Genomic DNA, 107,420 nt, shown 5'->3' on the forward strand with positions numbered 1-107,420 from the left:
GTAACTGTGGTGATTTCTTAAAATTAGCCAATAGTGAAGTTTGCCCCATTTTACTTGAACACTTAAAAAATCCTTGTAAGGTTATTAATTGGCCTAATCTGAATATTATTGTGTAATAATAATTTAATAATAAATTAAAAGAATAGGAAGAACCAAAGAAGGGAGAGAGAAAGGGAAATGGTCTGTTGGTAGAGCAATCATAATACACACAACATTTAAGTTCACTGTATCATATGGGCACAATTCACGGCATCTCAAAACAATTACAATAGTAACATCAAAGATCACTGATCACAGATCAACCATAACATATATACTAATATTGAGGAAGTTTGAAATATTGGGAGAATTACCAAAATGTGACATAGAAACATGATATGAGCACATGCTCTTGGAAAAATGGTGGCCAAAGACTTCCTTGATGCAGAGTTGCCACAAACTTTCAATTTATATTAAAAAAAATTATTATAAAAACTTGGAAGTAGCGGAAAATATCTAACCCTCTATTAGATAATTATTTGCATTATCTGTAAAATGAAGCATAATAAAATGAGCTCTGCCTATATCTTAACTCTTCCTCTCAGGCAAGTTAGGCTATTTTTTCCTACAAAGTATTGAGATATTTTTTGATGCTTGATTGGTTCAAAGGACTAAAAGTTCAGACTTTTGAAGTCATTTCCTCATTGCTTGAATACAAAGCAGCTACAAAGACCATAAGGGGCATTCTGATGCTTGGTTGATATTTCATAATGGGTGATTCAGGTGTATTGTGCCTCCACTATCCTCTATCCTTTATAACTTAAGTTAGGTCCACATGGAATTCTCCTTTCTCCAGCAGCATGGATTAATTTTTTACAAAGCTGTATTAGAGACAATTAATAAATGCTTATTGATTGATTGATCATAAAAATGTGCAAGTTTAAAGAAAAGACTTAGGGAGTCCTTTCAAGTCAAAGTCTGGAAGACCACTTGTCAGGTGTATTATAGAAAGGAAGAAATTTTTGATCAAATATGAATTTGAACTAGCTGGCCACTGCTGTTCCTTCTTTGGAGACAAAATCTATTGTTCACGAGCTTTCACTGAGCTTAGGTTAAATGACACGAGCAACTCTCTTGTATTAGATGTTCAAAGGAATGTAAATCATATTTTAAGAGAAAAAATTTCCCAACAATGAGAAATTCTTAATAGGAAAAGAAAGTCCCATACGTTAAAATCTTCACAATAACATTATTTGAGATAATAATGCACTACTGCTATGTGCACAGTATCCAGCATATAACAAGGTGCTTAACAAATATCATTGACTAAAAAGCTGGAAAGAAATTATGTGGTCAATATCATCGTTATCATCAGTAGACATTGATTAAGCACCTACTATATGTCAGGCAGTGTGCTAAGTGTTGGGAATAAAAAGAAAGGCAAAAATAGAGAAATAGGGAAATAAATTGTGCCAAATTAAATGCAAGGAGAGGTTTTTCCACTAGTATGGAAGCTATAGGGCTTTGTTTCTTACTGTTATGCATAATAAAAACAGATTTTGCCTGAGTGGGGGAGGAATAGTGAGCTTGCCTCCCTAGTTTACCTCTTCTCCAGCCTCAGATTTATTAGCAGTTAAACCAGAGGGAGTAGCTGAAAGTATCTAGCCCTCGATTAGATAATTATCTGTAACAGAAGGCTTTGATCTCCATGGAGACACAGGGATAAAAAAGGAAAGAATTTATTTTAGCTTGGGTGCACTCTGCCTGTTTTTTGTTAGCTGGCAGAGGTCACAGTCACAGTCAACAAGCATTTATTAAGCACCTACACTTTGTCTGGCACAGTGCAAAGAGCTGGGGAAATAAAAGAGGGAGTGGGAGGGGGATGGGAAGGAAACACTTTTCAAACAAGGTATATACAGGATAAATTGGTGATAGTAGCTAACATTTATATAGCACTTTAAGATTTATAGAGCAGCTAGGTGGCCCATGGAGCTTGGAGTCAGGAAGGTCTGAGTTCACACTCAATCTCAGACACTTACCAGATGTGTGACTTCACAAGTCACTCAAACCTGTCTGCCTCAGTTTTCTCACATGTAAAATGAGCTGGAGAAGGAAATGGCAAACTGCTTCTTTGCCAAAAAAACCCCAAATGGGGTCACGAAGTCTGACAGGGCTGAAATCAACAACAATTAAGATTTACAAAGTTTTTTACAATATAGTCTCCATTTATACTCACAACACCGCCTATTCTTTATTATATATTATACACTATACAGCTGAAGAAACTGAGCTGGACAGAGGTTAAGTGCTTTGTTCATGTCTGAGGATACAACTGAAACTGCATCTTCCTGAATTCTGAATTCCAAGGCACAGGGCCCCCTAATCAATGAGCTACCCAACTGCAGATTTCTTCAGAAAGCATTTTTACAGCAAATGTATGCTATGATCACCAGACCTGGTTACTCTGAAGATTTTAAAATCTTATTTAAAATTATTTAAAATATTATTTTAGCCCCACAAACACTGTAGGAGGAAAGTGCTTTATTATCCTCAGTTTATAGATGAAGAAATTGAGCTGGACAGAAGTAAGTGCCGTGCCCACAGTCATATCTTAATCTAGTGCTAAAATTAAGGAGGAACGAGAAAGAATTCTTGCAGAAGGTAGGATATAGTCCTCATATCCCAGAACTCTTTTCTATTATACTACACAGGTTAAACTACAAGATTTAATATATACCAAGTTCTGAAACTCTCCAGAAAGCTTGCTGATATTGCAAATTTATAATTCTACCTTTGGCATCCTGAGTAGGCTTTCTCGGTTAATTTTTAGAAACCCCATCTTTTGCTGCTTTATCCAAAAACACAATGTAAGTACAGACCCCTAGAGGGCTTTGGACCTTTCCCTAGAAAGTACATTTATCCTGACCACCACTAAACATGTGCAAGGGAGACCAAAAGGAATTCTATCCTTGACTAAAATGCTGTAGCCTCTATTTGGTTGAAAATATCAATAAACTATTGTAACCAATCCCAGTGATTCTGAATGGCATTTACTAGAATGCCATCATGAAACTAGAGAAGTAGGAGGTGGAGATAAGGATATGACTAAAAAGTTATAAGCCCGTTCTTATCTGCGAAAGACTCTAACTAGTAGAAGATTGAAACTAAGATATAATTTGGATGGCCCTGTAGAGCTAAGTCTAGAATAGCTACACTCAAATTATTTTATCTCGAGACTCATTTCAACCCTTAAAAATTATTGAGAACCCAAAAGAGCTTTTGTTTATGAGTCATATCTATTAACATTTATTATTAGAAATTAAAATTGATAAAATTTAAATGTTTATTAATTGATTTAAAATAATAAACCATTATATATAACATAAATAACATTTTGAAAATTGATGGAAAATGCAAAGGAAGGTAACCTAGTTATACTAGACTTAAAACTATATTATAAAGTGACTCATCAAAATCATTTGGTACTAGCTAAGAAACAGAGTAGTGGAATAGTGGAATAGATTAAGTTCACAAGACACACAATGACTATAATAATCTAATAAACTCAAAGACTCCAGTTTATGAAATAAGAACTCACTATTTGACAAAAATTGCTGGAAAAGTTGGAAAATAGTGTGGCAGAAACTAGGCATTGATCAACATCTAACACACTATACCAAGATAGGTTGAAATGGATTCATGATTTATTCATAAAGGGTGATACTATAAGAAAATTAGAGAACAAGGGATAGTCTACTTCTCAGATCTCTGGAGAAGGGAGGAATTTATGGCTAAAGAAGAACCAAGAACATTATGAAATGCAAAATAGATCATTTTGATTACATTAAATTTAAAAAGTTTTGTACAAATAAAAGCCAGTGCATCCAAGATTAAAAGGAAAACAGAAAGCTGGGGGGAAAATTTACATCCAGTGTTTCTGATAAAGCCCTCATTTCTAAAAAAAATACAGAATTGACTCAAATGTATAAGAATACAAGCCATTTCTCAATTGATAAATGGTTAAAGGATATGAACAGACCATTTTCAGAAGAAATTAAAGCCATTTCTAGTCATATGAAAAAAATGCTCTAAATCACTATTGATTAGAAAAATTAGAAAAATAGATTAGACAACTCTAAGCTATTATTTCACATCTCTCAGATTGGCTAAGATGACAGAAAGAGATAATAATAAATGTTGGAGGGGATGTAGGAAAACTGGCATACTAATGCATTGTTGGTGGAGTTGTGAAATGAGCCAACCATTCTGGAGAGCAATTTTGAACTCTGCCCAAAGGGCATATAACCTTTGATCCAGCAGTGTCTCTACTGAATCCATGTCCCAAAAAGATCATCAAAGAGGGAAAAGAATCCACACATGCAAAAATGTTTGCAGCATCCATTTTTGAAGTGGTAAGAAACTAGAAAGTGAATGTCTATCAGTTGGAGAATGGCTGAATAAATTATGGTATATGAATGTAATGGAATATTATTTTTTAAGAAATGATGAGAGCACCAGCCCTGAAGTCAAGAGGAACTTAATTCAAATATTATCTCATATTTCACCCTGGGCTGTGTGATCCAGGACAAGTTACTTAACCCCAATTGTGAAAGAAAAGAAAAGAAAAAAAAAGAAAAGAAAGAAGGAAGGAAGGAAGGAAGGGAGAGGGAGAGAGAAAGAGAGAAAGAGAGAGAGAGAGAGACAGAGAGAGAGAGAGAGAGAGAGAGAGAGAGAGAGAGAAAGAGAGAGAGAGAGAGAGAAAGAGAGAGAAAGAAAGACATGATGAGCAGGTTGATTTCAGAAAAGCCTGGGAAGACTTATATGAACTAAGGCTAAATGAAATGAGTAGAACTAAGAAAACATTGTACACAGTAACAAGACCACATGATGATCAACTGTAATAGACTTAATTCTTTTCAACAAGGAGGGATTCAAGTTAATACCAATAAATTTGTGAGCCATCTACATTCAGAGAGAGAATTCAACTGAATATGAATTAAAGTATAGTATTTCCACCTTTGTTGTTGTTGTTTGTTTTTCTTTCTCATTTTTTCTCTTTTGACCTAATTTATCTTGCATGGCATAACAAATATGGAAATATGTTTTCAAAAATTGTATATGTTTAACCTATATCAGATTGCTTGCCATCCTGAAGATAGGGAATGAGGGAAAGAGGGAGAAAAATTTGGAACTATTAGACTATTTTCCTATAAAACAGTAGCAAGAGGCAGGACCCAACAGGATCAAAGACCAGTGCTCAAAAGAGATGTAGGGGAGTCATGTGGCAAGAAAAACACCAGATTTAGCAATTATGTGCCACCTACAGAGAGCAAAGTATGATAGGAAATGGGTGGATATATCAGTAGGTAAAACACAGAGTCTGAAAGACCTGAGTTCAAATTTTGCTTCAAATCATGCATACATGATTAACTGTATGACCTTGAGCATGTCACTTGACTTATTTCCTTCAGTTTTCTCATTTCTAAAATGGGGATAATAGCTCTTCTCTCCATGGTTCTCATTACTTTACTTTGCAGAGCTCATATAAGCCTTCCAAGATTTTTCTGATGCCATTACTTTGTAAAATAAGAATATTTGTAACTTGCTTTGCAAATATCAAAGCATTCTATGAATGTGGTTATTTTTATTATTGTTCTTGCTGTGACAACCAGAAAACATCAGAAATCTTTTAATCTCAGGGGTACAAGCTTCACCTCTAGTATTCCAGAGATCAAATCTCTGGGACTAAAACTTGTGCTCTAGGACTCCATTCTCCTAATCAGTGGCTCCATTTCTTGGATCACTATTTTAGGAAAATCCAGACATGCTTCCCTTCCCTTCTTCCTCTCTATCTCCAAAACAATCTCACTTGTGGACATATAATGGTGTACCTTTTCCTCTATCCCTTCCTCTGCAGTTCTGGAACTGTAAATCAGGATTAAATCAATTCTCACAGTATTCTTGGATAAAATATGTCACTCAACTCCCCTATGATCCAACTCACTGTCCCTTTATGTTTTGGGACTTAATTGTCCCAACAGAATGTAAATCCCTTGACGACTATTTTTGCTTTTGTTATTGGTATTTCCAGGAATTAGAGCAGTGCTTGGCACATAGTATTTAACAAATTCCTGTTCATTCAATTTTGTGATATGAGATATTCACAAAATACCTCATATACCATCTTGTTGGATACACAGGAGCTATTGGAATACATGGGAGCCCCCTGACAGTGGCTGCTGGAGATCCAACCTAGAACAGGTCTCCTCTTGTGAGAAGATGATACAAGGAGACTGAGAGGCAGTTGCTATTCTCTGACCTTTCTGACTGAGAGGCTGTTACATTATTTAACCTCTCTCCTCTTTCCTCTGCCTCCAATTTATCTCATTCCCAGTCCACAATACCTGTGTCAGCAAAGGCTGCCCTGAAACTTCTTCAGATGTTATGATCCACAGCTGTGGAGGCTCTTGGAGAATTGACCTGTCCTTTAACATCATCTCTATGCATGCACACTTTCCACTGATGGTTTGTGGATAGAAATGTTTTATGTTTATGGAAAGAATGTTGTAAAATGTCTCACTATGCTATGTCATTAAATCCCTTTGCTTTGAACTAACTGTATTCTTTGACTGACTAGAGGAAAAGGAAAATGCCCAGGTCACACGACAAGCAAGATTAGACAATTTTTACAGTATTCGGGAACTCTCAAAATTCTTCAAAATAAGAATTATTCACAGGAAGTACACTAATTACAGCATTCTCTGCAGAACAAGACACCAAGAACACTAATAACATAATCATCAGATAAATCAACAAAGAGAAGGACCCCAACCTCTAGTAGGGCAACAGAACCAATCTAAGGCCTTGTATTCCAAGAGCCACTTTACAATTTCCTTGCTGCCAAATGAACAGAGGTAGAGAAGATTAGAAGTATCCTCTACTTGGGGCAGAACTTAACCAGAGAAATAAATTCAAAGAGAACAGGGGCAAGGTGCAGTTTGGGGAGAGGGGAAAAGGAAGAATGCACAAACCTCAAGGAAAAGAGACTGCCCAATATAGGAGGAGACTGAGACAAATTTGAGTTTCAATCTGTGCAGGATCTCCCATCAAAGGGAAAGGACTTAGAAAATCCAGATATCTCAGGAAGAAAATTTCATTAACATTCTTGAGCATAGGCAGACAAATTAACAGGCAAGATAACAAAATAGAAGGGAAAGCTTCCAGCAAGATTTCTGAACAAGTTTAAACATTTAATTTAAACATTTAAGCCTGATAAACTAGAGGATCCTATAGGTTTCTCCCCTCAAATTTATACATGTTCCCAAATGATTTAAGAGAGAAATGAGGATTGTTAAAGCAAATATATGACTTACACAGCAAAATAAATAAACAACCAAGCAATCAAGAAGAAAAAAATTGGCAGAATTAAAAAAAAACTTGAATCCACAATAAAAAAAAATCTTACCAAGGTGGGGAGAGTCAAGATGGAGTAAAGGCAATAACCCTTCTGAGTGCTTCCAAACCTCCTCCAAACAACTTTAAAATAATGCCTTAATATGAATTATGGAGTATCAGAACCAACAAAAGGATAGGGTGAAACAATTTTCCAGCCCAAGATAACTTTAAAAGTCATCAGGAATGATCGGTCTCACTGGGATGAGAATGGAGTACACCCTGGCAAACCAGCAGCAGGTCTTGGGGGTGATTGAATCAGTAGCAGCAGCTTCTGGAATTCTCAGCCTACAGATGATAAAGAAGTAATACAACTGACCAGAAGGAGATTTCAGGGCACCCTTTGTTGACATTGGCTGCAGGACTCTTCTTCCATTGCCCATAAATGTTTCTAGGTTGCAATCCCAGGATGAGAAGAAACATTAGCACACCGGAACTTGTGACTCAGGAAAATGGGGACCCTAGTTACAGTATCAGGGTGGAGAAGAGTGCATGTGGTCACTCACAGACTAAAGCACAGGCTAGGAGAGTAGTGACTGCACCTTTCCTTAGATCATGCTATCTTGGAGGAACTAAACTTGTAGATTCTCCAATACTAACTCTGAAAACATTAATACAAAAAAAACCAGAAGCTTGGGACAGTGCTCCTTTCACCCTAGGAGAAGAGTCCATCTTTAACATAAAGCTAAAAGTCAAGAAATAGCCTGGAAAAATAAGCAAACAACAAAAAAGATCCTGATCCCTGAAAGTTACTAACAGAAAAGATCAAAACACAAACTCAGAAGTCAAAACAGCTACACATAAAGCCTCAAGGAAAGATGTGAATTGGTCTCAGGATAATAAATATATAGATAGATAAACAGATAATTAGATAAATAACTGAAAGAAAATTCTAGAAGGGCTCAAAAAGGATTTTAAAAATAAAATAAGAAAATCACAACTGTGAAAAATAGTTTTTTCTATTATAGATCTCATTTCTCAAATATATACAAAACTAAGTCAAATTTGTAAGAATAGGGCAGCTAGGTGGTGCAGTGGATAGTGCGCCAGCCCTGAAGTCAGGAGGACTTGAGTTCAAATTTGATCTCAGATACTTAACACTTCCTAATTGTGTGACCCTGGGCAAGTCATTTAACCCCAATTGCCTCAGGAAAAAAATTGTAAGAATACAAGTCATTTCCCAAGTTGACAAATGGTCAAAGTATATGAACAGACAGTTTTCAGTGAAGAAATTAAAGTTATCTATGGTCATATGACATAAATATTCTAAATCACTATTGATTAGATAAATGCAAATGAAAACAACTCTGAAATACCACCTCACTGCTATCAGATTGGTTAATATAACAGAAAAGGAAATGACAAAAGTTGGAAGGGATGTGGGAAAATTGGTATACTAAAACAGTTTGTGGAGTTATGAAATGACCCAAATATTCTGGAAAACAATTTGGAACTATGCACAAAGGGTTATAAAATTGTAGATAGCCTTTGATCCAACAATACCACTACCAGGTCTGCATTCCAAAAAGATCAAAAAAGAAGGAAAAGGATGCACACACACAAAAATATTCACAGCAGATCTTTTCTGTGGTAGCAGAGAATTGGAGACTAACAGGATGCCCACCAATTTTGGAATGACAACATACACTGTTATATGATTGTGATGGAATACTATTGTGTTATAAAAAATGATAAACAGGATGCTTTCAGAAAAACCTGAGAAGATTAAGAACTAATACAAAGTGAAGTGAACAGAATCAGGAGAACATTGTAACATTAGGTGTTATGTTGTTGTCCTTCATTCTTGAAGAAGACTAAAATGATAGTACTATGTAGAGTCAATTTATAATGTGTTCATCTGTGACTGATTAGGCCACATGCTTGGAACTTGGAATGCTATACCCCAGGTCAGACACAAATAATTCATGTGAACATTTGGTATGGATTCTCTAAATTTGCCAATCTCTAATTTCTTTTGAGCTACTTCAATTCTGCTTTGCTCCTAGAGTACAATACTTTCTTTGATGAGGGTATGCCATGCTAGATGGTCCTGAGTGTTTCTTATGTCACACAATCAATTCCAAAATTTTTTCTAAATATAATAGTATTGTATTTTTCTCTAATACATTACAAGAAAAATTTTAGCATTCATTTTCACTATTTTGAATTCCAAATTTTCTTCCTCTCTCACTTCCCTTCCCCCTTCTATAAGAAGGTAAGCAGTTTGATCTAGTTTATACATATGTTATAATGTAAAACATATTTCCATATTAGTTACCCTGTTGTGAAAGAAGAAATGGATCAAAAAGAACAAAAATCATGAAAAAGACTAAACTAAGTGAAAAAATATTCTTTGATTTACATTCAGAGTTTATCAATTCTTTTTCTGAGTATAGATAGCATTTTTCATTATAAATCCTTCAGAGTTGTCTTGGATTGTTGTATTGGTGAGAATAGTTATGTCATTCACAGCTAAGCATCCAATAATATTGCTGTTACTCTGTCCAAAGTACATGTCACTTTGTATCAGCTGATGGAAGTGTTTCCAAGTTTTTCTAAGAGCATACTGCTCATTCATTATAGCAGGCTAATATTCCATCATAATTACATAACACAATTTATTCACACATTCCCCAGTTGATGGGCATCCCCTCAACTTCTAATTCTTTGGCCCCAGAAAAGAACTGTTATAATTATTTTTGTATATATACATATATATATATAATATTTTGCATATATAGGTCCTCTTCCTTTTTGTTTTTATCTCTTTTGAGATATATATCTAATAATTGTATTGCTAGGTCAAACGGTAAGCATGGTTCTATACCTTTGCAAATTGTTCTCCAGGATGTTAGATAACTCCACAACTCCAGCAATAGTGCATTAATATTTCATTAGTTCACCTCCAACATTTGTCATTTTCTGTGTCCTTTTTTGTCCTATTAGCCAATCTAGTAGGTATGTGGTCGTATTTCATAATTGTTTTAATTTGCATTTCTCAAATCAATAGTGAGTTAGAGCATTTTTCCCCCCATGGCTGAAGATAGTTATGATTACTACTATCTGAAAACTGTTCTTATCTTTTGATCATTTATCAACTGGGGAATGGCTCTTATTTTTATAAATATGACTCAGTTTGAGAAATGAAGCCTTTATCAAAGAAATTTTCTACAAAATTTTTTTCAACAATTATTCTTGCTAACTATATTTCATTCATTTATTCTTTTCTCTCTTTTTTCTCTTGATCCTCCTCAAAAGTTTTTGCTTTTCCTAATTGGCCTTCCATTCTATCATTCCCTTATGCCCGTACCCTCCTACTAACCTATAGCGTAATGTGGATTTCTATATCTAATTAAGAGTGTATGTTATTCTCTCTTCAAGCCAATTCTGATGAGAGTAAAGTTCACTCACTCTTCTTCCTCTTACCTCCTTCCTCTTTTCCTCTACTGTAAAAACTTTTTCTTGCCTTTTTTACAATGTGATAATTTACTCCATTTTATCTCTCCCCTTAGTTTCCTTCCAGTATATTCCTCTCTCATCCCTAATTTTTTTTAGGATAATCCTTTCACATTCAACTAATACCTGTGTCCTCTGTCTCTATATACTCCTAACTGTACTAATAATGAGAAAGTTCTCATGAGTTACAAGTATCATTTTCTCATGTATGAATTTAATCATTTAATTTTATTGAGTTCCTTTTGATTTCCTTTTCCTGTTCTCCTTTTTATGTTTCTGTAGAGTCTTGAATTTTAAAGTCAAATTTTCTATTCAGCTCTGGTCATCAAGATTTTTTTTAATTTCAGAGTAATACTATAAGTAAATTAGAAAAACAAAGGATAGTCTACCTTTCAGATTTATGGAGAAGGAAGAAATTTTTCATTATGGAATGCAAAATGGATAATTTTGAGTATATTAAGTTTAAAAGGTTTTGAAAAAACAAAAAAATACAGACAAGATTAGAAGGGAAGCATTAAATTGGGAAAAAATTTACATCCAAGGCTTCTGATAAAAGTTTCATTTCTAAAATATGTAGAGAATTGACTCAAATTTATAAGAAATTCAATCCATTCTCCAATTCATAAATGAGCAAAAGATATGAACATACAATTTTCAGATGAAGAAATCAAAACCATTTTAGTCATATGAAAAAAATGCTCTAAATGACTATTGATCAGAGAAATTGAAATTAAGACAACTTTGAGGTACCATTCCAGGAAACTTCCATTTGAATTGTCTTAGAAAGATTTTGAAGATTGCCTGGCAGGATAAGATACCAGATACTGAAGTCTTTTCTCAAATTAAACTATCAAGCATTCAAACTACTGCAGAGAGTAGAATCCTGTTGAACTGGCCATATTGTTCAAATGTTAACCATATGCTGCTTCCCTCCCCCCAAAAGAAATAGTAACAGTAATAGTGTAAGGATGAGCAACTATGAATAGCTTAACTATTCTCAGCAATACAATGATCTAAGACAATTCCAGAAGATTTAGGATTTATGATGAAAAATGTTATCCATCTTCAGAAAAAAGAACTAATGGAGTCTGCATATAGATGACAAAATTTCTTCTTATTTAAATTTTTTTTTCTTTGTTTTTCTTAGTTTACTTTTTTTTTGGGGGGGGAGGCTGTGTTTTGTTTTACAACCTAATAGGAAATGTTTTCATGACTGAACATGTATAACTTATATGATCAAATTGCTTGTTTCTCAAGGAGAGGAGAGGAAAAGGAGGGGGAGAGAGAGACTTTTGAACTGAAAATTTAAAAAAATAATATTTAAAATTGTTTTGATATTTAATTTTTAAAATTTTTAAGAGGAAATTTCACAAAAGAAAAGATACACAGAAGTGAATGACATTCTAGAAGAAAAGAAGTAAAAAGCAATATTATTACCAAAAAAAAAACATGATATCCATACCAGTTAAAACATAATGATCTCAAAGACGGAACAAGCAGAGACAACTTAAGGAATATAGATCTTCCTGAAGAATACCAAAAACCCCCTGATAACTATAATTCATGAATTAATAAAAGAAAAATTACTCAGGATTTTGAATACAAAAAACAAAGTACTCATTAAAGACTCCATTGGTTGCCTTTGGAAAGAAATCTTATGCTGCAAACTCTAGGCCACACAGTAGTTAAGTTGAATATTTTCAATAACAAACAACAAATTCTACTAATGACCAGGAGAATGACCATCAAATAAAAAGAAAAGGAAAATTGAACTTGATACAGTTAGTTTGGAGCTACCAAAAAATCATAAAATAGAATGTAATAATGTGTTCCAAAGAACAAAGCATAATGGATATATAACACTGGTAGTAGAGTTAGGAAGACCTGTGTTCAAAAGTTCCTTTTGATACTTACTAGTTTTGTGACTCTGGGCAATCCACTTAACTTCTGTCTGACTCAGTTTTCTTAACTGTAAAATGGGGTGAATAATAGCACTTCTCAAGATTGTTGTGATGATAAGATTGGATAATATTTGTAAAGTACTTTGTAAATACTTAAACATTATACAAATATTAGATATTATTAGCAAAGGAGTTCAAAATGAAACCCAAAATAATATATCCTGCATATGTAAGACTTCTAATCAATGAAAAAAAAAAGAAATTCAGTTTTTAAAAGGTATTTAACTTATTTTTACCAAAAAAAAACAGTTAGATGTGAATAGATATTACTTTCTTGGCAAATACCCCTGACAAGAGAAACATAAGAAAGGTAAATAAATACAGCTACAGAGGAAAGCACAAATAATGAATGAGTCCAACTCCAGAGAGGAAAAAAAAAACTAGAAAGAGCAAGGCCTATGAGGATAAACATCATCAAATAAGAGCATAGGAACCATTGAAATATTTCTTTATGAAAGCACACAAGGAAATAAAGATGAAAATGGAACTTAAAATAGAAATAATGGTAGAGAAATGGTTCTGAAACACCATGGATTAAACCACACAACCTGTGCAATATAGGTAAAACAGTGCTCTCAAAGAGACTAAGTGGGAGAGATCAAAGGCACAAAAGAAGTGGGAGAAGAGGAAAAAGATATCGAGGAATATGCAATGTACTCTAAATCAAGTCAAGAGAATGAAGGGAAAATAACTCCTGTAGTATTTTAGGAAAAAGATGAGATATGAATAAATGGGTAGAATGGCAAAGGGAGGAATTACATATGAAAAAAGAAAATGGGAAATCTCAACTCAGTGATACTACTAAAGAGTATTCTTTGGGAGAAGGAAAAATATATTCTGTAATGAGATATAGATGAGCTTAATATGGTTATAGTCTAAAAGGATTTGATACTCATAGAGAGGATTACCTTGAAGAGAGAATTTTCCTCTTCTTTCTTAGGAGAAAGGGAATCAGAGATCCTGGGAACAACTGGAACCCAAAAAGATGGGAAGACATGGACCCAGAAAGAAGATGTCATAGCAATCAATAAAGAAAATGATCATGGTGATTGTAGGGGGTAAAAATGGATTACATTTTTAGGGACACAGGAAAATTTTTATCATGGGGTAATATCTCTATTCTCTCAGTCTCTTATAGGAGTTGATACTTCTAAAAATGAGGTATAACAGAAAAAGTGGAGGTTGACATGGAAATTGGGAAAGGGAACTCAAAATAGGTATTTTAGATACTTTAATTCCAAGAGGAACATACACACTAATGGAAGAATAAGTACAATGACCATTAATCAAAGAACAAGTTTATAATAAAAAGGGAAAAGAATTAATGAATAGAAGATAAAAAAATACTTTTTAGAAAAAGGTGAAGAAAACAACAAACAAAATAAATTTAAAGGAAGGATAAGAATGGGAATTTTAATTAGCTACCAAATGAAAAGAAAAGTGAAGGAAACAATTAGATAAATGGAAGAAAAAAAGATGAATTTAAAAGTTGAGTAAAATACCCAAAACTAGGGAAAGAGGTAAAAAGCAGGGGAGGATGAAAGTAAAGGAAAAAGAGCCTGTAGAAATAGAGTTGGATTTGAGTAGAGTAAGTAATAATAACTGGAGATAAAGTAATTATCTTTAAAATAAAAAAAATAATTAATAAATGTAATATTAAAGATAAAAATAAAAACAGACCTAATTTATAACTCTAAATATGAATGGATTAAATAAAACAAGAAAGTGAGAGATAAGAATATAAAATCCCACTGTTTTTACTATAGAATAAAAAAAAAATGAGGGGCTGAAAAAAGCAGAAGTTAACAATCATGCTATCGGACAAAACAAAACAAAACAAAAACCCTTTGCTATATAAACTAGGAAACTACATTATACTTAAATGGAATATAAACAACAAATCAATCTCAATATTAAACATATGCTCTGAATGTCTTAATATCTAAATTCATAAGGAAAAATTACCTGAATCATAGTGATACAGGCTTTAAAACAATAATAGGAGAAGACTTTCATGGTCCTCTCTCAATTTTAAACAAATCTAAAAGAAATATAAACAAAAGGGAAAATATAGAATTGAACAAATTACTGGAGAAATTGGAGTTAAAAGTAAAAAAAAATCTTTCAAAAAGAACTGCCAAAGAATATATACATATATATATATATATATTATATGCATATACCATGTTTCCCCAATAAGACCTATCCCGAAAATAAGCCCTCCCCTTACTGTGCAAGATTCCTCGAAAATAAGCCCTTCCCCGAAAATAAGCCCTATTGAGATTGCTACTGTAGTGAAGTGATTCCCTGCACTACACGCTACATTACGATACCCTCTGTATGCACCGTTCCCTCCCCCTCTCCCCCCCCTCCCCCCCGCCCTGGTGAAACACTCGCCGCGCTCCGAGCTGCATCCAATCAGAGCTGCAGCAGTGAGCGCATCATCCTGTTCTTCCCCAGTGATTTGCTTGCTGGCGCCATTGAGAGCAGTGCCACGGAGGAGAGCTGAGGCAGGACAACATAAAAACCCGGTATGTAAGCGGGAGTGAGGGGGCATGATGGAGGATAAAAGGGGCATGATGGAGGATAAAAGAACTCAGGGGGCATGATGGAGGATAAAAGAAGAACTCAGCCAGCACTCACCACGCTAAAGAAATGAAGAACTTCCTTGCAGAGAGAAGAATAGATCAAGTAGTGATTCCTGCAGGAATGACTGCCTATCTCCACACCCTTGATATTGCAATAAACAAGCCATTTAAGGACCATTTGCGCATGGAAGTCAATGACTACATTGAAAATAGAATGGAAAGAAATCAGCGTGGAAACTTTGTGAAGCCCTGTCTGCAAGAAGTCGTGACTCGGGTGAAGAAGTCATGGGATAAAATTACTGACAGCTGTGTCGCCAAGGCACTACGAGCAGGTTACCTGGACAAGACATGTTCATTTAAAGAGAGCTATATTGCTGGACATGACAGATTGGGTCCACTTCCTCTGAAGGAAATAGAGGCACAAGACATCCAGGATGGAATTTAGGGTATGGACACTTATGACGATGTTGTTGAAGAAGATGACATGATCATTATTGAATAAAGGTACTTTTTTTTGTTCACATTTACCTGTTTATTAAAATTGCTGTCAATGTTCATTAAAATAAGCCCTCCCCTGAAAATAAGCCCTCTGGTGTTTTTCTGTCCAAAAAAATAATAAGACGGTGTCTTATTATTGGGGAAACACTGTATATAATATATGTACAGAACTTTTACAAAAATTGACCCCTTATTAGTGCACAGAGATATTACAAATAAGCTTCATAAAAAGAATTTTACTAAGATGAAGTGTATATTATAATGGAGAGGAAGATGTTAAAAGGGCTCACTCATTCAGAATCCTAAAATTAGAAGAGGTTATAGAAGTAATCACTTGAGGCAGAAGATCCACAAATAGTTTTGTTATATCTTTAAGAAAAAAGAACAGGGAGGGGGAAGTAGAAAAGCAATATTGGGAGAATGTAGGAGGAAAAATAAAAAATTTATTAATATGCATAATCTGATTGTACAAAAGTAAAACTATACGGAAACTGTGAGGGAACTGGTATAATTTGCACTTACTTTCATCTAAACTGGTCAAAAGAAGGCACAATGCGCACATATAGATGCACATACGAAGTGGAGGACATTCAATTCAATAGGGTTTCAAATAGGAACAAGAAGAGAGTAGATTCAGAGTGGGATGAGTCACAAACTAAACAAACCTTAAATATAAAAAAGGGGATCATGAAGAAAAGGTTAAAAGAAAAACGAAAAGGTAACAGAAACAAATGGGGAGTGAGGACCATATAGAAAAAAAAAGCATAAGAGAATAGAATAAAAGGAAGTAATTATTATAAGTGTCAATTTGATTGGAATGAACTTACCCATAAAATAGAATGTTAGCAGAATGAACTGAAAAGCAAAATCTAATAATATATTGTTTATAAGTAACAGACTTGAAACATAAAGGCTCATACAGAGTTAAAGAGTCAGAGCAAAAGCTATTATGTCTCAACCAAAAACAAAAAAGCAGAGGTAGTAATTATGTTTTTAGACAAGGCAATAGCAAAAATAGACTAAATTATAATAAAGAGGAAAACTAAATTTTGCTGAAATGAAATATAGACAATGAATTAATTCCAACATCTAACATATTTGCACCAAACAGTATAGTTTTTAAAAACTTAAAGGAAAAAAACTACTTGACTTAAAAAGGAGAAATAATACAATAAAACTATAATAGTGGAGGGGCCTCAATTTATCTCTATGATCTGATCAAAAAGTAAATAAGAAAGAAATTAACAATCAAACAATTTTTTAAAATTAGATATGACAGACCTCTGGTATTTACTGAAGAGAGAGAGAAATATACATATTTCTAAGTGATGCATTGTACCTTTACAAAAATTGGCTTAGAACATAAATACCTCGAGGCAGCTAGGTATTGCAGTGGATACAACACCAGTTTTTAAGTCAGGAGGACCTGAATTCAAATCTGATCTCAGACACTTAACACGCTAGCAAATCACTTAACCCTAATTGCCTCAGCAAAAACAAACAAACAAACAAACAAAAAACATAAATACCTCATAAAGGCAGAAAACAAAAATAATACACATATTCCTTCCTTCCTGATCACAATACAGTAAAAGTGATACTTTTTTTTCATTGAAAAAAAGTATTAAAAACCAACTGAAAACTAAATAATTTAATCCTAGGAGATTGATAGGCCAAAGAACAAACCACCAAAATGATAGATAATTTCACTTTTTTTACATTTGCTTTTTATTTGAATGAGAGTAGTTTCTGATATATTCAGGAGAACAATAAATAGTCCTGTTTCCATAATAAGTATCATCTAAGATGATGAGTTAAACATACCTCAAAGCAACATTTCAGAGAAACATGAGAAACAATGTTTTTGGTCAAAGAAATCCAGGCATTGAATGTTCCTGAAAAATACAAGATCTGAAGTTATATTCCTAGAAAAATCATAGATTCAACTTAGCACTAGAAAAACAGTAAATTATGGAGAGTTCACTCATATGATTACAAGACAATAACAAAACCTGTGACAGAAATTAGTTCAAATGGTTCTCTCAAGGATTTAAACTGTTGATACCAAAAAAAAAAAACAAAAAACAAAAAACCAACAACAACAACAACAACAACAAAAAAAAAACCCTGAGAAAATGGTTCGTTCTTTGTTTACAAAATATTTAAAGATTAACCTAAAGAAAGATACTGACCTATTCCCATGCCTCATGCCTCATTCTCACAGAACTTAATTATCAATGAGTTTTGAAGGACTTTGTCTTAGAGGTAGAAGTGAAATTTTAGTAAATCGCTTATGAAAAAAAATTGTCTAGTTGGCACTTTCTCTTACCTTTGGGGTTTCCATGCTCTACCTTCAAAACCATGGGGTGAAAGTTTCATTAGGACTAATTCTCCTGCATATCAACAAGAATGCAGGATCCTTTGTGAAGAGGGACTTCACATGACATCTTTTCAGAGACAGAAAAATTGGCAAAATCTACATTGACTATTTACTTTTTTTTGTAGTTTTTTATTGACAAAACATATGCATGGGTAATTTTTCATCATTGACCCTTGCAAAAACTTCTGTTCCAACTTTTCCCCTCCTTCCCTCCACCTCCTCCCCAGATAGCAGATAGTCCCATACATGTTAAAGTACATGTTAAATACAATATGTGTATACATATTGATACAATTATCTTGCTGCACAAGAAAAATTGGATTTAGAAAGAAGGTAATCTGGGAAGAAAAACAAAATGCAAGCAAACAATAATAGAAAAAGTGGAAATGCTATGTTGTGGTCTACACTCATTTCCCAGTGTTCTTTCGCTGGTTGTAGCTGGTTCTGTTCATTACTGCTCTATTGGAATTGATTGGGTTCATCTCATTGCTGGAGATGGCCATGTCCATCAAAATTGATCATCATACAGTATCGTTGTTGAAGTATATAATGATCTCCTGGTCCTGCTCATTTCATTCAGCATCAGTTCATGTAAGTCTCTCCAGGCCTTTGTGAAATCATCCTGCAGGTCATTTCTTATAGAACAATAATATTCCAAAACATTCATATACCACAATTTACTCAGCCATTCTCCAATTGATGGGCATCCATTCAATTGACAGTTTCTAGCTTCTATAGAGGGCTACCACAAACATTTTTGCACATACAGGTCCCCTTCCCTCCTTTAAGATCTCTTTGGGGTATAAAGCCCAGTAGTAACACTGCTGGATCAAAGAGTATGCACAGTTTGATAATCTTTTGAACATAGTTGCACATTGCTCTCCAAAATGGTTGGATCTGTTCACAACTCCACCAACAATGCATCAGTGTCCCAGTTTCCCCACATCCCCTCCAACATTCGTCATTATCTTTTCCTGTCATCTTAGATGATCTGAGAGGTGTGTAGTGGTACCTCAGAGTTGTCTTAATTTGCATTTTTCTGATCAATAATGATTTAGAATACCTTTTCACATGAGTAGAAATAGTTTCAATTTCTTCATTTGAAAATTGTCTATTCATATCCTTTGACCATTTATCAGTTGGAGAATGGCTTGATTTCTTATAAATTTGAGTCAATTCTCTATATATTTTGGAAATGAGCCCTTTTAAATAATTTCATTTTAAAAGTAATATCAGCAACGAGACAACAATGAGATACTGAATTTTTTGAGATGCAGCCGAAGCAGGTCTTATAGGGAAACTTATATCTCCAAACACCTTTATTAATCAAAACATAGAGGAAAAGGGAGGAAGAGAGGGAAAAAAGAAGGAAGAGACAGACACACACAAACACACACACACACACACACACAGATAAATCAATGAATTTGGAATGCAACTAAAGTTCTAGAAAACCAACAAAATAAAAAAAAAACACTCAAAACACCAAAATAGAAATCATAAAAAACAAATGAGATTAACAAAATTGAAAATAAAAATTAAATTAATAAATAAAAGTAGGCGCTAAATAAAAATAGATAAATCTTCTGCTAATTTGATTGAAAAGAAGAGGAAAAACAAACTGCCAATACCAAAAATGAAAAAAGCAATATTTCTCACAAATAAGGAAAAAATAAAATAAAACAAAAAGAAAAAGAAAGAACATTATTAAAAACCATTTTGCTTAATTTTATGTCAATAAAATAAGCAATTTAAATGAAATAAATGAAGATTTACAAAAATAAAAAATACACAAATTGACAAAGTAAGAAGTAGAAATTTTATTTTATTTTATTTTATTTATTTATTTATTTATTATAACTTTTTATTGACAGAGCCCATGTCTGGGCAATTTTTTTTTTTTTTACAACATTATCCCTTGCACTCACTTCTGTTCTGACTTTTCCCCTCCCTCCCTTCACCGTCTCCCCCAGATGGCAAGCAGTCCTATACAAGTTAAATATGTCACAGTGTATTCTAGATACAATATATGTGTATAGAACTGAACAGTTCTCTTGTTGCACAGGAAGAATTGAGTTCAGAAGGTAAAAATAACCTGGGAAGAAAAACAAAAATGCAAGCAGTTTATATTCATTTCTCAGTGTTCTTTCTTTGGGTGTGGCTGCTTCTGTCCATCCTTGATCAATTGAAACTGAGTTAGATCTCTTTGTCCAAGAAATCCACTTCCATTAGAATACATCCTCATACAGTATCATTGTTGAGGTATATAATGATCTCCTGGTTCTGCTCATTTCACTTATCATCAGTTCATGTAAGTCTCTCCAAGCTTCTCTGTATTCATCCTGCTGGTCATTTCTTACAGAACAATAATATTCCATAACATTCATATACCATTCTCCAATTGATGGGCATCCATTCATTTTCCAGCTTCTAACTACTACAAATAGGGCTGCCACAAAGATTTGGCACATACAAGTCCCTTTCCCTTCTTTAGAATTTCTTTGGGGTACAAGCCCAGTAGAAACACTGCTGGATCAAAGGGTATGCACAGTTTGATAACTTTTTGAGCATAGTTCCAAATTGCTCTCCAGAATTGCTGGATGTATTCACAATTCCACCAACAACAGTGTCTCTGTTTTCCCACATCCCGCCAACATTCCGCATTATCTTTCCCTGTCATTCTAGCCAATCTGACAGGTGTGTAGTGGTATCTCAGAGTTGTCTTAATTTGCATTTTTCTAATTAATAATGACTTGGAGCATCTTTTCATATGGCTAGAAATAGTTTCAATTTCTTTGTTTGAGAATTGTCTGTTCATATCCTTTGACCATTTATCAATTGGAGAATGGCTTGATTTTTTTGTAAATTAGAGTCAATTCCCTATATATTTTGGAAATGAGGCCTTTATCAGAACCTTTGATTGTAAAAATGTTTTCCCAGTTTATTGTTTCCCTTCTAATCTTTCTGCATTAATTTTGTTTGTACAAAAACTTTTCAATTTGATATAATCAACATTTTCTATTTTGTAGTCAATAGTGATCTCTAGTTCTTCTTTGGTCATAAATTCCCTCCTCTTCTACAGGTCTGAGAGGTAAACTATCCTATGCTCTTCCAATTTATTTATAATCTCATTCTTTATGCCTAGGTCATGAACCCATTTTGACCTTATTTTGGTGTACGGTGTTAAGTGTGGGTCAATGCCTAATTTCTGCCATACTAATTTCCAATTTTCCCAGCAATTTTTGTCAAATAATGCTTTCTTATCCCCAAAACTGGGGTCTTTGGGTCTGTTAAACACTAGATTATTAAAGTTATTGGCTGTTTTGTCCTTTGAACCTAACCTATTCCATTGATCAATCAGTCTATTTCTTAGCCAATACCAGATGGTTTTGGTAACTGCTGCTTTATAATATAATTTTAGATCTGGTACAGCTAGGCCACCTTCATTTGATTTTTTTTTTCATTAATTCCCTTGAAATTCTTGACCTTTTGTTTTTCCATATGAACTTTGTTGTTATTTTTTCTAGGTCATCAAAATAGTTTTTTGGGAGTCTGATTGGTATAGTGCTAAATAAATAGATTAGTTTAGGTAATATTGTCATCTTTATTATATTTGCTTGCCCAATACAAAAGCATTTAATACTTTTCCAGGTGGTTAGATCAGACTTAATTTGTGTGGAAAGTGTTTTGTAGTTTTGCTCATAAAGTTTCTGATTTTCCTTGGCAGATAGTTTCCTAAATATTTTATACAATCAGTAGTTAGAAGTAGAAATTTTAAACAACCCAATTTCAGAGGCAGAAATTCAATAGATCATAGATAAAATTACAAAGGAAAAAAATTCAGAATTGGATGGATTCACAAGAGAATTTCATCTTACATTCAAAAGACAATTAATTCCAATAACTATATAAAGTGCTTGCAAAAATAACAAATTAAAAAATACTACCAAATTCTTTCTATGACATGGATATGGCCTTGGTACATAAACCAGAAAAAGGAAATTTATAGACCAACTCTAAACAGAAAAAGGAAACTTACAGACCCACATTCCTAATGAATATTGATACAAAAATTATAAATAAAATTAAAAACAAAAATTATAAAATATAAATAAATACTAGTAAAGATGCTAAAATAAGAGAGATTATATATGCTATGATCATGTTAGAATTATATCAGGAACATAGGTCTGTTTCAATATTAGTAAATCTATGAACTTAATTAGCCATATTAATAAAAAGTCAACAAAAATCCTATGATTATATTAATAGATTCTGAAAATGATTATGACAAAACACAAAAACCATTTCTGGAAATATACAAGAAACTATAAGAATCAAGACAAGCAGTTCTCAAGGAATGAAACCCAAGTTATACAATAGCAATATAAATAAAATGCTCCAAATCACTAGCAATTAAAAGAAATGCAAATAATTCTGAAATCTTACCCTACACTCCTCAGACTGGTAAAGGTGACAAAAAAGGAAAATGATAAATGTTTAAGGGGATTTAGGCAAACATCTTGGTGTACTGTTGCTGGATCTATGAAAGAATAGAACAATGCTAGAAAACAATTTTAAATTAGACAAAAGAAGTTATCAAATAGTATATATTCTTCTTGATCTATGTATGCCATTGCTAGGTTTATATTCAAAAGAAAGGAAGAAAGATCCTATATGTTTAAATATTTACAGTACATTTTTGTGATGAAAACCCCTCAAAACTAAAAGTATGCTTAACTACTGAGGAATAGCTAAATAAGTTGTGATATATGAATATGCTAGAATATTACAAGGTTGTAAGAAATTAGAAAATATATGATTTCGAGCAGAACCAGGAGATCATTATATACCTCAACAATGACACTGTTTGAGGATGTATTCTGATGGAAGTGGATCTCTTCGATAAAGAGAGCTAATTCAGTTTCAATTGATCAAAGATGAGCAGAAGCAGCTACACCCAAAGAAAAAACACTGGGACATGAATATAAACTGCTTGCATTTTTGTTTTTCTTCCTGGGTTATTTATGTCTTCTGAATCCAATTCTCCCTGTGCAACAAGAAAACTGTTTGGTTCTGCACACATATATTGTATCTAGGATATACTGTAACCTATTCAACATGTAAAGGACTGCTTGCCATCTGGGGGAGGGGGTGGAGGGAGGGAGGGGAAAAATCGGAACAGAAGTGAATGCAAGGGATAATGCTGTAAAAAATTACCCTGGCATGAGTTCTATCAATAAAAAGTTATTAAAAAAAAAAAAGAAAATATATGATTTCAAAGAGCCATGAAGAGACTTCTATGAACTGATACAGAGTGAAGTGAGCAGAACCAGAAGAACAATTTATACTATAACATCAATATATAAAATTATCAATTTTGAAGACTTTTATAAAGTAATAAATGAAATGAGCAAAAACAGGAAATCATTTTATACAATATTAACAACACTATGAAGACAAACAACTTTGAAAGCTATAAGAACTATGATATATACAATCAGCCAATAGTCAATCAATAAATACTTATTATTTCTAAATGCCAAACACTATGAAGTGCTGTGGAGGGTGAGATAATGAGGAGTACAGGAAGCCTCCTACATTGGGACCCTGAGAAATTGGGAGGAAGGTATTGCCCTCTACAGCAAAGGTGTCAAACACATTGGAATAGTAGTTAGTCCAAGATATTCCTGTGTTTGGCCTGTACCAGGTTAAAATGCAATTGAAACTATTTAAATGTAAAGAGCCAATAGTGAATAAGTCCATGAACAGCAAGGGTCCAGTCCAGGTCTTACTTGAGACCTACTCTCTGTTAGTGGGAACTATTCAAACTATGGGCTCATCATCTCCCTAAAAATTGTAAAGACATACTTGGTAAATTCAGAATAATTTTGATGGAGAATGCATGGGACAGGAACAAGGCATTTTAACTATACAATGAAGCAAAGATATACTTGGTAAAATTAGGACAGCAACAAAGCATACTTTACTGTGCAGTGAATCAAAGACATACTTGAGGTAAATACATTAGTATGATAATTTCTACTCTGTATTGGTAAATATCACTACTATTTACAATTCTGTTGATGTTGATGAGCTTCATAACTATGCTATTTACAATTCTGTGTTGATAAGCCTCTTGGTATTGACAGTTAAGGTTGATACAGAAATGCCCTGGAAGCTAGTAATTTTGTAACACTAATCTAAAAGGCATATAAATGCTGATACTTAAAAACTGCAAAGCATATCTTTCACCTGGCCTTGGATATTCATTTACACTCTCAGTCTTTCACTGGAGCTGGACTCCAACATTTAACAAAGTAAATTTAGAAAAATAATAAAACATAATAACTATTAATGTGGTTTTCTGGGTCAATATGTAACATGTAAGAATCCTTATTACCATTTTGGTGGCCCCTTTTCTATTTGAACTTGTTACCACTGCTCTATAATAATAGGGATGGTTGAAGGTGAAGAAGGCTTTTCGGGAATGGGAAAGAATAATGAGTTTTCTTTTAGACATGTTACATGTAAGATGTCTATTGGACATCTAGTTTGGGATAGTTGAGGTAGATGGAGATTCAAGATTAAGGTCAGTTTAGAGATAGTGACTTAGATGAGGAGCCAACAAGAGAGATTGAAAAGGTCTGATATTTAATAGAATCAAGAGAGACTGGTATTCCAAAAAGCTAGGAAAAAAAAAGAGAGTATCAAGAGAGAATGATTTAACAGTCAAAGGCTACAGAGAGGTCAAGAAGAATAAGAATTAAGAAAAGGCCATTGGATTTGGCAATTAAAAGATCATTAGTAATTTTGGAAAAAGCAATTTTGGTAGAATGGTAAGGCCACAAGTAGGATTGGAAGGGACTAAGAAGAGAGGAAAAGGGTGAAAAAAATTAAAGGCTCCTATTATAGATGGCCTTCTCAAGGAGTTTAGCCACAAAGGTAAAAGAAAAATCAGATAATAATTATCAGGGTTGGAAGGATCAGTGAGGGTTGTTGGCTTTTTTTCCCCAAGAGTGGGGAGATGCTGGCATGTTTGTTGGCAGTAGGGAATGAGAAAATAAGGGAATGACTGGGGATGAAAGAAAGGACAATCAGTTGAAGATGGGATAAAATGAAAACTCTGGAATACCAGAGGGATTAATCTTGGTAAGGAATAAATCCATTTCATTACATAGGGCAAGGATGAAGGCAAAGAATGTGACCTGAAGGCACCTAAGTGATAGGAAACAAGAGGGAAGAGGGAGCTCTCAGTGAATAGCCTCAATTGTTTTCTAAACAATGTCTTAGCTAAAAGGGTGGGAGAAAGGGAAGCCATGGAAGGTTTAAGGAGGGATGAAAAGGTTTGGAAGAGCTGCTGTGGAAAGTAGGATAGTGAGATGACAAGGAAAGTATAGTACAATTGTTTGGGACCAGTGAAAAAGCCCAGTCAAGGTTATATAATATAAATTTGTCCTGGACCCAATTAGAATTGTTGTGGTGATTTTTCTCTACCTTCATTAAGTAATGTGTATAGGAGTAAAGGTGAAAATTGGTGAATGGTAAGAGTAACCAAAGGCTGAGGCTTAGCAGGACACAATTGGTTAAATAATTAGGACTTAAGAGAAGAGGACAATGTAGAGTTGAATTGGTTCAACAACAGTAAAGATGAGGAAAGAAGGATAGAGTGATTAGTATAGGGAAGATGGCTTAGGACACAAATGAGGTATCTAGGGATTGGAGATCACATTGTTGATGAAGAATGGAATTTGATAAGAGAAGACAGAAAGAGAGGGGGAAAGTCAATAGATTATAGTCAAGTAAAGAGATTATTTTTTAAATTAATTTTTAACACTTATTAGTATTTTATTTTTTCCAATTACACATAAAGAGTTTTCAATATTCCCTTTTATAAGATTTTGAGCTCCAAATTTTTTTGCTCTCCTACCCCTCTTTCTCCCCAAGATGACAATCAAGTTGATAAAGGTTATATGAGTGCAATCATATTAAATATATTTTCACATTAGTTATGTTGTAAAAGAAGAATCAGAACAAAAAGTAAGAAGCACAAGACGGAAAAAACCAAAAAAAATGAAAATAATAAGTTCTGATATATATTCAGACTCCATAATCCTTTCTCTGGATGTGGATAGCATTTTCTATCATGAAATTTTTGGAATTGTCTTAGATCATTGTATGTTGGAATCTTTACAAACTGCTAACTCATTAGAGTTGATGTTTTGGGCCAGAACCTGAAACAAGTGTTTTTCTTCTTTAATATAATATAAAATGATGGTTCTCTCTGGGAGAAAGCAGTTTTCTCAGGGAGGTTTTCTGGAGGCAATCTTAGTTTCAGTTAAGAGTAAATAGTCACCCAAAATGCAGCCAGGTGATAAAAGTTCAGATCTTTTATTTCCTCCAATATAGCCCGGTTAGCTTAGAGGCCTATCTCTCTGCTTGGTTCTAAGAGCTCTTGCAGCTTTGTCCTTTCCTCTGATCCCTTCAGCCTCCAGTCAGCACCAAGTTGAATCTGTCTTGCCTCCGAAGAGCTCTTGCAGCTTTGTCCTTTGCTTCTGCCTCTGCCTCCAGCCAGCACCACGGCAAAAGTTATAATGAATCTTTCTTGCCTCCGAGAAAGGGCTTCTGGCTCTCCCAGAGTGCTCTGTGTCTGGCCCAGAGTGCTCCTCTCCAATGAAATTCAGCTGAACTCTCTTCTGCCACCAGCCAGCCAAGTGGAAAATGGAATGAATCTCTCTCCAATTGGGCCTCTGCTTTCTTTTTATATATCAGAGAGCAGGATTATGGGTTTTCTCCCAGAGTGCTCTGTGACCCTAAGAGCTTCAAGGGAGGTGTGAATTCACAAAGTTACAAAGTTTACTTTGTGAATCTCCCATATGTGTGAATTCCAATGAGTAAAGGTGTAAACACAAACACTGTATCAATTAGTTCTACTTAGTACCTTGTTTCAGGTTCTGGCCCAAAACATCAACTCTAATGAGTTAGCAGTTTGTAAAGATTCCAACATCTGTATTGCTGAGAATAGCTAACTCTATGAAAGTTGATCAGCATACAAAGTTGTTGTTACTGTTTACCTCTATTGTGTGCAATGTTTTCCTGGTTCTGCTCATTTCATTCAGCATCAGTTCGTGTAAGCACAGATTTTTCTGAAATCTGCCTGCTCATCATTTCTTATAGCACAATATTATTCAACAACATCAATATACCATAATTTGTTCAGCTATTACCCTGGGCATCCCCTCAATTTCCAATTCTTTGCCAAATATTTTTGAACATGTAGATCTTTTTTCCTTTTTTAATGATCTCTTTGAGATACTGAATCAAAGGGTATACAGTTTTATAAATTCTTTGGACACAGCTTCAACCACTTTCCAGAATGGCTGTATCCATTCAGAATTCCACCAACAGTGTGTTAGTGTTCTAATTTTTTTAAATTTTCAATATTTTTCCTTTTCCATTGTATTAGTCAATCTGACAGGTATGAGGTGGTACCTCAAAGTTGTTTTCATTTGCATTTCTCTAATCAATGGTAATAGAGCACTTTCCCATATAACTACAGATAGCTTTAATTTCTTCATCTGAAAACTTCCTGTTCATATTTTTTGACCATTTATCAATTGGGGAATGCCTTGTATTCTTATAAATTTGACTCACTTCCTTATATTTTTTGGAAATCATGTCAGAAACACTGGCAATAAAGATTATTTTCCAGCTTTCTGCATGTCTTCTAGTCTTGGTTTAATTGGCTTTGTTTGTGTAAAACCCTTTAAAAAATATAATCAACTGATGCTAAGTGAAATGAGCAGAACCAGGAGATCATTATATAGCTCAACAATGATACTGTTTGAGGATGTATTCTGATGGAAGTGAATCTCTTCGATAAAGAGAGCTAATTCAGTTTCAATAGATCAAAGATGGACAGAAGCAGCTACATCCAAAGAAAGAACACTGGGAAATGAATATAAACTGCTTGCATTTTTGTTTTTCTTCCTGGGTTATTTATACCTTCTGAATTCAATTCTCCCTGTGCAATAAGAAAACTGTTTGGTTCTGCACACATATATTGTATCTAGGATATACTGTAACCTATTCAACATGTAAAGGACTGCTTGCCATCTGGGGGAGGGGGTGGAGGGAGGGAGGGAAAAATCGGAACAGAAGTGAATGCAAGGGAAAATGCTGTAAAAAATTACCCTGGTATGGGTTCTATCAATAAAAAGTTATAAAAATAAATAAAAATAAAAAAAATATATAATCAAAATTACTTATTTTTTATTTCATAATGTTCTCTATTTTTTGTTTAATCATAAATTCTTCCCTTTTCCATAGAGATTCCTTGCTCTCCTAATTTGCTTATGGTATCACTCTTGATGTCTAATTCACGTTACCTGATTTGTGACTAGTTTCTGTCATATTACTTTCCAGTTTTCCCAGAAGTTTTTGTCAAATAGTGACTTCTTATACCAGAAGCTGAAGTCTTTGAGTTTAATCAAACAGTAGATTAATATAGATAATGATTACTATATGTTATGTTACTGTCTGTTGTGTTCCTAACCTATTCCATTGGTCTACCTCTATCACTCAATTTCTTAGCCAGTATCAAATAGTATTTATTGTACAGTATATTATAATTTTAAATTTTATAATATAGTTTTAAATCTGGTACAACTAGACCATCTTGCTTTGCATAATTTTTTCATTACTTCTCTTGATATGCTTGACCTTTTGTTTTTCCAGATGAATTTTGTTAATTTTTTTACCTTCATAAAATAATTTTTTGGTAATGTGATTAATATGGTACTAAATAAGTAAATTAGGTAAAACTTTAATTTTTATCATATTAGCTTGGCCTACCCATGAGTAATGGCTATTTTCCTAATCACTTAGATCTGACTTTATTTGTGTGAAAAGTGTTTTATAATTATGTTTGTTCCTGAGTTTGTCTTGGCAGGTAGATTCTCAAATATTTTACATTGTCTATAGTTATTTTAAATGGAATTTCTCTTTTTATCTCTTGCTGTTAGTTATATACAGAATGCTGATGATTTATGTAGGTTTATTTCACATCTTGCAACTTTGCTAAAGTTCTTAATTATTCCAAGTAGTTTTTTGTTTGATTCTCTAGGATTCTCTGAGTATGCAATCATATAATTTGTAAAGAGTGATAGTTTTGTTTCTGAATTTCATTTTCCAATTCTAATAGATTTTTAAACATAGTACTGGTGCATTTTTGACTGATGACAAGATCAAGAGCAGGCCTATCTTGTGTGTGGCTGAGATAGGATGGAGGAATAGTTCATGGGAAGTAAGTAGGTTGAGGAACTGACTGGTAAAGGTATTTAAGGAATCATCAATATGTATGTTGAAGTCCATTAATATGAGGGCAGGAGTTGTAGAAAAGATAAAAATTATGAGTTATATACCAAACTTATTTTGGAAAGAAGGGGATTCTACAGACAACAGTGACCAAGATTTTAATTGTGTGGTAGAGATGAACACTATGACCTCCAAGTAGAACAAGTTACTATATGATAGAGATAAGGAGGGAACCTATAAGTGGCAATGAAGAGTAAGGAGTATTTCAACACCCCCAAATTAACCAGGGAGTCAAGGGGAATGAATGAAGATGCAGCTAGTACTGTAAAGGGCAGGCAGGGAGGCTGTCACCAAGGAGAAGCCAGGCTTCATACAGAAATACGAAGAAAATTAGAATGAAGGAAATTTATTATCTATGGAACAGGTATTCTGGAAGTTGAATCTTCAGAGTAGGAGGGTTGAGAAAGATGGTTATAAGGAAATGGGTGGTAGGGCTAGGGAATGAGATAAGGGTTCAGAATTACTAGGATGTATAAAGTATGATGAGGTGTGAAAATGTTCATCACCGAATGGAAGGTGCCATTCTTCTTCCTAAAGGATGCTGAAGATCAGGCTAAAAAAAAAAAAGCCTGGAAGGTACACAATTAAGCAATTAGATAGAACACCCTGTTCATCACTCCTCTTCCTTTTAAACAGTAAATGGTAGAAGGCAGCTAGGTGGCAGCTAGATGGTGCAGTGAATAGAGTACTATCCCTGAAGTCAGGAGGATCTGAGTTCAAATCCCATCTCAGACACTTAACACTTCCTGGGTAAGTGACTTAATCCCAATTGCCTTAGGGAAAAATTAGTAAATTGATCAAGAAGTAAAAGAAAGTCCTACCAACTTTCCTTTTCCTTCAAGGGACAGGCACAGCAAAAGGTGGAAGGCCTGAGATCAAAGGAAAAGTTGAGATACCACCTCACACCCACCAGATTGGCCAATATGACAAAAAAAGAAAGTTATAAATATTGGAGAAGATGTGGGAAAAATGGGACATTAATGCATTGTTGGTGGAGTTGTGAATTGATCCAACCATTTTGGAGAGCAATTTGAAACTGCCCAAAGGACAACCAAATGATGTATATCCTTTGATCTAACAATACTACTACTAGGTTTATCAGATACTACGGTATCCCAAAGACTCATAAAAAAGGAAAAGGACCTACATGTGAAAAAATATTTAAGGCAGCCCTTTTAATGGCAGCAAAACATTGAAAATTGAAGAGATGGCCATCAGCTGGGGAAATAGTTGAATAAGCTATGAATGTAATGGAATACTATTGTGAAATAAGATACAATGAGCAGACAAATTTCAGAAAAACCTGAAAAGGCTTGAATGAACTGATACAAAGTAAAATGAGCAGAACCAGGAAAACATCATACACAGTCAGCAATACTGGGTTATGATTAACTATGATTGACTCAGCTCTTCTCAATAATACAATGATCCAAGACAAGTACCGAAGACTTGCAAAGGAAAATGCTATCCATAATCAGGTAAAGAACTGATAGACTTGGAATGCAGATTGAAGCATATTTTTTCACTTATATTATTCTTTCTTGTTTTTTTTCTTCTTATTTGTTTCTTCTTTTACAACTATGACTAAAATGAAAATGTTTTACATGATAGCACATGTATAAACTAGATCAAATTTCCTACCTTCTTTGGAAGAAAGGAGGCAAGGAAGGGAAAGAAGAAGAAAACTTTGGAATTCAAAATCTCTTAAAAATGAATGCTAAAATTTTTCTAGTCATGTATGTGGGGAAGAAATCGTATTTTATTAAAAAATAAAAAGAAAGTTGCTTTTTTTTTTTTTAAACTACGCCAGTAATTGTCTACATTCCAGATGAGATATCAGGCTTACAGTAGAAAGTGGGAGTTGCACATATAGAAGTTGTCTTGCCCTTGTCACCTTCTCTCAGGGGAGACAAAGAGCAGAGACTAGAAGGTTAGAGGAAAAGTTAAATCATTCATAATTCATAATGCCAATGAGGAAATTTGGTTTAACTAAGAACATTGGTTATAAGGAATTCATTGTGTGTTTCAAAGCTTTCTTTGGGTTAAGAGATGAAAGGAAGAGAAAATCAATTTCTGTTTTTTAATAGACAGATATTACATATGTTCAACATTGTGTACGCTCTCTGATGAAATCATTATATTATGTTTTACTTAATTATTTCCTTTGTTACAATAGATCTTTCAAAAAGTATGGGCAATACAAAATGTAATATAAAGCCAAAACATCAATAAAACTTAAAAAAAAAAGAGTAAAGACATTGGTGGGGGCTCATGACCTATTATTTTGAATAGTTGTGGCCCTAAGATTACCTGGAACTTGGATTATCTTTTCTGTGACCTTTCATGTACGAAGAAGGAAATAAACATTTATTAAATACTTATTACATGCCAAGCACTATACTAAGTGTTTTATACTAAGTATTTTACAATCATTGCTTTTTATCCTCACAACACCCCTGAAGGCAAGTGTTATTATTATCCCCATTTTACAGTTAAGAAAAGTGAGGAAGACTCACTTGATGATGTTATTTGTTTAGGATCCAATAATTGGTTAAATCTGAGGTCAGATTTAATCTCAGATCTTTCTGATTCCAAGCCCAGGCTCTATCCACAATGTTATCACTAGGTGCTATGAAAGTAATAGAATATTACTGCACCACAAGGAAGGACAAACATGAAGAATTAATTCAGAGAAATATGGAAAATGGAGCCAAAAGAACCACACTCATAATAACTATAACAGTGTAAAATTAAAATGGAGGCAACAAAACTCAGGTCAATTACAAAGTCAATTACAATTAGTCAATGTCAATGTGAAGGACAGTACCTGGAACATTGCTGTTTTTCAGTCATTTTCAATTGTGTCAGACTCTTAGTGACCCCATTTGGGGTTTTCTTGGCAGAGCTATTGAAGTGGTTTGCCATTTTCTTTCTCCAGCTCATTTTATAGATGAAGAACTAAGGCAGACCAGGTTAAAGTGGTTTGCCCAAGGTCATATGGCTAGTAAGTATCTGAGGACAGATTTGAATTCAGAAGATGAAGCTTCCTGACTCCAAAAATATCACTTTATTCATTGTGCCACGTAGGTGCCCTCAAAAAAGAATATTAGACTAGAATTATATCTGTCTGCCCACCCAAATATAAATATAAATTCAAGTTGCTTTCCTGGTCACTAATTCTTTTTTTAAATTTTCAATAGTCTTTTATTTTTCCAAGTACATATAAAAATAGTTTTGTTTTCATATTTGTAATATTGTACAAGAAAAATCAGATCAAAGGGGGAAAAATCACAAGAAAGAAAAAAACAAATGAACAAAAGGTAAAAATATTATCCTTTGATCCACATTCAGTCTCCTAGTTCTCTCTCTGGATGTGGATAGCATTTTCCATCCCAAGGCTACAGGAACTGTTCTGAATCACTGTATTGTTGAAAAGAGCCAAGTCTATCACAGTTCTGATCATTTTTTCTTAATAGGTAAGGAGCATCGCAAGCTATATTTAAAGGCTTGGCTTCCTCTCCACCAAATGCCAATTATACAATGCCCATCACAAAGAGTAAATCTAGTGAATAAACTCATTTATCCAAGTCAAAAGCAAACAAATCTGAGAAATTCTGCAGATTAGAATATACCAGGCAATATACAGAATGAATGGGGTTCTACCACTGAGAGTAATCTATTTCAGTTCAACAGAAACTCTATTATTTCACCCAAGGAGAAATTCACCAAAGTTTTCATTGCTACAAGCTGAAAATCAGTCTTTTTTTTAAATTTAATAATGACTTTTTATTGACAGAACCCATGCCAGAGTAATTTTTTTATAACATTATCCCTTGCACTCGCTTCTGTTCTGATTTTTCCCCTCCCTCCCTCAACCCCCTCCCCTAGATGGCAAGCAGTCCTATATATGTTAAATATGTTGCAGTATATCCTAGATACAATATGTGTTTGCAGAACCGAACAGTTCTCTTGTTGCACAGGGAGAATTGGATTCAGAAGGTAAAAATAACCCGGGAAGAAAAACAAAAATGCAAATAGTTCACATTCATTTCCCAGTGTTCTTTCTTTGGGTGTGGCTGCTTCTATCCATCATTTATCAATTGAAATTGAGTCTTTATCAAAGAAATCCACTTCCATCAGAATACATCCTCATACAGTATTGTTGTTGAAGTGTATAATGATCTCCTGGTTCTGCTCATTTCACTTAGCATCAGTTCATGTAAGTCTCTCCAAGCCTCTCTGTATTCATCCTGCTAGTCATTTCTTACAGAATAATAATATTCCATAACATTCATATACCACAATTTACTCAGCCATTCTCCAATTGATGGGCATCCCTTCAATTTCCAGTTTCTAGCTACTACAAACAGGGCTGCCACAAACATTTTGGCACATACAGGTCCCTTTCCCTTCTTTAGTATTTCTTTGGGATATAAGCCCAGAAGTAACACTGCTGGATCAAAGGGTATGCACAGTTTGATAACTTTTTGGGCATAATTCCAGATTGCTCTCCAGAATGGTTGGATTCGTTCACAACTCCACCAACAATGCATCAGTGTCCCAGTTTTCCCGCATCCCCTCCAACATTCATCATTATTTTTTCCTGTCATCTTAGCCAATCTGACAGGTGTGTAGTGGTATCTCAGAGTTGTCTTAATTTGCATTTCTTTGATCAATAGTGATTTAGAACACTCTTTCATATGAGAGGTAATGGTTTCAATTTCATCATCTGAAAATTGTCTGTTCATATCCTTTGACCATTTATCATTGGAGAATAGCTTGATTTCTTATAAATTTAAATGGCTCCCTATCACTGCCAAGATGAAATACAAAATGCTCTATTTGGCATTCAAAATCCTTATAACCTAGCATCCTCCTATCTTATTGGTGTTCTCTCTCTCTCTCTCTCTTTTTCCCTCACCCCACCCCCCTTTCTCTCTCCCTCTCTCTCATGATGAGGCAATTGGAATTGTGACTTGCCCAGGGTCACACAACTATGCAGTGTTAAGATGATCGATTTGAACTCAGGTCCTTCTGACTTCAGGGCTGGTGCTCTATCCACTGCACCACCGAGCTACCCCTACACCTTATTCATCAGCCCATATTCTTCAATTTAGTGCCACTGGTCTCCTGGCTGTTCCACCAACCAAATTCTCCATCTCCCAGTTGCAGACATTTTCTCTGGCTGTCCCCCACCTCTGGAAAGCTGTCCTTTCTCCACTCCACCTGATGAGGTCCTGAGTAACTAGATGGGGCTGACAGAGAAAGACTAAAATATTGATGGAATGACTCCTTGAGGCAAGCAGGGAAGGGCACTGAGGGAGAACAGTTCAATCTTATAGTCCTTTGTGGAGGTTGTGGGCAGCCCCACCTTGCTATGGCTAGTCAGAAATCTGAGTTATTTATGCCAGATCCCTATAGATCTGTCCATGGCTCACGCCATCTTTGCTGAATCCCTTTTTGGGGCACTCTGCCTTGTGGTATCTTTTCCCTTCACCCTCCCCCATGCCACAATGGTGTCTCCTCTCATCATCCCGCCATCCCTCTTTCTTTTTCTTCTCTTTCTCCTTATAGCTAATTAACTCTTTACTCTCTTTTAGGATTTGGCCTGTTAGTTAAGGGCACCCTAACTCCAACCTCATGGAGTGTTCTTTCTCCTAGTTATTTATGAGTTCCACTAGGGAACTTAGCTTTTCCATTGTTAATTGTTACATGTTCTCCCAAATCTATTTCAAATTTAACACTATCAGCATCTATTATACCTCTTTATTTTGTAACCTCTTCTCCTAAACAAACCTATCTTTTTGTCAAAGAAAATGGCCACTGTGAATTCTTCACATGCTGAACCCCAGCATTTGGTGCTGAACCCCAACCACATCATTGGGTGCAAGAATTGCTCTCCAAAATCACATCACACCTACCACCCTCCCTGGCTTCCTTTTGTGTCCCAACCAAAGTCTCATCTCTCACAGCCTTTCCCAGCCTTTTAATGCCTTCATTATGTCCTACTTATCCTGTAGAGAGCTTGCTGGTTACCTATTTGTTGTCTCCATTAGACTGTGAGCTTCTGGGGGCTGGGCTTGCCGTTTGCCTTTTCCGTACCCCAGAATTTAGCCCAGTGACTACACACGGGAGGAGCTTGTCTGACTGTGGTAAGCGTTGGGGGAGACAAAGAAACCCAGTTCCTGCCCTCAGAGAGCTTGCAGTCTAATGGTACAGCACCGTGCCAACAATCACTTATGAGCAAGGTATCGAATGTGAACTTTCGAAAAGTTGAAGGCAATGGGGAGCCCGAAGCCCTGGAAAGAAAAAGTTTCAAGCGTTTGAGACTTTAGAGACATTTGTGTGAGGCAATAGTTTATTACGACAGATCTCAGACCTTGTGGAAGTTACGGGCGCGATGCAGCCTTCAATTTCTTGCCTTAAAGAATTGGCTTTTCAGCTGGGGCGTGGCTTCATTTCTCCCCTCTGCCTCTAGGGTCAAAAGCATAACTAACGGCGCAGGCAAAAAGCGAAGCCTCTTCGTTGGCCCTTTTTTGGCTCTTAACAGCCGCCGTACCAAGGCGTATCCGGAAGTGGCCATTAGCGTATTTAAAGACTGGAGGCGTCAGCTCCCGGTTCAGGCCATCATGAAACCCCCTGTCAGGCGGCGCGCGGCCCCGGCGCGGTACCGAGGGCTGGCCCCGACCGGGGTCCGCACGGCCACGCTCTGGACCGCACGGGAGAAGCAGCAGCTCCTCCGTTTGCTGCAGGCACAAGACGTGGAGCGGGAACCAGCGGCTGCGGAGCTGAGGCAGGGGCTGCCCCACCGGAGCGAGGCTGAGGTTCGGGGGCGGGGCCGAAGGAAACGAGGCGGAGCATAACCCAGTTCAGAATGAGGCTGCGGTCTGGGGGCAGACCCGAGGAAAAAGAAATTGTGCGAGACTGATGCGGGGGCGGGGCTTACGGAAAAGGAGAAGCAGGGATAGGCTCCTTTAGGAGTAAGGGGCGGGGCGCAGGGGTGGGACAAAGACCAGAGAGAGGCTGTCGGGGCGGGAATGAAGGGAAAGGGGCGGGACGAGTTATGGGAGTGTGGTGCGTGGGCATGTGGCCAAGTGCAAGGTCAGTCCGTCCATCAGTCCGTATTGATTAAGTGCTGACCGTGTGCCAGGCACGGTGCCGAGTATTGGGGATACAGAAAGAGGAAAAAGACAGAACGTGCTCTCGAGGGGTTCACGGCGCACAGCTCTGCTTCCGGCGCCTATGCTGATTGTATGCATGAACCTAGTACAATACAGGCTGTCTACTAGATAAATAGGAGACACCTGACAGAGGGGAGGCCCTGGAATCGAGGGGCAGGAGAAGGCTTCTTCTAGAAGGCGGGATATTAGCAGGGACTTAAAGAAAGCTAGGGAAGTCGTTAGTCCGGGACAACCAGAGAGAATGCTCAGAGCTGAGAGATGAAGGGCGTTATTCGTGCAACAGCCAGGAGGCCCCTAGATGGAAGAATACTTGCATGGAAGTAAGGTGCAAGAAAACTGGAAAAGGAGGATGTCGAATAGGACGTGTTGCATTTGATCCTGGAGCAATAGGGAGCCAGTGGAGTTTATTGAATAGGAACAGGGGCGATGTGATCAGATCTGTGCCTTAGTGGCTGAAGGGAGGATGGGTTGGAGTAGGGAGAAGCTTGAAGCAGGTAGGATCTCCCAGCAGGCTGTTGTTCTAGTCCTGGTAGGAGGTAATGAGAATCTGCCGCCAGGCAGAGGCGGTGTCAGAGGAGAGAAGGAAACATGCAAAGGCGAAATTGACAGGTGTTGGCAATTGACAGCTGATGGATGCCGGTGAGAGAGGGGGATGACTCCTGGTTGGGCGCCCAAGGGACTGGGACACGGGTAGCCCTCCACAGTAATAGGTAGAAGGTGGAGAGGGTTTAAGGGAAAAGATAATTGTTTTGTGTTTCATATGTTCACTGGACATCTGCTTCAAGATATCTGAAAAGCAGTTGGAGTTATAAAAGTGAACATCAGCAGAGACCATCGGGTTAGAGATGGTAACTAACTCCCCTGAAGCTGATGAGATCACCAGGTGAAGTAGTGTAGAGGGAGAAGAGCTGAGGGCCTAGGGCAGAGCCCTGAGGGTCACCAGGCTTGTGTGTAGGCAGCAGGAAATGAGCCTAGAGAGGAGAGATTGAAAATAGGGGACAGAGTAGGGATGACCGAGGGGGAGAATCTGTTGGAGGAGACAGGACGAAAAGGTCCCCTTGAGAAGGGAGAGAGCCTTGGTAAGGAGTAAGAAGCCTGCTTTATCAGGTGAGAGGGGTGGAAGAGGAGAGAGGGCAGAAGGCACCTGAGTGATAGGAGATGAGGAAGAAGGGAGAGGAGGGAGCTCATGATGAATGACCTCAATTTTTTTTCTGTAATATATGAGATGAAGTTCTCATTTGAAAGAGCTGGGGGAGGGAGAGCCATGGAAGGTTTTGAGGAGGTGTGAGAGGGTTTGGAAGATCTGCTGCCAGAGTGAATTGATAAGGGATGTATGGAAGGATTGCCTAGCAGCAGTGAAGGCTCATTTGAGGTTGTGGATTTAGTCAGAATGATTGGGTGATTTTCTCCATCTTCATTTTGTAGCATATTGTAGTATGGAAAGTGGAAATGGGGGGAGGGATCCAAGGCTGAGTTCTGACAGGGAATAATGGAGGAAAAATAAAAAGGTTATGGATTCAGGAGAGAGCCACAATGTAAAATTGAATTGGTTTACCAAGGGATCAGGATGGAAAAAAAGAAGATAGAGTGGCCTATACAAGGGAGATGGCCTGGGAGACAATTGAGGGGTCAAGAAATTGGAGGTCATGGGGGTAGGAGAGGTGGAAGGTTGGAGGCTGGGCTGCAGAGAAAAGGCAAAGTTTGAGGCTCAGGTGGGTCCAGGCCAGGATGAGAGGTGAGGCTGGAGGGAGGCAGAGGTTTCCTGGCAAGAGCTAAGTCGTGATGAAGAAAGTGGCAGCGTTTAGGTGGCCAAAATCAGTTTCACATGGGGAGGAGAATTCTAAGGGATCTGAACTGAGCATGGAGAGGGGGTCCCAGGTAAGCTTAGGAGAGGGAGCGGGGCTTCTGGGGCCAGCAGTAAGGGGACTGAGCCCAAGCCTGAAAGCTTACATGGGGGGTGGGGCCAGGGCCAGGACTCAGGTGAGTTCTAGATGAGGGTCTGGGGCTGAATTTAGGCCAACTAGAAAACAGTGGATGGAGTGCTGGACCTCGAATCAGGAAGACCTGAATTTAAATTCTGCCTCAGACAGGAACTAGCTCTAGAATCTTGGGCAAGTAACATCACTGCTTTCAACCTCAGTTTCCTGAACTGTATAAGAGAATAATAACCTACTACTCAAGGTTATGGTGAAGACCAAATAAGATAACGAAAAGCACTTTGCAAACTTTAGAACATTATATAAATGCTGCCATTGTTCTTATCATCATCATTATTAATCTGTGCTGTGAAAGGTGAGACTCAGCTGAGCCTAGTTGGAGGCAGCTGAAGTTGGGATAGCTTGAGGCTAAGGTGGGAAAGGCCTGGTGGGGGGAGCCATAAGAGGGGTCCCCTGGATGGAAGTGAGGCTTGGGGACACTGAGCTTGTGCTCCTTCTATGCCCAGAGTACTTGGTGTAAATCTGGACACCCTGCTCTTGATTTTGTCACATTGGGCCAGCCAGTTCCCTTTTCCTTGCTTCAATTTTTCCATATTTAAAATGAACACATTTGACTTAATGATCTCTAGATCTCTCCAGAGAGAGAGCTGAGGGCAGGCTAATATATTGAAACCAGAGGGTTCCAGAAAATGATTGAGGTCAGCTTTGGGAGAAAAATGGATCCAGCACAAAGAAGATCCCTCCTTTTGGGAAGGAGAGGCCATCTCTTCTGTCTTCCTCAGGCAAGATAAGGGGAATGGTCCTAGGGAAAAAAGATAATTGGGATTTTCTCTATTCAGTTCATTCAAATTCAACACAGTTATGAGGAATCTTCTGAGTGCAAGTCCCTGGGTCAATTAGAGAGCCACAGCATTCTGGAGGTGAAAAGCAGTTCAGAAAGCATTTGTTAAGTACCTACTGTGTGCCAGGTTCCAAGGACATGCCTTGTCCTCAAGCAGGGCCTTACGGGAGTTCATTCAGTAGCTACATTATCCAAGTCCAACCTGAAGAAGAAGGCTTATCTAGCACCTAGGTCCAGCTTCAAACCTTAAGGCAGAGAGACTCTCTGACCTCCCAAGGCAGCCTCTTTCCAGCCTTACATCAAGCCTCCATTGGCCTCTGGGCATCCTTCACCCTATTGTTCCTTGTTCTGCCCTCTGGACCCAGACAGAACAGAGTCCAACTCTTCTTCTAATTCCTTCATGCACTCACGGCCTTTTCCCAGCCGATCGAGGCCTTCCCAAAGTGTGGCCAGGCTTGGTAAAACGCTCCAGGAGCGCTCTGACCAAGGCAGAGTACGGTGGGACCGTCACCTCTTTGTTCTTGGAAGCTGTGCCTCTCTTAATGCACTGTAGGCTCTATTTTGGCTGCTTGGCTCAGTGAGTCAGCCAAACACCACGTACTTCTCAGACAAGCTGCTGGCTTGCCATGCTTCGGAATGGAATGGAACCGCTGGAAAAGCACTTAACTGTTAGCTGTGAGCCAAGCACTGTGCTAAGTGTTGGGGAGACAAATAAAACGCCAAGACAACCTGTTCTCATGGAACTCATGTTCTAATGAAGGGCGACAATCCCCACGCCTGTCCCACCTGGTGAAGCTGAGCTTTTTAAACCCACATGGAAGAACCTTTATTTCACTATTTTACAGATTTCGAGTTGGAAAGGACTCCACACACCAGTAGATCCAATCCCTTCCTTTGTTTTCTAGATAAGGAGAATAAAGCTAGAGAAGACAATGAGTTCTCTGTGGTGGTCTAGGCAGGAAAGGGCAGAGCCAAGATCTGAAGGCCACATGCTTCTCCCCACCATGACATTGCTGTTTCATCCCTACCCACTGAATTTTGTCCCAAGTATTCCTGCATGGGGTGACCTTTTTGAATGTAGCCATCCATTTTATTTATTAGCAATCCCTTCCGGATCTGTAGTGTTTATAAGATTGAAAAGCATGCCAGTTATTGGTAAAAAACATTAATCAGCATGTAACCAAATAACAATCCTTGATGTACTCCACTGCAAACTCCCTTCCAACTTGATACCGATTCATTAATGTTTACCCTTTAAGTCCAGTCATTCGGCTGGTTCTCCATCTATGCAATTGTAATAGCTTATTAAACTATGATTCATGGCTTCATGTGGGATCTCATAATTGAATGTAGGGGTTGCAAAATTTTGATTTATTATCAGTAAGTGTAATTTGTATACATGCTTTTTTATTATTATAGCTTTTTATTATATGCATGGGTATATGTATCTATATGGGTATAAATGCATGGGTAATTTTTAAGCATTGACCCTTGCAAAATCTTCTGTTCCAACTTTCCCCCTCCTTCCCTCCACTCCCTCCCCCAGATGGCAGGTAGTCTAATACATGTTAAATATGTTAAATACAATACATGTTTTATATATGTTTTATACACCTACAAGGTCACATAAAAATTTCTTGGGTGAAAAGGGATTACAAACAGAAAAAGTTTAAAAAGCCCTGATCTAGCCCAGAAATATCAAATTTCAGTTGAGAAGTATTTAACAAAATGAGTAAAACAAACCAAAACATAGATAATGTTAATATGCAGTTTTCTAAGTCAATAAACAGCCAGCGGGATCTTTATCTTTGAATTTTACACCAATGATCTAGCTCACATCTCTCTGTCTCTTCCATAAGACTAATATGAAACACTTCATCAGATGGGTTTTTGAAAATAGATGGATTTCTACATATGAGTCAGAAACTTTCTAGAATGCTAATCCTGGAACTCAGAATCTCATGGGGGTTAAGACTGAAACAAATAGCATACATCAATGATAATAACACATATAGAAGAAGATGTAAACAAAGATATCTCTGAGTTTAAGGGACAGAACTTAACCTAGCAGGGGAAATCAAGGAAAGCCTCTAGTAGAAGAAGAGATTTAATTTAGATTATATCTGGAGCTTCTTTAGGGCAGGAACTGTTTTTGCCTATCAGTGTTTGGCACATAGTTAGATGAGTTAATATGCGTTAAGTGCTTTGCCAGCCTTAAAGCACTATAAGTGCCAGTAATTATGATTATCGTGATTAATGATGCAAGTTGACTTGGATTTGGATTCATTGGGTGCTTGGGGGAAGAGTGTGACAGCTCTCAGCCCTACTCCAAGCTAAGCACTCAGACTCAGGACATTAGCATCCCGATTCCTTCCCTAGTCCTTCTGCCTTTCTTCCTAGATCCAGGATTTCCTCCAGTCGTTGAAGCGTCGTGTGGCCCGGGAGGTGATTCAGCAGGAGCATCACTGCTGCCAGAAGGAACAGAGGCGTCCTAAGGCTGAGATTCCAGCCCCCATTGAGGTGAAGATGGGCTGAGAATACCAGAGAAGTTAAAACATGGGGGACAGGAGACCCATAAGGATGGGGCTTGAGATGAAAGATGCAGTTTTATTATCGAACCACATGGAAGGATCGGAGCTTTGAAAGGGCTCAGCTTCTTATGACTCTGTGACACAGAGCCAGTCCTTTAGTTTCTGTAGTTTCCTGATCTGTAAAAAGAGGGGATTGGACTAGATGCTTTAGGGTCCCTGTGATGCTGTGGCTCTTGTCTGGGTGTGAGAAGAGTCTTTGAGATATACAAAGTGGAGCTGGGTGAGGAAAAAGGGAGACCAGGATAAGGCTAGCAGTAGCCCCATGTGATCAGATTATGATCCTGTGTTCAATTCTAGGTTTGGACAGATCTGGCTAAAAAGGTGACCAGCCAGCTGGAAGAAGCCATGACTACTGCCTTTTCCCAGGTATCAGGGGCCCTGGAATTCTTGAACTCATTTCTGTTTTCCAGAAACTGCTTTCACGAGGGTGGGCACTGCCCTCAGTCTCTGTTAGCACTTGCTGTATCATAGTTGATTGCCTTCTTGAGCTCCTACAGTTAAAAACCCCATCCTCTCATGGCAGCTATCTAGGGATAGGGCTCTGCTAAGCCTTAAGGGCAGATGCCCATAGCCTGCCCCAGACCAGACTTGGAGGCTTTCCATGTTGGTTAACTTACAGAGCTGCCTTCAAGGGCCCAAGGCCTTTGGAGTCAGGATAAGCCATCAGAAAAGGGTGACAGAAAAGGGTCTTTCTAAGAAAGTACTGCCCATGCTCTGTGTTTTGGGGAAAAACTAGAGTAGGGGTTCTTAAACTAGGCTTGACACATTCTCCCATCTCCCCTCCCCTCCCCCCACAAGGGTTCCATGAATAATTTTCAAGAGATTCTTTGAACTTTAATGAAAAAAAAAAAAGTACACCCTCCTTTGTAAACTCCAATGGCTCCTTATTACCCCTGGGATCAGGTAGTTATCCTGTTTGGCTTTTCAGGCCCTGACCCTCTCCCTCCCTTGTCTTTGATGGTTGTCCCCCATGCCTGGCATTCTCCTGCTCCTACCTCCTCTGGCTCCCCAGCTCCCACCTTCTGCGGGAGGCCCTCCCTCTCCCCCCTTGATGCCAGTGCCTCCCCCTGCTGATTGCCCACAACCTGGGCTGTCTGTAGCTTGTTTGTTCCCTGGCTATGTGCACGCTGTCTTCCTTGTTAGACTGTGAGCTCTTTGAGAGCAGTGGGGCTTGTTTGTTGCTTCTCTGTCTCCCCAGTCCCTGGCACATGAAACCTACTTAATAAATGCTTAAATTACTAACTAACTTTATTTTCACTAACTTCTAATTAATGACTTAAAACATGATTCTGAAAAGGAATCTGTGGATGTCACTAAACTGCCAGAGGCCCATAAACACGAGAAAGGGTGAAGAGATCCCCTGGCATTGCACCTCCTGCAAGAGAGGGTGAACTTCAGATGCAGAGGGAGCTGTCTGGTTTTTGGCCTGGCCAATGTAGGTTTTTGTTTGCTGGACCATGCATGATAATAACAGTGGAGTTTTTTTTTTCCTTCCACTGGTCCGGAAGAAAAAGGCCTGTGAAGAGAAATAAATATAATTTCTGGAAATAAAGGAGGTGGGAATTCAAAGAGCCCCTGACCCAGAGGAAGAAGGAATTCATGGTGAGGGGCTGCTCTGAGCTCTCCTGCCTCCTCCGGGTGTCAGGCCCCTGGCTGTGGGCCCTTTATGCCGTGCCTCTGTTCTCTCTGCCCCTCCCAGATCCTGACCATTGCTGCGACAGAGCCCGTGAGTCTGCTCCACTCCATTCCCGAGAAGCCGACCCAAGCCAGTGAGAGACAGCTTCTCTGCCAAGAGTCTAACTTCCAGGGAGAACCCCCACCTCAGGCCCCAGAGCCCACCCAGGAGACCAGCGGGGGAGACTCTGGGCCCTCGGGCACCCCGGACAAGACTGACTCCTGCAAATCCGGCCCGGCCGCACCCACAAATGGAAACCTCGTCATCGACTTTGAGAAGATCTACAAATATCTGTCGAGCATATCCCGGAGTGGCAAGGCGCTTGAGCTTTCCCCAGGAGGTGAGTGGGGACAGGGATGATGGGGTGGGCTTCTGCTTAGACCGCTATTGAACCTGGAGTTCAGAGATACCGTGTGACCCTGGACGAGTCATTAATCTCCTCCTGGGGCTGCTGGGAGAATTAAATGAGATCCTACCTGTAAAGTGCTTTGGAGTCCTTCAGGGGCTCTGACATCATCACTACCACCGACCACTCATTCACCCTTCTTCTGCGTCCCTAGAATCCGCCGTCCTCCTCGATCTGCTCATGTCCCTGCCCGAAGAGCTCAGCCGCTTGCCCTGCGAAAGGCTGCAGGCCCACATGGCTGGTTCCTATAGGAAACTGATGCGCCCCCAGCAGCCCTCAGACCCAAGCCACGGGGACCCCGGGAAAGGCCCCTTGGTGCAAGATGGTGAAGGTAGCGCCTCCGGCAGCAGGGACCCTGGAAGCCTAGAGAGCCCCCCTGCTGAGAGTCCTGCTGCCTCTGGGCCAAGTCCGCCCTCGGCTCAGCACCAGCTGTGGCAGGACCTGGAGTTCTGTCCTCTGAACCCATTCCTGCTTCCCTTGGAGCTTCTGTCTCACGTGGCAGCTCCTGGGCAGTGAGTGCTGGCAGACCCTTTGCCAGGGAACCAGGCTGAGGGCTGGGGTGGGGAGGGGGCCAGGAGGAGACTGTGTGACTGTGTGTGTGTATGGGGGGGGGGGCCTGTGTGTGATTAGGGTGGGAGGAGGAGAGAAAAAAGATGTATTCCCAAGAAACAAAACTATGTTTATTATTTCTGAAATTCCTTTGATGTTTTATCCTAGGTTTCTAGACAGTTCTATGACTCTGGGTTTATTCGAGCCCCTATTAATGTCTCTGAACAAATATCTAAGAATTTGTGCTTGGTCAAAATGTAAAGAGATTTCAGAGTTCATAGAACTGGGAATCATTTGCTCTGTGGAACCCCAATCCTTCTCTGGGTTTGAAGTTGTATATATGTTTGGAAGAGATTTCAAGCAGATGAATCCTGGGAGTTCTGGAACAGCCGTGGTTGTTCTGGGAAAAGCACTTTTTAAACTTTTTAAAGTATGATTTAAATGTGATTTAAAAAATCATTTGCTTATTTAGCAAATACTTGTTGAGTATCTCTAATGAGCATTAACATCTCTCTTCTTTTCTCCCCTCTGCCTGGTGTGTGGGATATAGTTTAACATCCAAACACTCTAATATTTACCACTTCAGTGTTATCATTCCTTTGATACCTTAGTTACATATTATAGTGAAGGTTGAGTTTTTGCCTCAGCCTTCTGGTTTGGTTGCTGATGGGTGCAGATATAATCTAAAAAATATATCTTGGTTTCAGAAAGAATATAAGGAAAAATCTGGATGCTGGTTTTTATTTTTAAAATGTAAATTTAAAAACTTAATGAAAACAAATAAATTACAAGTAATTAAAATTCCTCAGCATAATTTATGAGTGATTGGATAACCATTGTTAAGTCATTTATATTTTGCCATTTAAATTTTAAAATGTAACTGTTTACTTTGCCTAATTAATGCTAAGATGTGCTTTCTCAAAAATTAATTTCAGTAGTAGTTGACTCAAGCTCCCACCTTTGTTCCTTTGACAAGTCATTCCATGTTAACTGTGCTCGATAACTGTTAACACCAAATTAATTTTTCTTGTTAATACCCCAATTAAACAGGGAATTTTGAGGTGTTTAACTTAAAATCAGCCGGTCTCTTCTCTTCACAGAAGCATAAGCTGCTTTTACAATTCTGTTTTTGTTTTTTTCCATTCCTTCCCACCCTCAAGTTTCATCAAACAGAATATTGAATGGTATCATGACTGAAAAATGGGCCGTGGCTATACTCTCTTTTGCCTAAATATATGACGCAATAAACAATCTACAAAATGTTGATTCATTTCGAAAGAAGTACAAAACGAACATTTCTTACCCCATGCCCCGTCCCGGCCCAGCTTCCCGGCACTGTTGTTTTTGTCTCTCTCTGAGGTTCTGGTTATCCTCCCGGTCCCAGGCCACCTCAGAGAAGTGCCAGCTGACTTCCAGAGCCTGCTTTCCCCACCTTGCGTCTGGTCACAGGAAAGAGGCAGACCCGGGACTGCACTTTGTCTCTGACTTCCCTGAGACCCCGTGTCCATGCATCCTTAGCTTGGCAGGGATGCCGTCTCCCATTACTGCAGAGCAGGGTTACTGAGGGAGGTCGTGTGCCGATTAATGCCCCCATTTTCCATTAGAGTTAGCACCTCAACCAGCGATGCCCCAGCAAGTGTGGAGAGCCCCCTCCTGAGAGTTCTGTGCTTCTGGTCCATCCCGGCGTGATCGGGGATGGTGAGACGTGCTCCACATAAAGCAGAGATGGGATTTAAACGGACCCTGGCGGGCCCGCCAGTGCAGCATTCCTCCCACTAAGTCACTCTTCAGGCCTGCCTCTGTGAATGGGCCCCTTCTGGCTGCAGCGCCTGGGATGGCCCAGGCCACGGGGAGGCTCGTGGTCCTTGCATCTGCTCTAAAGCCCTCTTTCCTCTGCCGTCCCAGTCACACCAGCGGCTGAAGCGCCGCTCTGGGCCAGAAGCCCTCAGATGCTGTCCCTAGCCCCGACTCCTCCTCACTCCTTGCCCTTCGTTCACCATTGCATCACCCTCCCCCTCACTTTCAGTGTCTGGGGCTGGTCAGGGGCCGTCCGCCTCCCTCCCCTGCCCCAGCACAGAATGTCATTGCTCCTTGAACCTCGGCCGCACTGAGATGTTAGAATGAGGCACGGGAGCGAGGGGCAGCCGCCGAGGTAGAGGCGTTGTGGCCTGCCTTCCACAGGACGGGCGGTGCAACGGGACGAGAGGGGGAAGCACTCTGGGGATGGTTTTGTTCTGCCCCCACTTTGGGCTTAGCAGGCCCTTAACACACTGTCTCATGGAAATGAGGGTACAAAGGTGTTTATTGGGGGAGGGGAAGCAGATGGGACTGGGGGTTTAAGGTGAATTTGAGAAGATGTCACTGGAAGAGGTGCTGTCAGGAGCAAGCCGTGGTGGGGCCGAAGGCAGGAGGAGAGGGGAGGACAGTGGCACTAAGAGGCCAGGGCTGCTAGCTTCTGAGACCCTCCGACTCTGCAACAGCATCCGCAGGAGGGGCTGGGGCAGAGGAACAGGACTGTGTGACCCAGGCCTGGTTTTGGAAGGGCACAGGGATGGTGGGGTGGGGGAGGAGTCTGGTGGTGGCGAGAGCAGCATGTGAAGTAGTTGATCAGCATGGCCAGGATCAGGAGGACAGAACCACCGAATGTCGGAAATGGGACAATGCCCTAGACATCCAGCCCAGCCCCTGCTCCCTCCCCATTTTATAGCGGGGCAACAGCCCCAGGGAGTGGGAGGTTTATGCCCAAGGACACCCGGCTAGAGAGCTGAGACTTGAACCCGTCACTCTACTCTCTCATTCACCTTGAAGCTTTTCCCCACCTCATCACAAAACCACTCACATTCAGGACAGGGTGATTGTTATTTATTATTTGGGCCTGAGCTACAGTCGCTGCGGTGTTGCCTCTGTCCACTGTCCAGCCTTCCTCCCCTTCCCCTGGCCTGTGTTTGGCCCGTCCTGGCGCCTCTGCTAGCTTAAGCTCAGGCGGGAAGTCTGGGTGAGCTGCTGCTTTGGTCCTAGAGCCCAGCCAGGTGGGTGCAGGCTCAGCACTTGTGGGAAGTCGGTAATAAATCCTGCGGGACGGAGCAGGGGTGACGGGGAGCTGGCCAGGCACCGGCCCTGAATGAAAAACCCTCACGGTAATCCAAGGGGAAGAAGCCCCCGTGTCCTTCATAAGCTTCCATGCTTGGGAGGGGCGGGGGGAGACAGACAGCAAAGCAAAGGGAGGAATGGTAAGGATATCATAAGGAAAAAGAGCAGGTGGCCGAGAAGTTGGGGATGCCCTTCTAGGCGGGGAAATGGGGGGAATGAAGGCACAGAGGTGGAGAACAAGTCAGCCTGTGGGGTCTGGGAGGGCAGAAGGCCCCTGATTAGGGCTAGGGAGACAGGCTTACAGGTCACCACAGTCACATGAGGAGAGTGTGCGGTGGGGTCACAGAGGGCCACAATTCCCTCCATGATGGGGAAAGGCGGGGAGGGAGGGTGGCTAATAAGGGGTCGGGGCTGACCTGTAGCTAGCTAGAGCCTTGTCAAAGAAACCCATCACTAACTCTGTTGAGCCACCTGCTGCCCTTCACTCTGTAGACATTCAAGAAGTGTTGAGATGGGTTCAATTGTATCCTTCACAAACATACTCCCCGCACTGCCCACAGTGCCTTGATGAAGCCCCTCAGCTCAGGATCCCCTTGACCAGGAGGTCAACCATCGGAAAAGGAGGCTTCTGAGGCCAGGGAGAGGGGGGCTGGGCTGGCGGCAGAGCGCCCTGCCACCAGTAGGTGCTTACCAAATGCTTGGTGCATTGAGGGGCCAGAGGGCTGGGAGGGGGGAAGGGGAGTGGGCTGGTTGAATTTCTCAATCTGGAAGATGATCCCGCGGCAGGGGGAGCTTGAGTGACTGGATTCTGCAGTCTTGGGGAGGGGTCAGTCCTGAGTGCTCTGGGAGAAAGGCCAGACAGCTGTCATAAGGGAAGGGGAGGCCGGGAGGTCAGACGGGCAGAGGAAAGGGAGGAGGTTGCAGCATCCAGAGCTTTGACTATCCAGCATTAGGGAGCGGGCAGCGCAGGTGCAGGGTAAGAGGGGATGAGCAGCCACCATTCCTGCCTGAAAGCTCCCCAAAGCCCACAACAGGGGACCTGCCTCCCAGAGCTTGCTCACTCTAGTGCTTTCCTGATGGAAGTGGGTGGGGAGGACGGCCCACTCCAGTGAAAAACATCAGCTGCCAGACCTTAGGTCCGCTCATCCGGTGGCCTCGGGCGGGGGCTGGGGGTCGGATGGGAGCTTAGAAGCAGGAGTCAGTTAGGAGAAGCCCGGGATTCCGGTTCCAGGCTGGAGATGCAATCTGGGCTGGAAAAGGGAGGCCTAGACTAGGTTTGGGGTCACGGGGATAGGACAGCCCCTGGACCTCGGGTCCCAGGCCAGGCCGGGCGGGAATCGCGGGATGTGGACAAGGAAAGCCTGAGCTTCGGCCCGGTGGGTTCATGGATGCAGTGAAGTGAGAGGGCGTGAGTTTGGGAAGCCCTAGACCAGGCTGGGGGGCAAGAAGGGAGACGGTTCTGGGCCGCCTGGGGATGGGCTAGACTGTCAGGGCAGGGAGGAGAGAGAGGGTGGGATTTCGGGGCCGGGGCCGGGGCCGGGAGGGGAGGCGCGGGACCCCTCCGCTCTGCCTTCACACCAACGCATAGTCGAACTGGCCCCTCTCTAGTGCCTCCTTGTGGTCGGTCCAGCTCGAGGCAGGCATGCGGCTGTAGGGGTCCAGGAGGATGCGGACGCAGCGCACCATGAGCAGCACCAGGAACAGCAGCAGAAAGAGAACAAAGGCGAAGACCGTTCGCTGCTCAGCGTCCAGCCCCGCGGACCCCCCGGACCCCCCCGGCCCTGGAGCCCCTGCCGGGGACAGCGCCTCGTAGTCTGGAGTCCAGGCGGAGCTCATGGCTCCACGGGCAGCTCACATCGCCTGCCTGGCCGCCTCCCCCTCTGGGGCCACGACCGGGACCGGACTGGCACAGAGACCTGGGGGAGAGGGAGAGAAGCCACAAATGGCTGCCACGCCCCTAGCGGCCCCCGCCCCGCGCCTGTCTCACTTCGGCCCCTTCCGCGTGCCTTCGCCCCCCCAAACCCTCACTCAGTGCCCAACGCCACGGCTCCCTTAAATCTCCATCCCGCTACGCATCCTACACACCCATCCCCGCCCCCATACTCCGAGGCTCCCCTCATTACCACTCCGCTCCACAACCATACACCCCTCTCTCTCTATTTCCCCACTACCCTTCTTACAGCCCCCTTCTGCCCCCCACCTCACTTAAATTGTCCTGTCCCACTCTGGTCCGCCATCCCCCCAGAGTCCCATCACCTAATCTCCGGCGCCCCACAGTTTTCCTCATCCAGCCACACACCATACGGACCCCGGAAACCCAATTTAACTTCACCTTCTCTTTCCAACCCCCCTTCAGACCCTGGAACCTCAACACACCTTCCTCTCACACCACTTCCATCCTCCTCCCCTCCCCGCCCTCGTACACCCAATTTCCCTCGGTTCCATCCCCCATCTATTTCACCCTCAGCACCACCAGCCCCCTACTCCCTTACACCACTTCAAACCCACGTCCCCACCCATCTCACCTCACCACCTCCCACCCTCTCCCTACCTCTGAGCCCACCCACCCTTCTCCTACCTGCCCACGCCCAAGTACTCGCCTATCTCTCCTCTTGTCCCCCACCCAGCCCTCGGACTCGGAGGGAGGGGACGAAGAACCTGGAGAGCTGGGCACTCGAGTCATCTCGTTCCACACCACACCCTACACCCGCGCACCCCAGCCCCCAACCATCTCTAGCCCCAGCCCCAGCCCCAGCCCCAGCCCAGCCTCACCTAACTGAGGGTTGCTTCCCTTCCCTTGCCTGCTCCAGCTATCCAGCCACCCCAGTCTGCGCCCACTCTCCCGGGTGCTCTCAGGGGTCGTTGCCCGCCACCATTCTACCCATTCACCCTCCAGCCCACGTGCCCCCGAGCCCCCAAAATGATGCTTTGCCCAAGGTCGCCCCCTATCCCCTGCCCCTTCCGTGTCACCCCCGCAATCCCTTCTTCGTCTGCCTTCGCCCCGCCCTTGCAGCCCCCTCCCCATCTGGGCTCGCCCCCAGCCCCATTTTCCAGCCCGTGGCTCCTGCCCCTTTGCCCTCTGCCCCCACCCCTCCACAGTCCCCTCCCTCACCCAGGGCTGGGGGTGACGGCGGCTCGGTGCGCTCCCTTAACCCAGCTCCTCTCCGCTCCTCCTCTTCGCTCTCCCCGCGTCTCCGTGCGCTCAACCCCGGCTCAGCTGGCCCTGCCTGCCCTGCCCGAGGAGACGGAGGAGGTGCAGCCGGAGCCGCCGCGGCTGTTCCCATGGCGACGGGGGCGGGGCCGCCGCCAAGACTCCCAAGGAGCGGGGGAGGGGGCGGGAGGAAAGAGAGGTAGGGCTCCCCACCGCACAGCCCCTTAACTCTTTAGGGGCCGGAAGCCTCCAGCCCAGCCCGTAACTTAGCCCTTCTCGGCCACTCCTCTCCAATACCTGCTCCGGCCGCGGAACGGTCCTGTTTCCCCCACCTAAATGCTGTGGAGCCCAGCTCCTCCCCGACCAAGCCCACTCCCCTGCTTCCACTGTTCCGTCTTCTCTGACCGACCCACCCCGCATCCGTCCCCACAAGCCTCACAGACCCCAGCCTAGGCCGATGGCGCAGTAAATAGAGAGCTGGGCATGAAATCCCAAAGTCCCGAATTAAAAAATCCCACTTCAGACCCTTCCTAGCTGTGTGATCCTGAGTAAGTCACGTTGTCTCTGTCGGCCTCAGTTTCCTCAACTATAAAATGGGGATATCAGCATCTCCCTCACAGGACTGTTGAGTAAATCTTTGGATTTTTTTTTTTTTTTTTTTTTAAGGCTTAACAGTGTCTGGCACATAGTAGGTAGGAGATAGGTACTTTTTTCCTTCCCCTTCTCAGCTTACATTATCTCATGATCCCCATTAGGAAGATTCTAAAACACATCTTTGGTTCTAAAATTCACTCCCTTTCTACTCTACAGACCCTATCTCAGTTCTTCCCAGCCCCAATGCCCACCTTACCTAGCCCCCCCAAGTCCAGATCCTGGAGTTGAGACTGGGAAAAGGTCTCAGCCTCCGGCCACAGACCTCCCCTCATCCCTTTTTGCCTCACACTCCCTTCAGTTTACTAGCATAGACCAGTTTAGGGCCCAAACCCGATATGCTTGGGGGTCCCACTATTTTTTCCTTTGTTCAGGAACTGGATTGGGGAGTTGTGGTTGTTCCCTACATCCCAGTCTGTCTTCTTCCATTAGTATGGGCCCAACACCTCAAAACTGACACTTGTATCCAGGAATTGAAATCCCCTTCTCTGGGGAAAGAAGCACACTGGCTTGGCTGGCAGGTTTATATATAGGAAAATACTTTTCTCTGCGAAGGGTGAGCCCCTCTGTGGCCTTCCCCTTCTGGATCCGACTCATCCTGGGGCTTCTTCATATCCAGGAGCAGAATCCTATGGCCCTGAGTAAAAAGGAGCTCCAGGAAGGGTTTGGAGCTAAAGGCCTTCTGCCCCTGGGTACAGGCCAGTGACTTGCAGCCTAATCTGGCTCCCTACCCTCGGGGCTCAGGCCATCCCATCCAGGGACAATCTTCCTCCTCAAGGTTGCCTGAGCCAGTCTGGCAGTCTCGCTGTGGCCTGGCCCACTGACCCCATTCCTCTGTTCCCAGCAAGGAGCTGGCTCTGTTGTAAGGAACTAGACAGTCCCCAGCCTCCAGCTGCTGCCTCACGACTGCCTTCAAGCCCTAGGAAGTCTGAGCAACAAACCGTTTGTCCAACACACTCCACCCCTCCCCTCCCTTTCCCTCTTGGCCCCTAGATTGTGGGCGCGACAGCTTAAGTAAAATCAGCAACCACATTTGCTATTCATTTTAGTATTTTATTGTCAAATCTTCAGGCAATATGTACAGAAATGAAAGACATTCAGGTTTTATTTTTAAGAAGGCTCTAGAATGACTTGGCTGATCTGATGCCAGAGATGGAGGCACCTGGAGGAAGTGCAGCCCTCCTACCAGAGAAGAGGCAGGAGGAGAGAAGCCAGCACCAGGCTCTGTCCCTCAAGGCCCCTCCAAGACAGGCTGCCAGGTCCCAGGGAAGTTGTGTGCAGGTAGTGGGGTGCTAAGTCTTTCCTTTCTAATCCTCTTCCCCTCTACGCCCGCCAAAGGCGAGCTGCAGCTGCTCCCCGCTCCCTCCTCACAAGGTCTTGTGCTTTACTCTCCCCTCCCACCCTGCCCGCTGCTCAAGCAAGCTGTGCTCAGGGACCTCAGTTCACTTTAGCTTTCTGCTCAGCCCCATGGCCTCTGCAGGACTTTTGGCACCTAAATTTGGCTTTTCTCAGCACTAACCAAGCACTAACCCAGTACTAACCCAGCTTGTTGCTGGGAGGGAGAGAGGAGGCTAGGGGGAGAAGGCCAAGGCAGAGATGCTCTGGATCCATCTATTGGGCCCAATGCAAGGAAGAGGGAGAGAATGGCGCATCAGGCCTTAAGCTTCTTGGGGGGAAAAGAGGGGTGATCTTCTGTGACAATCTTAACCTTATAAACTTGGGGTCCCATGAGTGCCTCTGCTCATAGCTACCATGTCCCCAACACCAGCCCTCCCCTAGCCAACTGTATTCCCCGAAGGGAAATTTTTCATGTCCTTATCTCACTCAGCACCCTCCCTCCCCTCATTTCACACTGGCTCCTGGAAAGCGAAGGGTCACAAAGTGCCCTGCAGGAGCCAAATGATCTTGCATCCTGAAGCTTCTGACAGCGGTGGGGCCCTTGCTGGGAGAACAATAGAGCACAGTCCAGCAGGTCCCCAACATTTGTCTTCAGAGAATCTGCTCTGTGCTTGAGGCAGAGATGTCCAGCAGCCTCCAGGCTGCATAGGGGTTCAGCTCAGTCTGGTCTCTACACAGGGCCCAAACGTACAGCATACGCAATACTTTATCCTGGAGGAAAAGAAAGCACACTCAGATCCCAGGAAGGAAGGATGTGCCCTGAACTAAGCACCTGATGTTCTGGGGAGGTCCACAGTTTCATATCCAAGTGGCAGGTACTGTGAAAAGAACCGGCCTGTTAGAGTAGACTAGTGCAAATTCTATAGTTGCAAAGACTTGGAGAACTGTTGGGACAGATGTTGGCAAGTGAAAAAAATTCTCAGAGTCCAACTTGTCACATAGTAGCAATCCTCTCTACCACATTCTCTTTTCTAAAAATATCCCCCCCAACATTTTAAAAAAAATCCAAGTTTCAAATTCTCTCTCCCTCCTCCCTGAGATTTAATTAAGCACTCTGATGGTATATATTCTACAACATTCTCAACAACTGGTCATTTAGTTTCCCCCTCCAGTGATAAACTCATCCTACGTCTTCACAGGACAATCCTTCAAATACTTAAAGAGTGACTGTTCTCCCTTATAAAGTTACTGCTTCTCTTAATTATGCCCACTTCCTTCAAATAAACCTTGATGTAACCTGGGGAAACCATCCCTCCTGGGGTGAATGGAAGCAGTATCATCGGGGTGCAGAGGCTACCAACCTCGCAACTAATGAAGGAGCACCCTGAGGAGAATAAAGTGCAAGATTTTGCCAAGTTGTGTGAGTGGGGGCAAGGGTAATATGTGAGCGTTAGTGTGGGCAAAATTGGGCGAAAATGATCCAATGTATACTGGCAGTGCACTGAGCTCAGAGTAACCAGGTTCTGCAATTGTTCCTGAGAACAACAAACCCCAAAGGCCTGCAAACACAATGGGCACCCAGCTTATAAAAGCTACATCTGTCTACCAACAGGACATGATCCAGCAAAGGGGAAGGAAAGCCTGCTTCATGACAGATGGAGCCCAGAAAGGAGAATCTAAAACCTCAATATTCTAAACCTCTACAAATCATTTAAGTTAGGGACAGGTTGAATGAACTCCATGAAGAGAAGCTAAGACTAATTTCCCCCAACTTAGAAGTAATCAGAACCAAGGTAGAAAGGAGTTTTAGACACCATCTAATCCAACTTCTTCATTTTGACAAATTAATGAATGCCTATGAAAAGCTGAAAGGACATCTGGGGGACATCCAACTTATCAAAAGAGAATCAGGGCTCCAAATGTTGGCTTTATGTATTTAAGAAAAACCAAGCAAGCTCTCCTACCAGCTTCAGAGGGGCAGTGAGAGAGCAACAGTTGAACCTAACTTCATCACCTACAGTTCATAAGGGACTAGAGAAAATGTCTGGGTCATTGCAAAACCAAGCCAGAGAACTCCCCCCAGACCAGCTTTCACTTCTGCTACCAGAGCTAGACCCCAAGGCTGCCCACACAACTAAAGCCAGAGGGCATTCTTGTGCTCTTAATGTGAAGCTCTTGGAGATTTATTGTACTTCATTTAAGTTTTGCCTTTCAAATCCTAGTGAATTCATGAGTCTGCTCAGATGCCACATAGTCCAAAGCCTTCATTTTACAAATGAAGAAACTGGGGATTAGGAGGCTAAATAGTATATCCCTTTTTCTATTCTATGTCCTAGAACATTCCTCAGAGCGTGGTCAGCCAGCAAATGGACTTCCAAGAAGAAACCCAGATGGCCTCTGAGGTCATGTGCCCCACCAGGACAACTGAGAAACTGGGAGTTCTACCAGTGACATGGCCAAAGGTGGCAGTGAGAATGGATCCTGCAGCATCCAACCCAATTATGCTTGGTCCTTTCAGGTATTTAAAGCTGCTGGCTTCTTATTACATCCCCCTCTTATGAGCTTAGCATTCCAGCCACACGGCCTCCTTGAGGCCCCCGGACACTCCATGTGTATACCATCCCCATGCCTTGAAAAAAGCTGCCCCCCTCAGCTAAGACTCTCCTGACCCTTCCCTTCACTTTAACCCCTGTCTGCAGTCTGTGTTTGTTTGCAGAGACTGTTTCCTGTTTTGTCTTTCTATCCTGTGCACCTGGATTAACACTTGCTGAAGTGAACTGAATTTCGGGTCAATCCTTCAAGCACTGAAGTTCAGGATACTGAAGGAGGCCAAAGGAGCCGTGGCCCAGATGGGCACTCCCCGGGATCGGACACTCAAGCCTGAGGGATGGCACAGCTGTGGCATCAGACTCAGCATGGGGCTAGAAGGTACACAGGCCGTTGCTCCATGCGTGGATCTGGGTGGCAACCACAAGAGGGACACCCCTTGGAGCTGCTCCATCTCCAGCCTCATGGCCTTGCCCATCTTTCATCTGGCCTGGCTTCCAGGACACCAATTCCCGTTTCCTCACATCTTCCAAGCACTTCTCAGAGGGCAGGCCCTCCTCTTCCCTCTGCTCTCTGCAGGTGTCAGACCACAGTGGAACCATCCTAACATAGTCTCTCTCCTAGAATGACCTCACACTGCCTTCCCCACTTAAGGCTGTCCCCAAGAGCAACACCAGCCTTGACTACTGGACATTCCAAGCCCTCAGAAAATACAGCAGTGTCAGAAGACTTCTAAGGGGCCAATGAATGCATCAGTGGATGCAGAGTCAGGAAAACTCGAGTCTAAATCCTGCCTCAGACATTACTCTAATACTTTGGACACATCACTTAACCTGCCCCCCCCCCCCCAAAAAAAAAATGTGAATAATAGTATTCACCCCACAGGATTATGTGAAGATTAAATTGCATTTGTATAGTATTTTGCATATTTAAAAGTTCAAATTAAATGCTAATTATTATTATCATATCATTATTAACAAATGTGGGTACACTGTAATACAAAGGCCACAGAAGTGGCAATCAAAATGCTTGGGTTCTAATCCTGACTCAGTCTATGTGGGCAAGTTCACATTTTAGGCAAGGATGTCAGTCTGGATTTCTTTATCTTTTAAATGCGATAATAATCTCTCCCTCCTACTTCCTCATAAGTCTGCCTGAAGCAAATGAGAAATATATCAAGAGCTGGAGCGGCCAGAAATTTTTCATCAAATATTTGGTAAATTTTTGCTACCCCAAATTCATAAATAATTGACACATTTATGAGAGTGAGAGCCATAGAAAAGTGATGAAAGTATGTAAAAATTTTCAAAAGAAGAAATACACTCACTGGAAAACTTCAATATTAATAATAATCGGAGAGATGCAAATTAAAACAACTCTGAAATATAAGTACTGGTCTAATTGTTCAGGAAATCAATTTGAAGTTATCAAGAAAAGTTAGGCAATTATTTGTAGCCTTTCTCTTAGAGATTTCAGGGTTCAGTTTATTTCCCAAGGAAGTAATTGACATCAAAGCTCAACAAGCCCAACTATTTTCAAAGGAGGCCGCTATGTGATCACTAAGAGTAAGGAAGTACAAATATGTGATATATGAATGTAATGCATTATAAAGAATGAATAGGAAGAATGCAGAAAAATTGGGAAGGTGAATGTGAGCACTAACAAAGTAAAAACAAAGCCAAAAGACAGAGACAAAGATTACAAAATAAAGAAAAAGAAAAGTCAATAAATTTGACTATAGCACAGTTAACAATGCAAACATTAGACCATCAAAGCTGAAGCACAAAAGCAGCCCTTTTGTAAACCAAAAAAACCAGAACATGACATATACCATTAGTTTCTATCATTCTATTGGACACTTTTGCTAAACTGTTTTCAGGAAATGTGCTTTCAGGGGGCTGAAGGACAAGCCCATCATTTGTTGGGAAGTATCTGTTGTGTTGAGACCAAATGTATTGATGGAAAAAAAGGGAAAAAAAAAGGCAAAGTAGCTGCCAAACTCACTCTGATGTCCCCTGGGAAATGTGCCAAGTTCCTGAATAAGAGCTATTGCTGAGGAGAGAGGTCAAATGACTAGAGGAGCAGAGAGGGGAAGGGGATCCAGCTGTCCTGATGCAAATGTGGGGCAAGGGGGCACAGTCACCAATCGGCAGGTGCCCTCCAGAACAGAGACCTTCACTGCTCATGAAACAGAGGCAAGCAACCACACTGCAACTTTTGTGACTCTTGAGAAGTCACAATCTCTCTGGGCTCAGTTTCCTCACTGGACTTGGCACCCTCTAAGCCATTTTGTCATCCCCAATTGCATTTTGTCTTTGCCTCACTTTGCCTTGCTCCCTGTCCTGTCACCTCCAGTTCCTTCTCTATTCCCCTCTGCTGCAGCTGGAGGGAGCGGGTACTTCTTCAACAGATCTGACAATGGCAGGGACCATGAACCCTGGCTTCACTAATGAGTTTCTGCACCATTCTATCAGGCTCAGTTTTGCCTTTTGTAAAACGTTCTAAAATCCCTAGCTCTACAATTTTACAGTTTCCAGGGGGTGTATTTCAGTTTGCTATAGTTAGTAAACGTTACCTTTCTACAGAATTGGGCAAATGGCCTAGAACATGCTTGCTGCTCTGGGCCAATGCCCCCAGTGACTAAGGAAATCTGTGTGGCCTCAAGCACACTGCATATGGTCTGTGGCTGGCAATGGCCTGGCTGAGTTCCTCATGAAGGGATGGGTCCCCATATCATAGCCCATTGAGAAATGAAAGAGATACATGGAGTTCAGGAAAAGAGAATACTTTATGCAGGATAGAGGCCTCATGTCCTTTTAGAATTCTCTAAGGCCTGAACCTTAAAAACTCTGCACTCATCTAACCTATTAACTCTTGGACCAAACAATTCCATTTCAATTTCACTGAGAATGAACATCATGAAACAAGAGGTCAAGGGATGAAGGATGCTGATGGAGCCCGACACTAGGTTATATGTGGGCAGAGATCATCAGATGCCAGTATTGAGCTAAAGGACGACTGTATTACAGAAGGCAAGGAAGGCCTTGGGAGAGACAGCTCCAGGCTTAGGTCCAAGACCTGACTTGCTGTGAGAGCAAGACAGTATGGACTGGAACTGGAGGATGGTCCTGAACTCAAAAGAAGCTACTCATCTCCCTAACCCTGAAATAACATGTCATGTCATGCTTCTGTATCTTGGGATTAGGTCTAAATCAGCAACTCAAGTATACAGTTAGGGATGAAAGGAGGATAAGCAAGGGAGAGGAATGGGACCCTAAAAGGCCCCAGTGAAGCTAAAAGCCAACCATAAGTAGAAAATCCAATCCCCAAGTCACTAAGGTCTAAGTTAGATGAAAACCAAGATGCTTATAAGGGCTTCTGTGAAGCCCAAGCTGGAGTGCTCAAAACCACCTTCCTGAATTGTCCTTATCTCTCAAATCCTATTTCCTACAGTCCTAGACAAAAACAAAAGTCCTCTAATAAAAGCAATTAGATCATTTCCCCAAAGATGAAAAACCTAGAAGGAACCTCATATGATTCTCCAAGGTAAAAAGGAACAATTTCCAAAGGTCATCAAATAAGAGGGGAGCTCCAACCACACTACAGGAGTTTTGGGGCAATTTTCGAGGAGCACTCAAGTCATTAAACATAGTCAGACATTATTGATGATGTATCTTCTCTGAAAGGCAGAAAAACATAACCAGTGTCGATGGTGGAAAAGTGAGGTATCGTCCAAACAGGAGCAGAGAGACGACTAGCTGACTCCTCCTTCACAGATTATTAAGATTTCCTTTGTGTACTTCATGGGGCAGCTGATGGAGAGAAGCTTCCAAACACTGGAAGGAGCTCCCCTGCTCACTAAAGTCAGGACAGAACCTACTGGGAGGCCTCAATAAAGGGGTGTTGAATAGTATTTACACCTTTTTTTTTTTGGTGGTTGTTGGCTTGTCCTCTCCCCTCACTTTAATCAGATTTTTCTTGAGCAGCCTGTTTAGAAGAAATGCACGTATTTAACTTATATCAGATTGCTTGCTGTCTTGGAAGAGGGATGGAGACGAAGAGTGAAAAATCTGGAAAACTAGGATTTGTTTGCAAAAGTGAAATGCTGAAAACTAACTTTGCAGTTACTTGGAAAAATAAAAAACTTAAAAAAAGGGGGGGGTACTTAATGAGAGAATAGAACATCTGTCCCAAGAGATCACACGAAAATAATGTTTATCCTTTTGATACCTAGCTCAGTTGCACTACACCAAGGAAGAGACCAAGAAGCAGCAGCCACAGAACAGCCAGTCTTCCCTGACTACCACTGACACATCCAATCAACTATCCATGAAGACCTGCTGATTCAATTTGAAACCATAGAGGCTACTGCCAAGCAGTTGTATCAGGGTCAGGTTTGGGTACTGGGAGAGAAATATAGTCCATACAGATTCATCAGATGGGGTAAAGAAGGTGGTGGTTTGGGAAGTCAGGAGACCTAGGGCCTACTAGTTTGGCTCATAAACTGGCTCTGTGGGCATCAATTTCTTCATATGAACAATACTGTGAGTCCTTTTCAGACCTGACATTCTTTCTATGCCTTCACTTACCGGGTCTCCTTCTACCACTTCTCCATGGGGGTTCCTGATCACCATCACCAGCTGTGCCTGGAATGTGATGATTAGTACCGGTCCCTGCTCCATCATCTTTCCCATCGCCAACTGCAGTGAAGGCAAACCACAGTGAAAAACACAAAAACCAAGAGCTTTTTTAGTGATGAGTAGGGTCTATCCCTGCTGTCATGAAAGGAGTTGCAGTGGGATAATGAGACAGCTGAAACCCCCCCTTATGTTTCTTGTTCAGTTACATGCAAATCAAGATAGCATCTTTGTTAAAAGATCAAATAACCTGTTCCTTGTTGACCAGCCTCTGCCACAAAAGCAAACTGTACTACCCTCACCACCAGAAAGCTTTCAGTAATGCTGCCATGATCATCTCTCCCAGGGACTTACATATTTCATAGTGGCAACTTACAAAAACACTACATCACCCCTGGTGGCTCAGCAGGTTTTGTTCTGCAAAGCCCTCCCCATTAATCTTTCTTATCTTAAGTGTCAGAACACCTCTCTCAGCAAATTCCTTCCTGGCATCCACAACCCCTGCCTTGATCCTCAGTCTGAGCTCTGAAGCAGCCAGCACAAGCTCTCTGTCTTGGCTGACAGGGAAAGGACACAGCCCCAAGCATAGATCACACACCCAGGAGTGCAGGGAGGGCAAGCCTACTGTGAGTGACTCTGCCATCCCCTCGAGGCATAAGAGAGGTTGCTGGGCTTCCCAGGCTGTTCTCCTCCCCAGGCCCACCTCTCATTTTCCTGCTGCTGGCCCCATGATCAGTGACTGCCAGGCCTTTCCAATCACCATTCATGAAACTGGATTTTTTGAGAGACTGAACAAGTATTTTTGATTTCTGCATTTAAAGGCTAATGAGAACAACTGAATTTTCTGTTATGTTCCAAGAAGATGGGGTTACTAAAGTTGAGCCAGTTTTCAATACTCAGCTGGCAGACTCCATGCCCTGGAAGCAGTCAGAAGCTGGTGCCCTAAGGCACTCCCCTCCTCTGGGCACTGTGATCTTAAACCTGAACCAGTACTTAGAGGTTCAGGGCAATGGATGCCCAAGGCTTGAATTTGGTTTAAGGCAAACATATGTAGGACCTATTAACTTCAGAAATTAAAAAAAAAAATTCTACAGAGCTACTGGGGCTGAACTTCATCTGCCAGTCAGAGGCCAAGAACATGATTCCTTTTAGAACAGGTGCTCTTGGCCCAGGACTTAGACTCTTTTTAAAAATTGGAAAAAATATTAGAAACAGAATTGTTTTTATTTATAATTTTGTTTGATGCATTATGCATTTAAAAACACTATTATGAGAAGGGGTCCACAGACTTCAAACTAAAGTGGTTCAGGAACCAAAAAAGATGAAGGATCCCTGTTTCTAAAGAAAGCTTAGGGCTCAGTAACCAGTGATTCAGTGACTATCGTTTTGGAAAGAAAATGAAAAGGCTTCTCTCTAGGGTCATAGTGCCAAGACCTAAGGAGGGGCCACAAGCAGGCTTGATTTTCCTTACTTGGCTTGACCAATTTTGAGGTGCTTCCTTTTACACCAAGTGGCAGTATTAATACACGGGAGATACAATGCTTACCCTGTTCCTGACCCAAGAAAGAAATTTCCCCATTGCCAGCCCCATTTCAAACATTCTCTTCCTAGCAGCCAGTAACAAACCCAAAAAAGGGAGAAAGGACAAGTGTAATTGCTCTCAGTTCAATTGATGTATATGGCCAGAGGGAAAGGATGCAGAATCCTGAGCTGCATCTGTCAATCTAAGATTATAAATCCTGTTTACCTGCCCTTCTTCCCCATCTAGAGGTTTAAATAACTGCACATCACAGAAAAAGCCAGTAGCATATAGTCACAACTATACTGGGTGGGCAAAGAACAGGTAATATCTCAAGGGGCCCTAGCCCCTACACTAGGTTTGCCAGGTGGAATCAGATCCCTGCAGAGCCATAACATCTCACAAAAGTGCACTAGATACTTCCTTCTTATAAGAAATGGGCCCACACACTCCTCACCTAGCAGCTCTTATTGTGAAAGCCAAGCTATTCCTCTTTACAATCCCAGATCAAATCTGCTAGTTTAAGGGCTCCTTAGAGAGCCTGAAGCTGTAATCTTTACTGAAGTCTGAAAACATACAAGGCCATGCTAAGTTGGAGGTGAAGAATGTGAGCAGATCAAAAACCCAACAGAATTGGAGCCAAAGGGTGAGAGAGGGGGGAAGATGCCCTCTGAGGGCATTTAATCCAACTCTCACCTAAACAAGAATTTTCTCCATCACTTACTTCCCCTTTCAAGCTAGTCTAGAACCTTTTACTTCCCAAAGCAGTTAATTCAACACTGGGCATTGGTTGGAAACTTTTCCTTACATCAGTTCCAAGTATGCCATGTGTAACATCCACTCATTTCTCTGTATCCTAGAGACACAAATAAATTGAACTCCTATCTAGGCCAGGAATTTGTTTTTATGACTTAGGGCAAGTCATGGCCCTTCTTCCAGATCTCATCCTACCCACCTGTAAAATAAGGAACCTGTCCTAGACCAGCTTTTTTTACCCTTTTCTAATTCATGGCCCCCTGAGGAAGCCTGGTGAAATCTATGGATCGCTTCACAAAAGATTTCTAAAATGCATAAAGCAAAAATACACAGGACTACAAAGAAAGGCAAAAAATACAGTTAACAAAATATTAAAAAAAGAAAAAAAACCCCAACAAGTTCACAGATCCCAGGTGAAAGATCCCCTAGATCTCAGAGGTCCCTTCTAGTATTAAGAAGTCTGTCTGACTTCTCCACAGCAAGGAGAAAATATAGGAGACTTACATCAACATTGCTGATGTCTAGAATCCTAGAATGGAACTGCAGGCCCATGGACTTCGCTTGGTGGATGGGATGAGCCACTTGATTGTATGTCTGCAAGAAAGGAGACACAGATTGAGACAGAAGCTTCAGTAAAATGGAGTTTGGGAGGAAGGCCTCGTATTTCAGTTGGGGTCTGGAGGCAGGAGAGGGGAGAACTGTAATGAGGCAAAGCCAGTGACAGCTGACACAGGAGACACCAAGTCAATTCAAGGAGACTCCATGGGGTACCACTTGATCCCTCACTGCCCTCACCTTAACCTCAAGACTGTGGGCCTCCCATTCTGAGAGCACCCAGAGTTGCCTCATCGGGAGGCCCAGACTCCTCCAAGCTCTGATGGCAGTTGTGGAAAGGCAGAACAAGAACATGCTACTTGTTGTCATCTAACTAGAATTCAGTCCTAGCAGAAGCAAGGGCTCACCTCACACGTTACTTTCAGAAGTTCCCCCCAGCAGCCTCCATCCCAGCACTAGCTTTACTGGCTCAGTCATCATCCTCTCTCAGATTAGCAAAGGTACGCAGCCATCTCAGTCAACCCCAAGCCTCACACAAAGCACTGTGCATTAGTCACCATGCAGAGGAGGGCTTCAAAGGTCTGACATCTCCGCCTCTGTTTCCCCCCATTGTTTATGAGATGAGTACAGAGCAAAATTAGCCAAAAGAGATTTGAAGCTGCTTAATGCTTCAGCCGAGAAGCAAGGTTGAGTGGGACGAGATGCAGGGATGGGGGCAAGAGCAAATTCTGAGAGGCTGGGACTAAATTGGGGACAATGAGCCTGAATGAGGGAAATCACTAGTGACAAATCTTGGGATGGGGAAGAGGTAGGCACTAAGCTTCCCCTTCCCTGTGTTGGGCCACCTGGGCTCACGCCTGCTCATACTTTATGGTACAGTGCCTGAGGAAGCCCCTCCATCTCTGCCAGCCCCGAACTCCCCGGCTGTGGGGAGGATCACATGAGCTAAGAGTTGTAAAGCTTTTAGCAGTGTCTGGCACATTGTTGTTGTTGTTGCAATTCTTGGTGACCCATTTGGGGTTTTCTTGGCACAGACACTGGAGTGCAGCCATTTGTTTCTCCAGATCATGTGACAGAGGAGAACTGAGGGCCCCGGGGTGAGGGACTGGCCCAGGACCTTACAGCTAGTCAGTCTTGCTGACTGCATCATGGCACCCCCTGGTGGCCCGTCTGGCACACAGTGAACTGCACAACTGTGGGTTACTAGGATCACTGTTAGGAAGCTTTTCCACCTTAGCGATGAAGAACAGCATCCACTTTTCCAAGAGGAATTATTTTGCATCTACTTAAATGAGCTTTTGTGGATTCTGAGTCAACTATAGAATTAGCTTTCACCTAAAGCTAAGTTGTTAACTGAAAGAGTCAGCTCTCACAGACCAGGGGCCTAAGGAGGCATCAGACTCAGACCCTGCAACTGACACCCAGATATGCTGAAGTCTGGACCTCTAGGGGGCTGTCCCTTTAACTCCGCACATCTTTCTTTCCTGAGTTGACTTGCCTTTGCTCAAGTCCTATTCTGGGACTTTTTCCTGTTAGGGAATTGAAGCTAGACAGGCTTTGGAGAGGGTCTTGAGGACACATGAAATGTGCTGTCTGAGGAGTAAGAGATGTGGTGCCAGGCTGGAGATGAGGGGATGAATCCACAGCTACAGCAACTTCACACAGATGTTCACCGAAGGGGCAGAGGGGGCTCAGTCTGCCCTGGATGGGGGGTGCTTGCTTATCCAGCGACAAACGCTGGTCCCGGGAGTGGTCACTTCCCTTTCTCTTTTAGCCACAAAGCTCCTCTCCCAAGGAGCCTCAGTAGCTGGTGGTGGCCTGGATGCAGCAGGCCTGCAGTCATTTCCAGTCTGATCAAAGGTGCTCTTCACATTCCTTAGAAAATGTTCTCAGAGCTTATACTCCTGCTGGCCTTAAAGGACCCAGCACCATCCCAAGCCATGTGGGGGCAAGGGAAGACATATTCTGAAAACTCCTAGCAGAGGCTCTAAGTGGGGCCTGGAGGCAGAGGAAGGGTTGGATGCTAGGGAAAGGCCGGGAAAGCCCTCTGGTGGCTGCATCTGGTGATGGCACCCACAAGTCAGCTCCCTGGCACAGAAACCTAAGGAGAGCGGGGGGCTCTCTTCTTCATGGGGTTCTGCTTTGGCTGTTGTAAGATCCTCTCTCCCCCCAGGGCTATCTGCTTAGGAAATAAGGGTGTCTTGACAGCAAGGCACCATATGGGCCCGCAAAGCCTGGCTCCTAAGTGGCCGATCCAGAGACCACCCATGCCTAGCTGCTTTTCCATCTCCTCATCAGCACTCAGGTGCTTACCTCTGTTCCAATTGTGGTGTTGGGGTCCCTGTCCACCAGAGTTCACATTCTACAAGGGACACTGGATCAAACCTGTACTTTCTCAAAGTTCCTGGGGCAACCCCAAGGAGGACAGATGATGGGGAGGGCAGACTACCTAGGTGGCTGTGTCACACAACCTGAGTGCAGATGAGAGGTGACTGAAGGGACAAAGGGTATTGCCACGACAACCCTGAGAGATTGCAAGATGTCTGTGCTCTTGATTACGGAGGAAAGATGGGGACAAGAGAATAAGCTCTGCCCTAGATTGCTGGATTGGAGCTATCTCTTGAACATCCAAGAAGGATCAGGGGGTTTAAGCTGAGGGTCAAGCAGATCAGGGTGACAAGTGGTCAGAGGTACGAGGAAACCCACCAAGAATGACCCAGAAGTTCGGGGAAGAGTGTGCGAGGAGAAGGAGGAGGAGCTTCCAGCTCCAGATGGACAAGTGGAAGCAGGTGAAGCTGAAGTGTCCAGCGAGTCTCTCTGTGTGTATTTGCTGATGGAAGCAACACTAGAGACCCATTAGCTTCCAAACATTCAGGAACACTAGAACTGAGCACCCTTACAGGCTTGAAAGAAAAAGATGGATTGCCACTTTGCAACATACACTAGCTCCTTTTCCCCAGATCATGAACAGGCTGAGCTGTTCTCATTTTAAAAACCATCCTTGCTTGGATTAGCCCTAAGTGCCCAGACCACGTCTCTCCTCCATCATAGTTGTCTACACCTGCTACCTCCATGGCCTCTCTTGGAACTTGCCTTCACTGCAAGTCCTCTTCAAGGCAACCACAAAGTCACAGCAGCGTGGGACACTGCCCAACACCTTGCTCTCCATGAGTCTTCTCTCCTGGTTTTCCTCCCATTCATTGGTTGGCCCTTCTCAGTTTCCTTGCTGGATCATCTGCCCTGCCATGACCCTTGACTCTGCATGTCGACCTTAAAGTCACATCATTATCACTGCTAACTCTCTGCCCGTGGATATCAAAGTAGCATATACTCCACTTGCCCAAAGTAGAACTCATGTCCTCCTAATGGTGTACCGCCATTTTTCAGTCACATCCCTGACTTCCCGCCTCTTCACATCTTGCTGAGGTCACTCCACTCTAATATCCTCATTGTCTCCTGACCAGGTCAAACTCCCAAAACAGCCTCTTAACTGATCTCTGCCTCTCTGGTCCTTTATCCCTAAACCACCTTCTACAATTGTCAGAAAGTTACAAAACTGTCCTTGTCACTCTCAACTCAGCATTCCTGGTGGTTCCCCACCACACCTGAGACATTACAGTTTTCCGCAGTCTGACTCTCACCTACTTTTCCAAGCCCATTTCATGTCACTCCTCTCACATAAATTCCACTGCAATCAAACCTGCCTCCTTGCTCCTGCCCTTCTACAACCCTGGCTCTCATAGGATTTCAGAGTTGAGCCTTAGGCCAATCGACCCCTCCAAGATATTAAACAGAGATGACAAGCAGTCACCTTCTCCTTCTGGGCCTTGGCACAGCATCTTGCCCATCCATGGAGTGTGGGTCCTCCTGCGATTCCTAGCTTCTTTCGAGTCTCAGCTAAGGTAATGCTTCCTACGTAAGGCACTTGATGATACCTTCAGATGGCACTGCTTTCTCCCTTGTGAAAGTATTTTATATTAATTCTTAAAACATTCTGTATTTATCCATGTACCCATCATGCCCACCAAGAGAACATAAGCTTCTTGTGAGGCTGTGCTAGCAGGACATAAGATCCATGGGGTCCGAACAAGCAGGACCCATGAAATCCTCTGTCCAAGGACCAACCAAGCCAACCAGAGTAAGGAACAGACCCAGCACAGCATCCAGGAAGGCTCAGAGGAGATCATCCATACAGACACACCACGTGTCCTGGTAGGCGTGCAGGTTGTCTCCAGAGTAGCCTCAGTTTATGATGGTGGGCTAGTCTTCAGGCACAAAGTTCATCGCCATGTCAATATTCAAAGTCTTTCTCTCTTAAGACAAGTCAGTAAGAGGCAGGGACTACTTTGTTTTCTTTTGTAGTTCCAGCATCTAGCACAGTACTTTGTACACAGTGGGTATTTAATAAATGTGTATTTGCTTGAAATTAAATTATGTGATAACAGTGTTTTAAAACTCTCCTTGGGGGGGCAGCTAAGTGGCACATTGGATAGAGCTCCAGTCCTGAAGTCAGGAGGACCTGAGTTCAAATCTGGTTCAGACACTTAACACTTTCTAACTGTGTGACCCTGGGCAAGTTACTTAATCCCAACTGCCTCAGCAAAAACAAAACAAAACAAACAAAAAAACCTTCTCCTTTGGTTGTAACATGTTAAATCCCATAAAGGCAAGGGTAATATCTTATCTAAAATTTGTACCTCCACCACTGTTGGGAACATAATGGGGCTTAAGTTTGTTGTACATAAATTAAACCATTCCTTCAACAAATAGCACTGTCTAGATCATATATACAGTTGGGAAGAGGGAGCCACTGAGTCAGTTTTTCAGTATATTTAAATGCAGAGTGGCACCATGTACTGGGTCTAAAACTGAACAGGAGAAAGAGAGGAAAAACTGCCTTCATTTAGGAAACTGCATGCTCTTTTTAGTTACCTCAACTTGGTGTATAACCCAAAATCAATTTGTTTTAGCAAAATATTTTTTTCTGGTGATGCTACATGGCTATGATCCTGGAAAATGCCATTGTTCAGTCAAAACACTGGGTGATATAAAAGGCAATCTCACAGGGAGCCAAAGAAAATATGTATACTGTTTACCTGTAGAACTTTCAGTCCAGGAACTAGGACTGGAAAAGGTAGTTCAGTAACTAATTAAAAGCAGGGGGTAACAGATGGTTGGCACAAGGACTTAGTGCTCACAGAATCTGAGGAGATGCCCAGCAAGCATCCTATAGAGAATATCCCAAAGGTTAAGGCATGAGTAGGTAGAGAATCAGTTTTGGAGATGGGGAGTGAGCCCACATGGAAAATAATTCTTTGAAAATTGGAATTGGGCAAGGGAAACCAATGAAATTAAGAGAGACCAAGAAATAACAAAACATATTATAAAGAAGGAGAAAATAGAACACAATGTGAAACTAAACACACAGGAAGATTGTTGGCAAATTTTGAAAACCCCAAATCAAAGAGAAAAATGTTGCAAGAAATAAGAAAAAAACAAAAAAACAATTCAAATATGTTGGAGCTACAATTACAATAGTACAAGACTTATCAGCAGCCACAATTAAAGAAAGACTGTAGGTCTTGGAATCATATATACCAACAATCAAAAGAACTAGCCTGCGGAAAAAAATATCACATCTAGCAAAATTATTTAGTTTTAAATTAGAAAAAAAATGGACTTTCAACTAACTTGCAGGTTTTCAGGACTTTTTATCAACCAAACCTGAACTTAGCAGAAAATTTAACATATGAGAGATCAAAGATCAATTTTAAGGAACTCAATGGACAAACTTTTTTTGCTTTTTTTTTTTTTTTTTTTTACACGGGAAATGTATACTATATGTTTAAGATTCATATCAACAATAAGGTAGCTCAAAAGAAAAACTGGCAGAGTTAAGGTAAATATAGTAATCATGTTATAGAAATGAGGTACAGAGGAAGAATAGACACAGAAGCATCAAAGGGGGAAGGAGGGCATGTAGTTCTGAAACCTACTCATACCGGAAATGGATTAAATAGGCAACACTACGTATATACCAAAAAGGGCGTAATATCTTCCAAAATCTATAAAGAAATGTGGGGGGATGATAAGCAAATGGGGAAGCAAAAGATGAAAAAAGATGACAAGGGAGGGATCGTTTGGTGGAGGGAGGTTAAATAATAGCAAGGCAAATTATGAAGAATTTAATTAGAAAGGCAATAGAGATAAGAAAGATATGTATATATGGGTGTGGGTGTGAGGGTAAGCATGTATTGGGTATATATCTACATATGTATACATAATCTTTTCTTAATTTGCTTGAGGGTAGTGAGGATAATGAAAGGGGAAAAAGGAATAAAGTAAATAAGGTGAGCAGCAGATAACCAAATACAATTTAAAAGGAAGAAAATATGGACATTCGTGAATATAATTTTTTACTAATATATATACTTGATATATATACATATAATATAGCTAATATATATAATATTAACACTATATTATATACTACATATAATATATAATTATATACTATATATATTATACTATATATATTATATGCTATATATAATATATAATATTAATAATAATAATATATACATCTTGATTTGGTAGTTTGTTGTTATATATTTTGAATTCTCCCTGATGCTCTGCTGGGCACATGACAATGTTCTCTTTTGTTTTGTTTTCCTTTTTTCTTACTGTTTTTTCAAATAAAATTGAGAAAAAATGTATCCTTTGTCAAAATACAAATAGTTTGGAGGTCAAGGTTTTAATTTGATATTTTGCTCCTTTAATTTATGGTATTTGACGTTAAGAATTTGTTAGTATTTTTTTTTTCAAAACTGAGAAGTAGCTCCCAATCAGCTAAGTTGTTGAAAAAAACGGGGGCTGCCATCTGACAACCAGTGGAGGGAATCTTCCCATTATGGGAAATCAAGCAGAGGACAAAAGAGCAGTGGTCAAGTAGTGAGAACGCTCTTAATCCCACCCCCTGGGCCCACACCAAAGCAATCTAATTAGTCCCTTTTCCTTCATCTATCTAACAACCTTCCAAGTTCAAGGCAGACCTCATGTCTATCCTAAGCCTTTGCTTCTTCCAAGTTAAATAACCTCAAGTTTCTTTACCTGGGGTCTGCTTACTCAACAGCCCTCCCCTGGATGGACTCCATCCTGTCAATAATTTTCCTTACAGTAGACACCAGGCTTCTCTTAATGCAGCCTAAGATCATGTTATCTCTAAAAAATCCCCAACCTATAAGTAATTCTTTACATTTAAATTTCACTTTCCAAAATGTTCAAAAAAGTCTGGAAGTTAAAAATATGAAAACTTACTGCTTCATAGCACCAGTCTTTGAGGATATCCAGCTCTCCACTTATCATCGCCTACAAAAGAAAATGGAAGGTGTGAGCTGTAAGAGGAGACATTTGGAGGAGCCAAACCTGCAAGAGGCAGATGCTTAAGTGTTAACAAGAGCGCTGTCACTGTTGCCTCCCCCAGGTCTCAGAGCCTCAACTGAATTATGTCTGGAGTTCCAGTGTAGCTGTTAAATCATCAGAGAGCATTTAAAAACTGGATAGAGAAGAGAGAGGTGTCAGCCGGCTACAGTTTAAGAACAAAGCCCTTCTTCCCAGGCTCCCAGGTCACCAAAATTTTGTCCACCCATCCTCACGCTCAGTTGTAGCTTTAACAAAATCTAGTGTGGGAATATCTCAATAACAAACTTCTCTCTCATGAAGTTCAAGCAAGGTTTGCCAAGGAAAATTCTGATCTCTCACTAATGGGTCACATAGTAAATGAGCCTGCAATTTCCAGATACATGAGAGTGGAGGAATGCAGACCAGGATGTATCTCTTTAACTTCTGTGGGTGGTACTGGGAAGGGGACTATTCCAAGAAACCTTGATAGAGAGATAAATAAGTAGACACACACACACACACACACACACACACACCCCTCTTCTCTTGAACATGAGAGATGCAGCCTAATTCGTCAGAAAGGGAAAGAATATCCAAAGCCCAGAAAGACACACATACACCCCCATGCAAAGATCTAATCAATGAAGCTGATCATCAGAGTATATGTCCTTTGTATGACACAAGTGATCAGACTGCCTTTATTCAGCAAAGGATAGTTGAGAAATTTCTATCCTAATGTCTAAATGTCAATAAAATTATGGAGATTGGTCACAAAACTGTGAGAACAAATTAGAAGATAATGAGAAGCCACAAAATTTTCCTGCAAAATGAAAGGAAGAGGTAGCCTGAAAGTGGAGTCCCTATCAGGAAGTTTCCCTCTGAAGGCTGCTTTTATACAATCATCCCTAATTACCAGTTGCTGTCCAAAAAGATGAAAATAAGGGCAATGTGCTAGGGAGAAAAGGGATATAATTCCTTAACCACAAATCTCTTCCAGCTACACTTGGTGTAGTGCTGGTAGAATTGATGAATATGGCAAAATGCCCAGTTCACCAGCAGTTTAAATTAAAAGCCAGAAAACCTAATTCTAACTTTGAATCTACCCTCGAAGGTGGCTTGCCTATGTCATAACTTTCCCAGTCTATTAAATGGCATGATCATAATATTCCCTCCCCGCCATCCAAGAAAGTCAGAGACTTCTTAAAAGAGAAAGGATAGACCAACAATGTCAGGACTCACAGAAATGCCTCAGTTTCTCAAGGGGGACAAACCCCTCTCACCACTCCATCCTCTTCTCTCCTATTTGAGGAGGTCCCAGGCTAAGCCAGGCCAGGGCCTTCCCTGATCAAACATCAAATACAAAGTGATTCTGAGAGTCTGAAAGTCACTCTCTAGTCAGGGACTGGGAGGAACCTCATCTTTAATCAGCCAAAGCTGAGGAATTAAGAACAATGACATGCCTGATGCATCTGCTAATGAGTCAAGTGATATTGATAGACTGGGCTCATTTCTGCCCCTGAATTGAGTTAGTTAATGAATGTTCACTGATAGCTCTACACAAGCCACTGAGAATCCCAAGAAGCAGAAAACGCTAGAGAAGTATTGAAGGGCCTCTTGTAATAAATATACTTACCTCCAGGACATTGGGGATGATGTCACGTTCACATTGCTGCAGAAACTTATCTTTGTCAAAAGTTGGATCCACTTTGAGGATTTCAGTCAGAACTTCAGACATCTCTGTCTTTGAGAACAGGCCACCTGATAAATGTGAGATTCTTTCATCAAGCCTCAGAGTGCCCTCCTCAATGGTAAAACCAACCTCCCCACACCTGGTCCATCACCCACAGATTTGGGAAACTTCCTCTTCCCGCTTTCATGGGAGTCATTGTCACGAGTATCTGTAGTGTGCTTGCCCTCAGCTTCTGGGACCTGTAGAAAGCTGGTTTGCTCACCTATTAAATCAGTCATCTTGTCTGTCACTGCTCGAGATAACCGGATGAAGGTATTATCACTTTCATCATATTTCATCTTCATCTCAAAGAATCCTGAAAGCAAAGTAGTAAGTAGGACTTGTGAACAAGCCTTTCATTTTTATTTCAAAATTTCATTCTAACTTTGTCATTTCATTCTAACTTATTGTCAATACTAGCATCTAAAGAGAATAAAAACTTTAAAAAACATGTATTGATCATATCATAAATTTCATCCCTTAAGTATATTAACTTAAGCAAAATAGCAAAAACATTCTATTTCTTTTGAATCCTTGCTCTGTGCAGTCCTTTCAGATTTTGATAGGTCTTTTCCAAATTATGCTGTTAACTTTAATCAAAAAATTATGCCATTAAAACGCTAAGAGATCAGAGAACAGGGTCCCTTCCTGTGAAAAGCTTTTACAAAGGGAAGGAGGAACTAGCAAGGCAGAGGATGACTCTCTCAAGTGAGCAGTCAAATATTTGAGAAAGCACTTTTAAAATCTACTCTTGGGATAATATAGCTTATAGAGCTTCACTTAATTTTTCCCCAAATACAGACAACTTCTTTCCTTAATCCAAATTCCACATTTCCACTTGGCTATCTTCTAATCCACGGTCAACTACTAAAAGTGTTAAGAGAACTCTCCCAATCAACTAGATTCAAAAGCTCAGTTTTTCCTGATTTCTCCCTTTTCCTGAGACTCTGCAACTTGTCAAAAGTCAAAAAACCTGCCCAATTCAGTATTTCTCCAATTCTTTCCTCCTCTTCTGTTCCCACTACCCCCACCCTAATTCAGGTCCTTAGCACTTCATATGTGGTCTTTTGCAACAGCCACTGCTGTGAACTCCACTCTCCATTTGTTCTTGGCTAGAGAAGGATTAATTATCTACAGGATCTCTTCCATTAGTATCAAGCTGACTTTTCAGTCATATTCCACTTTATACTTCATTAAAATTGATGACTTCATAGAACAGTCCCCCCTTGACCTCACAGACCAGTTTTAATGCACTATTTCCTTGTGCCCTCTCTCTACAGAGTATCAGAGCCTGAAGGGATGAGAGGCCATGAAGTTAAATTCAATGCCCATCAAGAATCTCTCCATCCCTATGAATCTATCCCTCAGCCTTTGCCTACAACCCCAATACCTTCCATGCCAACCTACTCTTTGATGAAAACTGCTGCTCTACATCTTTCCGTATTTCCCTAGGGCTGCCTTCTAAGACCACCTAAATAACAAACATTTAAGAAGGGCCTCCTTTTTGCCAGTCATTGTTAAACATTTCTGGCTGTGAGGGCCTTTCAAATAACTGAAGCCAGCCTTTCTGGCCCATCTTTTCAGCAAGGTCCCAGATACACGTTCTTTTACTTGCTTCCCAATGACATTCCTATCCCAATACTAGAACCCAGTATCAAATGGACTCAGCTACAGAGCATCAAAGGGCTAAAGCAACTTCCTCCCCTGATTGCATTTAGTCAGACCAACGAGTCCATGCTCAGTTACTACTCCCATTTGTGTAGTTTTTTCCCATGAGAATCTTGTTTCTATTTGTACTCCAGTACTTAACACAATAAGTTTTTTTATTCATTTACTTTGCCAAGTTCAGGGAAGCAGACACAAATGTGATGGAATCCCATCAAACTTCCAAGTGTAGGGTCACACAACCTGTCCTATCTCTGGCGTCTGCTTTCCTTCACATAATCTCTCCCACAGATGAACTCAGAAAAGGTCATCTACAACAGGTGACATCCTCTCCTTTCATTTTCTTTTTAACCTCCCACAATCTAGATTCCAACCTTTTACTTCACCACAATAGCTCTGTCCAAAGTTATTAATGCTGTCTTAATTTTCAAATCCCATATCTTTTGCTTGATCTTTCATCGTTCTTGACTGACCCTTCTGCAGCCTTTGACATGATCACTCTTTCCTCCTGGATTGTCTTTTTTCTGTTTCCAGGACACTATTCTCTCCTGGTTTCCCACCTACCTACCTCTCTTACCACTCTGTCTCATTTGCTGGATCCTTACAGGTGACACTAATTATGAGTGGCCCACAGGGTTCTGACCTGGGCTTCTTTTCTTCTCCTTCACATCACTTCATGACCTCATCATCTCCTTGATTTCTAGGAACATGTAACAAATCCTATTTGGTGTTCAAAATAATCAATCCATCTCTCAGCTCTAGATACTTTCTCTCTTCATGACTATATTTCTTTCCTTCCTGATTTCCCTGGGATTTTCTCATCCTACCTTCTACAGGAAGCCTTTCACAATCCATGTTAATTCTAATGCTTTTCCTCTTAATTATGTCCTACTTATTCCACATATAGCTTGGCCTAAATTTTTGTTTGCTAGTTGTCTCCATTACATTGTGAGTTCTTCAAGGGCAGGGGCTGCCTTTACTTTTCTTTGTATCTTTTGTGCTTGGTAAACATTGGACACTTAATAAATGCTTACTGACTGAGCCTCTCTTATTTGGCATTGGTCACACAGCTTGCCATTGTAATTTGTTATGTGTGTGCATAGACTGAGCTCCTAGATAGCAATAGTCAACAGTGCTATACCTCATCTTGAGTGCCAAAGGGTGTCTAGTACATGGTAACACCAATCATTTGTTTTACTAATTTGGTCCTAATGTAAATGAATAATGTCCTATTCATTTTTGGTAAGCATCCTCCTGTACTAAGGTGACTGTTACATATATTTGATTCTTAATTTGGTTATAAGAAAATCAAATTTGCTTTATGAATAAAACTGAGAGAGAAAGGTGAGATCTAACAGCCTCCTGTTGGGAAGCTAATAAAATCATGCTGGAACCACCAACACCTTCCCTCAAAGCCCTGACTGGGCCTCAGCAGCCAAGATACAGCCAGCCTTCTGTCTTTTGTTGGTTGGTTAATTGTTGTCCTTGGTGCTACGAGGATCAAAATGACATCACTATATTGCAGTCAAAGTATAGTGTGTCCAACTGTGGCTGATCAGACCAGTACAAGCCCAGAAATTTCCATCACAGATCAGGTGCAAATAGTCTACATGAACATTTGGAGTGGACAGACATCTGTAAGTTTTTGCATCTCATGTTTCTTTTGTGTTACTGCAATTCTGCTTTGCTCCTAGAACATAGTGTCATCTTTGATGTGGGCATGCCATGCTTAGTGGTCCTATGCCAGTGTCTCCCATGTCTCACAAGCAATTCAAAGTTCTTCAGAGGGAACTTGAGAGTGGCTTTGTTTCACTTCTACTTTTCATAGAAGAGCTTGCTTTGTGTGAGTTCTTCATGAAAGTCTTTTAAGCAAATGTATCTTTGCCATTAGGTCAATGTGATCAGCCCATTGAAATTGTGCTCTTTGTAGTAGAGTTTGAATTCTTGGCAGTTCAGCTCAAGAAAGGACCTTAGCATCTGGCAGAGTCTAAGACAATTCAAATAAATGATGTGATTCAGTTTCCTGGCGTGACGCTGGTACACTGTCCAGGTTTCACAGGCATAAAACTATTACGGTTAACACAACTATTCTGTAGTTGTACTGTAGACCTTTAATTTGCTAGGTAAATCCTTCTCCTTCTCTCAGAGTCTCCCAAACACTGAGCTATCTCTGGCAATGCATGTCAATGTCATCATCTATGTGAACATTCCAAGAAAATATACTTCCAAGGTAAGTGAATTTTAATGACAGCATCCACAATTTCTTCACCTAACATCACCAATGATTCAAAGTATGGATGGTAAGGTACTTGCTGATGGAGGACCTGTTTTCTTGCAGGTCAAAATAAGCACAAGCAGCAGAGAACTGATCCATACTTTGTTCCATCTCAGTCTCAGAGGCTGCAATGAACGCACAATCATCTCCCCCCTCCCCCCAAAAAAGTCACACACTAACTGTACTTCCATTTGAATCTTGGCTTATAGTCTTTGTAAATTAAGCCATTTGCTACTAATGCAATAGCTGACCTCGAAGCCATTTTCATCCTTATTGGCCGTCGTCTGGTAACATCATGCTAAAAAGCATGAGAGCAAGCACATCATCAGGTCTATTGTCATGAAACTGATGTATAATATTGACAAACTTCTCCAGGCAACTAAGTTTTGCCATGATTTTCCATAAACCCTCATAATGGACAATATCAAAAGCTTGGGTCAGACTGATAAATACCATGTACAGACTTCTGGCTCCTGGAATTTTTCCTAGAGTTGTTTAGCAGCAAACATAGTTGTCAATTGTTCCGTGGCCCTTTCTGAAGCCTGACGCTGGGTCAGGTGAAGGAATCACTTTATTAAGGACTCAGTGAGAATCTTGTCAGCAATGACTAAGAATAAGACTGTTATTGTTAAAAGATAATCTATTTGATTTGCTCTATAAAGACAGATAATAGAGGCATCTTTCAATTACTGAGGGATAATCTCTTCTTACCGTGACTTTTGTCATGGGACAAGCTTTTGTCTGAGAAATGGGTCCCCACCTTATCAATTTCAGCTGGCATAGAAATCAGTACCAGGTGCTTTGCCACATGAGTGTGGCCTAGGGGCATTCAAACTCTATTCTTCATTCTATTTTGGAGAGGTATTTCAACCTAAGGTATGTGGTCAATAGCTTCAGCGCTGATTGATGACAATCTGTTGAGCACACTATGGAAATCTTCAGCTTCTCTCTCCAGGAACAAGTCTTTATCACATGTGGCACCACCAACACTGAGTAATTGAGAGGCATCATTGGTCTTTGACCCATAAACAGCTTTCAAGGAATCTTAAATCATTGGAGTGTTATCAGTATAAAAGTGAATCTCACCCACCTTCTTATTGTGCCATGAATTCTGTATCTTTCTAAGCTTTGCTTGCACTTTACTTTTGAGAAACCCTGTCTTCCTAGAGATGAATTATCCTGCTGATAAACCCTGTAAAGTTCTTGTTTTTCATTTAGTAATGTCCATTTCCCTATCATCATCAAAGGAATCTTTGTGAATGTTCTGACCCAGCTGAGTAAAAACAGTGCTGTACACTAACTTTCTAGAAGTCGTCTACTTCTTTTTACTCCACTGTAGCCAATCATCTGTTGGCTGTTTTTCCTCTAAGTTAATAATAAACTGTTTACAGCCTGGAGAAATGCTCTAATCTGTTGCCATCTGGTTTTCTGGTAGCTGGTAGCCTTGGGACCACCACTTTTGTGGAATGCAAATGTTTAGGTTGAGGCAGATATATCTATGATTTGTCCAGCATTCCCTGCCACACATCATCTTCCTTCATCATTCTCACATCTCATCTATGCCTTCTCTTATAATGACAGTCTTTGTAAATGCCAATGTCTGCCTTAAGGGTGCATCTATGAAGTTGCATCCTATTTTGGTAAATGAAAGACAGTGCCCCAGATGAGAGGGTCATAAAACATTTAAGTCTTCCATAGGGGCTGTTGCTGTTGATAACTCCATTCTTTCCAAGGACTACGTGCCACATCTGATCTGTACCTATTCTGGAATTAAAGTCAATCAAAATTATAAGCTTATCCTTAACTTGCACACTGATGTGGGTCTTCCAGGCTTTCCTTGACTTTGGTCTGGGTTCCTTAAGGTTGGTGTGCACACACAGATGATGGGGGCTTTCCTGAAAGAGGCCATCAAACTGTCATGAGCCTGTTGTTCATTCCTTTTGGAAGGCACACAAGCTTGCTGACTTAAATTAGTTTTGATTGTGAAAGCTACTCCAGCTTCATGATGCTCCTCATTACTGCAGCCACCCCAGAAAAGCATGTATCCAGCTCTAATTTCGGTAAGCTAGCCTTTGACAATCGTGTTTCATGCAGCCCTATTTAGATGTGATACCTGCAGAGTTCTCCTGAGACAAGAGCTATTTATCTTTTAAGTCCAGTGGATTTTGTGTAATCTATAAGCATTGTGTTTATCAATGGTGAATGGAATTCATTTTCACCAAGATTTTTGTAAAGTGTTTTGTTTTTCAACCACTAGATAGGATTCCCACTTGATACAGTAAACAAGTCAAATTTTTCTTTAGCCCCCTTTTTTCTAGCCTTACTTTACTCCACGAACTGAACATTTACAAAGGCTGCTCAGATTCTCAGAGTTGCCAAATTTGAATGTTGCTTCAGTTTAGTGAGAAGACGATGTTATGACCTGGGCCACTGACATGTAAGGTTGTGACCACAGCTATCAGTGTATCCATATCTGCTGCTACTTCACTTGCCTGTTGCTATAGGTAAAAATAACAAATGGTATGGATGATTTCAACTCATGTGTAAAAATGGATTTAAGCCTGGCAGAGTTGCCCAAAGACATCAGCCTCATTTCCTCTAGAGCCAAAGTCTAGTGGCACGACAACAGTCAAGACTGGTGATGGCTGGGGATAGAGTGGATGACCTTGGTATCTTTGATGTCTGATCAAGCTCTAAGCACTCCATAGCAGCTGCTTCAGCTGCCTTCTTAGCAGCTGGGACAAACTGCTCATTCACCCATTCTGCTAGGCTAACTCTTCACTTGCTTGCGATAAATACCCACAGCTCACTGATGGTTTTAAGACTCCTTTAGCTATCCTCAATCTTGTTTAATCTGTCTGTTGAAATGGTCTGAACCAGGGCTATACTATGGCTTTAAGAGTCACAGGTGAGAGTTAAGTGAATCACAGGGACACCAAAGGTGAAAAGCTTGAAGAGGACTTGGCAGCCCTTCAAGCAGAGGAACTAGTCTTCCCTTCTTTTGTTACATACTATCAAATGTCAAACATTCTGCTGAAATCACATTAGTCCAAGTGCTAAGAAGGTGAAACCTGGGAGGGCCCAAAGACTATCTAATCCAATTAACAGCCGTTTCAAGGTATGAAAATACTCTACTTCTGTATTTTGCTTCATTTCTTACCCCTGTTCTAGCTATACAGAAAAACCACTGGACAGAAGAGAGAAGCATAGAGTAGCCAGCCAAGTTCAACTAGAGGCTCATGTTTTCTGTGTGCCATATGGATCAGTGGACTCGATGCTATCACCACTTGAATTTCTAAGAAAATGTACAGTACCTTCATTTGCAAACATGACCTTACCACTCCATTACTCAATGAACCTTACAAAGAAGGAGAAAGAGAAACTGAAGGTACCTCAGCAAAATTACCTGCATATCACCTGAGTCTGACAGTAGGACACATAATTCTCACTTTACGTAAGTTCCATGTCTACATAAAAACTCCCACATAAGGCAATTTTTATATAATACAAATCTGCCCACTGACCTGGGGAAAGGCAAGAGAAAGCAAGGAAGAACAGGGGCCAGCACATGGTTCAAGAACACACTGGGGTTTGGGACAGAAAAATCAAAGAGGAGGAAGAACAAAGGGGAGGGGGTAGGTGGGGGTGGGGAGAAGAACCAGAGATGGCCTCATTGGGGCTGAGAGAAAGAACATAGCAAAGGCAGACACATGGGGGCCAGACATGGAAACAAAGTGAAATGCATGGGTGACCCATGGGGGCAGGAGACAAACACACAGGTCCCAAGCAAGGATGGAAGACAGACATGTTGGGAGGGTAGACAGAGCAGAGCACAGCAAAGGTCTCTTCCCTTGGAGCAGGAGGCCTCAAGTCAAGCCCTGGATACAGTTGGGGTGGCAATCTCTACACAGGTCTGTTCTGTTTTCACTAGGAAACTATTTTCACTGTTTTGGGGGAGCCTGTGAAGCACCAAGAACAGAGAAAGACACAGCAAAAGTATACAGTACATCAACACAGGCTTTGGGAGGTTTTTTGGAATGAGAATTTCTTTAGAATTCTTTACATAAAGTCAAATTTGTGTAATGTGCATTTACATAAAGAGAGAATTGCCTGTATATGCAATGTTGCATTGCCACAATTCTTATCCTCTACAAAGAAGAGAAAGAGGTACATTTTCTCATCTCTTTAGGCAAAAGCTTGATGACCACTTTTATTTTTGTCAATTGTTTATTACTTTAAATGAGCTTTAATTGATACCTTCTATTTCTTTTATCATTATAGTCATCCCAAACATTCACCTGCAGAGCCAATCCACATACGAAATAGCATTTTTTAAGAGGGAAAAAATATCAATTGATCAACACACTGAAAGAATATGGGGGGAGGAGGGATGAAACGGACTGCTTCTTAAAAATAAATAAATAAATAAACGAATCTTTCCCAGTTAATTTCATAGCCTATTCAAAATACAAAGACCATTAGCCCTAGGGAACAAAATGTTCTGTGTGCATGTGTTAAGAAATCAAACCAGCTGCCAGAAGTATCAGAAACATCAGTAATTAAGATGAGGAACCCTGTTTTCTCACTTTTCTACCAATAAAGATGGAACATCCTTGGAAGAACCTCCTCCTTGCCTGCTGTCATGACAAGGAGCCTGTCAGGACAAGAACTCTTCCTGGTGTCTCCCAACTGTGTAAATCAAAGATTTACTGTCCAAGAAGCTAGACAAAATTTCTCCATCAGACATTGGAGATTCTATGCCATTCCTTGGTGATGGTGATGTTTAGCCTAAGAAGAGACAATGCAGGGAAGGGATACAATAGCCATCTTTGTGCGTTAACAGTAACATGCACACTGTGTTAACAGTAACATGCACACAGCACTAAGGAAGGTCAGGGGCACTTAGAGGTTACATGATAGGTCCTGGCCACAGAGACAGGATCAAGGGCCAAACTCAAATATTCCCGACTCCACTAATCATCCCGCCTCTTCAGGTCCTGTTGAACTCAGAAATGCTGTTTCCTTTTACTCCACCATCTCCTCCCTCTTTATTTTTTGCCTCAAGGTCAAAGAGTAGGGATTCTTTGTATTGTATATTCTCAAGGCCCAGCATATTGCCTGTCATGAAGCAGACATTTAACAAACTCCTAATAATCGACTGACAGAAGTTAAGAAACCATCCAGTCCTACCTGCACCTGACCAAGAATCCCCTAGAAAACATTCACTATCAAGTCTTTATTCAGTATTTATTCCCCAATCTCCAATGAGATGGAGGTACCATCTCCAGTCCAGTACATTTTTAAACTGCTTTGATCATTAAATTTTTCTTTACACTGTGGCAAAACCAGACAAGCTGTAACTCCCAGTGACTGTTCCTTGTTCTGTCGTCTGGGATCAAACTGAACAAGCATAATATCCCATCAGCCCTTTAATTCCCCAGTTCCTTCAATGGATCCTGACATGGCAGAATCTTTAATCTCATTATGCTATGCTGTTTTTTTCCTGGATTTGTCCTGCACTCTCAATGTCCTTCTTAAAATGTACCTTGCATTGAACACAATGTTCCAAATATGATCCATTAAGCGAAAAAGGACACCAGGATGATACTGGTCCTCATTCTCACTGTGCCACTCAATGAAGCCCAAGATCCCATTAGCCTTTCTGCCTACTGGGTGCCCTGTGACTCATTCTAGAGTTGATGGACTAGTGAAATTTCCATATTTTCTTTTTATAAATGGTTACTTAACCAAACTTTTTCCATCTCAAGTTTCATAACCCACAACAATTATGTTTTCCTCAATCATATCTGAATTTAGCCCATTAGTCAAGTCTTTTATTCTGCCTTCTGTTCCAAGTTTTAACTTGCTTCTCTCCAAGTCCCTGACAAAACATTACACAGTACAGAGCCCAGGTCCAGTTCCTGGAGCCCTCTGCTAAAGATCTTTCTACAAGATGACTTTAGACAGTTTCCTGTGGCTGCTGCACCCCAATATTCTATTTACCAACTTGGTTTCATCTTGTTTCTTTTTAGGTTGGACTTATCAAGCTGAGAAGGGAGGGTTGAAGTACTGTCTAATAGTGTTGTTTTTTTCTTTTTGTAATCCACCTAACTTCTCCTTTAAAAATTTGGATGGTACAGTCAAGAACAAATATTTTGTAATTTATTTATATTTAAAAAGACAACAGGGATCCACTGAAGGTTTTTGAGGATGGGAGGAGAGTGGCATGACTGATTGGGAAATGGCTAAGCAAACTGATTGAACATGGTGGGATACTATTGAGCTAATAATGTGTTTTTTTTGCTATTATGTAAAAAATAATGTTGATAAATACAGATAAGTATGAAAAATACATACTGATGCAAAATGTAATGAGCAGAACCAGGAAAGCAATATATATAATGACAATAATAGAAAAAAAATTTGGACACTATATCATTTGGTGCCTATATTGTTAGTATTGATATTGCTTCATTGTCTATACTATCTTTTAGCAAAATATAGTCTCTTTCCTTATTTTGTTTGATTAGTTCTATTTTTGCTTTTTCTTTCTATGAGATCAGAATCTATTCTTTTTTTAAAATTTCAGTTGAAGCATAATAGATTCTGCTCAAGCCCCTTCTCTTTACTCTGTATGTTTCTGCTCCAAGTGTTTCTTATAAACAACATATTGTAAAAATCCGACTTCTGATCCACTCTGCTATCCACTTTCATTAGATGGGAGAATTCATACATTCACATTCATCATTCTAATTACTATCTGTAATCCTCCATCCTATTCTTCCTGTTTGTCCTTTTTTTCCTTTTACCCTGTCCTTCTTCACCAGTGTTTTGTTCTTATTTACCACCTACTGTGATCTGCACTCCCGTTTATCCCGGATCCCCACCTCCACCCCTGGTCAGATATATTTAATCTCCCCTCCTACTTTCCTGTCCACTAAGATACCTTTCTAAATTCAACTGATTGTGTCTATTATTCCCTCTTTGAGTCAATACAGATTAGAGTCCAGTTCAAATGGACTGTTATACTCCAAATACTCCAAGGTTAAGTTTTGCCACTTACTATTAAAGACGACATTGTTGTCCTTGAAATCTTTCCACTGTTGATACCATTTTGAATCCTTGTGCAGCACAACTCCCATTGCTTCCCTGGGGAAAATCACAAGGCATTCATTTCATCAGTAACCTTGGCCTGAGGTCTGAAAAGGGAACATGATAGATACTTCCAGAAAAACCATCCATGGTTAAAACTCCCCAGTCCAGCCCACACGTGCATCTATGCTGCTTCTTTACCTGTCTGTCACTATCTTTGTTTTCAGGCCACAACAATTCTGCCCCATGTCTTTGTCACAGATGAATCCACTGATCTGAGATATGCAGGAGGGAGTGAATGAATGAGTGTGTGTGTATATGTGTGTGTGTGCGCGCGCAAAACGAGATGTAAACAATCCCCAAATAAGAAGCTCCCGTCATTTGTTATTCCTGATTCCAAGAGGGAAGCTCCATGGGGAAGTAGAATCAACAATGGATTTGAAGCCAAAGGACCAAGGTGAAATGCCAGTTCTTCCTTAAATCATCCCCCCTTTCCTGGGCTCAATTAGGGGATGGGCTGGCTGACTTCTAGTATCCCTTCCATCTTCTAGATCTTATGATCTTGACTCTAGAAATCCAAGTGCAAAGATTATCTCAGAAAGTTCAATTAAACAAAAATCATTGAAAATAACCCCAAAATAAAATGTAATGCTCCAGTAGGGCCAAGAGCATGGGACCAAGCTACTAGGTCAGCTTCTTTTCCTACCTATACAGAATAAAATGGTTCAGAAATCAAAGCTGGGTATGGTCAATAACTCAAGGGATTTATTTTGTCAAATACCTACTCATTGGGTTCAAATACTTTATCCTCTTTGATTTTCACTCCAGATAATTCAGTCCGTTTTCGCAGTCGCTCTGGTCTTCGATAGGGACCTGTCTGTCCTAGGACACTTTGATCTAGTTCCTTCTTCACACTTTCAACTCCCTAAGAAAAAGAATAATTATCTAGGGCAATCACAAAAATCTACCACCTATTTCTGGGGCACTACTAGTTTCTGGATCCTTGGGAGACCAAATGAATCACTATCAAACCCTTTCCCAAACTGCAGAGATTTCCTGAAGATGACAATGCAAAATGTTCTTGAATTCGAATTCCAGGGAACAATGAGGAGGCAGCATTTTTACTCTACTCATGCAAACATGAAACATTACTACTATGTATTTGTACAATTTGACTTTGGCCTTTATTTCCTCATATTCTTTATATGCTGCCCATTTTTTGGGCAACAAAGTTCATTCAACTTAACAGACTCCATTCCACTTCTAAGAAAACCACTGGTTCTAAGGCCAATCAATTCGAACAGCCAGGAGTCTGCACCTTTCTCTATCTAGCCTGGTCAGCTTTGGGCTTCATAAAGAGGATGTTCTATAAATATTTAACTGGAAAAAAAAATCAGCTCTCTCTGCCTCAGACTCTCCATCAGGCGAATTTTAAAAAATGATTAAAGTCCAAAGGAGAAAAAGGCAAATGCAAAGACTCTACTCCTACCATTTGCCAAATGTTAAGTCCTTTCACTGTTCTGGGCCTCCATTTCCTCTGCTCTAAGGAAACAGTATTGGATGAGCTGAACTCCAAGGTGCCTTTAGCTACAAAACAGATGACCCAGGCTCTCCCAGTCACTAACTTACCTGAGAAATGGCTTTGAAGGCAGCTGTTTTGCCCAGCTTCTCCCCACCTCGGGTCACTGACTCTGCAGACTGTTTGGCTGTTTTGGCTGCTTCTTCCATGCCTTCTAAAATTTTTCGGCCAAGATCGCTTTTACTTACTTCATCCAAACTCTAGCACAAGAGACAGAAGCAGTTAGAGCCCTCAATGCAGCCTATATTCCACGGCCCTGCCAGCTCTCCTCTGGCAGTAGAGAAGCCCCTTGCTACAGAAAAGTGTAACATAGCCTATCTTTTGTCGCCGATGGCCTCATTCCTAACAGTCATTCATGCCCAGCGCTGATCTGGAGGGGAGGGCTGGCTTCAGATCAGCTCCCAGTCCGGTCCTGAAGGTCTAGAGGATTCTAGGGGAGTCCAGGCCAAACTGGGATTTCCCCATAAGTCCATACAGAACAACTCCCAGCAGTGGCCTCGTCCTCCCCCACCCTCAAGGATTCCCCCCAAATGAGAGGTAGCCTGGGTGCAACGAGCATTCTTGGCATCCTGGCTCAGTTCTGATGGGCCCCCAAGGTCCTCAGCAACCTAGGGTCCAACACACAAACTAGGGAGTCCTCAGGCAAAACTTATCCTCAGGCATTGAAGACAATTCAGCTTGCTAACACATACCAATCAACCAACCAGCATTTATTAAATATCTACAACACAAAAGGCATTGCACCAGGTGTCAGGAATACAAATACCAGTGCAAGAACTTAACATTTTACAAAATGGATACATGTTCACAGATAAGGAAACATAGCATAAATATAAAATAAATACAGAGTGATTAGGGGAAATCAGGAAAGACTTTTTAAAGGAATCAGCTCTTGAGTAGTTCCAAGGGAAAGGGGAAAGAGAAGGAAAAAATTGAAGGAAAGAAAGGAAAAGAGGAAAGAAGAAAAAGAGTATTTGTTTACAAAAGCAATTCATAAAATAATGATTCTCAAAAGACTGATTTGTAGCTTCCTAATTAAATCTAATGCATTAATTTTTTGGAAGATTTAGGATTAGGAACCAAAGTCCATATTCTGAATGAATTCTCTTGAATAGTCTAGTTTTATTAATTTTTTAAATTAATTTCATCAGCAAATATTCATTAAATGCCTACTAAGTGCAAAACATTGTACTTAAAACTAGAGAAAATACAAAAATTAGATAAAATATACAGCCTGCCCTCAAGGAGCTTACAATCTGGTACAACAAGTAAATGACACAAATTAATCATAATATATAACAAGAAGAGATGCACAATGGAAAGAGGTAAAGTTATGTGAGTTTTAAGGTGGACAGTGTTACTAATGGCAAATACCGAAGAAGGTTTTATGGAGACAGTAACCTTGAGTTGGGCTTTAAAAGACAAGGAGGAAATTAAGAGAAAGAGAAAAAAAGATAAGGAACAATATGAACCTAGGGGGAGAGGCAGAAACAATACATTCGAGAGAGTCATGTAGTTCAGCTAAAGCACAGAATGAATGAAGTGAGATAAAACCTGGAAGGGAGGATGGAACCATCATGAAGAAGGTCCTGATACCAGGAGGTGTGAGTGAGCCAGTGAAGACAGCAGAAGTGGGAATGAGAAAGAGGCCTAGTAATGTTCTAGTCTCTTACCTCTTTCACTGTCCCAGTGAATGCTCCTATTTTTTTCCTAATTACTTCAGATGTTTTGACTGTTTCAGACTCAATGGTTTTCTATAACAGAAAAGATCAGTTTTGTTAAGGGTCAAATTAGCTACACATTATATTTCATTTTTAACAGGTCTAGAATCCTTGGCAGTCTATTGTCAGTATCTCTACCTTCCCTCTCCCAATTCCATGCTCAGACTGGCCTTTCTTCTTTACCTAAAAGGGGCCTCAGGGCTGCTCCTGAGCTGTGCTACACGAGACTGTAGGGAGAGGGAACAAGTCTCACACAGCCAGGCTTCTTAGCTACAGCAGGTCAAAGAAAGCTGCACCAAGTGCTGACCTGGAATCTCTTTTGAGGCCCATTCTAGACTTTGAGTAAATGACATGCCCAAAACATCTGTCCAGGTAAAGTGGAAGGTAATTTTCCTCTTGCCACAGACTAGTCACTGTTCCAGGATAAGTTAACTCCTTATATCCCCCAACATTGTCTCTTTCCTTGCCTACTTCATAGCAGATCAACTATGCAATAAAGCCCAATTATTTTTCCTGCTCTTACCCCTAATTATGCTATCTTGATATTACATATGATAAAATCTAATGTTCTATACTGTTCAAACAAATCATACCCAAATTGGCTCATGAGAATTCCAAGATCTCTAATGTCATCCCACAAACAGGCTGTTATGGAGGTAAAATTAAGAAACAAAATAAAATTGTTCCAGCCACGGAGTAATTCTCCACTACATCTTTTCTGTGGCTCTTCCATTTAAATCAAAGCCTTTGACAGGTTAAGAGTAGCTCTCAAACTATAACAAATAGCTAAATATTTCAAGCCCAATGCGACTCATTAATGAAATGGAAATTCATTGCTTCATAGCAATGGGAGCTGACCCGAAATTGTCTATTTAAATGATAAAATTTTTAAAATTGTTTTTTTTTTCTGGAGAAAAATATTAGAAAACTATACATACATCTTTTCCTTTTATGATTCTACTAGTATCTGAAAAACTAAAAAAGTCTGAAAGGACTTCAGAGACCATTTCACTTATCTTTGTTCACTGAAAGGAACCCCTGTACAATAATCTAACCTCTGCTCAAAAAATTCCAGTAAGGAGAAATGCACTGTCTCCTAAAGTAGTCTCTTCTACTTACATCTAAAGGTGAAATTTTTTTCTTACTTAAACTTTATCATTTGATGAAAGAGAAAGGTTCAGATCTGCTCTGCTACTAACCAGGATCATGATCTTAAAGAAATATACCCTTTTCATGAAGTAGACAGCTGAGACAAAAAAGAGTCTTTGGGGAGCTTGATGCACTTTTAGCTGACATTCTGTGACTATCTTCTTCCCTATTCTCAGAAACACAAAGTGAATGAACACAAAGTTCTATTAAATGACTTACATATTTCCTTCTTGCTTCCTGAAGTGCATCTGATTCTTCTAACTTTTTAGCTTCATCTCTGAATTTTTTTATACTTTCTTTCATTTCCTTGTTTTTTGCTAATTCTTGTTTGATATTTTCTATCAAGCCAGAAAGGAAACTTTTCCTGCTTCCAGAAGAGTAACACTTTGCCTAAAAAAAAAATGTTAAGAAAATCATCATTACCTGTGGGGCGGGGGAAAAAAAAAAACAAACACAGAAGCACAGAACTTATTGAGTAAAATTTAGTATCTGTTTTTGAAGCAGAAAAGTAAGTCACTTTCTAATCTTTGGGCTCTAGTTTATTAATATATCACTTCCTGCAGCATGCACAAATTGACCACCATCCACCCGATGAAGGACAGTGGGAACTAAAACTAATTTCTTTTGTTCTTGAAACCAGATTTCTACTGTTGTAGGCTTAGGTCCCAAGATTTTTAAAATTAAACTTGTTATCTAAAAATCTTTGGTTTTCTTGCATGAACTGGTAACTAAACATCCCCCACACTATACTTGAGCAATTCCCTTTTTGGAACCAGACTAAAGGCAGGATTTTACATTTACCCCTTAAATGCAAATCTAAATGCCATCTTCTCATCTGTGGGCCATTGTTCCAGCCTATGGCGATCTTTTGGACTCTTGATTCCATCTTCCATCATAGTAACTATCCCTCCCAGGTTCATGTCATCCACAAAGCACAGTGTACTAGAAAGGGAAGGACATGATACAACACTGGAACAAAGTTGACATGTCCATTCTAAACGGCATTACCCTGTGTGCTTCATTCCTTCAAAAAGCCCTTCCAGAGTGCTATTCAGTACAGGGGAGATAAAAAGAAATAAAATAGGTGCTTGCCCCCTAAGAGCTTAGCAAGAGCAGCAAGACAGGTACAAACAACAGGGAAAAACAATGTTGACACCTGAGCTGATTTCAAAAGGTAGAAATAGTATCCATATTATGAGCATGTGGGCAAAAATACATTCTAGCTATGTAGAAACCAAGGCAAATAATAGCTGGGAGGCAGCACAGGAAAAGAATACTTGTTTTGTTTATGCAAATTGTGTTCAGTTATAACTGAGTCTTTGTGACCCCATTTGGGATTTTCTTGCCATTTTCTTTTCTAGCTCATTTCATAGATAAGAAAATGAGTTAAACAGGGTGAAGTGAGCTGGCTAGGGTATTACACCACTAGTTAAAAGTATTTAAAGCTGAATTTGACTCAGAAGGGTGAGTCTTCCTGACTCCTAGTCCAGAACTCTTAAGCTTTGTATCACTTAACTATCCCTAAGTATGAAGAGGGAGGAGAAGAGAAGGAAGAGAAAGAAAAGGAAGAGAGAGATGGGGAGGAAAGGAAGGAAGGAGGGAGGGAGGAAGGGACAGAGAGAGAGAGAGAGAGAGAGAGAGAGAGAGAGAGAGAGAAAGAGAAAGAGGGAGAGAGAGTAGGATTAGATTATAGAAGATCTCCAATGTCTGTTATCACCCACTAGGGGACAGACCATCACTGAAAGTTCATAAATTAGGGAATTACAGGATGCAAGTTGTCTATGGGGTAGATGATTGGGATACCAGAGAAACAAATAGACTTAGGGATACAGGGGGAAGGGAGGGGAAAATACCGAGAGAAAGAGACTAAATTACAAGAATCAACAAGGAATGAAGCATGAATGATGAGAATGAAGCTGGAAAGGCAAGGACTTGGGAGAAGAGGGCTGGGATGAAAAAAGAATTGAAGATAATTCTGAAGTCACAAGCATGGCAGTAAATGAATAGTAGTTTCACTAATGTAAATATGGAAGCCAAGAAAAGGCTTTCAAAGAGATTAATTCTGATTTTATACATATGGTTTTAGGTTTTATAAATATGGAATAATCAAGTAAACAGGGAGCAGGATGTAACAGAAAGAACACTTGTTAGAAAACTGAGTTACTTCTTCTTAGCTGCATGATCTTTAGGTAAGCCATTTCCTCTCTCTAAGCCTCAATTTGCTCCTCTATAAAATAGGGATTAAGACTAAAATAGGGACCTTTGAGATTAGGTCCCTCTCATGATTCTCTACCTTCCACAGACAGTTGGAACTACAAGTGTGGAGCTCAGGAGAGAAATCTCTGTACTCTCAGAGCTGGAAAGGATCTCAGAAGTCATCTAGTTCAATTCTTAAACAAGAATCCCCTCTATTGACACAAGGAAAGCCTTGGTTTCAAGACTGAGGGAATCCATTTACTCTCTGGGACACTGTTTTATCTTCTGAGAGAGAATTAATTATAAAGAAGTTTTTTTCCTTAAAGTAAGCCTAGATTTACTTCTTTTCAACTTTTACTCAGTGCTCCTGTTTCTAACTTCTCAGACACAATAAAACAAGTTTAATATTACCCTTATTTACATGAAAGACCTTCAAATATGGAAAGATACATAGACTATGATGTCCTATACTATGCATTCTCTTTTCCAATATAAACACTTTATTTTTTCAACTGATTTTTATTCCTTATAAGTGCTTTGGTTGCACTCCTCTGGACACTTTCCAACCAGCTAAATCATTTTCTTTCCTAATTAACAAAGAACACCGTATGTGACAGGACCATGGCAGAGGTCTGTGAGAACCTCTCCCAATCTCCAGAAACTAGGCCTCTCTAAATGAAGACTGAAATTCTATTAGCTTTGCTGACTGCTTGATAGGACTTATTTTGAATACAAAGCCAATCCAATGCTATTTCCAGAGCTGCTAAGACTACTTCCCAGGCACACCTCTACCATCTTGCTTTGTTTTGGGAAGATAATTTTTTTAATCCAAGTCTAAGAGAACTTGGCATTTATCTCTATTAGTGTTAGACCAGTGTTCTAGTCTGCCAAGTTCATCATCCAATGTGTTAATTATTCTTTCCAGTTTTATGTTATCTGAAAATTAGATAAACCACTGATAGATGCTATTATCTAAGTCAATAAAAAATGGTGAAGACTGCATCCAAACCACTCTCTAGAGCACTCCACTGGAAATCTCCCTCCAAGCTGCTGTGGAACCATTACCTATCACTTCTTGGGCCAGCCTATTCACTCAATTTTAAATCTATCTATATGTGCAATCACTGTGCCCAAAAAGCTGAAAACAAAGATTTGGAATTATCCAAACAAATTACGATTGATGATACACCCAAAATATAATAGATTTCCCAAAATTTCACATAGAAACTTAGCAAAATTATTAAGCACTTATTATTACTCAGGACCATGCTGCTGTAGAACACAGAATCCTTCTCCAGAAAGTCAAGAGACATATCCTAGAACAACAGTCTCCAGAACTGCCCATACCTATTATGGTTCTATTGGTTGACAAAAGTACAACTAAAATATATTAGCACTATTGGTCCTCTTACTGAACAGCTTGTGACCATGGTGGGATAGTGGAAAGACCTCTGGACTGAGTCACCAGGTCTTGGTTGGAATACCCAGTCTCCTATTCTCCTTTGTAACCTAACTGCCCTCCTAATTCAATATCCATCTCCCATATCCTTGTACTTTCACAAGTCATCTGCTTCCCCATGTCCAGCTTTCTGAATCACTCATCTTCCCTTCAGAGCTCAACTTCTTTGCTTCTCCTGCAAAGTCTTTCCTCATCTCCTTAACTGTTTGGGTTTCTTTCCCACCCCAAATTACCATGTTATGGATATTTCATGTTTATGAGCTATATATCCAGTGGAATGCGAGCTTTGCGAGGGCAGAAGTTGTTCTCCTTTTATTTTTGTATTCCCAGCACCCAGCACAGTATTTTGCATATTTTTTATTCAATAGATCTGTTACAACATGGGAGCTCCCCTAGTAAGAAATCTTTATTATACTACAAGTGGGCACCTTCTCTCAACTTAAAGCTTCAGAGTTGCCTGGGGTAGTAAAACTAATTTGCTCAGGATGACACAGAGGAAGAACTTCAATCTGAAATCCAAGTCAAGATGTCTAATTTATTACACACAATATCTCTTGCCTCAGACACAGTTCAAGTTTGAACATTAAAGCAGACACTGGTTGTGGAAAATACTTGTATGAAAAGTATAAGATCATTGGGATTATAGCCAGGAAGGGGATGTTTCAATACTCTTGTCAAATTTTCTCATTTACAGTCCCAAGTCTCTCAGCCCCGCATGGTTTAGTCCTGACCTATTGTTCCAGATGAGAGACTCTTCCCCAAACTCACCCTACTCTGCCACCCCTATGCTACTCCTGTACCTGAACACCCAGACAATTTCCATCTGTCCTTCAAGAACCTCAAGCCAGAATGGATTTTCTGCATTTGTAGGTGGTTTGTATCGCTCACATCAATTCCTTAAGTACACATGTAACAACATGTACTCTTGTGTGTGTGTGTGTGTGTGTGTGTGTGTGTGTGTGTGTGTGTGTGTGTGTTCAGGGAGAGAGGATCCTACCTACTGGGTCATAAGCTCTATGAGGGCAGAAACTAGGCTTTACTTATTTCTGTATCCCTTTTCCCTCTTCCCCAGCCCTGAGGGCAGTTCTCTGCATAAGAAAGGTGCTAGACCAATTAGTACTTGCTGAAAAGAATTTTGAATATGGCATGATTACACACAAAGTCACACAATCCTGGGCTCATGGCTATAGAATGCTACTACAAACTAGAGGGGCATGCCAGGCCCTTAACAGCACCCCCACCACTGCCAAAAATCACTTTTTTCTCTCCCAGAAGTTCCTTCTTGGCCCTCCAAGTTCCCTGGAGAGCAGAGGAAAACCGCTTCACTTACCAGAGGCAGCTCTAAGCCTGGACTGCATATTCGATAGACAGGGCCAGAGGGCAGTGGCACAGGGCACCAGCCAGAGAGAAGCTGGGTCCCGCTGCCAAGGCATCTCTAAAATCAGGGAAGAAAAAGTTTAAAAAAAAAAAAAAAGGAACAGCAATTATTATTATTTTACCTCTGTGGAATGGAGGACTGAGGGTGGGAGGGAACAAGAGGGGAAGGCAGGTGGAGAGGAAAGAATAAGAGTTTTCTCATTCTGTCCTATACCTAAGGAAGAAGATACCATGATGGGCATCTACCAAGATACACTCAGACTCCTGGGTCACAGGAAGAATGAAAGCTATGGCAGAATTTGTTTAGTTTGGGTAAAAGGTGATCGCTTCTTTTATGATTTATTTAAACCCTCATATCAACTGTTCTTTCCCCCTCTACTTTGTCTCTTCCCTCTTCCCTCCCTTTTTGTGGCAGTTTCCTCCAATCCTTCTTCCAATCCCCTGGAAGTTATTTTTAACTGATGGCTTATCTGGAAAAAACTATTAAATTTATAAAATCTATAAAAACTACCACCAATTCACACCCAGTTATTTTTACTCCCATTGATAAAATTTGCCTAACCTGAAAGACACTGTTGCCAAAACAAAGAAAAAAGAAATCCCAATTCTCCTAATTTCCAAGTTCAAAATTCCACCTACTTTCCCACTACTTAATTAGACCTATTAGACCTGAAAAGGCAGCCCAGTTTAGTGTGAAGTCACTGCATCAGATATTCTCATGCTACTTAGATTGTGCGTGACCTTGGAAAAAAAAGTCACTACTTATCTAGACCTCACTTTTCTCAATTATAAATTGAAGGAATTGGAGGAAATGATCTTAAAGCACACCTCAACCCTTCCTACTCTAAACTCTATGATTCTGAAGCCTAAAATAGACAAAAATTGTCAATGAAGGTCTTTAGTCAGAAACCTGTTCCTTCCCTGTTCCTCTTCTCTCTTTTCCTCAGGTTCCTTGCACCCTTCCTGACTTATGACCTAACAATTCCTACTCATTTCACTTCCCCAATCATTGCCTTCTCATATTCAAGTTTCTTACTCTTTTTGAGTTCACAATGATTTTATATGATTGTAGAAACAAAGAAGAGATCCAGAATTCACTGTGTTTCTAGATCTGTATTTTTAATTTTCTCTTGGTCAGAATGTGCGGCTATTCAAGTTTTTGTTTCTCTGAGTAGCAAGAGGCATGGGGTGGAAACCTCTAATCTAGAACCTGATGTGTAATTTGGGCAAGTCCCCTCCATTCTCTGAACCTCAGTCCACCCAGCCACGCTTTCTTTCAATGAATTGCAGAGTGAAGATCAGAACCCTGATCTCCTGTTTTTCACCTAATGCCTTTAAATCAGACCACAAATGCCACTGGATCCAGTTGCCTGAATTCCCTGGAAGTTTAGTGATACAATCCTGATGTTATGTTGCATGACCAACTAGAGAGATTAAGTGAGTCATGTCAGGTTTAGGGGGAACTATTCATGCTTAGTATGTTCTGTGTTGCTGATGAAGGGCTAGGCAAGGAAAGGGAGTGGAGGGTGTTCAGAGTCTGTTCCCACACTAAGAAATGAATACGACTCCTTTATTTCACATAATTTCTGAGACAAATAAACAACCTTCTCCTCTTGTGTTATTTTATCTCCTCACAGAGAACAGAATCCCCAAATTATATAATTTTAGAATTAGAAACCACAGTAATTACCTAGTCCAATCCATAACTGAAAGAGAATTTTCAATTTAACACTTTGCAAATGGTCATTCTAACTTGTGCATGAAGACCTTCTATGTAGAAGAACTCACTACCTACCAAAACAAATCATTCCATTTATGGATAACCATAACTGTTAAAAGTCCTATTTCCACTTTCCATGCTTTGCTACTGCTTTTGCCCTCTGAGGTTAAAGAATTCAATTTCTTTTTTATATGACAATACTTCACAACAGGTATCATCTCTCTCCACCCAACCTGATCGATCCTCTTCTCCAGATGAAACAATCGATTCCTTCAACTGATCCTCTCCCAGCACAGTTGCTTTCCATCTTATCAATGTCCTATCTCAAGCTAAACCCACAACTAAATACAGATATAGTCAGATGAAAACAAGCAGAAATCCTTGAGCAGTCCATCATAACTAGCAAAGTAAGGCTGCCTTCGAATTCACTGAACCTCAGAGCCATCCAATACAGCCTGTAGACTGTAGGTCCAACCAGTGATTTGGTCTGTCCGCACACCTCCAATGAGGGCAGCCTACTACACTTGGGAGTAAATCTAACTTTCAGCAAGTTTTATTTATTATAGGCTATACTTCCCTGTCACTTCTACCACAACTGCTCCTGCCTCAGCTCCAAGGCCAAGCAAGGCAAGTTTGATCTAATCTGTCTTCAGGGTCGGCCCTTGGATAGCCATTACAAATCTACCCAAGTTCTCTCTCTCTCTCTGCTTCAGGCTAAAGATGAGTTTTCAACTAGTTCTTTGGACTCAGCCCTTCACCATCCTCTAAAAACGTCAACTGGTAGACAGTCTCTAAGAACTAATCACAACAGGATCTAATGGCCATCTTTCCTTCAGAGCCCTACTACTCCCTTAATGGATCTGAAATAGCCTGGTCAGATCCATGACCATACATTGAGCTAAACTGAGTCTCCCCTGACCACTCCCATTCCCCCAAACCCTTTACTAACCGTCACCCGGTCCTGACTCTACCACCGGATCCTTACAAAGATGAAGTGCCTGGACCCGAAATTAGACTTTCATATTCTGACTTCACCCTCCTTGTCACTTTCTCTGGGATGCCCCAGGTCCTGGCCGAGGAAACACAAGCAGGAGCAGCTCTTGGTCTCTTCCAGTTTAAATAAGAGAGCATGGCCCATTAAGGAAGGGCTGGCCTTGGGTCCTGCTCTCAGCCCGTCCCCACGAACTGGGAGCCAGGCCATCCCCTTCTACAGAGGCCCGGTCTAGGATTCCTAGCCAGCCTCTGACGCATAATGCTGTGACCTTGGGCTAGCTCCTTCAAAGCTATGGGCCTCAGTTTCCTCATCTGCAGGAAGAGTTGGGCGAGATGGGCTCTGTGGCCCCTTACAGCCGAGTCCTGCAGGTCAGCAGAGGGCCCCCAAGATCTCGGTGGCCCCTCCAACCCCTTCCCAGAAAAGCCACGTTCCGGGGCTGCAGCCCCCTACCCAGGCCCTGAAGATCTCTAGCCTTGAGAGGGCCGAAAGCCTCGTGGGCCTCAAGGTGACAAAGAAGGTCAGGGCCGAAGGGGCCACAACCGCGGCCTCGCCCCGAACGCCCGCCGGCTCGCCAGCCCCAAGCCCTGCCGAAGCATGCAGCTCGGCCCCGCCCCCCTAGGAGCTCTGGCGCACACAGGCCCGGCTCGGCCCGAGGCCGAAGCCGAGAGCGCGCCGCACCCTTTCCTGACCCCCTCCTCCCCCCGCGCTAGTTCAACACCTCACCCGGGAGCAGCGGCACCATCCACCCCTAATCGCCGCCGCCATATTGAAGAAGGCCGTGTGACCTTCCCGCGGCGCGACTGGAATACGTCACCACCCGTCGCCTCGAGGAGGTGGTCCCAAGGGCGGGGTCTAGAGTGCGGGGCCACAAAGCCTCGCCACCGGCGGAAGACCATTGCGCGCCTGCGTGTGCTCAGACTCCCATGTCTGCGACCTCTGCTGGCGGAACAAATCGACGAACTTGAAGGGATTGACAGATAAGCTGACAAATGGAAAGGCAGGACGGCTGTCCAGACAAGGGCAAACAGATCTTGACTAGTTGACTAACTAGGAAGTGTGATCGAACTAAAGGAAGTCACAACATCGAAGACGACAGGCAGACGAGTGAAATGGCTGAACCATGAAACCGTATTCGTTGACATTGTGCAAACAGCTCGACAGACGAAAAATACAAACGGAAGGAGACCAGCGGGCAGGCAACAAAGTGAAAAAAGCAGCCTGGGCATTAAGCTTTCGAGCAGAGGCGCAAAGGCGACCTCCAGCCACGGAGTTAGACCAACGAGCCGGAGCAGATGAATGGCCAGATGGCACCCGCAAACGGACAGTCCCGGTCAAGATTGGTGGCCCCGAGAGCCGGTGCTGTTTTTGGTGACCGTATCCAATTGGCTGTCTCTTAGGACGTAGAAAGGAGCCGAGAAATCAGCTCCTGAGCCAGAGCTCCACAGGCCGCTTGAGGTGGGCTGGGCAGGCATGTGGTCGCTCTCCATGCCTTGAAACCGAGACTTTTCTCCTCCTAACATTTGTGCATCTCCCCCGCAATCCTGTGCCATTTGGACTTCTTGATTCCCAGATTGGCCAGTTTGTGTTTATTCGTGGAGAATCGGTACCTCTGGTAGAGGTCCCGACTCTTGGGTCCGCTGCAGTGGAGAAAGGATTCCCGGAACTAGCCGTAAGTCATCAAGCTTTCCACGGAAAAACGGCAGTGATGGAACCTGCCCACAATCAGTCTCAAAGCTCGTTTCTGGGGCTGAGAATCCATACCTAGAGAAATAAGGGACACCCTTACAACTGTTTGAAATGTTTCCAAATGAACTATGTGGAGAGTCGGTTTCAAATTATAATAGATTGCCTGAGAGCCAAGTCCAATTATTTTTACAAGTATAGCTTTTAGGAGAATAGACTGCTTGTGACTAGAAGAGAGACAAAGCCAATCCTGTGGTGGGAAAAGTCAGCCGTGGCATTCAAATTATATTATGCCCAAGCTGATCTGCTTACTGGAAGTAGAGGTGAGAAGACTGACTCACTCAAGAGTAATGTTATCCATCTGAGAAGTGGCTGACAGGCATCAGAGGGAATGAGTGACATATGGTCCATAGGACCAAGAACCACGTTCTGGAAGTAGCATACCAGAGACTGCTTGCTAAAACAGCAGTCTAGATTTTGGATTATGGTAGCCAATTCAGAATTGTGTATGTTGCCATTGTGAGCTTTCCCCTTAGCAAAAAATTATCTCAAAATTACAATATTAATTTGTGACCATGTAAAGTAAAAGGAAAGGTATAGAGTTCAATGCACCCCTGAGGGGGATGGTGGCTACAGCATTAGGGACCTACTAGCTCCAGTTAAATATGTTGAGAAAGGGGGTGCTTGGAAAAAGAGTCCTAGTGAATAGAAGCAGAAAAAAAATTGGGTAGAGTCATTTTAGAGGCGTGGCTTAAATGAAAATTGAGGATGGAATAAGCTAAAGGTTCAGGAAAAGAACAATGAATGAAATACAAAAAAAAAAAAAAAAAAAAGTCTTTCACCTGCCTGCCTTACAGATGATCTCCATGTCTGTATCTCTATTAGTGCCACTTGTGCATGAGACTTTGGTAGATGAATAAGCAAGAAAATAAGGTTTCTTAGCAGGAAATTTAATAGCTAGCTGTTAGCACCACCCCTTCCCTTGGCAAAGGCTTATATGGGCCAGACCTCAGAAAATGTGACAGTAGGAATTGGCATCTGTACCAAAAAAAAATGGGAAACGGGCTAGGAAAGGGTTTTTCTACCTCCTCCACTCTCCATTATGAACTAGCAGGAAATCAATGGGACAAAATGTGCCCAGCTTTTGGTGACTTAATTCCCTGATCGACCCTCAATAACAGTGGCAAGGATAGAGGTGGGCACAGTGCTGAGAAGAAAACAGCTGTTCTGAAATTTGCTTCATAGAAGCTGAGACATCACAAATTTTGAATTAAAGATGTTGAAAATTATCAAAGCATAGATTTTTTCTGTGGTATTTCTATTGGCCTTCATGGTTCAAGTCTTTTCCAAGTCTCACCACTTAGCAGTCACAGAAAATTCACAGCTTCCAAAAACCCTTTCAAGTCTGGGTATGGGGAGAAGGGTGGAAGAAGAATTCTGATTCATAGCATTTCACCTCCTGAGAAAGATACTATGGGAAAGAAGAATGGGCTCTTACATGCCCCACTTTTCACGTAGTAGGGAGTGACTCTGTCTTTCCCATCAGGCCACATCCCTCTTGTCCATCCTCTTAAGTTTTCCACTGGCCTGGCCCTGGCCTTTTATGATTCCAGAAGGAGGAGGAAGATGACAAGTGGATTCTGTGATGATTATATGACATGGCACCCTTGTTCCTTGGGCCAGCTTCAACCTCCCAATTCCAATGGGGAGAGAGGAACAGATGACTCCCAAGAAGAATTAGCAAAAGCCACGAAAACAAGAAAATGTCATGTTGTTAAATAATACCAACCGTTTCAGTGCTTCTAATCAAAGATAATTTTTATTTGATTCCTCAAATTTCCAATGTTTCTAATCATGTAAGACCGTTATTGCTGCAGTTATTAACTTCAGTGAGACAACTAGCCATGTTTCCTTTCTAGATTAGGCTGGAAACAACAATAATCCCATTGTCTTCCTTGATTTGGTATGAGAAGTTCTCATAATCTTACTTATTTCAAGTATGAAACTTAACAAATGTAGTCAATTCAAGCTAAGACTAGAGCTTAATTCATTGTTTTGTTTCGTTTTTTCAGGAAGTCATAAACTAGGCCTAGTCCTTCTTCTACAATAAGTTCAGGCATATAAACATAATGAACATAGGACCCATTAAATCTTTTTCAGGCCAAACAGGTCCAGTTGCTCAGGATTACTATCTTATCTTCTGAATTTTACCATATATTGGTGCAAAATAAAGCCTTTAATTCATGATAAGGTTGAGTCCATCCTGAGACAAAGGGCTTTTAAGGACCTTGGGCTTGGCAATGAAACCAAAGAAATGGGAATAAGCCTGCAAGGCCATCTGGTTCCTTCTTCTCAAAGCAAGAATCCCTGACAAATGGTCATCCACTTTATGACTTTCAATAATGAAGCACTTGCTATTCACACCAAGGCCATATGCTCAATCACTTGGACTATTTGAAAGATCTTAATGAGTAGAAATGTTCATGCCTGCCAGTTACACCCACTTGTTCAAAGAACTTAAGAGTTGGAAAGGAAACTATAGTGATCACCTAATTCAACCCCCAATTATTCAAGATAAGGAAATTACATTTAACAAATCTAATTCCTCTTCCACAGGTTGGATCGGAAAACTATTTTTCCTGGCCCCCTTTCTTCTTCCCCCCACATAGCTTCCCGCCTTCAAACTACATGTTCCCAATTCCTTCAATTGATCCTTATATGATAGGATTTCCAAAGCCTTCTTCAACTCAGCCAAGCCCAGCAGTTGTGCCTTGGTTATGTCATGACATAAAATAGTGTTAAATGTTACCTTGTTTCTTTCATCAAGTACCTCAATATTTATGTCATGAATGAGAAGTCACTGGTGATGATTTATTTAATTCATTATATTCATATATTTTATTCTCTTGGCTAACTATACCCGAGTAATCCCAATTATGACTTGTAGGTTGTCACTGTCAGTCTCCCAATTGATTGTACAGTGATGAGGTGCCTGACCTGGAAACAGGAAGGCTTGAGTACAAACTTGATCTCAGGTACTAGCAGTATCACCGTAGGCAAGTCACTTAACCTATATGCCTCAGTTTTCTCAACTGTAAAATGAGGATGAGAGTACCCATCTCCCAGGATTGTTGTGAGGATCAAATGAGACATTATTTATAAAATGCCTAACTCACTAAGTGCTACAGAAATATTTTTTCCCTTTCCCGTGCTGAATATACTTTCCTTGACACAATGGCTTGCCACTATCTTTCCTAAAATGTAGTGCTTGAGAGCTGAATGCTACAGAGGTTGTCAAAAATGAGTTTAGTGTAACTCTTCCAATACTCTTCCTTGAGGGTGCTACATCTGGTATAGGGTGCTCAGTTCTACGCACTACATTGTAGGATGGACAATGGCAAGTGGCCCCACAAAGAGATGAAAAAGATGGGGTCTCCTCCATCTGGAATGGTGTAGATGTGAAAGGACATGATCAAAGCATATAAAATCATGAAGTATATGTTAAAGTAAATATGGACTTGCCTGCCAAATTCCCAAGTACTAAGCTGAGACTACTCTTTGAACCTTAAGATTGAGAACAAGGACTATTTTCCATAGTAACTCAGAAAAATTTGGACCATTTAAAAAAAAATGAACAGGCTTTTAAATGCTGGGATTAATTTAATCATTAATGTTGTCAGGAGGAACAAATATCCCTACAGAACACTACTTGGAGTCTTTGATGATAATAGAATATGTGACTAGATGAACCATGACACTGTCCCACTATGCAAATTTCCTGTCTCCTTGACTACCTCTCCAACTTCCAATTTCCTCAGTCCCTAATTAGAGGGCTAAAGACAAGAGAGCTAAATAAATGACATGAGAACAACATCCTAGGCTACAGAGTTGAAGGTCAGTCATTCCATTCTTGAATGTTCTTCCAAAAATATTTTGAATGCCCCTGCAAGGTTCCTAATAAACATCATCCAGGCGCTACTTGAATACTTCTAATAACCTATTACATTCTTCCTGCACTCAACCTGTATCAGATGACTTCTGCAGGATTTAGCTCAACACCATATTTTAGGAAAGGAATTGGCAAATCAGAGAATGCCTAGGGAAGAAATATTTATATAGCACCTACTATGTGCCAGGCTCTGTGCTCTTCTTCATTCCACCCTGCCTTTTTTCTCTTCTGCCAGTTAACCTTTCACAATTCCTTAAAATAATACTAATTTAGAGTTTTTTCCCTCCCACTAAATGAAAGAAAGAGATTCTTTGCCTCAATTATTACCTAGCTTTAATCACTTAATGGGTTCAGCCTCAGTCAGATTGTTAGCTTAAAAAAGCCAAGCTCTCACCCTGCATCCAGGGTCAGCTCCACAGTTGTCCTGATCTATATCTGGCCACTGGAACCAGATGGCTCTGAAGGGTAAAGTGAGGCTGGTGAACTTGCACAGCCCTCCTTCATCTAAATCCAGTTCACTTGCATGTCAGGGTATCATCTCCCTGATGCAATGGTCCTCTTTGAGAAGGAAAGACAAACAAGATCAACTAATGTGTGGTTCTCCTGTGTTGCTTAGGAAGACGTTTAAAGGAATAAAATAATAAAAAGAGAAGCCTAAAACACACACACACACACACACACACACACACACACACACACACACACACACACACACACACACACACTCCTCGCTGTTTGTGCTGCTTCATTTATTCTCTTAACAAATTTTAAATACCTTAAAGGTCTCTGGCAGGTCAAGACTTTGTCCTCCAGGACCTAGCACACTACTCAAGACACATCAGGCAGGTAATAAATGTTTATATTATATCATAAAAGGTTCCAGAAAAACAATACCACCTTAACCTTCTTCCTTTCCCTTTTGATTATATAGGTCAAAGACCAACCAACTTCAAGGGAATCTCAATTTTCTTGAACATGACAGTGATATATAAATAACAACAACAATGAAGGAGTTCTAAGTTGAGCAGACAAAGCTAACTTTTCCTTATAGTAGTATTTGGTGAATACAAAGTTTGTTCTATACTGGCAGAATAAGCTAAGATTTGAAACGATCCAATATCTAAATCTAAGTTCTCTCCTCTTGTCTGTAGAGTTTTACTTCAATCATTTCCCCTCTTATCTGTTTTGTCTCTCTTCTTTTCAAACATGCAGACAATAAGGGAGTTAAATAAGAATGACATTAGTTTTGCCTTCTTTCTCCCACTTTCACCCCATAAATCATAGCTGCACAGTCAGAATTTTGTAATTGTTTTGGCTTACTTCATGAAAGCACCTCTTCCACATTTCCATATCATTAAAATCTAACTTGAAAAAATAATATATGAATTGAGGTTCATTAAGAGGAAATAGATTGGTTTTTGATTTTTACTTCTCTTCTAGGAATACCCTCAAAACATTCTAAGAAACAATGAATTTTTAAAAATAATTCTGAGAATGCCTGTAGGAAGAAAGCAGATTCCACAGATGCTCACTGTCTCAAAAGTAAAGGTTGCCAAAAGAGAAAGCTGTGAATAGTGGATAGTTGGTTCTGTTGAAATATACAATGGGCCCAAACCCTCAGGCAACTAGCGGGATCTCATCTACTTGGCAATTCCTTATTATTGGGCTAGATTCAGTGCCAAAATAGTTAAACTTCAATTGAAAGAGTTTTGACAGAATAGGAAGCCCATCAATCCTGAGGTAGATGAAGTTCAATAGAAAACACTCTTAACAAAACCACCACCAGGTTCAATCTCCTCTCAACGGCACAATGCATATTGATCAATTATGCATTTTCACCATTCTGTTTTCATTCAATAGATCAGAGACACAGAAAGCAGGCCAGTGGCTTGCTCAAGGGCACACACCAATCAGCCCCCAGAGCTGAACAACCCAAGATTTGCAAACCTAGAGGTCAAGAAGTGGACATTTTGAAGTTTTGCTTGGAGACAATTAAGAATCAAAAAAGACCAACTGGGGAGTCAAATGCTTGCCCCTAAGATCTGAACATACAAAGGACATTCCTGGTGCAGGTTTCCCATCCAGGTGCATCCTTTTCCTCCCTGAGGCAGTGCAGGCCCCGGGGCAGGTCCAACAGTGGTGGACACATTCCGGAGACATTTGGCACATCCTTTTAAGCAGTTGGACAGCTTCTCCATATCTGAAAAAGAGGGAAATAAACACAGAACTACAGCAAGACACACATAAAAGAGAAAGGAAAAACCAGTGACTTCAACATTCTACTAAAAGTCTGGTCAAGAGAAATTTAACATGTTTCCAATGAACCAAGTAAGTGTTCAGGAAGTGCTGGCTGATAAGGACGTTTTCTTGGGGTAAATAAATTACACTTTATTTACCATGTTAAAAAAAAAAATAGGAGCAGAGGAATGGCAAATGAAATGAATAGCTGCAAAGCTAAGCTCTGGCTCTGAGGGATGAGAGGAAACCTAGCCAATTAAAAAGGAAAAATTATGTTTTGCTGAAAGAGCTAAGAGGGTCTGAAACTACATAAATAAAGTAGGAAGGCAGGCCCAGGAATACCCAAAAGCACAGAATTGACAGTCATAGGGCCTGGGTTCTAGAATCCTGAGGTAAAGGGCCTTTTACAATCAGCAATGGATAAAAGAGCCTGGAAAGTAAACTTGTATTACAGGAGGAAGAAGTAAAAAGAACCATGTAAAAGAGTGTTTGGTATTAGGTAATTTCTGGGGTTTCAGGCATAAGCTTCTATAATTGCCAGAGGGACTTGAGCTGGAAAAAATTCTCAAGTCTACAAAATGCATTCCCCATGAAGAACAGAAATTTGATGAAAAGTACGTGAACATAATGCACATAAGACAACTTCACAAATGACATTCAAGACATGAGAGCATAATTTTTTCCTTCCCTCCCCTTTACAGTCTAAGACTTCAGTCTGAGCAACCCCTTGCCCAAAGATACAGCACCATTTGGTGGGGAGGAGAAAAGACATGCTTGCCTAAAAAGTATAAAATAAACCAATTGTATTATTATAATTTTAATTCCATTTCTACTGATTAAAAGTTACAAATGACCAGTTCCTAAACTATAACATGTCAGTTTTCCTGTTTTGTTTACAACTAAAAATATCACAAAATTCAAACTATAGGTTAACATGTGAGGCATTAACACATCCCTGATGCCTGTGAAAAGAATCAAGTATCTGCACAAATATAAGGTTGGATTCATAAAGAAAACCCCAAACCACAACATTGTACTTGAAAATAAGCATCAGCTTATCTTTGGAATTGAATTCAAATGTCTATATGACTGTGAACAAGTTTAATAAATTGTTTTGCATGTTTCCACTACATATAAAATCTATGTAATACATGTCAATATATCAATTTGGCATCTATAAAAACTCTGAAAATGATTCAAAAGTTTCATTCTTTTTGAGAAAGCCATCAACAAAAAAATAAGATTCACACTCGAGACTACATTTTAAAAAATGTTTCTTCTTTCAAAGCTTCTTTATTAATCTGAAATCTTCTTGATTATCAAAACCTAACTCTGATTTCTTTTAAAAAACACTAAAGATCTTTTAATCATATGAATAAAAAAGCAATGGGAAGATGGAGAACTCAGCAGTGCTTTTCTGAAAATCATAAAAACTAATTACAGAAGCATTCTCAAAAGAACACAATGGGATTCATTTTCTTTTAGACTTTTGGACAGCAATGTCATACTTTATTGAAAACAAACCCATGTAAAAACAAAGTTAAAATGAAAAAAAAATGGTACCTGAAAAATAAATTACTTTATATAAAACAAATCAATAACTTAAAACACACTAAATATACAAAATGTTTAACCATCTACTGTACAATATGGGAAACAATTGATAAAGCCTCCTGTCCCACAACAGATTACTTTGTAAGCGAAATGTTACATGTTAAAAGAGATGGAACCAATTTTTAAAAAAGACTTCAGGTCAAGATTTAAAGTACAGTACTATTCAAAGTTACTGGTCAAATCACCAATTATCCCAACTTAGGTGCTCAAAATGTCAAAAGTCATTTGCTTTTCAATGACCAAGCAAAATATTTAACTATGTCACTAAAGGGTGGCTTAGAAATAAGAAACAATCATTACAAGTCAAAGGAAAATCAAAGTTTTGAAATGGAAACCCCATAGGATTTCAAAGATTCTGGTGGTAGTTCATCTACTCTATCATTATTAAAATGGCTCATGAATTACAAACTCCACTCAACAGAAAACAAAAACAAAAACAAAAAACAACAAAAAACAAAACAAAACAACAACAAAAAAAAAAAAAACCACAATAAAACAAACCAAAAAGTTTCCTTCTGTGCTGCCTGTCAATCTTTAGGAAGTATGGTAGCCTGTAGCCTGGAAGTGCCAGCAGCAGGGCCACAGGGAATATGGATGCCATATCTTACAAATCACACTGGGTTGGGAGGGAAGGGGCTGTATTTCAAAGAGCAGAACAGTTTTATCCAGTACATTGGCATTTGGTTTATGGAAAAGGGGTTGGAGGAGAAGGGGAATATGTCCTTACCATGTTACTTTCACACAAATGGTACAAAAGTATACCAAAACAAAATAATGCTGCATTTGATATGAAATCAAAACAACTTGAGTAATGTTCATTTCAATGTCCAAATCTGACAACTGTGCTGAGTCTAAACCAAGCAATTTCAACACAGAATATGCAAGTAACCACAGCTGCTTAGCTATAAGTCAACTATACTGGTCTTTGGGTCCTAGGCTTTCCCAACATTGAGAGAGCAAGTGCAGATCTACAAACATTAAGTAAGGCACCTGCCTTCAGATTAGGAAAAATCTCATTTTCTGGAAGCAGATAAGGCTTAGCCAGACCCAGTATCAATTTCATAAAAACATTCTAGATCTGCTTTAATAGTGTACTTGTTAGACAAATGGAAAGAAAGGACAGATGCCCTTGGGTGTGAAATCAGAAAGAACTTCCTATTAAGAGGTAGAATTAGCACACAGAAAACCCTCTCTGGAGGGGACATGGTATTTTACAATGAGGAATAAATTTAAGGCAAAGCTGCAGGGGCAGAATCAACAATGTTAACTTAATTTTTTAAAATTACCACAATTTAAGTATTGTTTAGCAAATAATTATCAGGAGGTCTAATTGATAAGCAAAGGGAAAATCAGAAACTAAAAGATAACTGAATCAAATCAAAATACCTCAAATATTTGCAAAAGTATACTTTCTAAATTAATACTGTCTACTCAATTCTTTTCATTAAGTTATTTTAAATAAGGAATTTTTGGGAAAACAGGAACTTTCAGAAATAAGTAGAGTCTTCATCTTTTTCAACATGAGTAGGATCAGACTTTTTAAGCAGTTTGGGAAAAGGACTCCTTTAGTAATATGACTTATTTTAAAACATGTGAGTGCTCCCTTTTAGGAACAAATCTGACAATCTCGTTCAGGTTGAATTAACCTACTAAATGTTCCTACCACAGCAGAGCAGCTGGAGCAACTATCAGGACGGTGGATTGCTTTCCAGAAGTAATATATCAACGGCTAAAACTTTTCACATTCCTGCAAATGTTCCTGGAGAAGCACTTGGGACGGACCTCTGTTGACAAATGTGTTCAAACCCATTGGGCCCCAAGTACCAGAAAAATGTCAGGTGATAGATATATCAAAAGCCCAAATACCTCTATATTTTTTTTCCATTAGTCCCAGGGTCTGAAGAACCAAGCTGAATCAAAGGAAAAGAGAATAAAGACGTGGCGAAGATGCCATCATCATTTGCAAAGTATATGATTTAGAGTAGAATTCTCTTAATAAGTTAAGCACTAGCCAAAGCTGGCAGCAAACTTTAAATATAGTAGCTTCAAAGCAAGATTCAGAACCACAAATCATGTCTTCATCCAGAAGACTTAAGAGAAAAGTTTTGAATGCTGCCATGACAAAAAAAAAAAAAAGTATTATTTTCTCAAAGAACACACTGACTCAAAATACAAAAATTCTCCACAGCAAGACCACAGTGACTACCTTTCCATTTACTCCAGCAATAGGCACTGTTTCTAGAACAGAACAGAAGCTACACTTTCCCCATCCTCCCTCCACCCCCCACCCTCCATTTAAAACAAAGCAAATGGAACAAAGACCACAAACCCTTGACATAAAAAGAGGCTACATTCCTTTGGAGTTTGTTACTTCTGAGGATAAGGTGGATCCTGGGCAGTGTCTGGCTAGCTCTCAAGGCCAAGCCTTGGTACCAATCTTTTATCATGTGTAAAAAGTTAAAAAA

General features: G+C 40.8%; 3 protein-coding genes across 6 annotated transcripts; 1 reads left to right on the forward strand and 2 right to left on the reverse strand.

Moving 5' to 3' along the window:
* The first annotated feature begins 36,043 nt into the window (after nt 1–36,043).
* Nucleotides 36,044–46,130, forward strand: SNAPC2 (small nuclear RNA activating complex polypeptide 2). Of its 2 annotated transcripts, none has more exons than XM_051972450.1 (5): nt 36,044–36,514; nt 42,050–42,169; nt 42,538–42,606; nt 43,940–44,255; nt 44,476–46,130. In XM_051972450.1, the coding sequence occupies exons 1-5, from the start codon at nt 36,320–36,322 to the stop codon at nt 44,835–44,837; spliced, it is 1,062 nt and encodes a 353-aa protein (XP_051828410.1). In that variant the 5' UTR covers nt 36,044–36,319; the 3' UTR covers nt 44,838–46,130. The 2 variants fall into 2 exon arrangements, with proteins under 2 accessions (XP_051828410.1, XP_051828411.1); XM_051972451.1 differs by lacking the exon at nt 36,044–36,514 and adding an exon at nt 36,875–37,510.
* Nucleotides 46,131–47,154: 1,024 nt separating this feature from the next.
* CTXN1 (cortexin 1) lies at nt 47,155–51,240 on the reverse strand. The gene is made up of 2 exons (XM_051972452.1): nt 51,073–51,240; nt 47,155–49,876 (listed from the first exon to the last, which is right to left on the reverse strand). The coding sequence occupies exon 2, from the start codon at nt 49,794–49,796 to the stop codon at nt 49,533–49,535; it is 264 nt and encodes an 87-aa protein (XP_051828412.1). The 5' UTR covers nt 49,797–49,876; nt 51,073–51,240; the 3' UTR covers nt 47,155–49,532.
* A 1,554-nt stretch (nt 51,241–52,794) lies between these two features.
* On the reverse strand, nt 52,795–96,284 carry TIMM44 (translocase of inner mitochondrial membrane 44). 3 transcript variants are annotated; one of them, XM_051972455.1, is made up of 14 exons: nt 95,427–96,005; nt 92,711–92,815; nt 88,527–88,667; nt 87,945–88,115; nt 86,529–86,609; nt 84,906–85,055; nt 84,062–84,201; nt 83,248–83,333; nt 72,468–72,560; nt 72,149–72,273; nt 70,432–70,482; nt 63,064–63,153; nt 60,237–60,347; nt 52,795–53,871 (listed from the first exon to the last, which is right to left on the reverse strand). In XM_051972455.1, exons 4-14 carry the CDS (start codon nt 88,026–88,028, stop codon nt 53,752–53,754), a joined length of 1,131 nt encoding a protein of 376 aa, XP_051828415.1. In that variant the 5' UTR covers nt 88,029–88,115; nt 88,527–88,667; nt 92,711–92,815; nt 95,427–96,005; the 3' UTR covers nt 52,795–53,751. The 3 variants fall into 3 exon arrangements, with proteins under 3 accessions (XP_051828415.1, XP_051828413.1, XP_051828414.1); XM_051972453.1 differs by lacking the exons at nt 88,527–88,667; nt 95,427–96,005 and adding an exon at nt 96,195–96,284; XM_051972454.1 differs by lacking the exon at nt 95,427–96,005 and having other exon boundaries at nt 92,711–95,356.
* Between the last annotated feature and the right edge of the window lie 11,136 nt (nt 96,285–107,420).

The sequence above is a fragment of the Antechinus flavipes genome, chromosome 1 (genome assembly GCF_016432865.1).
Source record: "Antechinus flavipes isolate AdamAnt ecotype Samford, QLD, Australia chromosome 1, AdamAnt_v2, whole genome shotgun sequence".
Classification (NCBI taxonomy): domain Eukaryota; kingdom Metazoa; phylum Chordata; class Mammalia; order Dasyuromorphia; family Dasyuridae; genus Antechinus; species Antechinus flavipes.

Excerpts from the sequence above, each read along its gene's own strand:
- SNAPC2 (XM_051972450.1), top strand. The coding sequence starts at position 36,320 with ATGAAACCCCCTGTCAGGCGGCGCGCGGCCCCGGCGCGGTACCGAGGG. Across the intron at positions 36,515-42,049 it reads CCCACCGGAGCGAGGCTGAG|ATCCAGGATTTCCTCCAGTC; the intron begins GTTCGGGGGCGG and ends CTTTCTTCCTAG. Across the intron at positions 42,170-42,537 it reads AGATTCCAGCCCCCATTGAG|GTTTGGACAGATCTGGCTAA; the intron begins GTGAAGATGGGC and ends GTTCAATTCTAG.
- CTXN1 (XM_051972452.1), bottom strand. The coding sequence starts at position 49,796 with ATGAGCTCCGCCTGGACTCCAGACTACGAGGCGCTGTCCCCGGCAGGG.
- TIMM44 (XM_051972453.1), bottom strand. The coding sequence starts at position 96,236 with ATGGCGGCGGCGATTAGGGGTGGATGGTGCCGCTGCTCCCGG. Across the intron at positions 88,116-92,710 it reads CAGGCTTAGAGCTGCCTCTG|GCAAAGTGTTACTCTTCTGG; the intron begins GTAAGTGAAGCG and ends TTTTTTTTTTAG. Across the intron at positions 84,202-84,905 it reads CCTTCAAAGCCATTTCTCAG|GGAGTTGAAAGTGTGAAGAA; the intron begins GTAAGTTAGTGA and ends TCTTTTTCTTAG.